The sequence below is a fragment of the Uloborus diversus genome, chromosome 9 (genome assembly GCF_026930045.1).
Source record: "Uloborus diversus isolate 005 chromosome 9, Udiv.v.3.1, whole genome shotgun sequence".
In the NCBI taxonomy this organism is placed as follows: domain Eukaryota; kingdom Metazoa; phylum Arthropoda; class Arachnida; order Araneae; family Uloboridae; genus Uloborus; species Uloborus diversus.
In genome coordinates, this window is record NC_072739.1 from 37,984,817 (window position 1) to 38,113,327 (window position 128,511).

General features: G+C 35.2%; 2 protein-coding genes across 2 annotated transcripts; one reads left to right on the top strand and one right to left on the bottom strand.

Moving 5' to 3' along the window:
* The first annotated feature begins 48,078 nt into the window (after nt 1-48,078).
* Nucleotides 48,079-77,940, top strand: LOC129229220 (protein obstructor-E-like). Its single transcript, XM_054863483.1, has 5 exons — nt 48,079-48,202; nt 69,770-69,991; nt 72,815-73,003; nt 74,687-74,849; nt 76,442-77,940. Exons 1-5 carry the CDS (start codon nt 48,154-48,156, stop codon nt 76,551-76,553), a joined length of 735 nt encoding a protein of 244 aa, XP_054719458.1. The 5' UTR covers nt 48,079-48,153; the 3' UTR covers nt 76,554-77,940.
* A 658-nt stretch (nt 77,941-78,598) lies between these two features.
* On the bottom strand, nt 78,599-121,538 carry LOC129230162 (medium-chain specific acyl-CoA dehydrogenase, mitochondrial-like). The gene is made up of 10 exons (XM_054864564.1): nt 121,524-121,538; nt 119,134-119,203; nt 115,352-115,452; nt 114,043-114,123; nt 110,969-111,099; nt 108,837-109,086; nt 107,841-107,936; nt 106,856-107,032; nt 85,679-85,750; nt 78,599-78,823 (listed from the first exon to the last, which is right to left on the bottom strand). Exons 1-10 carry the CDS (start codon nt 121,536-121,538, stop codon nt 78,743-78,745), a joined length of 1,074 nt encoding a protein of 357 aa, XP_054720539.1. The 3' UTR covers nt 78,599-78,742.
* Nucleotides 121,539-128,511: the final 6,973 nt, after the last annotated feature.

Consider the following 128,511-nt stretch of genomic DNA (forward strand, 5'->3'; position numbering starts at 1 on the left):
AGGGGACCAGAAATTTTGTCCCTTAAATAGAGGTGTCCCTTATTCGGAGGTACAAAAATCAAGATTTCCAAACATTAAATAGAGCATTAACGTTATACAATAATAATTAATAAGAATTCAATAATAATTTTTAAAATGCCCTTTTAATTTTCTAGTACAGGCTAAGTCGTCCGGGTAACGCTAGTATTAAATAAAGTTTGAAAATATTTTGAATTTTAAGTTATTTATTTAGAAAAAATTAATTTTAGCAAAAATTTAGTGATGAAAAGTACTTACAGATATTTATTTAAAGTAATCTGTTACAAGGGTTTGTTTTGCAGCACGTAATTTAGACGCATTTTTCTGTACATGTATACTAAAGTCGCTAATGAGTCCGAGTCCTTCACTGTCACCATTTATCAACATAAACTTTTGCAACTGTGTGATATGTCTTAAAGCATCACTATAATTTTTGATTTTGCAATCTTCTTCTGGCTCTTCTTCTTCCTCACTACTTTCAAGATCCTCTGGAAGACTTCCTCCTGCATCTTCAATTTTCTCAGAGATGAAAGCAGTGATATCCTCATTGGTGTCATCAGTGCATAAATTTTCATCTATCGCTATATAATCGTTAATCGGAATATCACAGCCAGTGACTCGAGCAAGTACGGAGAGTTCATTTTCTTCGTTGTTACTTTCATTGACTATTACACCTTGGATTTTAAAGCCTGCTTTTTTAAAACAGTTCTGAACGCAACTTTTGGATATTGAGGAAACCGCTTTAGTGATCCACTGGATTGCATTCAATACATTCACGGACTTTGCGAGCTGAGCACTGTTTTCACTGGAAGCTTGCGAAATAACATGCCTTAAAAACAATTTCCTATATCCAACTTTAAAGTTTTGAATAATGCCTTGGTCTAAAGGCTGCAACACAGATGTAGCATTTGGTGGAAAAAATACCAATTTCACAGCCTTCAATTTTAAATTTTGTGGATGTGCTCTACAATTGTCAAGAAATAACAAAATCTTCCTATTTGTTTTGCACATTTTGTCATCAAGAGCAGTGTCCATTTTGTCATCCATGCCTTTCTGTTGAAATACCACTGAACTGATAAGGTTTTTGGGTTAATGTTTTTGAAACATCTAGTTTTTTTTGCCTTACCAATTACAAGTGGTACTTCAAATTCTCCTTCCGAGTTACAGCAGAGTAACACAGTTAACCGTTCCTTAGAACTTTTTCCGCCAGAACACTTTTCTCCTTTAAAACATAAGGTTTTATTTGGCAAAACTCTGAAAAACAGTCCAGTTTCATCAGCATTGTATATGTCCTTAGCTTCATAACCTTCACAAATTTCTGTCAATATTTCCAGCCATTCTGTAACACACTGCAAATCTACAGATTTTTCTTCCCCACAAACAGTTTTAAAAGTAACATTATGACGTAGTTTAAACTTCTCCAGCCATCCATTAGAGGCCTTAAAGTTCTGCAATCCTAAACTTTCGGCAACTTCTTTCGCCTTTTCTTGCAACAGTACTCCACTAACTGGAATGTTCTTTCCTCTAATAGCCGAAAACCATTTAAAAACTATTTGATCAATATCTTCTCCTTCAGTTTTCCTAAACTTAACAGTTTTAGAATTTTCATTTGAATTTGTAATCCACAATCTTTTTATTTCTTCTTTTTCCTTTAGCACATTACTTACTTGGTTTTTACTTATTTTAAATTTCTCACCTAAATCCCTTAAGCATAGTTTTTCATTTTCTGCCACATTTATTACTTCAATCTTTTCTTTCAAAGTTAATCCTTTTCTTTTAGAAGCCATGGCTAGAATTAAAGCTTGAAAACTAAACAAATTCCTCTCAGCAACAGAGCTCTATATGACCTACCTGACTGGTGACAGGACATTAAAAGCAAAAATCTTCTTTTTCCTACCGAATCTAAATTTAGCCTTTTAGAATAGTGACTGGGCCAATCAGTCAAGATAATCCCTGCCTTCTCCATTCTTGATTGTTAGTAAGCAACATTCTATGCATACAGCCTTTTCCTTCTCATAAGAAACCTTATCAAACTCTTCTGAACAAGATCCCTCCCCCCTGACTTGCTAGTGAAATCTGCTCAGAGTTGAATACACCAGTGTACATTCTGAGACACCTGTGGAGCTTTTTCAAAGGCATTCTCAAAACTTGAGATAAGAATTTAAAAGATGAGTATGAGTGAGGGTGAGAACAAAAGCAAAATCAACCAGAAGTAATCCAGATCCACACTTTGTAAGAAACACCTTGCAGATAATTTCACCCCTTGCCCCTTCTAGAGCAATAGTATGCACTTTCCTGTTATGAATAGAAAATGTCAAGGGCGGTGCTCAAGTTGTCAGTGCTGAACCCATATGAATGGGGAAAGCATTTGGGAGTAGTTTTCAGCTAACATTTTAGTGTGATAATAGTACTTTTTCTTTGTTCATGTTTTGAAACCTATACCATTATTCCCCAGTTAGTTTGTTCAGAAAAAGTGGAACTTGAATTCTAGAAAATTCAATATTTTTTATCCATTTATGCATTAATTTTTGTTTTTTCGTTTCTTTGAGTGTCCCTTAAATAGAGTGTCCCTTAATGAGAGGTAAATACATTGGAGTCTCTATTCAAAGGGACTGGGACCAGCAAAAGTGTCCCTTAAATAAAGGTGTCCCTTACAGGAGGTACTACTGTAAATAAAAAATGCTGCGACTTCTTAATAGATTTAAATTGTAATATACTTAAGAACGTAAAATTAAAATCTTTCCTTAATGGAAGGACAGCTTAAAAAAGGTAAGTAGGTGCCTAAGATTTCAAATGAGTAGAAAATGAGAAAAAAAAAACATTGAAATTCTTTATGTATTTTAAAGTAGAAGATCATCAAGTATATGAGTATATTTTTTATGGCATTAATGAATTTATTAGGGAGCAATGGATATCCAGTCAACATAGCATGTGGCAAATCCATCCAATGTATTAGGTAATGTCCAGCAGCAAGATATTATAATTATCCGCTAAAATGTAAAATTTACATGAAAGTTATAAAAAATAATGTGAATGTGGTATTTAAAAAATAAAGTACACATAGCTAATTTACTTTTGAACATTTAAAAAAGGCAAAGACAAGTAGTAAAACATACTGTTATCTGGACGGATAGGTGGCTAAGGTTTTGAGCAGGGCTGTGGAGTCGGAGTCGGACTGATTTTCGGGTAAAGGAGTCGGAGTTGTTAGAAAACATGCCGACTCCGACTCCGGGTTTCTTTTTTTCTTTCCTTTTCACTGACTCTCCTTGCTTTTTTTAAAAACTGACTACCAATTGGTTCGATTACATGTATAAGAAGATACTAATGAGAAAATAACTGCCATTAACTTTCTGTAGCCGTCCCCTAGTTTGCTTGCTTTTTAACTTAACTAATAGCAACTGTCAGCAAACGGTTTTGTTGCCTAACATTTTCAAGTAATCACTTTCAAATAAAAATAGAAATATAGTGTTTTGTTTAATCTCAGTTATAAAATGGTAAGAAACGTAACAAAATAGTAAGTCAAAGCCCATATTAGCTAAGGTTGAAATTTTTAAGAGTGATCGGCAAATTCAAAGAAGTTCTGGAGCGAAAGCACGAATCCAAAAGATCCGATGAAATAATTTAATGTTTTTTTCTTTATTAAGACTATTTCTATAAGCTTGGTTCTCATTAAAAAGCATGGCACAAAATAAGTGTAAATGATTTCTTGATTACAACACACAATAATTGCAGTTAATCTTAAAATCTTCATATTAAGGTTAATTCTAAAGCAGCCAATAAAATTTAAATTAAAAATTTAGAGAAGAAGAAATATCGGTATAGTAAAGCTATTCGTACAAATTTGTATACCGTCGCATTTTGTGTAAAATTAGCTCCTGATGTATATGAGCAATATTTTCGTTGAAATTTTATTGATGAAATATAATTTAAAATATATTCGCGAAAATTTTCAGGATTAAAATATTTATATTTTTTATAAACTCTGAAATTAACTTTGGGTGTCATCTACCAGATGGGCATCACCCAGGCAAACCACCTCTCTCAAGAACTTGGATTTAGAAAAAAAACTTTTTTTCTCTTAAGTTACAGCTTTCAAAAATTGAAAGCACACGATTTGATTAATATCTATTTGTTAGACATTAAAGGGGGGGGGGGGTGCAAATTACTGGTAATCCTTTTCAATTTTTTTAAAAGGGATTTTTAAGTTATCTCACTTTTTAACTTGTAACTATTGGAAAATTTGATTTTTAAATTGAATTTCTAACGTTGTAACTTACACATGATTATGTAAGATTTTTTCAGATGATATCACTGTTTAAATAGGTTTTAAGCCTAGAATCAACGTATCAAAAGAGTAGAGTTTATTTACTCCCAAATTTCCCAAAGTTCCGGGTTTATTTCCCAAAATTCCCGAATTTATTCCTGTAGCTCAAAAATAGGGTTTTTTGCATCTCTAACAAATAAATTATGGTAAGAAATTCTATGCAGAATAAATTTATTTTTTGGAATGTTCTTTTAAAATATTTATAAACTCCGTTCTTTGTTCCTCTCTTCTTTTCAGCAATTCCAGAGCTTCTCTTTTGAGAGCCATTTTCTCCTCGTGTTACTTTCTCTTCTCCAAAACTAAACTGTCGAGCCATTTGGTGCATTTTCGTTTAGTAGATTTAGACTTACTGCTAGAGTTCGGTCCTGCAGCGGAATCTGTTAAAGAAGATGGAAATTTCTATATGATCACAATTAAGTAACATAGTACAAATATTAGACTAACGATTTGTAGAAATACAAAACAAAAGAAAAAAAACTGAACTTTGAATACGATTTAATTCGGTCGCCAAAATAATATATAAACTGGGTCTGCAGGAAACCAGCTAGTGGTTTTGGAGGGGTTCATGGGTGTAATTTTGAGGCAAAAATAGTCTATGGTGAAAATGTCTATGGTGAATTTGCTCAGAATATGACCAGAAAATACAGTTTTAGGCTATCTTTGGTAGCTTAAAGGGTAGGGCGGGCCATAACCTCCCTTCTGCGCCCGTACTTTTTGTCATTTCTAACAATGCTTTTATAAAGAATCTGAAAAAAATACTTTTTGCAACATAGCAAAGTTAGAGAACATGGAGCTTTAACATTGAGAAAATTACTACCAACAAAAACCATTTGTGACTGCAAATTTTTAATTTCAGAAAGCGCTATAATCCTTTTAATATTATAAATGTGAAAGTGACTTTGTATATTGGTTTGTTTGTAATTCTTCCACGCCTTAACTACTCAACAGTCAACCAATCATTATAAAATTTTGTGTACACATTGTCAGGGATCAGGGGTACAGAATAAAACATAGGCTACTTTTCATCCAAAAATAAAGTATTCCAAGAGTGGTATTCCAATTATATTAAGAGCCTGATATCCCAAAAGGCTCGGGAAGCTTGAGCTTCCCCTCAGAATTTTTAGGGGGCCCAAGCATCACTGTAAAACTGTGCACAACAATTCTAGTTTCTGCTTTTAACTGCGTTTTCTAAAGATGCTACAAACATTTTAACTTGCTTAACAAAAATGTTTGAAAGAATAAAATTATTGAAAGAGAGGACGCATATTTGATAAAATTTAGCTACAAGCTAGATTTTTAAATATGGGATTTGATTCTACTCTGTTACAATGTACTTTTATAACATTTAATTTCCTTTTTGAAGTGTCAAATTTGATTCAAAATGTTACTACCCAAACTGACTGAGAATTCAAAGGCAACATTTGTAATAAACAAAATTTCTGTCAGTCGGTAAGGTGTAATCAACTTAAGTCTGAACTCTGCTGGGCCTTTTTAGCATTAGTCAATGTTGTATCAATGTGCATATAATGTTAAGAAAATTTTCTCTAAGCAAAAAGTGGGAGGTCCCAAAATGAGGTCCAGCTCTCCCTTATTTCAGAGGTGCATCGGGCTCTGATTGTATTAACAAAATTTTGTTAAGTTGATGCACGTTAGTTATAGAATTACTTTTAGTTTAAGTATTTAAATATTTTTCTGAAATTTTCAGAAAAATATTCATTAATACATGCGACCTAACAATCATAATTCTAACGGCCATGTCAACGTGGAAAGATCACGCCTGGTTAATACATAAAGATGACTGAAGTTTTGGGGTTTAAAAAAAAATCCAAGGAGATCTAAATCTAACCTTTAAGTTAGAAAATTGCTCTTTTCTGCACATTGAAGATAAGTTTTGCTTTTTTTTTTTTGCCTGATTGCTGTACATGCGTCACTTGACACAATTTTCATATTTGAGGTAGAGCGTGCAACGCCGGGCAATGCAGCAAGTAGATTTATAACTTGTTGAAAATTTCATCTCTATTTATATTATTACGTTTTCCCTAAATATTAGTTTCAGTATTGTAAATTCTGGTTCTGAAAACCTTTAAATGATCTAATTTCAAATGGAATTTAAGTTTAAAAAATTATTATATGCTCCAGATTCATTATTGATTCAAGGGATGCACTAATACCATATTTTGTCAAATACCAAATATGAAAAAGGGACCGAATATAAAAAATATGTCGGTAAGTTACTTACCATTCAAACTTTCATTCATATTCCCAACTGCGGAACTTTCAACGACAACGGGAGGGACGACATCCGGCTGTTCCCCTAGTGCATCATCCATTAAATCGAAATATTCCCAAGTTATTATTGCAGTGCCAGATGTTGAGGACTTATTCTTGTTGAACTTGTAAGTCTTCTTCAAGTTCCGCCATTTCTCGGCGCACATGGGCCCCGTAAAGTCATGCCCAAATTGCTGCATTTCTTCTGCTATTATTTGGAACACCTAAAATGAAATAATCATTACATTAAATTCTAATTTCTGCCAGTCAGTTCATTCGTGCTACTACTTCCAGAAAATTAATAATATATTAAAAAGAAATCAAATGCTCTGAACCATTTTTACAACGGACACTAAATCCACTCTATCTCTGAGATCGTTTTGATTGGAAAAAAGAAAGTACATGGCTACTAAATTTCGGAAGAAGTACGTCAATATTTGTAGTTGAATAAGTTTTTTCTTCACAAAAATGTCGTTCAAAAAATTAAAGCCTCTGAACCCCCCCCCCCTTAATTTTTTTTTCTTTGAAGGCTCAACTTGGCGCCATAATCCTCCCTCCCGTGGGCACCTCTGGATAAGGTAAGAACTAATAAATACATATGCTGATGACACGAGTAGCAACACGCCCGCATAAGTATATTTCCTTTCTGCTGAAAGTAATTAAAAAAAATAATCTGATAATGTATGAAATTGTAAAAGGATCACAGACACGCGGGTTTTCGGGGGTAGTTTTTCTGTCTTGCAAAAGGAGTTCCAAGAACTGTAGAAACACTTGTCTGGAATAAATTTAACAAGTTGTATGTTATTCATTGGAGTTTCATTAAGACCAATTAATTCGTTTCACGAGGACACTTTTATTTTCATAAGTTCACACTCAAGTAACTTAAGTCGAAATTATGTTATTTAACGCAAGTAAACAGTGTATGCCACATGGAATGCGTCATAAGAAAATTGGCCGATTACCGAGTGATCGGTAGTTCATAATCGGCAAGGCCGATTAATGAACAGGATAATTATTATTTTTCCATCACATCTATTTTCTTCCAAAATTTCAATCAATTCTTATGAGTTAATTTTTACATCATGTTTAATAGAGTTACATTATGTTAACTAATCAAAGACTTAGGCAATTATTAAGTATTTGATTTTCCATTTCTGTGTTCAGCAAACGCTTTTAACTTACTAGTTACTTTTTTTTGTTGTCAGTAACCACTTAATTCAAGACTTATTTTTTTATGAAAATTCAGGTAATCTTAAAGCTAAAAGTAGGGAGCAGAGAAAAGTATTGATATATGAAAGCACGTTCCAACGTTGAAGATCTGATATTGATACAAAACAGAAATAAGGTAGCAAAATTAAAATTATTTCAACGATCATTTTTTGTAAAAAGAGAAAAACCCCTTAAAGCATGGACATGAAATTTCAAAAAATCGAATGATAAATGAAAGACTAAAATAAAGCGAAGGATTAATTAGTGTAGGGGAAACACATTCAAGCGAATAAATTCATTCCACATCTTGGTTTCTTGGTCGAAAAATACTTCAAGATTTAAAAAGTAACTAAAAAGCATTTGCAAAGTCCCCCCCCCCCCCGACTGCGAATAATCGGCGTATTCCTAGTATATGCAATATTTTTTTAAGCTGTGTAACTCGTGTTAGCATTCTACGTTTTGAATAGAAAGTAAAGATATAAGTATTAAATGAAAATGAGGATTTTACAAGTACTCAAGTCTTGAACACTTCAACACTCAAATTTATGATTGAAAACTAGATAATGATAAGAAATTCTCTACATGACTTGAGCCGCGTTTTTCTTCGTTTGTGGTGTCTTTTTCTTGGAATGATTGAAAACTGCAGGAAAACTTAAATTGTCCTTTCTGAGTCAGAAAACGTATTTTGTCCTTTTGAGTGCATTATGAAAAGTGCTTAGTATTTATTTTTAAAAAATCTGTTATTAACTTAATAAAATGCTTAAATGCACCATAAAAATATTACTTTACTGCTTTTCCACTCGATGCTGTCAAATTTTTCCATATGTTTCCCGCGAAAGGAAACAAGAAGCTTCACCATCTCTGCAGACCATTTCTTCTCGGAAATACCCGATGAAGTAGATGGTTTAGGAGGGTCTACAGTTTCATCCGCCGAGACGACCTTGGCTAAATGAACCTTTACGTGATTATCGGCAGAATTTAAGTATGAAAATAATGTTTCACAGTACGGACATTGAAATTGTAAGCACATAGACATTTCGCTCAATATGCACGTGCTCTGCTCGCAATCAAAACATCAAATGCAGTTAAACTCTTTGCAGAATGGGCAATAAGTATCACGTGACCTCTCAAACCGCGTCGAGACAGCGGTTCAAGAGGTTGCAACCGATCGACCGCCAAAGAACAACCGCAGCGTTTCCGAACGCGGTAGATGAAGTCACCGGTTCCACCGCAAGCGTTTCCAAACGCTTGCAGTGGCACCGAGGCGACCGATCCGTGTTTCCGAATGCACCCCTAGGCTACATTCGGAAACAGGCACCAGTCGCACCGGTTCCACCGCAAGCGTTCGGAAACGATCGAGTTACAATACGTTTTCAATTAGGGACTCAACCCTTTCGACCGCTTGCGGTGGCACCGGTACGACCGGTGCCTGTTTCCGAATGTAGCCCTAATGTCACTTAATCGTTAAATATAAGGAAGATATGAAATAAATATTAATTTCACATAATATGTATTGTTTTTACAGTAAACGAGGTTAAATATACGAGTATATGCGTATGCATACGCACGTACTAGTGTACGCACGTATGTGGACGTATTCACATAAATGCACCAATAAATACGTATGTGGGTATCTGCAAGTATTTGAAATCTATACAGATATACATTCGACTATACACGTATATGCTCGCTTATACTCTTATATTTATATATAAACACTTATATACTCAGGTAGACACGTATATACGCGTACGTACTAGAGTAGACATATACAAGTATACAGGGTGAGTTTAAACTTTTGAGCAAATTATTAAAAGGTGTTAGAGGGGAGGATGAGAAGTAAGAATCATAAGAAACATATAGTCACAACACTGACGCTCTACACGCATACAAAGCCAGAATCTAATGGATGCAAAACAGGTCACAAATTTATTACACAAAGACAGTTTTACACAACATTTTAGGTCTTAAGAAAGTTTTAAAGCGAGTGATGAAATTTGCGGCCTGCAGCTGTAATACATGCGTCGCAATTACAAAGCACTCTCCGTTGCAATAACGAGACTTTTAGAAAACGTTCATCAGTCTCGGCGCCTTTGTTGCGATGCGTGTATTAGAGCTCCTATATGCCGTAGCTTTTAACAACTGCTCTAAATATTTCTTAAAAACTAAAACGTTGAGTAAAATCATCTTTGTGTAACAAATTGGTGACCTGTTTGTATCCATTAGTTTCTGGCTTTGTGTGCATATACGCGTTAGCGACCATAGGTTCCTTATGATTCTTTGCTTCTTATCCTCCCTTCTCACACCCCGTAGATTTTTGCCCAAGAACTTGGATTCACCCTGTAGGCATACATGTATGTAAGCTTATATACTGTCCAACCACGGATTGTATGGAATTCTCAAACGTCCAGATAAGACGAATCTATCTGAATGAGGGGGAAAAGTAAAAATTTAATGCGCGTATTCCCCTCATTTGAGTGAGACTCTGCTTCTGCAAAAGTTGACATCGCTAAAAATAATAGATTTGTCCATTTCCGGCTGTAAAACGGATGTTTGTCTTTCCGTACAATCCGTGGTCAGACAGTACTCGTGTATACATAAATGTACTGGTGTATACGCGTAAGTGTTCGTATATACGTCTATGCAGGTATAGACACTGGTAATCGTGTTTGCAGGTATACATACGTATGTACTTGTGCTTCACAATATAAAAATATATATATGAGTTGACACGTACAAACACGCACTGGATGCATCCACGAATTAAATCGTGTTTACCCGTATATTTGTCCCCCCCGTGTCCGTTTACCTTGTCGTGGTGGGGGGCTTGCGGTGTGGTGAGTTCGGGGCGAGCTCTTGGGAGGAGTAGTGACCCCCCAGTTGCTCAAACAGAATATCGGCGGGAGGGGATCTTCTTCCCTTCCTTCCCTCAACACACTTACCAAATTCGGACGAAAACCCCTAAGCTAAGGTGTGTCAACCGTGCCGATGGCTGCGTGGTACCGAGGGTAGTCGGTGCCTCAAACGGGAGGCTTCAGGGATAGCAGGCGAACCCTGTCGTACGCAGCCTTACCTCTGTGTAGGGGGGGCTACACAGGGGCTAGACCCCACTTTTCCCCCTAGTTCCCAGGTTTATTTATGGAAGATAACGTAAATAACCATTCTCCCCCTTGTGGGGAGCGTCAGAATGTTTTGTCTAGCACTGCTAAGTTTTTCATAATAAAGCGCAATGATCCAAATTTAAATTTAACTAAAGTTTCTCCATTTTTAATAAACAAAGCCCTAACACATTTAATTGGTGAATATCAATCTGTCAAAAAATTACGCAACGGCGAACTTTTAGTAGAAATAAAAGACAGCAAACAAATAAAACAAATAATGGCTATAAAACAAATAGGCTCATATCTTGTCAATGTAACAGAACACAAAACTCTAAATTTTTCGAAGGGGATAATTTCGGAACCTGACCTTCTCTTTACACCCGAGGAGGAAATCTTGTAGGGAATGAAGGAACGTGTGCGCAGTAAAAAGGATCACCATAAAACGCAATGGCGAAATGACTAACACCAAACATGTCATTCTGACATTTAACAAACCTGTCCTCCCGCCACGTGTTAAAGCTGGCTATCTCTCTTGCCCAGTTCGCCCCTATATTCCAAATCCGCTCCGGTGTTTCAAATGCCAGCGGTTTGGACATTCGAAATTTGCGTGCCGTGGTACTGACACCTGTGCCAGGTGTGCAGAACCCGGTCACGACAGTAATACATGTAACAAGACCTACAAATGCGTAAACTGCAAAGGGGACCGTCCTTCATACTCCAGATCATGCTCAAAATAGCTCACAGAAAAAGAAATTCAGATAATTAAAACAACACAAAAAATATCTTATCCAGATGCAAGAAAACTAGTTGAATCCCGCACGCCAACAACAGGTCTTTCATATGCTTCAGCCGTTAAAAAGGTACTAAAGTCTGTAAGCACACAAACAGATACCCAAACCGATGCTTTTACTAATGCCAAAACTGTAAACACAACCAAATCAAATAAACAGAATAATAGCCCCAAATCTTTTCAGAAAAGTAATCAACAACAAATACAAAAAACAAATTCTGCTACTGTTAATGAAAACAAACCAATCACTCAAAATTCGAAAAAACTTATTGAAAAAAAGAAAATTATCCAAACGCGCGCAAAAATTGGGGTAGCCTCTAAACAGAGGCCCCCAAAACTTTATAACTTTAAAAAAGAGGACTTTTTACTTTCTAGCAAGAAAGTAAAATTGAACAAATCACAAATAGAAAAATTCCAACAACCTCCTCCCCAGGAGGAGGACGAGGATGTTGATTTTGAAGATCTACCGCCATCCGACGATGAAGGGTGGACGGACCATCCTCCTTCATCAGCTGCTTCCTCTTCTTCCGGCCGTTTCTCCTTTCTTTTTTCTCCATGGCCCTGAGCATTCTCTCTTGGAATTGTCAGAGTTACTCGCATAATGTCACAGACATCAAAGATCTTGTCGAATATCACCAACCGGCCATATTCTGTTTGCAAGAAACATTTCTGTCCCCTGTTGATAGACCGAGGTTGAAAGGTTTTGACATATACCGCAAGGACTGCTTGTCAGGTGACCGTCGTTGTGGCATTGCTAATCGCTAATGATTATGCATCCAGCCAGCTCAATATCAACACATCCCTGCAGGCAGTAGCTGCGCGCGTTCACCTTCACTCGCTGTTTACAATCTGTTCTATATATATTCCACCTTCTTACGACTTGAGAGGCGTGGAATTGCAAACACTTGTAGATCAATTTCCTCCCCCATTTGTCCTCTTGGGGGATTTTAATGGCCATAATCCTCTCTGGGGGAGTTCAGACTCCAACAGCAGAGGTTTAATAATAGAAAACTTTATTGAAGACAACGATCTATGTGTTCTTAACAACGGTGAAAATACCTATTTCCACCTTCCTACGCAAACCTACCGTGCAATCGATCTTGCAATATCCTCACCTTCCTTTCTGCCACTTTGGGATTTCCAGGTGCAGGGTGGTCTCTACACCAGTGGCCACTTTCCTATCAAAATAACTTGTTCTGGACGCTGCAGCTATCAGCAGCATCAGCAAGGCCGTCTTCGCATTGATCGAGCTGATTGGGCAGTATTTACCCAGTTGGCAGAAATAACACCGGAAGACGTGACTGATATTGATATTGATGTTGCGGTAAAGCGAGTAACCGACATTATCTTAAACGCAGCGAACGCTGCTATACCAAGAACCTCTAAAGGCAGTATCAAATATCCTAAGCCATGGTGGAACTCTGCTTGCCAAGAATTTCAGAAGAAACAAAAAAAAGCATGGAACACATTTCGTCGTTATCCAACCGCGCAAAATCTTGTTGCACTTAAACGTGCTCGTGCTGAAGCTCGAAGGATTCGACGGAAAAGCCAGCGGGACTCGTGGAAGACCTATGTCAGCACCATCACGACGTCCACTCCATCAAAGACCGTATGGGGTAAAATTAAAAAAATTTCTGGCAACTACAATACATCTTGTGCTCCCATTCTAGTTGAAAACGGCAATATTTTATCTGATCACAAAGAGGTGGCTAACTGCCTGGCGACTCATTTGGCTGACGTCTCCAGCTCAAACAACTACTGTTCTAAGTTTTTAGCTATCAAATCACATAAAGAACAAAAAGTTCTAGATTTTAATTCGAACATTTTTAATCAATACAACACAAAATTTACCTTTCAAGAACTACATAATGCTTTACAAAAATCAAAAAACACATCACCTGGCCCTGACGAAATTCACAATAGCATGTTAAAAAATCTCAGCAGGTCCTCTTTAGAAAATATTCTGCAACTTTTCAATAGAATTTATTCTGAACACAGATTTCCAAAATTTTGGAGCCAAGCAATAGTAATTCCTATCCTTAAACCAAATAAACAAACTGATAAACCCGAGAGCTATAGACCTGTAGCTCTAACAAGCTGCCTATGTAAACTAATGGAGCGGATGGTCAACGCGAGACTCATGTACATTCTTGAGTCAGACCATCTGCTATCTTCCCATCAAAGTGGATTCAGGCGCGGCAGATGCACAGTCGACAACCTGCTGCTTCTTGAGACATCAATAAGGGAAGCATTTCTTAAACGAAAACATCTTGTGAGCGTATTTTTCGACATTGAAAAGGCATATGACCGTACCTGGAGGTATGGGATCCTCAAAACCCTGCACGAGTATGGGTTGCGAGGTAACCTACCAATCTTTCTTTCTAATTTTCTAAGAGATCGAACTTTTCGCGTACGTGTCAAGTCTGTTTTATCGGATACCTTCATCCAAGAAGAAGGAGTTCCCCAGGGAAGTGTGCTAAGCGTAACTCTTTTAATAATCGCAATCAATAGCTTAATTGATCAACTGCCTCCTTCTGTAAAAGGTACCATGTTCGTTGATGATTTTCAAATTTCTTTTTCTTCATCGAGCATGAGTATCATTGAAAGACAACTTCAAATAGCCATCAATAAAGTATCACAATGGGCGGAAGAAAATGGCTTCTCTTTCTCTGCTCAAAAAGCTTTTGCATTCATTTCTGCCGTAAAAGAGGTCTCCATCCTGATCCAAACCTTAATCTTAATAATCAACCAATAGTTGTAAAGGATCAGGGAAAATTCCTGGGTCTCATATTTGATAAAAAACTTAAATTTGTACCGCACATACAAGAACTGAGGAAAAAATGTTTATTGAAACTAAATATCCTGAAAGTCTTAGCAAACACATCTTGGGGTGCTGATAAAGAGTCTCTGTTGAGAATTTACAGGGCTCTTATACGCTCAAAACTTGATTATGGATGTCAAATTTATGGCTCTGCAGCGAAGAGCTATCTGAAGGCCTTGGATCCAATTCATAATCAGGCACTGCGCATTTGCACAGGAGCCTTCCGAACCTCACCTATAAACAGTCTTCATATTCTAGCACATGAACAGTCTCTTAACAATAGACGTCTCAAACTTTCTTTAAATTTTTACTTCAAAACAAAACCTTACACCCCCCCGTGTCCGTTTACCTTGTCGTGGTGGGGGGGGCTTGCGGTGTGGTGAGTTCGGGGCGAGCTCTTGGGAGGAGTAGTGAACCCCCAGTTGCTCAAACAGAATATCGGCGGGAGGGGATTCTTTTCCCTTCCTTCCCTCATCACACTTACCAAATGCGGACGAAAACCCCTAAGCCAAGGTGTGTCAACCGGTCCTATGGCTGCGTGGTACCGAGGGTAGTCGGTGCCTCAAACGGGAGGCTTCAGGGATAGCAGGCGAACCCTGTCGTACGCAGCCTTACCTCTGTGTAGGGGGGCTACACAGGGGCTAGACCCCACTTTTCCCCCTAGTTCTCTGGTTTTTTATGGATATAAACACAAAGAACACTTCTCCCCCTTGTGGGGAGCGTCAGACTGAATCGAATAGCACCGCAAAATTTTTTATTATCAAACGTTCTGATCCTAATTTAAATTTATCAAAAGTATCTCCTTTTCTCATCAACAAAGCTCTGGTTAATCAAATAGGGGAATTTCAATCAGTTAAAAAATTGCGTAATGGTGAGCTTCTCGTCGAAATAAAACATCAAAAACAAACCACATCCATTATGTCTGTCAAACAAATAGGATCCTATCTTGTAACTGTTACCGAACATAAAACCCTTAATTTTTCCCGAGGAATAATATCAGAACCTGACCTTCTCTTTACACCCGAGGAGGAAATCTTGGAGGAAATGAAGGACCAAAACGTAAGTGCAGTAAAAAGGATTACAATAAAACGCAATGGCGAAATGATCAATACTAAACATATCATTCTAACATTTAAAACACCCGTCCTCCCCCCACGTGTTAAAGCTGGCTATCTCTCTTGCCCAGTTCGCCCCTATATTCCAAATCCGCTCCGGTGTTTCAAATGCCAGCGGTTTGGACATTCGAAAATTGCGTGCCGTGGTACTGACACCTGTGCCAGGTGTGCAGAGCCCGGTCACGATAGTAATACATGTTCTAAGACCTATAAATGCGTAAACTGCAAGGGGGAACATCCTTCATACTCCAGATCATGCCTAAAATGGATCTCAGAAAAAGAAATTCAGGTGATTAAAACAACACAAAAAATATCCTATCCAGACGCAAGAAAACTGGTTGAATCTCGCACACCTACAACAGGCCTTTCATATGCAGCAGCCATCAAAAAGGTATTTAAATCTGCAAGCACGCAAACAGATGCAGAAACTGACACCTCAACTAATCCCAATACCGTAAACACAACCAAATCAAATAAACAAACTAATAGTCCAAAATCTTCTTTTAAGAAAACTAACCAAAATCAACAACAAAAACAAAAAACAAATACTGTATCTGTTACTGTTAATGAAAACATTCCAATCGCACAAAATTCGAAAAAACTAATTGAAAAAAAGAAAATTATGCAAACACGTGCTAAAATTGGGGTGGCCACTAAACAGAGGCCCCCAAAATATTATAATTTTAAAAAGGAGGACTTTTTGCTTTCCAGCAAAAAAGTCAAATTGACTAAATCCCAACTACTTCCTCCCCAAGAGGAAGACGAGGATGTTGAATTTGAAGATCTTCCGCCATCCGACGATGAAGGGTGGACGGACCATCCTCCTTCATGAGCCGCTCCCTCTTCTTCCGGCCGTTCCTCCTTCCTTTTTTCTCCATGGCCCTGAGCATTCTTTCTTGGAATTGTCAGAGTTACCCGCATAATGTCACGGATATAAAAGATCTTGTCGAATTTCACCAACCGGCCATATTCTGTCTGCAAGAAACATTCCTATCGCCCACTGATAAACCGAGGTTGAAAGGTTTCGACATATTCCGCAAGGACTGCTTGTCAGGTGACCGTCGTTGTGGAGGAGTGGCACTGCTAATCTCGAATGATTATGCATCTAACCAGCTCAATACCAACACATCCCTGCAAGCAGTAGCTGCGCGCGTTCACCTTCACTCGCTGTTCACAATTTGTACTGTATATATTCCACCTTCTTACGACTTGAGAGGCGTGGAATTGCAAGCACTTGTAGATCAACTTCCTCCCCCATACATCATCTTGGGGGATTTCAATGGCCATAATCCTCTCTGGGGGAGTCCCGACTCCAACAGTAGAGGTTTAACAATAGAGAATTTTATCGAAGACAAAGATCTTTGCATTCTTAACAACGGCGAAAAAACTTATTTTCATCTTCCTACCCAGACTTACCATGCCATCGATCTCGTAATATGCTCACCTTCTTTTCTGCCACGTTGGGATTTTCAGGTTAAGGGTGGTCTCTACTCCAGTGGCCACTTTCCGATCAGGATAACCTCTACTGGACGCTGCGGCCATCAGCAGCATCAGCAAGCTCGACTTCGCATTGATCGAGCTGATTGGGCAGCATTTACCCAGTTGGCAGAAATTAAATCAGAAGACGTAACTGATATTGATATCGATGTAGCGGTAAAGCGAGTAACCGACATTATCCTAAACGCAGCTAACGCTGCCATACCAAAAACCACTGAAGGCAGGATCAAGTTTCCTAAGCCTTGGTGGAACCTCTATTGTCAGGAGGCTCATAAGAAGCAAAAAAAGGCATGGAATACGTTTCGTCGTTATCCAACCACACAAAATCTCGTGGCACTTAAACGAGCTCGTGCTGAAGCTCGAAGGATTCGACGGAAGAGCCAGCGGGACTCGTGGCAGACCTATGTCAGCACAATCACGACGTCCACCCCATCAAAGACCGTATGGGGTAAAATAAAAAAAATCGTTGGCTACTACAATATATCTTGTGCACCCATTCTGGAGAATAACGGTCGTATTTTATCCGATCACAAAGAGGTGGCTGACTTCATGGGGACTTATTTGGCAGAAGTCTCCAGTGCAAATAACTATTGCTCAAAATTTTTAACCATCAAATCACGCAAAGAACAAAAAGTTCTAGATTTTAATTCAAACATTTTTAATCAATACAATACAAAATTCACCCTTCAAGAACTGAATGCAGCCTTACAAAAATCAAAAAACACATCACCAGGTCCAGATGAAATTCACAATAGTATGTTAAAACATCTAAGCAGGTCCTCTTTAGAACATATTCTGCATCTTTTCAATAGAATTTATTCGGAACACAGATTCCCAAAATCCTGGTGTCAAGCAACAGTAATTCCTATCCTTAAGCCCAATAAACCATCTGAAAAACCTGAGAGCTATAGACCTATAGCTCTCACTAGCTGCCTATGTAAAATAATGGAACGGATGGTCAACTCCAGGCTGATATACATTTTGGAGTCGCATCATCTGCTATCTCCATATCAAAGTGGATTCAGACGTGGTAGATGCACAATAGACAACCTATTGCTTCTCGAAACATCAATAAGAGAAGCATTTCTCAAACGAAAACATCTCGTGAGCGTATTTTTTGACATTGAAAAAGCATATGACCGTACCTGGAGATATGGGATCCTAAAAACCCTGCACGAGTATGGGTTACGAGGTAATCTCCCCATCTTTCTCTCTAATTTTCTAAGAGACCGAATTTTTCGCGTACGTGTCAAGTCTGTTCTTTCAGATGCATTTATTCAAGAAGAAGGAGTTCCCCAGGGAAGCGTACTAAGCGTAACTCTTTTTGTAATTGCAATCAACAGCTTAATCGAACAACTGCCTCCCGCTGTCAAAGGTACCATGTTCGTTGATGACTTTCAAATATCTTTCTCTTCATCGAGCATGAGTATCATTGAAAGACAACTTCAAATGGCTATTAATAAAGTAACACAATGGGCGGAGGAAAATGGCTTTACTTTCTCTGTTCAAAAAACTTTCTGTATCCACTTCTGCCGTAAAAGAGGTCTTCATCCTGATCCAACACTTCTCCTTAACAATCGACCAATAGCTGTCAAAGATCAAGGAAAATTCCTCGGTCTTACACTTGATAGCAAACTCAAATTTATACCGCATATACAAGAGTTAAAAAAGAAATGTTTACTAAAATTAAATATCCTTAAAGTCTTATCGAACACTTCCTGGGGTGCTGATACAGAGTCTCTCTTAAGAATCTACAGGGCTCTAATACGCTCAAAACTTGATTATGGATGCCAAATTTATGGCTCCACGGCAAAAAGCTATCTGAAAGTTCTAGATCCAATCCACAATCAGGCACTGCGCATCTGCACAGGAGCTTTCCGAACCTCACCTATTAACAGTCTTCATATTCTTGCTCATGAACAATCTTTAAACAATAGACGCCTCAAACTTTCATTGAACTTCTACTTCAAAATAAAACCTTATACTGATCACCCTTTACACCTTCATATTTTTAATCCATCTAATGTTATCTTATTTCTTCATCGTCCTTCTGCAACCCCAACATTCGGGATCCGAATGCGCCGGGTGCTTTCAGATTTGCAACTGTCAGATTTTAATACTCTCAATACAATAAAACTGATTGAACCATGGTGTAAAGCCCCCCCGTGTCCGTTTACCTTGTCGTGGTGGGGGGGCTTGCGGTGTGGTGAGTTCGGGGCGAGCTCTTGGGAGGAGTCGTGAACCCCCAGTTGCTCAAACAGAATATCGGCGGGAAGGGACTTTTGCTCCCTTCCTTCCCTCATCACACTTACCAAATGCGGACGAAAACCCCTAAGCCAAGGTGTGTCAACCGTGCCTATGGCTGCGTGGTACCGGGGGTAGTCGGTGCCTCAAACGGGAGGCTTCAGGGATAGCAGGCGAACCCTGTCGTACGCAGCCTTACCTCTGTGTAGGGGGGCTACACAGGGGCTAGACCCCACTTTTCCCCCTAGTTCTCTGGTTTTTTTATGGATATAAACACTAAGAACACCTCTCCCCCTTGTGGGGAGCGTCAGACTGTATATTCGAGCTTAGCAAAATTCTTTATAATTAAACGAAGCGACCCAAATTTAAATTTTACTAAAATATCTCCCTTTGTTATCAATAAAGCCTTAAGTCATCAGCTAGGTGAATTTCAAACTGTTAAAAAATTACGAAATGGTGAACTTTTAGTCGAAATTAAAGATACCCAACAAGTTTCAAAAATAATGTCAATAAAACAAATTGGATCATACCTAGTCACTGTCTCAGAACATTCAACACTAAATTTTTCACGCGGAATAATTTCTGAACCTGATCTTCTCTATACCTCAGAAAGTGAAATATTACAGGAAATGAAAGACCAACACGTGAGTGGAGTTAAAAGGATCTCCATCAAACGTAATGGCGAGATGATAAACACAAAACACATTATTTTAACATTCAGTACACCCGTCCTCCCGCAACGAGTTAAAGCCGGCTATCTCTCTTGTCCAGTTCGCCCTTATATTCCAAATCCGCTCCGGTGTTTCAAATGCCAGCGATTTGGACATTCAAAACTTTCGTGCCGTGGTACTGAAACCTGTGCCAGATGTGCAGAGCCCGGTCACGATAGCAATAACTGCTCTAAAACATACAAATGCGTTAACTGTAAAGGGGATCACCCTTCATATTCCAGATCTTGCTCAAAATGGCTATCAGAAAAAGAAATCCAGGTTATTAAAACAACCCAAAAAATTTCTTATCCAGAAGCAAGAAAACTAGTTGACTCTCGCACACCCACAGTAGGAATTTCCTACTCTGCAGCAGTAAAAAAGATCTTAAAATCAGCAAGTACTCAGACAGAAACACAAACTGTTAATAATAACACTTCGCTAAACTCCACAACACAGACAAATAAACAAACGTCTTCCTCTAGCAGTAAAACCAATGTAAGTAAAACACAAACCAAAAAATCCACCAATGCAAATATGAATAACACTGCTGTTGAACCATCTAAGAAAACTGTCGAAAAAAAGAAAATTCTCGCACGCGCAAAACTTGGGGTATCCTCCAAACAGAGACCCCCAAAACATTACAATTTTAAAAAGGAGGACTTCTTGCTTACCAGCAAGAAGGTTAAGCTAACAAAATCTCCTCCTCTTCCCTCTGACGAAGAAGTCGAGGACATTGAGTTTGAGGAAACTCCCCCAACCGATGATGAAGGTTGGGTGGAGGATCTTCCTGCCTCTTGATGTGCTTCTCTATCTTTGGCCGTTTTTTCTCTTCTTTCTTCTTCATGGCCCTGAATATCCTTTCTTGGAATTGTCAGAGTTACTCGCATAATGTCATGGACATCAAGGATCTTGTCGAACATTACCAACCGGCCATATTTTGTCTGCAAGAAACATTTCTGTCCCCTGCTGATAGACCGAGGTTGAAAGGTTTTGACATGTACCGCAAGGACTGCTTGTCAGGAGACCGTCGTTGTGGAGGAGTGGCATTGCTAATCAACAATGATTATGCATCTAGCCAGCTCAATATCAACACATCCCTGCAAGCAGTAGCTGCGCGCGTTCACCTTCACTCGCTGTTCACAGTTTGTTCTGTATATATCCCACCTTCCTATGACTTAAGAAGCGTGGAGTTGCAGACACTGGTTGATCAACTTCCTCCCCCATTTGTCATCTTGGGGGATTTCAATGGCCATAATCCTCTCTGGGGGAGTCCAGACTTCAACAGTAGAGGTATAACAATAGAAAATTTTATTGAAGACAATGATCTTTGCATCCTTAATAACGGTGAAAACACTTATTTTCATCTTTCTACCCAATCTTACCATGCCATCGATCTCGTAATATGCTCACCTTCTTTTCTGCCACGTTGGGATTTTCAGGTGGAGGGTGGACTCTACTCCAGTGGCCACTTTCCAATCAGGATAACCTCTACTGGACGCTGCGGCCATCAGCAGCATCAGCAAGCTCGACTTCGCATTGATCGAGCTGATTGGGCAGCATTTACCCAGTTGGCAGAAATTAAATCAGAAGACGTGACTGATATTGATATCGATGTAGCGGTAAAGCGAGTAACCGACATCATCTTAAACGCAGCTAACGCTGCTATACCAAAAACCACTAAAAGCAGGATCAAGTATCCTAAGCCTTGGTGGAACTTCGATTGTCAGGAGGCTCATAAGGCACAAAGAAAAGCATGGAGCACTTTTCGTCGGTATCCGACCACACAAAATCTTGTGGCACTTAAACGAGCTCGTGCTGAAGCTCGGAGGATTCGACGAAAAAGCCAGCGGGACTCGTGGCAGGTCTATGTCAGCACAATCTCGACGTCCACCCCATCTAAGACAGTGTGGGGTAAAATCAAAAAAATTTCTGGCAACTACAATACGTCTTGTGCTCCCATTCTGGAGAAGAATGGTCAACTTTTGTCGGATCACAAAGAGGTGGCTAACTGCCTGGCGACTCATTTAGCAGAAGTCTCCAGTGCAAATAACTATTGCAAAAAATTTTTAACTATCAAATCACGCAAAGAACAAAGAGTTCTAGATTTTAATTCAAACATTTTTCATCCATACAACACAAAATTTACATTTCAAGAATTAGATATTGCTTTACAAAAATCAAAAAACACATCACCTGGCCCTGACGAAATACACAATAGTATGTTAAAAAACCTAAGCAGGTCTTCATTAGAAAATATTCTGAGACTATTTAATAGAATTTATTCTGAGCACAAATTCCCCAAATTCTGGAGCCAAGCAATAGTAATTCCTATTCTTAAACCAAACAAACAATCTGATAAACCCGAGAGTTACAGACCTATAGCTCTCACAAGCTGCCTTTGCAAAGTAATGGAGCGGATGGTAAACGCCAGGCTCATGTACATTTTGGAGTCTTGCCATCTGCTATCTTCATATCAAAGTGGATTCAGGCGCGGCAGATGTACCATAGACAACCTACTGCTTCTCGAAACATCAATAAGAGAAGCATTTCTCAAACGAAAACATCTTGTGAGCGTATTTTTTGACATTGAAAAAGCATATGACCGTACCTGGAGATATGGCATCCTCAAAACCCTGCACGAGTATGGGTTACGAGGTAATCTACCCATCTTTCTCTCTAATTTTCTTAGAGATCGAACTTTTCGCGTACGTGTCAAGTCTGTTCTGTCAGACACCTTCATTCAAGAAGAAGGAGTTCCCCAGGGAAGTGTACTAAGCGTAACTCTTTTTGTAATAGCAATCAACAACTTAATCGAACAACTGCCTCCCGCTGTCAAGGGTACCATGTTCGTTGATGACTTTCAAATTTCTTTCTCTTCATCGAGCATGAGTATCATTGAAAGACAACTTCAAATCGCTATAAATAAAGTATCACAATGGGCAGAGGAAAATGGCTTCACTTTCTCTGCTCAAAAAACCTTCTGCATCCACTTCTGCCGTAAAAGAGGGCTTCACCCTGATCCAAGTCTTCTCCTTAACAATCAACCAATAACTGTAAAAGAACAAGGAAAATTCCTTGGTCTCACACTTGATAATAAACTTAAATTTATACCGCATATTCAAGAGTTAAAAAAGAAATGTTCATTAAAATTAAATATCCTTAAAGTCTTAACGAACACTTCTTGGGGTGCTGATACAGAGTCTCTGTTAAGAATATACAGAGCTCTGATACGCTCAAAACTTGATTATGGTTGTCAAATTTTTGGCTCCGCTGCAAAAACCTATCTGAAAAGTCTGGATCCAATACATAATCAGGCACTGCGCATCTGCACAGGAGCATTTCGAACCTCGCCTATCAGCAGTCTTCATATCGTTGCACACGAACAATCTCTAAACAATAGACGCCTCAAACTTTCTTTAAATTTTTACTTCAAAACAAAACCCTGCACCAATCACCCACTACATCTCCACATTTTTAATCCATCTAATGTTGCTTTATTTCTACACCGGCCTTCGATGACACCAACATTTGGGATCCGAATGCGTCGGGTACTCTCAGACCTGCATCTATCGGATTTCAAAACCGTTAACACAATAAAACTAATTGAACCATGGTGCGAAGTCATACCTTCTATAATCGATGATTTCTCTAAATTCCCAAAACAAACTACCCCTAATACAGTTTATCAACAAGTCTTTTATGAGATCAAAAGCAAGTATTCTGGTTATAAACACATTTTCACTGACGGATCAAAAGCAAACGAACACGTCGGCTTTTCCACAATAATTAATGATCAAGTTACGGCAGAAAAATTAAACACATCTTGCTCGGTATTTACTGCAGAAATAAAAGCTATATTTTCATCTCTAGAATCAATAGCCCAATCTGTTCATAGAAAGTGGGTGATATTCACTGACTCAAAGAGTTCAGTGGAAGCCATCACTCATTGCAATAATAACAGTCATCCTATAGTCATCCAGTCATATCTTTTATACAAAAACCTTATGCAAAATAATTTTTGTGTTCTCTTTTGTTGGATTCCTGGTCATGTGGGCATTGCAGGCAATGAGGCAGCCGACTCAGCTGCCAGAGCTGCAAGTATCCTGGTCGATAATAGTGTCCCTTTCGATGATATCAAAAACGCCATCGGTGTAAGCCTCAACACGTATTGGCAGGGGACGTGGAATTCACAAATCCAAAATAAATTGCATTCGATCCAGCCCTCCACTAGAGGTTTCAAATCATTAAATATCGCCAGGAAAGAACAAGTCTTAATAACTCGACTTCGCATTGGACATACCAGATTTACTCATAAATATCTCCTATGTCATGAACCAGCTCCAACATGCATTACATGTGATGTAAATCAGACAGTGTTGCACATTTTATGCAACTGCCCAAATTTTAATCTAATTCGTTATAAATATTTTAATAATTTTAACCCATCTTTGAAGGAGTTGCTGGGGGAGCCGCCCCATCGCAATTTGTACTCCTTCCTCCAGGAGATTGGATTCTCCTTTTTAATTTAGTGTTTGTCTCGACATTATGTGATTTCGTCCTTCCTTTGTTTTTCAAGATATGTTTTGTCATTTTTGTATTTATCTTCAAATCGTTTAAATGTTTTTATCGGTTACACTTTTTAACACTAGCACTTGAAGTTTTATGCTTTCTTCTTCAAAATATGCTTTTATTTACCTTATTCTTTTATGAAAAATAAATAGCTTATAATAAAATATCGTTTGGCGCAGTATAGCCCTCAAGGGCTCTTGCGCCAAAAAAATCAAACCAACCAACCAACCAACCATGGTGTAAAGTAGTTCCACTTACCATCAATGACCTCGCTAAATTCTCTAAAGAGACTACCTCCAATACAGCCTACCAACAAATATTTTATGATACAAAATGCAAATATTCTGATTATCATGACATTTTCACTGACGGATCAAAAGCAAATGATCACGTCGGCTTTGCTGCAATAATAAATGGTCAAGTTACCGCTGAACAATCACACCCATCTTGCTCTGTTTTTACAGCAGAAATAAAAGCCATATTGATATCTCTACAATCAATAACCCAATCCGCTCACAAAAAGTGGGTGATATACACTGACTCAAAGAGTTCAGTGGAAGCAATCACCCACTGCAACAATAACAGCCATCCCATAGTCATTCAGTCTTACCATTTATACAAAAGTCTTACACAAAATAATTTTCATGTACTCTTTTGCTGGATCCCTGGTCACGTAGGCATTGCCGGCAATGAAGCCGCTGATTCAGCTGCCAAAGACGCAAATATCCTAGTTGATGACAGTGTCCCTTTAGTTGACATTAAAAACGCAATATCTGAATGTCTTAACACGCATTGGCAACGGACCTGGAATCTCGAAACTCAAAACAAATTACATTCGATCCAGCCATCGACTAAAGGTTTCAAATCATTACAACTTACCAGGAGAGAACAAGTTTCGTTAACTCGTCTTCGCATCGGCCATACCAGGTTCACCCATAAATACCTCTTATGCCGTGAACCAGCTCCGATTTGTATTAGATGAAAAGTCAACCAGACAGTGTTGCATATCTTATGCAACTGCCCAAATTTTAACCAAATACGTTTTAAATATTTTAATAATTTTAATCCCTCTCTGAAAGACTTGCTGGGGGACCCACCCCATCCCAATATATACTCCTTCCTCCGGGAGATTGGCTTCTCCTTTTTAATTTAGTGGTTGTGTCGTCAAAATGTAATTTTATCCGTTTTTCTTGTTACTGAATGTTCTTTGACAACCTATTGTTTCAAACCCTTTCATAAATTTTTTAATGTTTACAGGTTTTTTACTACTTGTTTTAAACTACTTTTGTTTATACCTTCCTCTCCAAAACATTTTTACTTTTATCATACCCTGGTTTTTTATTTATGTATAAATTCTAAACTAAAAAATCGTTTGGCGCAGTATAGCCCTCAAGGGCTCTTGCGCCATTAAAAATAAGTAAACCAACCAACCAACCAAACATTTTTCATCAATACAACACAAAATTTACATTTCAAGAATTAGATATTGCTTTACAAAAATCAAAAAACACATCACCTGGCCCTGACGAAATACACAATAGTATGTTAAAAAACCTAAACAGGTCTTCATTAGAAAATATTCTGAGACTATTTAATAGAATTTATTCTGAGCACAAATTCCCCAAATTCTGGAGCCAAGCAATAGTAATTCCTATTCTTAAACCAATCAAACAATCTGATAAACCCGAGAGTTACAGACCTATAGCTCTCACAAGCTGCCTTTGCAAAGTAATGGAGCGGATGGTAAACGCCAGGCTCATGTACATTTTGGAGTCTTGCCATCTGCTATCTTCATATCAAAGTGGATTCAGGCGCGGCAGATGTACCATAGACAACCTACTGCCTCTCGAAACAGCAATAAGAGAAGCATTTCTCAAACGAAAACATCTTGTGAGCGTATTTTTTGACATTGAAAAAGCATATGACCGTACCTGGAGATATGGCATCCTCAAAACCCTGCACGAGTATGGGTTACGAGGTAATCTACCCATCTTTCTCTCTAATTTTCTTAGAGATCGAACTTTTCGCGTACGTGTCAAGTCTGTTTTGTCAGATACCTTCATTCAAGAAGAAGGAGTTCCCCAGGGAAGTGTACTAAGCGTAACTCTTTTTGTAATAGCAATCAACAACTTAATCGAACAACTGCCTCCCGCTGTCAAGGGTACCATGTTCGTTGATGACTTTCAAATTTCTTTCTCTTCATCGAGCATGAGTATCATTGAAAGACAACTTCAAATCGCTATAAATAAAGTATCACAATGGGCAGAGGAAAATGGCTTCACTTTCTCTGCTCAAAAAACCTTCTGCATCCACTTCTGCCGTAAAAGAGGGCTTCACCCTGATCCAAGTCTTCTCCTTAACAATCAACCAATAGCTGTAAAAGACCAAGGAAAATTCCTTGGTCTCACACTTGATAATAAACTCAAATTTATACCGCATATACAAGAGCTAAAAAAGAAATGTTTACTGAAATTAAATATCCTTAAAGTCTTAGCGAATACTTCTTGGGGTGCTGATACAGAGTCTCTGTTAAGAATATACAGGGCTCTTATACGCTCAAAACTTGATTATGGATGCCAGATTTATGGCTCCGCGGCAAAAACCTACCTGAAAAGTCTGGATCCAATACATAATCAGGCACTGCGCATCTGCACAGGAGCATTCCGAACCTCACCTATCAACAGTCTCCATATTCTTGCTCATGAACATTCTTTAAACAATAGACGCCTCAAACTTTCCTTGAACTTCTACTTCAAAACAAAACCTTACACTGATCACCCTTTACATCTTCATATTTTTAATCCATCTAATGTTGTCTTATTTCTTCATCGTCCTTCTGCAACCCCAACGTTTGGGATCCGAATGCGCCAGGTGCTCTTAGATTTGCAGCTGTCAGATTTAAATACTCTTAATAACATAGAACTAATTGAACCATGGTGCGAAGTAAATATATCAACCATCAATGACCTGGCTAAGTTCCCTAAAGAGACTACCTCTAATGCTGCTTACCAGCAAATATTTTCTGATACAAAATGTAAATATTCTGATTACCATGTCATTTTCACTGACGGATCAAAAGGAAACGAACACGTCGGCTTTTCTACAATAGTGGATGGTCACGTTACGGCAGAAAAATTAAACCCAGCTTGCTCTGTATTTACTTCAGAAATAAAAGCCATATCTACATCTCTCCAATCCATAACCCAATCCAATTACAAAAAATGCGTGATATACACTGACTCAAAGAGTTCAGTGGAAGCCATCACTCACTGCAACAATAACAGCCACCCAATTGTCCTTCAGTCATATCATTTATACAAATACCTTACACAAAATCATTTTCATGTTCTCTTCTGTTGGATCCCTGGTCATGTGGGAATTGCAGGCAAAGAAGCAGCCGATTCAGCTGCCAGAGCCGCAAGTATCCTGGTTGATGACACTGTCCCTTTTGACGACATTAAAAACGTAATTTCTGAATGTCTTAACACGCATTGGCAGCGGTCCTGGAATCTTGAAACACAAAAAAAATTACATTCCATCCAGCCCTCGGCTAAAGGTTTCACATCTTTACAACTTACCAGGAGGCAACAAGTACTACTAGCTCGGCTTCGCATTGGTCACACAAGGTTCACTCACAAATACCTCTTATGTCGCGAACCAGCTCCAACGTGCATTACATGTAATGTGAATCAGACAGTGTTACATATTTTAAGTAACTGCCCTAATTTTAACCAAACACGTTTTAAATATTTTAATAATTTTAACCCCTCTTTGAAGGAGTTGCTGGGGGACCCACCCCATTGCAATTTGTACTCCTTCCTCCAGGAGATTGGATTCTCCCTTTTAATTTAGTGTTTGTGCCGTTAAAATGTGATTTGTCTTTTTCTTGTTATTCAAGGTTTTTTATCCAACATATTATTTCATACGTTATTTAAATGTTTTTAATGTCTACTTGTTTTTTATTACTTATTTTAAACTACCTATGTTTATAGCTCTCACCTGAAAACACGCTTACTCCTATACTTATCTATATTTTATCCCAAAAAAACGTTTGGCGCAGTATAGCCCTGAAGGGCTCTTGCGCCATAAAAAATAAACAAACCAACCAACCAAAACCTTACACTAATCACCCACTACACCTTCATATTTTTAATCCATCAAATGTTCTGTTATTTCTACACCGTCCTTCGATGATCCCAACATTTGGGATCCGAATGCGTCGGATGCTGTCAGACCTTCAGCTATTAGATTTCAAAACCTTCAACACATTAAAACCAATTGAACCATGGTGTGAAGTAAATACATCTACTATCAATGACCTCGCTAAATTCTCTAAAGAGACTACACCAAATACAGCTTACCAGCAAATATTTTATGATACAAAATGCAAATATTCGGAATATAAAGATATTTTTACCGATGGATCAAAAGCAAACGATCACGTCGGCTTTTCTACAATAGTTGATGATCACGTTATGGCAGAAAAATTAAACCCATCTTGCTCTGTATTTACTTCAGAAATAAAAGCCATATTTATATCTCTTCAGTCAATAGCCCAATCCAACTACAAAAAGTGGGTGATATACACTGACTCAAAGAGTTCAGTGGAAGCAATCACTCACTGCAATAATAATAGCCACCCTATAGCCATTCAGTCCTATCATTTGTTAAAAAATCTTATGCAAAACAATTTTAAAGTCCTCTTTTGTTGGATCCCTGGTCATGTAGGCATTGTAGGCAATGAGGCAGCCGATTCGGCTGCCAGAACTGCAAGTATTCTGGTTGACGACCGTGTTCCTTACGCTGACATCAAAAACGCCATTTCTGAATCTCTTAATACGCATTGGCAGCGGTCTTGGCATTCAGAAACCCAAAACAAACTGCGTTCAATTCAGCCCTCAACTAAAGGCTTTACATCATTGCCTCTCACCAGGAGAGAACAAGTTTTATTAGATCGACTTCGCATTGGTCATACTAGGTTCACACATAAATACCTTTTATGCCGTGAACCAGCTCCAATGTGCATAACTTGTAATGTCATTCAGACAGTGTTACATATTTTAAGTAACTGCCCAAATTTTAATCAAATACGTTTCAAATATTTTAATGATTTTAACCCTACTTTGAAGGAGTTGCTTGGGGACCAACCCCATCGCAATTTACACCCCTTCCTCCGGGAGATTGGTTTCTCCCTTTATATTCAGTGTTTGTGTCGTCATTATGTGATTTCGTCCTTTTTATATTTTTCAAGATATTGTTTTATCCATTTTTTCTTAATATGTTTTTAGCATTTATATGTTTTTAAGGTGTTCCTTTTTTAATACTACATCTTGAAGGTTTATGCTTTTACTTCAAAAAATACTTTGTTTTACTTTTTTGATTCATTCTTAAATGAAAACTAAATAAAATATAACAAAAAATCGTTTGGCGCAGTATAGCCCTTAAGGGCTCTTGCGCCATAAAAAATCAACTAACCAACCAACCAACCGTATATGTGTGTATGTACACTTATGTATGCGAGTATACGTCTACTGTACACGTATATATTCGAGATACAAGTGCATACACCCATATGATGTTCGTTTACACGCGTATATACCCGTACATACACGTGACACGTATACACTCCTGTACGTTATCACGTATACATGGTTATATACTCGTGTATACACGTATATACTTGAGTAGGCATGTGCATGCATGTATCTACTGATATATGAATGTGTTTACTAATGTTTACACGACACGTATATACTCGGGTATAAACACATATGCTTGCGCATATACTTGTAACTATAAAAATAACCGAAATATAAAAACATTAGGTTTGTTTTTAATGGTTTTGCATCTATTTTTAGCTATGACCACTTTACCCCACCCCATGGCGTAAAGTAGTCATAAATACAAAGGGAAAATAAATTATGAAACTACTTAACTCAATATTTATTTTACTAAAACTCAATGTACCGTGTTCTTTAATAATGCAATGTAAAATAAAAATAAAAAAAATTTAAGTGTTTAAAGAATTTATTGTATTTATTATTCACCTAAGTTGAAAACCTTTGATTTTATGACCACTTTACCCCACCAGACGCTATTTTTTAATGTAATTGATGGTTTTACTAAGTCCGTACACGCGAGTGTTTTTAAGGAATTGCTGAATGCAGCATAATTTTCCATCAATAACCCAAGTAAGGCCTCCATTTGCGGACACGGTAAGTGCGACAGGTTAAAATCAGCAGGTGATAACTCTGACTTGCGCAAGTCCAGAGTCTCCTGAGACGCACTAATTTGATAACAACATTGCTACTCAATTTCATTTTCACAGTTATCAATGTTGTTATCTTCAGCAATTTCAGACTCAAGTGATACTTCCCCAAAACTAGTACCTTTATTTAAGTAAATAGGAGTAGTTCCCAAATTTTTTACAATTGTTTGAAACCTAGAATTGGACACGGAATGAAGTGCAGTGTGAACTTCATAAGACAAACTTTTGATCTTAGGAGTAAACAAAATTTTACATGATTCAAATGAAAAATTTTAAACTTTCAATTTAGCAATCTGTTTTTTCAGGTTGAATAATAATTTTCTTTTCCAATTTTGCCTGATAGGAGGTTGTAATACAATTGATGGCATCGGACTCACTGTCAGTCCGCTAACACGGTTGGCATAACCAGAGCGGCCTTGAAATTGTCAAAAATAATTTCCCCATTTTTTTTGTATTAAACACTACATTATGTTGTTTTAAGAAATCATACCGAATTATCCCTTGAAACATGGTTGAACAAAACTCAATTATGTAAAACGGCTGTTTAAAGAAGTGTTTCCCAATTTTAAATGAAATTTCGACACATGAAGCAAAGTTTAAATCATTGTGAATTGTTCTAATTCTCACAGCACGAGACAGGAATCTACATTTAGGTCTCAGTTTTAATTTCATTAAAGATATGACGGGGCAAGAGACAGACAGTCGACCCCGAGTCCACCAAGAGAGCAATTTGCCTATTCCCAAACTTACCCGTGATGACCGGAAGCCTAGCATCAGTGAACGTGTTATAAAGGGTGTCTCAAAATTAACGCAAGATTTGAATTAAATAGAAAACACAGTTTTTAGTACTTTAATTGTAATTTTTTTATTGAATCGTGAAGTACATAGGATAGGGTTATTTATGAAATAAAACATCGGGCAAATGGCCTCCACGGCTTTGCATACACATACGCACTCTTTTATAAAAATTTTCCATTACCATTTTGCATAAATCTGGCTGAATTTCGTTGATGCAGCGTTGAATCTCTTCCTTTAATGCACGGGTGGTTTCAGGCTTGTTGACATAGACCCGTGATTTTAAATAACCCCATAAAAAGAAATCTAATGGTGTTAAATCGCATGATCTAGGGGGCCAATTTTGATCACCAAAACGAGAGAGTACACGACCTGGAAATGTCTTATGAAGTAATTGAATTGTTTCTCGGGCTGTATGGCATGTGGCGCCATTGGCCACATCAATATTATCCAATGCTGGCAGAAAGAACTGTGTTATCATGTCGCGGTATCGAGCACCAGTAACAATCGCTGCTTGACCAGCCTCATTTTCAAAAAAGTATGGCCCAATGATGCCTCCAGCCCAAAATCCACACCAAACTGTGACACGTTGTGGATGCATTTGTTTTTCAATAATCACATGGTGGGTTCTCCAAACCCCAAAATCGGCAATTTTGGCGATTAACAAAATCATCAAGATGAAAATGTGCTTCATCGCTTAAGATAATTTTTCTCGAAAAATCAGCATCCATTTGATGATGTCCAATAACCCATTCAACAAACTTTCTTCGGTGTGCATGGTCATTAGGTTTCAGTTGTTGGGTTAGTTGCATTTTGTAAGCATGGAGACACAGATCTTTAGTGAGTATACGGTGCATAGAGCTTTTTGAAATTTGCAGTTCTTGTCCACGACGCCGAATTGATTTTCCTGGACTGTCACCAACACTTTCACGCACTGCATCGATATTTACATTTGAACGGCTTGTTTTTGGACGACCAGTGCGTTTGACATCTCCAGTCTCCTTGAATTTTCCAATTAATCTTTTTACCGTAGACGAAGTTAAAACACTATTCCGACCATATTTTGAATTAAAATTTTGAACTGCGGCTGCTAAACTTTCATTATTTTTGTAATACTGTTCAATAATAAAGACACGTTGTTCTATCGTATAACGCTCCATTTTTTTAAACCCTAACCTCTTAGCTATCAATTGTTTTTAACACTATTTTGCACAAATGGCAACAAAATCAAATCTTGCGTTAATTTTGGGACACCCTTTAGTTATATTCGTAATCTTCACTTATCTGGTAAGAGTTCTCCTTTCATGAAAAATTGCTAAGAAACTCCCTTATGTTTTGCTGATGTTTACTCCTACCCTGTTGCAAAAATGTATTAATATCAGGATATTTGTCCACCATGGGGGGGGGGGGAATGATCAAATCTTTTCGGGACGTCAGATTGTTTCGTGTCAGGGATCACGTCGTCCCTCATGAATGACTCCTGTGAGCGTTTTAAATTTTCATGCGGTTGAAATGCCTCAGGAGGTGGTTGGAAATTCGGTTTAAATTCATTTTGACTCGCCGGATGTGGAAAACGATTCTGTGATGGCAGCTGCGGAGTGTAAAATTGTGGATTTTGTCCCCTGGGTGTGTAATTTTGGTTTGAATTGCCTAAAAAGGTTCGGTACGCTGCCATCACATGATTCGACTTCCCTCAAAAGGCACATCTTACAGAAGTAGGACGCTCTTGATACGAGTTAGGAAGCATCCGATTCTCAGTTTCATGTTTTTGCCCAATTTTCGCATTCCAGATGCGACATTCAGCCACCAAATGATTCCCTTTCCCACAAATCCGACACGAGTTAAGTACACTATTCAAAGTCAGAGTAAGCGACTACACCTGTTGTGCCAATGCTTCAAGTTTTGCATCAGCTGCAGATGGTTCATGTGCACGAATAGCATTCACCGTGGCAAATGTACCCTCCGTCATGCAGTCTAGCTTGTGCGCCTTTTGTACCAGAGCTTCGAAGTCACTAGTGTCCATATCATTCACTTTGCTTTTCAAATGTTTGGGTACCGCCTGGATAAATATCATGCTCTTAATGTGAGCTAATGCTGCTTCATCTTTTAAGAAGTTACAAGCGCTATGCGCTGCACGCTCAATTCTGTGAGCCAAATTGTGCATCGTCTCACCTTGAGCATATGTAATGCTTTGGAACTGTGTTAGGGATACGGAAGACATGATAGGGATCTTACAAAAATTTCTAAGTTTTGTGCACGCCTCATCAAGTTTTGTTATTGCTAGACAACTGGGATTCGACTGAAATGAAATTGTGCGCTACTTGTCAATTTCGTCTTCAAATACAGTAAAGCTGTTGCATCATCCTATTTATTAATGTCCCGCATTTTTGACACCTGATCCAAAAACCAATCTTAAGTTTCAGGGTCCCCACTAAATGCATCAATCGTGTAATTTATTTGTTGTGCCATGCTTTTTCTGGCTTAGATTTCTCAATGACAACGGTTTCGTAACCCCCAGGAGTCTGGTGCCTAAAATTGATAGAAACGGACATAAGATATTTCACAACAACAACATGGTTTTGGCAACCTTGAGTCTGTCAATGTGCACAAAAATGTATCAACTCATTAAGATAACTCATATTTTCCCTCAAAAAGAAAACATGAAAATTTAACAGTCAGGAGTAAAGTCCATAATTTCTTAATCAGATAACATTATAATATGAAATGCAATAATACAAAAAAAAAAAAACTAGTACATGTGAACTATCAAAATACATAAATGCACAGTGAACCTACATTATTTTAGTTTTTGCACACATTGACATCACCACACAACCAAAAAAAAACTTCACAGCTGCATCAAAACGCCAGGTCTAAGGCACCAATTGTCATGATTTTGGGGTAAAATGTTACACCTCATAAAGTTTATACTGGCTACGTTGGTGAGGGGAGCATTCCTGTGTTCTGGTTAAACATTTCAGAAATCTGGCAAGCCTAATTTTAATAAAGGTCTCGCGTTTCCTCTTTTCTTTAAAAATTTAACGAAATACTGATTTTAAACAAGGCAAGTTCTTCTTAGGGGTTTTAGTAGAGTCAGTTAAGACAGAAGGGGGGGGGGGGAACGTTGCAGAAAGAGTGAAGTATCGCTATCTGCTTTGAAACATAAAGCACTTGGGGATTGTCGATCACTGTATTATTGAAAGCGGATAAATGTTTTCGTAAATAGCTACCAACTTCTTGCTTTTCAAACATTAAATATTTCCTTTAATAGGGAAACAATGCAGGGCCCAGGTTGGAAAAATATTGTCATCAATGAGCAGAACAGATTTAAGGGAGCTGTGTTTTGATGTATTACCTGCCTGAAATTCCATGCCGGATCTACAATTTTTCTGAGCCGGAGCAAATCTTGAAACTGCTGACCCATCTTTTCTCAAGTTTTTGCATCAAAACAGTTTAAAAAAAAGAAAAATCTCAGAAATAGGGCAGATTTGCCGCCTGGGGCAAGGGCCTCTGCTTGCTCCCCCGTAGATTCGGCACTGCTTAATTTCACTACTGTATTTTTTCTGTATAGGTAATTATATATTTTTTTCTTTAATTTTAATATTTCCAATATTGAAACGAAACATTCATTTTTCTATGCTCTTTTTTGTCAACATCTTTTCAAAACATTTATTTTATGAAAAGGAAATATGTCCATGCTTCGCATTTTACACCTATTGCTTATCCAACTTGTGTTCTCAAACTTATAGATAAGGAAAGTTATTATATCAATAAAGCAAAAATATCCAGTGTTCTATAGAGTCATCGTTTTATACAATAAAAAATATTTAAATCATTTTTTAAAGAAATGCTATTCTGTTTCATTACACATTAAATCATATTGACTTGACATTTCAAATACCATGGTCATTTTATTTTTTCTTTTTTTTTTGCTCGGTTGATTCTAATCACGATGTTACCAGGCCTTTCATTTCAAAAATTTTTCGAGAAGGGGGGGGGGGGGCTATGGTTTTGTGTTCAATACATTTTGTAGGAAAAAAACTACAAAATATAGTACGCATAGAAATGCTAAATTTCATTTTGTTTCCATAATCCGCCGATGGTACAAAAGACAGGCCTGGATTTAGTCAATCAACTGATTTTTGAATTTCTGGCGGATGTGCTGTTGTGGTGATTTAACCGCTTAAAGAAACCCACAACCTTGATATACAGGCATGAAAATCTTTCTATTTATGACGTTTAAGGACAGAATGACTATCTGAAATGTTATTTACAGAAGTGCAATTATACTTATGTACCCCCCCGTGTCCGTTTACCTTGTCGTGGTGGGGGGGCTTGCGGTGTGGTGAGTTCGGGGCGAGCTCTTGGGAGGAGTCGTGAACCCCCAGTTGCTCAAACAGAATATCGGCGGGAAGGGACTTTTGTTCCCTTCCTTCCCTCATCACACTTACCAAATGCGGACGAAAACCCCTAAGCCAAGGTGTGTCAACCGTGCCTATGGCTGCGTGGTACCGGGGGTAGTCGGTGCCTCAAACGGGAGGCTTCAGGGATAGCAGGCGAACCCTGTCGTACGCAGCCTTACCTCTGTGTAGGGGGGCTACACAGGGGCTAGACCCCACTTTTCCCCCTAGTTCTCTGGTTTTTTTATGGATATAAACACTAAGAACACCTCTCCCCCTTGTGGGGAGCGTCAGACTGTATATTCGAGCTTAGCAAAATTCTTTATAATTAAACGAAGCGACCCAAATTTAAATTTTACAAAAATATCTCCCTTTGTTATCAATAAAGCCTTAAGTCATCAGATAGGTGAATTTCAAACTGTTAAAAAATTACGAAATGGTGAACTTTTAGTCGAAATTAAAGATACCCAACAAGTTTCAAAAATAATGTCAATAAAACAAATTGGATCATACCTAGTCACTGTCTCAGAACATTCAACACTCAATTTTTCACGCGGAATAATTTCTGAACCTGATCTTCTCTATACCTCAGAAAGTGAAATATTACAGGAAATGAAAGACCAACACGTGAGTGGAGTTAAAAGGATCTCCATCAAACGTAACGGCGAGATGATAAACACAAAACACATTATTTTAACATTCAGTACACCCGTCCTCCCGCAACGAGTTAAAGCCGGCTATCTCTCTTGTCCAGTTCGCCCTTATATTCCAAATCCGCTCCGGTGTTTCAAATGCCAGCGATTTGGACATTCAAAACTTTCGTGCCGTGGTACTGAAACCTGTGCCAGATGTGCAGAGCCCGGTCACGATAGCAATAACTGCTCTAAAACATACAAATGCGTTAACTGTAAAGGGGATCACCCTTCATATTCCAGATCTTGCTCAAAATGGCTATCAGAAAAAGAAATCCAGGTTATTAAAACAACCCAAAAAATTTCTTATCCAGAAGCAAGAAAATTAGTCGACTCTCGCACACCCACAGTAGGAATTTCCTACTCTGCAGCAGTAAAAAAGATCTTAAAATCAGCAAGTACTCAGACAGAAGCACAAACTGTTAATAATAACACTTCGCTAAACTCCACAACACAGACAAATAAACAAACGTCTTCCTCTAGCAGTAAAACCAATGTAAGTAAAACACAAACCAAAAAATCCACCAATGCAAATATGAATAACACTGCTGTTGAACCATCTAAGAAAACTGTCGAAAAAAAGAAAATTCTCGCACGCGCAAAACTTGGGGTATCCTCCAAACAGAGACCCCCAAAACATTACAATTTTAAAAAGGAGGACTTCTTGCTTACCAGCAAGAAGGTTAAGCTAACAAAATCTCCTCCTCTTCCCTCTGACGAAGAAGTCGAGGACATTGAGTTTGAGGAAACTCCCCCAACCGATGATGAAGGTTGGGTGGAGGATCTTCCTGCCTCTTGATGTGCTTCTCTCTCTTTGGCCGTTTTTTCTCTTCTTTCTTCTTCATGGCCCTGAATATTCTTTCTTGGAATTGTCAGAGTTACTCGAATAATGTAATGGACATCAAGGATCTTGTCGAATATTACCAACCGGCCATATTTTGTCTGCAAGAAACATTTCTGTCCCCTGCTGATAGACCGAGGTTGAAAGGTTTTGACATGTACCGCAAGGACTGCTTGTCAGGAGACCGTCGTTGTGGAGGAGTGGCATTGCTAATCAACAATGATTATGCATCTAGCCAGCTCAATATCAACACATCCCTGCAAGCAGTAGCTGCGCGCGTTCACCTTCACTTGTGTTCACAGTTTGTTCTGTATATATCCCACCTTCCTATGACTTAAGAAGCGTGGAGTTGCAGACACTGGTTGATCAACTTCCTCCCCCATTTGTCATCTTGGGGGATTTCAATGGCCATAATCCTCTCTGGGGGAGTCCAGACTCCAACAGTAGAGGTTTAACAATAGAAAATTTTATTGAAGACAATGATCTTTGCATCCTTAATAACGGTGAAAACACTTATTTTCATTTTTCTACCCAATCTTACCATGGCATCGATCTCGTAATATGCTCACCTTCTTTTCTGCCACGTTGGGATTTTCAGGTGGAGGGTGGACTCTACTCCAGTGGCCACTTTCCAATCAGGATAACCTCTACTGGACGCTGCGGCCATCAGCAGCATCAGCAAGCTCGACTTCGCATTGATCGAGCTGATTGGGCAGCATTTACCCAGTTGGCAGAAATTAAATCAGAAGACGTGACTGATATCGATATCGATGTAGCGGTAAAGCGAGTAACCGACATCATCTTAAACGCAGCTAACGCTGCTATACCAAAAACCACTAAAAGCAGGATCAAGTATCCTAAGCCTTGGTGGAACTTCGATTGTCAGGAGGCTCATAAGGCACAAAGAAAAGCATGGAGCACTTTTCGTCGGTATCCGACCACACAAAATCTTGTGGCACTTAAACGAGCTCGTGCTGAAGCTCGGAGGATTCGACGAAAAAGCCAGCGGGACTCGTGGCAGGTCTATGTCAGCACAATCTCGACGTCCACCCCATCTAAGACAGTGTGGGGTAAAATCAAAAAAATTTCTGGCAACTACAATACGTCTTGTGCTCCCATTCTGGAGAAGAATGGTCAACTTTTGTCGGATCACAAAGAGGTGGCTAACTGCCTGGCGACTCATTTAGCAGAAGTCTCCAGTGCAAATAACTATTGCAAAAAATTTTTAACTATCAAATCACGCAAAGAACAGAGAGTTCTAGATTTTAATTCAAACATTTTTCATCCATACAACACAAAATTTACATTTCAAGAATTAGATATTGCTTTACAAAAATCAAAAAACACATCACCTGGCCCTGACGAAATACACAATAGTATGTTAAAAAACCTAAGCAGGTCTTCATTAGAAAATATTCTGAGACTATTTAATAGAATTTATTCTGAGCACAAATTCCCCAAATTCTGGAGCCAAGCAATAGTAATTCCTATTCTTAAACCAAACAAACAATCTGATAAACCCGAGAGTTACAGACCTATAGCTCTCACAAGCTGCCTTTGCAAAGTAATGGAGCGGATGGTAAACGCCAGGCTCATGTACATTTTGGAGTCTTGCCATCTGCTATCTTCATATCAAAGTGGATTCAGGCGCGGCAGATGTACCATAGACAACCTACTGCTTCTCGAAACATCAATAAGAGAAGCATTTCTCAAACGAAAACATCTTGTGAGCGTATTTTTTGACATTGAAAAAGCATATGACCGTACCTGGAGATATGGCATCCTCAAAACCCTGCACGAGTATGGGTTACGAGGTAATCTACCCATCTTTCTCTCTAATTTTCTTAGAGATCGAACTTTTCGCGTACGTGTCAAGTCTGTTCTGTCAGACACCTTCATTCAAGAAGAAGGAGTTCCCCAGGGAAGTGTACTAAGCGTAACTCTTTTTGTAATAGCAATCAACAACTTAATCGAACAACTGCCTCCCGCTGTCAAGGGTACCATGTTCGTTGATGACTTTCAAATTTCTTTCTCTTCATCGAGCATGAGTATCATTGAAAGACAACTTCAAATCGCTATAAATAAAGTATCACAATGGGCAGAGGAAAATGGCTTCACTTTCTCTGCTCAAAAAACCTTCTGCATCCACTTCTGCCGTAAAAGAGGGCTTCACCCTGATCCAAGTCTTCTCCTTAACAATCAACCAATAACTGTAAAAGACCAAGGAAAATTCCTTGGTCTCACACTTGATAATAAACTTAAATTTATACCGCATATTCAAGAGTTAAAAAAGAAATGTTCATTAAAATTAAATATCCTTAAAGTCTTAACGAACACTTCTTGGGGTGCTGATACAGAGTCTCTGTTAAGAATATACAGAGCTCTGATACGCTCAAAACTTGATTATGGTTGTCAAATTTTTGGCTCCGCTGCAAAAACCTATCTGAAAAGTCTGGATCCAATACTTAATCAGGCACTGCGCATCTGCACAGGAGCATTTCGAACCTCGCCTATCAGCAGTCTTCATATCGTTGCACACGAACAATCTCTAAACAATAGACGCCTCAAACTTTCTTTAAATTTTTACTTCAAAACAAAACCCTGCACCAATCACCCACTACATCTCCACATTTTTAATCCATCTAATGTTGCTTTATTTCTACACCGGCCTTCGATGACACCAACATTTGGGATCCGAATGCGTCGGGTACTCTCAGACCTGCAGCTATCGGATTTCAAAACCGTTAACACAATAAAACTAATTCAACCATGGTGCGAAGTTATACCTTCTATAATCAATGATTTCTCAAAATTCCCAAAACAAACTACCCCTAATACAGTTTATCAACAAGTCTTTTATGAGATCAAAAGCAAGTATTCTGGTTATAAACACATTTTCACTGACGGATCAAAAGCAAACGAACACGTCGGCTTTTCCACAATAATTAATGATCAAGTTACGGCAGAAAAATTAAACACATCTTGCTCGGTATTTACTGCAGAAATAAAAGCTATATTTTCATCTCTAGAATCAATAGCCCAATCTGTTCATAGAAAGTGGGTGATATTCACTGACTCAAAGAGTTCAGTGGAAGCCATCACTCATTGCAATAATAACAGTCATCCTATAGTCATCCAGTCATATCTTTTATACAAAAACCTTATGCAAAATAATTTTTGTGTTCTCTTTTGTTGGATTCCTGGTCATGTGGGCATTGCAGGCAATGAGGCAGCCGACTCAGCTGCCAGAGCTGCAAGTATCCTGGTCGATAATAGTGTCCCTTTCGATGATATCAAAAACGCCATCGGTGTAAGCCTCAACACGTATTGGCAGGGGACGTGGAATTCACAAATCCAAAATAAATTGCATTCGATCCAGCCCTCCACTAGAGGTTTCAAATCATTAAATATCACCAGGAAAGAACAAGTCTTAATAACTCGACTTCGCATTGGACATACCAGATTTACTCATAAATATCTCTTATGTCATGAACCAGCTCCAACATGCATTACATGTGATGTAAATCAGACAGTGTTGCACATTTTATGCAACTGCCCAAATTTTAATCTAATTCGTTATAAATATTTTAATAATTTTAACCCATCTTTGAAGGAGTTGCTGGGGGAGCCGCCCCATCGCAATTTGTACTCCTTCCTCCAGGAGATTGGATTCTCCTTTTTAATTTAGTGTTTGTCTCGACATTATGTGATTTCGTCCTTCCTTTGTTTTTCAAGATATGTTTTGCCCTTTTTGTATATATCTTCAAATCGTTTAAATGTTTTTATCGGTTACACTTCTTAACACTAGCACTTGAAGTTTTATGCTTTCTTCTTCAAAATATGCTTTTATTTACCTTATTCTTTTATGAAAAATAAATAGCTTACAATAAAATATCGTTTGGCGCAGTATAGCCCTCAAGGGCTCTTGCGCCATAAAAATCAAACCAACCAACCAACAACCAACCAGATCATGCCTAAAATGGATCTCAGAAAAAGAAATTCAGGTGATTAAAACAACACAAAAAATATCCTATCCAGACGCAAGAAAACTGGTTGAATCTCGCACACCTACAACAGGCCTTTCATATGCAGCAGCCATCAAAAAGGTATTTAAATCTGCAAGCACACAAACAGATGCAGAAACTGAAACCTCAACTAATCCTAAAACCGTAAACACAACCAAATCAAATAAACAAACTAATAGTCCAAAATCTTCTTTTAAGAAAACTAACCAAAATCAACAACAAAAAACAAATACTGTATCTGTTACTGTTAATGAAAACATTCCAATCGCACAAAATTCGAAAAAACTAATTGAAAAAAAGAAAATTATGCAAACACGTGCTAAAATTGGGGTGGCCACTAAACAGAGGCCCCCAAAATATTATAATTTTAAAAAGGAGGACTTTTTGCTTTCCAGCAAAAAAGTCAAATTGACTAAATCCCAACTACTTCCTCCCCAAGAGGAAGACGAGGATGTTGAATTTGAAGATCTTCCGCCATCCGACGATGAAGGGTGGACGGACCATCCTCCTTCATGAGCAGCTCCCTCTTCTTCCGGCCGTTCCTCCTTCCTTTTTTCTCCATGGCCCTGAGCATTCTTTCTTGGAATTGTCAAAGTTACTCGCATAATGTCACGGACATCAAAGATCTTGTCGAATTTCACCAACCGGCCATATTCTGTCTGCAAGAAACTTTCCTATCGCCCACTGATAAACCGAGGTTGAAAGGTTTCGACATATACCGCAAGGACTGCTTGTCAGGTGACCGTCGTTGTGGAGGAGTGGCTTTGCTAATCGCTAATGATTATGCATCTAGCCAGCTCAATATCAACACATCCCTGGAAGCAGTAGCTGCGCGCGCTCACCTTCACTCGCTGTTTACAATTTGTACTGTCTATATTCCACCTTCTTACGACTTGAGAGGCGTGGAATTGCAAACACTTGTAGATCAACTTCCTCCCCCATACATCATCTTGGGGGATTTCAATGGCCATAATCCTCTCTGGGGGAGTCCCGACTCCAACAGCAGAGGTATAACAATAGAGAATTTTATCGAAGACAATGATCTTTGCATTCTTAACAACGGCGAAAACACTTATTTTCATTTTCCTACCCAGACTTACCACGCCATCGATCTCGTTATATGTTCACCTTCTTTTCTGCCACTTTGGGATTTCCAGGTGGAGGGTGGTCTCTACACCAGTGGCCATTTTCCGATCAAGATAACCTCTACTGCACGCTGCGGCCATCAGCAGCATCAGCAAGCCCGACTTCGCATTGATCGAGCTGATTGGGCAGCATTTACCCAGTTGGCAGAAATTAAATCTGAAGACGTGATTGATATTGATATCGATGTAGCCGTAAGCCGAGTAACCGACATAATATTGACGGCAGCGAACGTTGCAATTCCAAGAACCACTAAAGGTAGGATCAAATTTCCTAAACCTTGGTGGAACTTTGATTGTCAGAAGGCTCATAAGGCACAAAGAAAAGCATGGAGCACTTTTCGTCGGTATCCGACCACGCAAAATCTTGTGGCACTTAAACGAGCTCGTGCTGAAGCTCGGAGGATTCGACGAAAAAGCCAGCGGGACTCGTGGCAGGCTTATGTCAGCACAATCACGACGTCCACCCCATCTAAGACAGTGTGGGGTAAAATCAAAAAAATTTCTGGCAACTACGATACGTCTTGTGCTCCCATTCTGGAGAAAAATGGTCAACTTTTGTCGGATCACAAAGAGGTGGCTAACTGCCTGGCGACTCATTTAGCAGAGGTCTCCAGTGCAAATAACTACTGCAAAAAATTTTTAACTATCAAATCACGCAAAGAACAAAGAGTTCTAGATTTTAATTCAAACATTTTTCATCAATACAAAACAAAATTTACATTTCAAGAATTAGATATTGCTTTACAAAAATCAAAAAACACATCACCTGGCCCTGACGAAATACACAATAGTATGTTAAAAAACCTAAGCAGGTCTTCATTCGAAAATATCCTGAGACTATTTAATAGAATTTATTCTGAGCACAAATTCCCCAAACTCTGGAGCCAAGCAATAGTAATTCCTATTCTTAAACCAAACAAACAATCTGATAAACCCGAGAGTTACAGACCTATAGCTCTCACAAGCTGCCTTTGCAAAGTAATGGAGCGGATGGTAAACGCCAGGCTCATGTACATTTTGGAGTCTTGCCATCTGCTATCTTCATATCAAAGTGGATTCAGGCGCGGCAGATGTACCATAGACAACCTACTGCTTCTCGAAACATCAATAAGAGAAGCATTTCTCAAACGAAAACATCTTGTGAGCGTATTTTTTGACATTGAAAAAGCATATGACCGTACCTGGAGATATGGCATCCTCAAGACCCTGCATGAGTATGGGTTACGAGGTAATCTACCCATCTTTCTCTCTAATTTTCTTAGAGATCGAACTTTTCGCGTACGTGTCAAGTCTGTTTTGTCAGATACCTTCATTCAAGAAGAAGGAGTTCCCCAGGGAAGTGTACTAAGCGTAACTCTTTTTGTAATAGCAATCAACAACTTAATCGAACAACTGCCTCCCGCTGTCAAGGGTACCATGTTCGTTGATGACTTTCAAATTTCTTTCTCTTCATCGAGCATGAGTATCATTGAAAGACAACTTCAAATCGCTATAAATAAAGTATCACAATGGGCAGAGGAAAATGGCTTCACTTTCTCTGCTCAAAAAACCTTCTGCATCCACTTCTGCCGTAAAAGAGGGCTTCACCCTGATCCAAGTCTTCTCCTTAACAATCAACCAATAGCTGTAAAAGACCAAGGAAAATTCCTTGGTCTCACACTTGATAATAAACTTAAATTTATACCGCATATACAAGAGCTAAAAAAGAAATGTTTACTGAAATTAAATATCCTTAAAGTCTTAGCGAACACTTCTTGGGGTGCTGATACAGAGTCTCTGTTAAGAATATACAGGGCTCTTATACGCTCGAAACTTGATTATGGATGCCAAATTTATGGGTCCGCGGCAAAAACCTACCTGAAAAGTCTGGATCCAATACATAATCAGGCACTGCGCATCTGCACAGGAGCATTCCGAACCTCACCTATCAACAGTCTCCATATTCTTGCTCATGAACATTCTTTAAACAATAGACGCCTCAAACTTTCCTTGAACTTCTACTTCAAAACAAAACCTTACACTGATCACCCTTTACACCTTCATATTTTTAATCCATCTAATGTTGTCTTATTTCTTCATCGTCCTTCTGCAACCCCAACGTTTGGGATCCGAATGCGCCAGGTGCTCTTAGATTTGCAGCTGTCAGATTTAAATACTCTTAATAAAATAGAACTAATTGAACCATGGTGCGAAGTAAATATATCAACCATCAATGACCTGGCTAAATTCCCTAAAGAGACTACCTCTAATTCTGCTTACCAGCAAATATTTTTTGATACAAAATGTAAATATTCTGATTACCATGTCATTTTCACTGACGGATCAAAAGGAAACGAACACGTCGGCTTTTCTACAATAGTGGATGGTCACGTTACGGCAGAAAAATTAAACCCATCTTGCTCTGTATTTACTTCAGAAATAAAAGCCATATCTACATCTCTCCAATCCATAACCCAATCCAATTACAAAAAATGGGTGATATACACTGACTCAAAGAGTTCAGTGGAAGCCATCACTCACTGCAACAATAACAGCCACCCTATTGTCCTTCAGTCATATCATTTATACAAAAATCTTATAAAAAACCAATTTCATGTTCTCTTCTGTTGGGTGCCTGGTCATGTGGGAATTGCAGGCAATGAAGCAGCCGATTCAGCTGCCAGAGCCGCAAGTATCCTGGTTGATGACACTCTCCCTTTTGACGACATTAAAAACGTAATTTCTGAATGTCTTAACACGCATTGGCAGCGGTCCTGGAATCTTGAAACACAAAATAAATTACATTCCATCCAGCCCTCGGCTGAAGGTTTCACATCTTTACAACTTACCAGGAGACAACAAGTATTACTAGCTCGACTTCGCATTGGTCACACAAGGTTCACTCACAAATACCTCTTATGTCGCGAACCAGCTCCAACGTGCATTACATGTAATGTGAATCAGACAGTGTTACATATTTTAAGTAACTGCCCTAATTTTAACCAAACACGTTTTAAATTTTTTAATAATTTTAACCCCTCTTTGAAGGAGTTGCTGGGGGACCCACCCCATTGCAATTTGTACTCCTTCCTCCAGGAGATTGGATTCTCCCTTTTAATTTAGTGTTTGTGCCGTTAAAATGTGATTTGTCTTTTTCTTGTTATTCAAGGTGTTTTATCCAACATATTATCTCATACGTTATTTAAATGTTTTTAATGTCTACTTGTTTTTTATTACTTATTTTAAACTACCTATGTTTATAGCTCTCACCTGAAAACACGCTTACTCCTATACTTATCTATATTTTATCCCAAAAAAAACGTTTGGCGCAGTATAGCCCTGAAGGGCTCTTGCGCCATAAAAAATAAACAAACCAACCAACCAACCAATATACTTATGTATATCAAGAAACGTTTTTAACATTCGCTTGTTCATTAAATTTTTGAGGAAATAATACTCAGAAGTGAGAATATTTTTTAAAGTAAGATCAATTAATTAAAACACAAAAATACTATTCATTACAAAATGATTCAATTAAAATAGTTTGTAGTTTGTACTTACCCAAATTGATAAGCTGTTCTTTTGCGTTTACTTGTAGCTTTTTGGAAGGAAAATATACTGGGGATGGTTTCATTCTTTAGATTCCTTTTTGAGATGCTATTTTCAGAATCGTCAGATTTAAAATGCTCGGAACAAATAACAGAGTGAGCATTAGAAACTAAGTTATGTCTTTTCATCTCTGCTACCCATTGCTTTAGAATTGCAAGTTGCTTCATCGGAAATCTGTAAAAACTCATTTTGTTTTGCTTGAATTCTATTTTGTCCGATCGATTGCTGCAACCGTAAGCTGCACAAAATCTGATCATGTTTAAAATTATTGGAGTAAGCAATAGGGAAAGTTTATTTTTTTCAAGCAAACTCTGTACTTGAACACAGGGCCACAATGGCGATTCTATACCCGCAGAGACGAATTTAAAGGGACCGTTGCCAAACCGTGAAGAGAGTCCATTGTTGTGCTGATGGAGGTTGTTTCTGGGATTTGCCTTACGGTTGATCTGAGGTGACGATATTTAGGTTTAGATGTACATATGCATGTCACTTAGGCTACATTCGGAAACAGGGACCAGTGCCATCGTAAGCGTTCAGAAACGATCGAGTCGCAATAGGTTTTCAATTAGGGATTCAACCGTTTCGACCGCTTGCGGTGACACCGGTGCTTCCGGTGCCTGTTTCTGAATGTAGCCTTACAGTGTACTGTTTCATTAGTATTTATATAAATAATAGAAATATATTAAAAGTTTCGTACTTTCATTTACTAAATTTTGTGGCGTGCCTAATGCATACACTCGAGAACCCCAGCAGTTAAATGCTAAATAAAGGAAGTATTTACTAAAAGCTTAAAGTAAATAATGAAATAGAGCCGTGGGCATGCTCTGCAAAAAGTTTCGGTTGTTTTATGTAACGAATAACTTGATTTCTACTGTACTGCCGTGGGCAGGTAAAGGGCAAAAACTGCATATTTTTCTTTTTCTCCCATTTTTGTCATCTATTTTACGTTAGCTTTATTCTACAAACTTGCTTATTTGCTTTCCGCTGAAAAAAGATGCGAAAAATACGTCTAATTCCAACATTTCCCTATTGTTAGCATTGAATCCGAAACACATTTCTTTTAATATCTCGAAAACTGATTTCTATAGATACTGCCGTTTAGTTGCCCATTACAGTGTACATAGTTTAAGTATTTCCTGTATGCGTAAAATTTAAATTTTTATCTAATGAAAAATTATAGTTTTGAATTTTACTATCGCTTCTAGGCCTTTTGGCTAAGATAAAAGTGTAGTATCTTTGAATTTTACTAATAAAATAACCACAATTATTAAATTTCAAGGTCAAGCGTTGCTCTTGGGCAATGAAAGCTAATTGAAGCGACAAATGCTTACAAAAAAAAAAGGCCAATCTAAAACAAAACCGACTTTTTTTTATAACCAATGGTACACGAAATATTCACGTCCCGAACAGTACGCAATTAAACTTCATTTACCCACAACATCTATTTACTTATAAACTTAACTTCAACGCCGATTGTCTCCTTTCTTCATCCCAAGTACTTAACATCATCGTTTCTTTTTGAAAGTCCCATCTGCGCTCATCCATGCCACTTTCACCCAATCCAAAGAGTGTGTCCCTAACCCAACGACCTTCCACGACGACTGGACAGACAAGGTGCTCGAACATTCTTCAAGACACAAAAAGGAGGACATCCGCAGACGATTCTTCAGTCGGAGAGGAGGACCGGGAGAAAGAGAAAGTCACTTGCCCCAAGAAACTCTCACCTTTTCAGTATGAAGGCGATTTTGGCACTCATCTTCGCTTGTGGCCTGGTTACTTGCGGTAAGCTGTGATTCTTGCTTTTAGCAATAATGTTCTTATTTTTAAAAGATTATTACAATAACACAAGTTTTTTAAAAGTATTATTATATGAAAATTTCCTTAAAAAAGTTCTCAATCCTTTATAGTGAAAATATTTTCTTTAATATTTTCCTCTTGTATTTATCCTCCCTTCGGTAAAAATACTTTTTACTAAAGTTCAAAACGGGAGAAATCCTTTAGTCGCCTGAAGCCGGTACTAACAACTGCATTAGAAGCCACTTTGTTTAAATATTTTTGCTACTTCTTTTAAAATTCAAAGTGCTGAACTTTTAAAAATGTATTTCAGTTATTGTTGCTAAATACATTAATTAGTGTAAGTTACATGTTTTAATAAATTAGTTCAAAAAAGCTGCATCTTGGTTTAAGTGGAAAAGATTTTACTAATTATTTAATTTCCTTTGTAAATTTTAAAGCGGTAAATTAATTTTTTGATTTGACGATCGCGTTGCGATTGACAAATTGTTTTTTAATCGCCGTTATTTTCATTTAATCGCCTTGATGTTGTTGGCGACCACTAAGTTTGCCCTTGCTTTACACATCTTTGCTCTACTTTTTTTTTCCGTAGATGTGATGCAATGTCTTTACTAATTGATCTTAGATGAGTTTTTTTTTTCCCTCAGTGAACACCCCTCTGCCTTACAATGCTGTACAAATATTTCTTAATATATTAATGAATTATCCAACTTTTTGTCCTCGAAATGTTTATTTATTTATATTGTCAGAATCTAATATTAATCTTTTGCCGCCCACGATATCTTTAAATATCTGATATTGATGTTGATCACCACTGCGGCGGCATTCAATTATTGTAAGAATCAGTTTTATGCTGTACAGTTGTGATGCAGAGGTAAAGGGGAATATGCCGCTTAATGCTTTGCCTGTTTTCTACAGACCCGGATCTGTGTACCCGGGGGGGGGGGGGGGGGGCAAGTCTTTAAGGGGTTCAACAGCCCAACAAATTGAAGAAAAAAGTGGGAAAAAGTAGCAATTACGAAAGAAAAACTCATTCAATAGTTGGAAATTGTTTCGATTCGTTCGGTACACCCCCGATTTTTTATGCCTTCTCCCGAACTAGTCCCGAACTTCTCTCAAGACAAAGGAGATTTTGTCTTGATGAATCTCCCGAATTTTCATCAAGACAAAATCTCCCTCCCCCCCCCCCCCCCACTTCTGGGATTTTTCAGTGATTAAAATTTCGGGAAACATGCTTAACAGTACGATCGCGTTTGCAAAAACCAAACCATTTCATTCTCGAGTATGAAATTTCTATACGTTTCATCATTTTTGAAACATCTTAATCTCATTTTCCTTCTTTTAAAAACTTTTATTTTCAAAAAAAAAAAAAAAAAAATGCGGTTAATAAGGTTTCGATTTTTTTTTTTTTTTAACTGCTCTAAACTTTTCCGTGCAGCAAAGAACGTTTATTATTACCAAGAGAAAGAAAGACTTTCTCTTTTAAAACATTTTCCCTCACCTAAAAGTTTTTTTTTTTTTTTTTTTTTTTGAACTTTAAAAAAGTAAAAATAATAACTTCAGTTTCCGGATTTCGGGTCCTATACAGTCCTAGTTTAAGAAACTTTTACTTGTATTTGAAAATTTTTTTTTAATCACAGTTTAGTATCATGAGATTGTAGTTTTAACTCAATTTAATCCTTCTTTTGTCACCATGCCATGTTGTACAATAAACAGCACTGTTGAAACGTTTCGAAAATCGTTAACTGACGTTTGCAGCTCAGCGGACGAATGTTTTCTCTGCTGGCGTACTGATATAATGAAGAAACAAACTTTACAGTAACGCATACACCTAAAACTTAAATCAGAGTAAGCATCAATGCCGTTAAATAAAGTTTTGAAAAATCATTCAAAAAAGAAAAGAAAAATTATTTTTTTTTGTAAATTTGTGTTTTTTTTTTTTTTTTTTTTGTCGCTGTTTGTATTTTTACTTTTTAACGCTACGGTATTTATTTCTTGGAGTAAAACGTAGAAACAATTTTCTACGAGTAGAATAAAAAGAAGTTACGTCCAGAATAAAACATAGGAACAAAAAATTTCTTTTTCTCAACAGTTTGTACTTTATCTATTTGTTTTAATCTTATTTTAGCACGAAGTATCTGATAATTTTTCAAGCAGTGACATTAGAAAGAGCAAGTACTGACATTAAATTTTACCGTATTACCCCGCAATATTCGGCATGCCACGAAATTCGGGGGTTATCGGATTTTCAATAACACTTGCCTGGTCCTTTCCGGCATGCCGGAAAAATCGAGGTTAGGGAAAAAAAAAATTAATACTATAAAAAATATATGTTCAGCTTAAAAATTAATATAAGTTCTATACATACCTTATTAGTATTGATAAACGTTTTAATTTTTGTAAAACTATTTACTAACAATGCCATTTTTTATTTTAACAAGAAAAATGTTGTTTAATAACGAATAATTTTATATAAATTAAATTAAAACTAAGTAAGCAAACATTTAAGCAGTTTACCGCCCCTAAAACTGCTTTTGAATTTCCCATAGCTATTTAATAAATAAAAATTAAACTTCTCTAAAAGGATCCTAAAATAACTGATTTAAAAAAATTATGAATAAATCGCAGTAGCGATGATTGCTTCTGAATTGATTACTTTATTGGCATATAATTAAATCCATTAATAATGACCTGCCATAAATAAGAAGCACATATTCTATGCAATGCGTATTTTTTTAAAAGATGGTTACTTTCGGGATTTATTAATTTTTTTCCCTACAGTGGTTTGCTTTCTGATTGGATGGAATGGGGAAATTTACTTTTGTTTTGTTGCAAAATAAACCACGAATTATCCGGCATGCCGGAAAATTCGAATTCCCGGCATGCTGGTCAATCTGGCTTTCTTCCGGCATGCTGGATGATGCGAGGTAATACGGTATTAGAAACAGTGAAAAAAAAAAAAAAATGTGGAATTTGGCTCTAAGTACGAAAATTCTAATATGAAATTACATTTTCAGTCAGTTCACTTCAAAAAGCTCAACGCAGAATCTAATATAATAGTTCAAGATCCCACTTGGGTCCTCATCGAGTTCCCTAGAAAGTTTGTATATAAAAATGTAGATAAAAGGATTACAAACGCGATGGTACAGCGATATTATCTAAGCGAAGTCCACTCATAGGGTTTTCGCGATTTAAAATTTCAATAATTGATTAATTCTGCAGATTTTCTGCCTAAGTATCTTCAAACTAAAAGAAATGTTTCATAAATCTGCAAAATTTCCGCAGATTTCTCTCAAAATTTTGTTAAGTCATCTGGTAATCATTTTTCTGCGAAAATGTCGAGTTTTGAGCAGAGTAAGCGTCATTTGCGGGAAATTTAGAACTTGTACTAATTTAAAAAAATCTGCAGAAAATTTGCGGATTCCTGCAAAATTTGAAGATACCTGCAGAATAATTCAATTATTGCAATTTTGAACTGCGACATCCCTATGATTTGACTACTTTTGCTTGGACAACCCTATATCATCGTTTTAGTAATAGTTTTATCTACATTTTTATACATAACTCATGAGGAAACTTGATAAGGGTAGGGCAACCTAAGTCGGATCTTAAGACTATTATGGTTTTCACAATATACAAAATATCTTATACAAATTTATATTAAACTGCGCACTTTAGCACAAACCGTGTAATGTAGATTCCAGTTTTGCGATATTTCCTGTCTTTGTACTTAAATGAAAAATAAATAATGTAAAATAAAGAATCGTTGCGCCATTAAAACATAATAAACCTCCAACCATAACCAACCAGTTTTGTGAAAAAACCGCAAGAAACGAGACATTTTACTAAAATTTCCTTACATTCCGATTTCAAAAATTAAAAAATATATTGTCCGTGGGGGGGGGGGGGGGAATTGGATTTAGATAATTTAAAGTTCCGCAGAACATCAAACACGAAAGAATGTTTTTCTGAATTTGAAAAGATCTTTTAACTAAAAAAGTTTTATTTACGTTTAAAGTTATTTATTTACGTTTAAAATTATTTAATTTATTTAATTATGAATTGTTTATGAACTTAATTGGCTTTGTTTCCTGTTTGAATTCAGCTTTAAATAAAATGAAAAGATTTATTTTAAATTAAAGAAAATAACTTAACTTTTGAAATTACGTAACTAGTTTTAAAAATAACCTATGAGTTGTATCTGGTGTTAAAATACAATAGTAATTTTGATTTGATCCATTTTATAATAACTTTTTTAATTTTTAAATTACCTGCTAGTATAACTGATGTAATCCATGATTGTTTTTTTTGTTTTTTTTCTCTCTCTTTCCTTTTTTAAGGTATTTTTGCTTGAAGGAAACGACAAGCTCATAAACTTTCAATGACGTTAATGTGAAACAAAGTTAAAGCAATAAAACTTTAATTTACGTATAGTAAATTTACCTAGATCTTGCAGCGTACATTTTAAGTCCGCACAATGTCACGTGACTTCTTCGATCACGCTGCAAGCAGGCGGAGTCCAGACGCAAAAAGCAATTTGTTACATTATTCAAGCACGGTTACCTCGCACGCATGAAACGTAAAAGTGACTAATAAATTTTCCGTAGGTACGGTCACAGCTAACCTCTATTCACCTTTCTACTACAGGAAATGGAAATTTGTCCCCAAAAGTATTTTTTTATCGCTGAGAATAATTAGACGGTCTCTGACCCAAAAGACTCGAAGGAACGTTGAACTAACTTGTCTCTTTTAGAACACTAAGTGCATTTTTGATCCCATATTTTGAGGCGTATTTCTGAGGTAAAATTAGGCGGGAACTCAAATACGAATGTGGAACGTGGAACAAATAGTTACCTGTTTTAGAAGGATCGTGTTCAAGTGTTGTCACCACTATGCTGCTTGAGATAACTTATTGTAACATTTGAGCTTTGAGGGAAGATATCATATTACGGTAATAGAAGGCACGTGGAGAAAGTAGATCGAAAGGGAACTAAAAATAAATAAAAGTGCCTTCAGATTCGCTTTGCTGCAGGCTTGCAAGTTTATGACTTGAATACCAAGTTTGCTGTTTGCTTGCGTGCGTAAGCAATAAAGTTTTTTTCTTTTTCATATAAAGTTTATTTTTCAGTTATGTTTTCAGTTTTATTTGTGTTGATAAACAAAACAGAAAGTAAAAATAAAACTGAAAGCCATTTCTCCTTTACTGAATAAAAAGGAAAATGTAGTACGGTGGAGACGCTATATTTATATTTTAAAATCACACAAATGATCTATAGATAGAGCTGAAAATGTTAACGAAAAAACGTCTTCGAAAATGGATAAAAATAGCTCGAATTTTTATTCGACCTATATTGAAATATTGAGTAAATTATAAATCAACTACGACCTATTATAAAGTTTATAATGGCAGATTACTTAGTTATTTAACTAAATAACTAATTATATATAACTGAAGTCATTAGTATCAAAACTTGCAATGGAAATGGGAAAGCAAGAGATAGAAATGAGAAATATAGTTATAAAATTCATACAGAAAAGACAAGTATGATCAAATACACCTTTTTACAAGGTCAGATCCAGAACTTCTTAAAGGGAGGGGCGAAATTGCGTGTTTGGAACTTCCAATTTTGAAATAGTTAGACAGTAAGGGACCCTATCCGCCTATCATAATTAAATATCGTCAAGAATCACATTTCAGGAACTACAGTTTTCAAAATTAGCAGAATAAAGAGTTTGAACCTCATTCTTTCCTCTAATGTTACCAAGCATGGTATAAAATCGCAGTTTAAGGCTCAAGTTTAAAATATTCCGAAACATTTCCGGCTTTGAGCTCCCTTAAATTCTTCGCAGACTGTCTTAAAAATAATTTTAAAACTTCAATGTCGCAAAAATACCAGTAGAGCCTTTCAAGGGAGGGGCGATAGCCCCCTTGCCACTTCCTAGTATCCGTCCATGGCTTTTTTCTGGCAAAAATTTAATTTAATGACTCTTAAACTTGTGAAAAATAACTTGATAAATTAAATTTTTTTCACCAGATTTTTTCATGTACCCCATCTGAAGAAAATCAATTAATTAAAAATGTAAGTGTAATTTTTCAGTTTTGTCAAACTTGCTTGGAGCATGTAGTACGCTTTACATTTGTTTAGTATAATACTGTTTAAGGCTATTCAACGGAAAATGCTCATTTTGTCGTGCACGTGACAACTCATATTTAATCAAAAATAATAATTTAAAAGGGTGAAAAACGAAGTTTTGTTGCAAAAGAAAAAAAGAAGGTCCCGTGCATAACGCTAAGTTTTTTATTTTATTCAAGTAACTATTAATTATGTATGAGATTAACTGTTATGCTTTGATAGTATATTAAAGCATGTAATATTCCCCAAAAGCATTATTTTTGAAGGCTTTGGTTAGCTGGAAAAATTTAAAAAAAAAAATAGTGTTACGTACGGGACATATTTTTCGAGAATCGCCCTATTGGTGATTTCTTAAGCAAAAAATTTGTTGAATACCTTTTCAAATTATTATTTTTTAATGAAATATGTGATCTGCCACGTGCGGGACAAATTAGCTGGTTTTTCATGGAATTGCGCAACGCATTTTTTTTTCTTTTTTCAACTGTTTAAATTATTTTTCAACACATGAGATATATTTTCGTAACATTGGAACCTTTGCTTTCAAAACCTTCAGTTTGTTTTGTCATTACTATATTATGAGAACAGTGATATTATCTAATTCAAACAACAAATTACAAAAGGTTGACTTTAGATGTCCCGCACATGACGCATGCTAATAAATTAAACTTTTAAGTAACACAATTATTTAATGAAAATATAATCGTGTCAAAAGTATCTGTATCAAATGTAAAGTTTAAAAAATGTGCTTATTCCTGTTTAGTTGAAATATTAAGATCTATGACAAGATGTTGAAGAAATTAGTGTTATTGTCCCGCACTAAACTGCAGTGGCCTGTTACACTCTTCAACAAATTTGTAAAATTGTATCAATCATTCCTTGGTGCATATATATCTTAATTTTCAATGGATAAAATCTTAATTTACAAATATCAAGCCAAGCAAGTTCCATTGCATTTGACATTTTGATGCACTCCAATGTGATAATGGATAAATTTTCCTGTACAGTTATTTATCCACTTTTGTCGCAATAAATATATCGCATGGAATATCCTTTTTTCTTAAATTTCAAACTTTGTGGAGCAAGACACTGATATATAGCTATATTTTATAAAGAAAGAAAACAAACAATTGAACAAATTGAGTTGAAGGGTGCGACCTTTCAAAAACACCACGAGCAATTGTTGAGTTCATCTTCAAACCTTAAACAACCGCAATGCGTTTTTTCAAACATGACGGTGCCTCTGAAATAGCGGAAACGAGTGAACATACCTGGAGAAAGTAGGTCAAGAGAAAATTGTGGGTTTCTGGGAACAGCAACATTTTTCTTTGATGAGAAGAAAAAGAAAAAAAAGAAGACTTTGACAACGCCTTGAAAAGTCGAAACAAAAGGCCTTTCAACTTTCACACTCCCTGGTTTGTCATCGTCTTCAAGCTTTAGTCAGCAATCATCGCTAAAATCATTGGTTGGATCATGAGCTAGGATGGTGGGCATGGTAGTAGTTTATGGTTGGAATGGTGGGCGTTGCTGTTTTAATTTCACTGTTAGGCTTGTTGAGCGAAAATACGATTCCGTAAGGTTCCTAAGGGTATCTATTCTTTTTTCGATAAGTTATAACAGGCGTGTAATTTCATTGCGTAATTTAGTAACTTATGTTTATTGACTTTTTCTTTCTTTCCTTTTTTTTTTTGAAGGTAGGAAGTTTTTTTTTACAGGCGTTTATTTTCAACAATGTACCATAAATAATTACGTCAAAGTTATAATGATTACAGGGATGATACCATTTATGGCGTAGTATCGTTTTTCGGAAACTAACATTCATTCACTTTCACTAAATCTATTTACTTTTGGAACAATTAAAAAATAAATAAATAAAATAAAATAAAAACGAAAAAAATTGAACATTTAATTGCCAAAGTAAAACACAACATAGACATTTTTGACATCATCAGATTTGCTGAAAAGTCACTTCCTTAATAACAGGAGTTTGCTTTTTCAAAGTAATTGGCAATATTTTCCCAACTTCCTCTTTCGACCTTAAAAAAGAAATGAATTTTAAAAAGAATGAGTTACAGCTGAACTTTAAATATATTGTAGATTGTTTCATCCAAAACTGTACAGCACATTTTTAAAATTATCTCTTAAAGGCTCTCGAGAAAAATTCGCTCAAGAAAGACCACTTTTTAAACATGGTCAAAATTCCAGCTCTACAGTGACTCAACAACTTCCATTACATCTGGTAACCATCTGGATGATTCAAAAATTATTTTCGAATGTTTAATTATGTACTGAGCTTGATCAAAGTAAAGTTAGGACTACATTTTAGGTTTAATTAATCTGTCGCTTTTACTCGAGGTTCATTCAAACATTTTTGCTTCATTAAAAAAAAAAAAAAAAACTTTTTGTTGTTGAAAAATTTATTTCAAAGCCCTATTTAAAATGTTTAGTCATTATTTATTTGCATGAAAGTGGAAGATAAACACATGTTGTTTCTAAATTGGCACTGATTTTATTCATTTCTTTTCATAAACACTTCCTTTGTGGCAATAACCTCGGAAATTAGCCTGAGGAAGTGAAAGTTCGTGACGACTCGGCTGATCTTTGAACTTATTGACTTTACTTTGAATGTTCTAAAACAGTATGTTTGTATCCTCCAAACAGAAATAACCTTAATAAATAAACTTATTTATTTAAGGTTTAAAGACCTACATGTTTGAACAACGCAACAATTAGGGTAAGGTCACCATTAACAGACAAGGGTCCAGTAACATACAGTCATAAGTTTGGATTTAAATAATAAGCCTTTTAGGCGGGTATAACTGGTGTTGCTGTGGCCCATGAATACGGTGAAGCCATCTAAAGGTTATTAGAGTGAATTTCATGAGCCAGTTGGTATTTACAAGGCAGTGGTGGAAGGTCAGGAACAGGTACCACGAGGTCAGCTGGTGCTTCATGTTCATTTCAGTTTAATAAGACTTTAGTTCTAAAAAAAAAAAAAAAGAACTTTTGCAAATTTTGAAGAGAAAAGGGGAAGTTTGTCTATCAATTATCCTGCCTGTTACTCATCCCTTTAACCTGTCTGTTCCTGGGTATCATCACATTTTCAGTGTCTGTTACTGTGGGTCAGAGCTTTTTTCGAAATTGAGCAAATAAAAATAGAATTAACTAGTTCAGAGGACCCAGAAACAGCCAAACGTTAGATGAGATGTTGTTGCATGTGAGAAGAATAGTTTTAAAAGTTTAAATACATAAAAAGGCTCAGAAAATTGAGTTAACCTGATATGTCTTAAGTATGTCTGTGACGGGTGCCGTTAGCCTAGTATTAAAAGTAGCTGAAAACTCATATAGAAATGCTGGAATAAGTAGTTTGCTCGAATGAAAAGAACCACTAAAATAATCAAGAACGAAAAAAGAGAAAACAATTGATGAATACATATATCAAGTGAAAGACAAAATAAATAAATAAATAAAGACGTTGTGTTAGAGAGAGAAAGAGAATTTGGTAACTATATATAATGTAATGATATTTCGCTTTGTTTGTGAACAATTTTTAACGCTGTACAATTTAATTTAATGATTTTACTTTTAATGAGCAATATTAATTTCAAGGTGTGCGTATGTGAATTAATGGCAAGCATTTGAAATGTTTTGAACATTTGAACACAATGAATCAAATTGATAAGAGACACCATCGATAAGCACACTTTTCTCATTTAACTAATTTACTTTATTGTATTAAATTTTAAAGCGAATTTCACTTATTTTCATGCTTCTATTGTTCGTTAAAATTATGCCGTCATCCGTTTTGAAGAAAAAATTCTGTGTTAAAACCAAAAATTAGAAGCTTTTGCCAAATTTTGCTTCTCTCCCTACCCCCCATCCCCGCGGAAAAAAAAAAAAAAGATTTTTTTTTACGTACTGCCTTCGAATTTGACCAGACGTACGTGTGTAACAATTTAGAGGTAGCGACTATTTATTTCGACGTTATTTTCCCTTTGTTAATCTCACTCTGTAGTATAGTGTTGCAATTAATGATTCAATAGGCTACAAAAAAATATATTCTGCAATTAGAGATATTTTTAGACGCCCCTCACGCTTTGATTATTGAATAAAAATCCGGGAAAATGCCCCCCTCCCCGCCCTTTATTTTCCCCAAAAATAGAAATTTCAAAATACATTGCATTTGAATGTTGGTTACTTTTATATGAATTCGAAATGTCAAACATTCTAATGGTTGAAAAATAAAAATGGTACACTTTTTTTCTTTCTCTCCCATCGCCCTCCTTTCTAAGATATGACTTAGGTTCACCTACCCTCGTCTAATTCCCTCATAATAATTTAGTCGAGTTTCCTCAATGTATAAAAATATAAATAAAAATATCAAAAACACTAGGGTTGTCGAAACAAAAGTTTCCAATCAAAGGGTTGTCGCGATTCTAAGCATGAGTAATTCTGCAGATTTTCTGCAGGTATCTTCAAATTTTGCCGATATTTGAAAATTTTCTGCAGACGTTTAAAAGATAAATGTAGGGGAAACTTGATAGAAGTTTTGGTTTTTTATTCCCCCCTCCCTTTTTTTTGTAGAATAGTTAAAACAAAATAAAAAATATAAATAAATAGGTTGCTATTTTTCGCATTGTTATGGCTAAAAACAATAGCATAATTCTAAGAAGAAATGGTACAAAAAAAAAAAAAAAAAATCATCACGTCTGCAAATGGATCAAGTGTCCCTACAGCTAGGGAGGCTTGACCCAACACCTAGGGAGACATGACCCCTTATGAATGTAAGAAGACGCATAGATGTTGAAATCAAAAACGCAGGTTTGATGTTGTTTTTTTGCTTTGATAAATTATACTTGAAGTGAATGAACAAATCTTCACTCTCAATCAATAATGTGACCAAAATTTTCCTAAATCTCTTTTTCATGGAAAAAATCCTCATGGGTCAAGTCTCCCTATGGGTCAAGCCTCCCTATGGGTCAAGCCTCCCTAGTTTCGCATAGATCTGAATCATTTGCAAATGGCGCTTTATCTGATGAAAACGCGACAATTTCGCAGAAAGAATATTATGTTCAATAAGAAATCTGTAGAAAGTTTGTAGATTTCTGCAAAATTTCTTTTTTAATTCGATTCTTCTTTAATTCTAGAAAATCTGCAGAATTACTCAATTATTGAAATTTTAAATCGCGACACCTTATGGATGGGAACACTTTTGCTTGGACAACTTTATACCATCAAGTTTGTAATGTTTTAGCTACATTTTTATGTATAATTTATTAGGAAACTTGAAGGTAGGGCAGACTAAGTAGAAATTCAGACTGTATCGAATTGATCGTTACGTTTATTTTTTTATGTTTCAAATCCTCTAAAATATGTCTAGTGGCATTTTCATGCATTGAGAGAAAGAGATAGAGAAAAGCTGTAGCAATATATCTGCCTACAAGCAGTAAATGAAAAATGAAATGATTAAAAACAATGGGAGAGAAAAAAAAATATATTGGTACTTTTCTTTACTTTTATTTTTCACTTCCTCCCTCTTCTTTTTCCTTATAGAAAAAATATCCTAAGGCTTCTTGCATTATTATGTTTCACGTTATATCATAATAACCCCCTTTTTTTGGTAGAATAAGAGTTGTCGCTCAGTACAAAGGATGCTGTCGTGACTACTTTCCGCAAACGTGTTTGAATTACGCGAATAAGAAAGAATTTCAACAAAGCAATCGCAAAGCGAATGTATTATATATTCATCATTATGCCAGAGAAAATCTAATTCAAATCCAACAATGGATCGATACCGGTTGATAATAACGGTAGTGCCTTGAAGAAAACCTAAGAAAGTGAAGCAGAAATTAGCAATGAAATGTGTTTTGGAATTACGACAGTAAAATGACGGGGGGTGGGGGAAATTGGTGTAACTTAGTCCTATACAATATTTTTATCTTTCATTTTAGTCATATGGAAGCACTATGCATGTAGTTCGCACCTTGTGTGTGTGTGTGGTACTTTTAAGATCTTTTCGATCTTCAATAAATCTGTGTGGAAATATAATTCAATTAAATTTCTCCCCCAAAAAAAGAAGTGCAGTATAAAAAAGGCTAACGTGTTGAGGGAAAATTATTTCGTTATTTTGTTGCCAGTAAACATAAAGGGTAAAATGTAAAAATAGGTTCAAGGTATCTTACCTTGCTTTAATTTGCTTCTTTCATTTTGGCGAGAGAAAGAAAAGGAAAAATAATTTTACTCAATGTACCCAATGTGTACGTGTAAGTTTTTTGTTTGTAAAAAAGATAGAGATTTTTAATTTGGATGACAAAATGATCATTTTGTTATTCAAGTGAACGGTCTCCTTTAGCCATTCCCATAATTTTCAACATGTTCATTGAAAAAGATTCAGAGGCACATGAAAGACGGAAACATGTTTTGTACCAAAAGAATAAAGCCTCAAATTATTCCGAATTACCATTAAAAAAAAGGGGGGGGGGGGAATCGTCAACGAGGTCTTCTATTATTGGCTAAACTGTTGAAGAAACTTTCAAACTTAAATTCATCGTGGCATTGTTCATTCTTCAAAGTTAGAACAATTCATTAGCTATTTTTTCACGCTTTTGGACATAAAATCTAACTGATATTGTCCTCATAAAATTCCAAGTCACATCATTAAATCAGGTTTGAGATAAAGAGTGTTCAAGGTCAAGTTTTGTCGCCCAGTGACGGTACAACGCTTTTACAGCCTCACGTATGTGAAAGGATTTCTGTTCCGGATTTTAAAAAACAAAAAGAACTTTACGCTCACTCGACCATTGCGGAGATGCCTTTAAAATTTGGATGGAATGACATATTCATTTTTATTTTTGTTATAGTTGCAAGTAAAGTTGACCATCAAAAGATGGTATTAGCATATTCATTTTATGGAAGTCGTTTTCAAATTTCTCCATTGCCATTTTCAGAGATTTGCATTAAATAACTTATTGCGTTTTTTAGAAGGTATTCCAAAATGTGTGGGAAGTGAATATTTGATATTTTAATGCTGTTCATATTGTGTATTTTAATAGCAAGTAGGAATTGTAGGAGGTAATTCTTTGTATGTTAACTATTTTAATTAATATTTTCTACGAGAGTTTATGAAAGTAGTTTGTTGTAGGGTTCATTGTTTTTCAAAACACAAGGCTGAAGTGAATAAATAGATACATTTTGACTGCAACTTATATGAATGGCCATTATGGAAATGGCAGTTGGGTATTGATGTATCCATTCGTTCTCTCAAATTAATTCAACTTTAATGGTATTTCAAACTTCTAAAAATAAGAGACTTCATTTTCATTCACTATGGAACCTCATTTGTCCACCCATTCGGGTAACCTTGGATTAAATTTATGACCTTTTTTTTTCTTCTAAATTTCAATTCTTAGTTCAAATGCGAAAATTATTTTGTTGATGGCAAGAACATGACTACTAAAGTAAGCTAAACATTAGCTTTTCATTTTTGTGTTAATATTAAAGCGTTTGTGTGACCGTGCTTCAATCAAACGCATCACGCGTTTGAAACAGAAGACAGTCGACCAGTTCCTTGTTTTTAAAAATGACGTGGTTTCTTAATATATATAAATAAATATATATATATATATATATATATACAGTGCTGGTAAAAAAAATTGCATCACCCTCGCATTTTCACAACAGTGGGATAATGTGAGAAGTCGTGGTCGACCGATTAACGATGAATGTATGTGAAATTCTGCAAAACTTATAAAATAAACATTTAACAGCAGAAATCCGATGGTTTACGTAGATCGGGGCTGTTTCCAGGCCAACTCAAACTGCTGACCCCATGCTCATTTTTCCATTTCTGAACCTGCGTGTGAGTTTAGAGAGAAAAAAAAATTAACCCCATGTCAAAAAAAAGTCTAATAGCAGGATAAAGGTTTTTAAATTGTTACTTACCAGTTTTGCCCTATGGCACGGACCAGAATCATCCTAGAAAATGACGTTTGGAACTGAAGTAAAGTGATTCCGGATAATAGAAAGCAATTTCTCCTCCAAAATGCCAATATACACCTGAGCGTTTACTGTTCCTTGCACAGAGTGAAGCCCACCAACTCCTGGATCAGAAATACATCCCCAAATCATCTGGGATACGGGATGCTTGACTGTGTGTTGAATGCAGTCGGGATGATATTCCTCTCCTTTGCGGCGCGGGTGATGCAGTTTTTTTACCTCTACTGTGTATATATATATCGATATATTTATATATTAAGAAACCACGGCAAAGAAAGCGACACAACTCAGGAAAAAAAAAACAGCATTGGTGAAAATCAAGGTTCTACTCAATTGTACTTTTAAGCGATTTTGTCTCCACTATTACAATACGAGCAAAGAAATTATATTGCGATGCTTCCTGGTTAGTTTCTGTAGTCTAAATTAGTGATGCATACTTAAAGTTCGCATCAATATTCTCTTCTAAATTATAAAATTTTAATGGTATGTCACTGTTGATTATATCGTTTTACGCCACCACGCGCTAGTTATACAAACTAAATTTGTGCAAGTTTTGTGGCAAAAAGAGCATTAAATTTGTATTTTGAAACAATAGCTAGTATGTTTTTCCCGAATTTTGAGTTGTGTCACTTTCTTTGCCGGGTGCGATATATATTTTTAATGTTTTCTAATGACTTAGAAACAAATCCATGCAATTTTGGCACAAAACATTTTTTATTATTATTATTGTCATAAAGAGTAAGTCTGCTTATTCAAGAATTTCTTTTTCTTATCACCTGAGATCAACGGAATATATCCATCGAAGATGTTCTCTAACCTTTCTCGTAATGGGTTAGACCTAGACCTGCTTTATTGAATTGTTGCGATGGAGAACTGGGCAATTGGGAGAGTATGCAACTGTTTGTTCACGTTGCTAGAATTTGCTGAATGTTCAAAATTAGAACAGTTGAATTTTTGTGATAAGATTCAAGTGTGCTAGACGCCATGCTCTGTTTTATACTGTAGTTAGAAATTGATTTAACTTTCCTCATGCAGCCTACTACTTGTTCGACTTCGTAGATTAGATATACCCATCCATCAAACTTACAACGCTATTGATTCCCATAATCTTGCAAATTAATCAGCAATAAATTTCATTAAAAAATTGCTTCGTTCTGAATCATTTGGCACACCACTCATGAACTCAAAGCATCCTGAATGATCATCTTTAACAACCCTTTGTTTTTTCCTACTCGACGAAACATAGATGCAATTCTAAATTTGCCCATCGAACACGAAACAAGAAGTTTGCTCAGAAACGAGAACTCATTGTGTTCTATAACTATTACTGAAGAATTAAAAAGCAAAATCAACAATACAACTGGATTAACATCTCTCTCCTTGAGGTAATTTTGGTAACAACTGTATGCACCGAATAGATGATTACATAGATGCTAAACCATTGTATTGAATCTGAAGATATTATCTTCAGCAGAGGTTTTAAAATAGTCAACCTAATTTTTTATCTAACTTTTAAAACGCACTAGCATGCAGATTAATCTTAGTCGCATTGAGGAATTTCTTTAGAGTTACTTGATTTTTCCGACTTGTAATTGTAAAATTTGCGAAAGGGGCGGTTGTAAAATGTATTGGAAACTTTTATATCATGACATTCGTCAAACAGGAGGCTTTTTCTCATCTAAGATTTGAGAACTTCTTAAAAAATGAGAATTTCCTTTTTTTTCTTTCTCTGTTCAAATTTGCATTCAAACAGAGCTGTCCTTTAAGGAAATAGGATGCAACATCCCTACCAAAAGATGACCGTGATACTTTCCGTTTCTATTATGTTTCATACTTTTTTTATTTCTTTAAACTCACTGACAAATCTTTGCTAACAGATTAAAATTTTTAACTCAGCCATGTCTGCTTCGCCTCTTAACTTTCAGCATTTATTAAATTTTGTAGAATTTTCCGACAGCATATTCAAAAATTTTTCCTCATCCAACATTATATATTTTAACGCCTGGAGGCAGTATCTTCATCGTTTATCTTGAAAGCTCATGACTCCAACATAACAGACTTGTAACTGTCATTGAGAAGAGTCACTTATGACTCGACGATCCCGTTACCTTGGTTGGTCTAAACCTAGACACGATATTGTTAGCGGTTGTGCAATAACAAAGATGATATTGAACGAGAACATCATATTCCCGGCATGTGCCAAGGTCAAAAGAGATGCCCCGATTCAGAAATCTTCTAACTCTAACTAGCCGAACAGCAAACCAGTCTAGTTTACTTTCCGTCTTAAAATGAAGATAGCGTGCGAAGATGCTTGGCCTTGGCATTATTGTTCCGTTTCTGTCTTCATAAATGCCAATTAGATGCATGACTTTTGAACTCCGAGATGCTTATGCTATTATTTATTCAGATGTTTCTGATTTGATACAGTAAGTAACTGCAGTGGTATTTGAAGGTCACAAGGTGGATAAGGATGGGGGTTTTTACGACGATCTAATGATGTGTCCAACCAACAATTCGTTTTAGGATCTGAGAGTTTTGTCGTGATACTTTTTTTACTTAAAGATTCGGAAGGAAAAAAAGAACTTTGCTTCTGAAAAATGTTTCAACAGGGGACAAATTGAGAGATAAAAATGGTTGTTTTATTCATGCTTGAAGAAGTTTATGAGAATCGATTTTGGCAGTTTTTCGGATTTAATGTATATGTTACCGTGAAAATCGGAAATCTGGTAAATGTCGACATAGCCGGTGAATATCAACATTCACATAGCTAAGACATCGGCGAAAGACCGAGTATTTTCGGTGAAGGGAGCCATGGCACACCAAAGAGGTACGGGGAGATATCCCGTATCTCATGTGGCGAGCAAGGTTCACACATTAAGGGTTAAACTCCCAGCTGGGCTAACGCCCAGCACGGGGACCTTCCCCGGCGCAATAAGCACCAAGACCGTCCGTAGCCCAGACAACTATCGATCGTCGCACCCAGCCGTGCGGGGGGCCTGCTACGCGGACCCCCCGGACGGTAGAACCTAAGGCTTACAGCTAAGTGGTGGGATGTGTGCGGAGAAAAGTATTTTCGGTGAATCACAGGAAAAGTCAACGTTCTAAAAATTTCGGTCATAAATGTTTACAAATGCATGCCATAAAAAAATAACTCATCACTTTCTTCTAGGAATAAATTAACTTTTTTTTTTTCAAAAACCAACATCATTCATGTACTTGCGGTTTCACCTATCCTTAAATAATTTTTAAAAAATCATAAGGGGCCGTTCATTAATCATGTGATTTTTTTTTTTTTTTGGCATTTTTTAACCCCCCTCCCCCTTGGTGATACATGGTGAGGTTGAAGACTACCTCTACCCCACTATATCACTTGTATTTTTATTACCTACGATAAATCTTATTCTTTTTAAATATTTATAAAATAGAGGTATAAGTATCATCTAATAATGAAAGACTACAATAATAACAACAAAGACTATAATAATGAAAGGTATGCGAAAAAAATATTCAAGTAGAGTATCCTCGGACCACAGATAACCAAGACTTTCTTCCATGCCAACAACTGGATAAGCATCTTCAGTTGTAGTTGTAGGCACAATACTTAATTCAGAGTGACAGCAAAAATGTTGCATACCCCATTTTTGAACTTCAAAATTTTAATGAAATCAGAAGACAGATCACATTAGCAAAATATACTAGTAATACAACAAAATAGTGACAATAAACAGTTTTGTAGAACCGTAGATTAAAAATTTCTTTTTTTTAATCTATAATAATTGAACTCATTCTTAGGACAGGAGAGTAACATGAAAACCCGGGGACAAACTTTAAAACGATGTATCTTGATTATTTAAATAATTAAATTTATTTAAAGAATGCTATTTTACACCTATAACTATGCATAATTTTGTACTACAAATTAAGTTTGAAATGCTGATATAAAATTTTAAAATAATTTAAGTATATTTCAGAAACGAATGGGGACACGCCAAAAGAGCAACTTTATGGTTGTTCAAAAATTTTGTTGGGAAAAATAAATGAGTTATTGTATTTTAATAATAATGGTATAGCACCAGAAAAGTTATTTCTAACTGTTAAAAAAAAGAAAAAATTCTACGTCAAACAATCCTTGTATTAGGCTCCTGGGACATAATATTGTTAGTAGTTTGGAGAATCAACCACTTAAAACTATCACAATGTCAATTTAATAAACCCATGCTTCGACTGTCAGGTCAAAATACCTACTTTTTAAAGTACTGCGAGCAGTGAAAAATAGTCTGTGGGTACCTTCACTTAATCACGATATTTTTTTTAGCACTTTTTAAAACGGAATTTAAAATATTAGGGTAGGTGGGGGTAAAGCCCCGCGTGGGGTAAAAACCCGCACCGACATTTTAAACTTGATCACCTTGAATTAAGAAATTTACCTATAGGTGGCGGGTTTATCTTATGGAAACCTATTGATCAATGAAATGTTGTCCTGACTAGGCACTCCAGAGACGAGAAAGGGGGATAAGTCTGTTTTTTACTACTTTGATCTAACTTTTCTAATATATTATTTGAACATTGTAAAATGTAGAATTTTAAAAGAAGAATCAATGAATTACATGTTAATACTGGTACATTAAAGCTTCACCTTCGCGTGAAAACAGTTATTCTAATGGCTGCTTAAACGCAACATGGGGCGTTTTTCAGAAAGTGACAAAATGAGGAAAATCCCCGCTGTTATTTTGGGGTAAAACACCGCATCTCCAACAGGTCAAGGATTCTCTCCACTCGGCTTAAAATTGTCTCTTTTTTGAAATATTAGTATCTTTGTTTAGCATGTGTTTTGTACAGCTTATTCATCTTAAAAAAATAATTGTTATGGACATTTATTCATGAAGTTTTAATTTGGATAAGATTTGTTAGGTAAAATCTTACATTCATTTCAAATGTGCTTTCATAAATGTAATAATTTCTTCTCTTTTTTTTTTTTTTTTTTTTGAACGTTTACGTACGTTTAATTTTTTGTTCTAGTACCTTCAGAAGAAAATCAATTCAGAACCATGATAAATGTCGAGCTTATTGAAACACGTAACTTAATTGAAGGCTTCGTTCTGTATGGTAGACATTAAAGTTAGGTTCAAAAATATCGATTGAAGACATCTCTGAAAAATGGAACAAAAGCTTGGGACTTCGAAGAAGAAACAAATTTTCCTATAATTTCGAGTGAAACTGTAGAAAATAACTCGAAGCTTATCCCTGCACAATGTGGCCAAGATAACCTCCTCCTTCTTGTCATATTGAAGTTATGTAGAGGGTTTTTTTTTACATAAAACACCTAGGAGCCTGCAAATGTACTGAGACACAGGAAGAGTCATTGGAAATGAAGACGTTATAAATAAATTGTCGTAACCTCAGCAGGACACGATTCCATCCACAACGCAATAACATTTTTAGAAAACTCAACCTAGTGTACTGTTAACTTAAAGCACTGGGTACTAGATATTCAATTAAATTATAGCTTCAGGCATTTAAATCATTTTTTATAATGCAGCTGTCATTTTTCCCCTGGTAATTAATCCTCCTTTGGTGGAGAAGAAAATATTTTTGTGACAAAGTTAAAAAAAGTGTTTTCAAGTGTTTTTATCAAGCAGTCGCCCTTTTTATTCACATTCATCTTAAGTGGGGTAAAGATCCTCAATGAGGGGGTTTTACCCCATTTTGTGGGGCAAAACTCCGCAATTTTCTTTTCCCGCTAAATTGTAATTTTCTCAATTATTACTAATCAGACGTAGCTAAAATTTGGAAGGATTATAGGTAACAACCCACGCAATGACTCTAATTTGAAAAAATGGGAAAATATGCCCTTTATTGACCGTGGTGGTATAAAAACTGAAAATCGCCGGGCTTTACCCTCACCTACCCTATTCCTAAAGACCCAAAATTCTAAGAGATTAATTTAATAACCTTTTTATCCGTAAAAATAAATAAAATATATGTTTGGATTTAAATACATTTAACATTTTTAATGGTAGGTAGGTTCGCTATGTATATTTTATTTATGAAATAAGTATATTCATTTTCTCAATGTTATGAAAAACTGTAAGATTTAACAATAACTTCTACTGCAAATAAAACTATAAGTGAATTCTTATTATTAGAACAATGTTAATAAAAAGATATAGTTAATACATACACATTTTAACTTACCTTTTTAGTATTAGAACAATAAAAGAGAATATTGGAAGACTTCTTTGCTTGGTGCTTTCGGCGGTAATCTAGTAAAAGATCATTCGCCCACTTCATAAATTCTTCTTTTGTAGAGGAAGTGGTGCAAATGTGGAACCCTGTTTTAATTTTTGGTGCACATATCTAGTTTTTTTATCAATGAAATTTGTCTAAATTCTAGAAAACACTTCAAAAAAGGATTATAACAATAACCGCTTTTGGTTTTATGCAAATGTGTGTTTATTATGCATAGCAAAACTAATACAAAGGCTTAAGAATTAAACTAAAGCTTGAACTTAAAATGAAATTCCCTTTTGTTGAGAATGTATTACAGTCATAATTTGTGTTCTTTTAATCTGGGAAAGGTCTCCAGCATTCCAATAACGCACTCTCTATAAGACCTCAGCCATATACTAGGGTCAAAATGCAAGAAAGAGCAAAAAAAGGAAGCCAAGAGCCTTCCTTTTTTTGCTAGTATACTCCAGATTTGATACGTAATATTATACCGATGTAATTTCTCCAGTTTGCTGTTTCGATTCAATGTGTGGGGTTGATCTAGAAATTCTTTCCCAGACCACACTCATCGAGAGAAAAAACACGTTAATACGCTTGTGTTTTATATCCTATCATCAGAATGGAAGCTTAAAAAGTTAAAAGTTACGTGAATACGTGCCACAGACATTCCTTTTCTGCGAAAAAACCCGCAAATGTTGTTTTCGAAATAGCTGAATTCTATCCGGAGTTGGACATTTGTTGTGCCCATAAACTTTCTCCGTTTGGTGTGAGATGATGTCTGTGACACTATGGCGAACATTCTTCAGGCCACTGTCATCGAGACTTCAGATCCCAGATAGCAGGGAAAACTCCACCGCGAGCCTGGCGTAAACAATAATAAGCTCCCCCATCGATGATCCGGTATATAAGGAAAATTAAATAGTTCAAAAGAGGAGAGACATTACTGAGCAAAGAGCTGAGAGCCACAGACGATGCCCTCTCGAAGTTCACAAATATCTTGTGAAATAAAATAGCGGTAAATATTAGATGTATTAAACGTCTCTTAGATTCTATACATTCTCTTGTTGTTTTTACGCGAGAGATGAAAACGTGACAATATCAATAAAAAGTTACGAGCTTCAGGAGCACTTTTTAACCCTTTGGAAATCTTTCATTTAGTAAATTACGAATTCTCTAGTCTAATCAACTCTTTTCCTTTCAGTTTTATCTCAGAAACGAGACGCTGTGTGCAAAAAAGACAATGGCTTTTTTCCACACGAAGACTATTGTGATTACTTCTATGAGTGTGTAGAAGGGGTAGCTTATCTGCAGCTCTGCCCCAATGGGCTAGCATTTGCTGGAGGTGGACGTGGGCTCATTAACCATTGTGATTACGCCCACAGAGCAGGATGCCCGGATGAAACCACTGGACGACTATTAGGACGTAAGTATCTAATACTAGTTCATTATTCTAGTTACTATTTCCAACTAATTGATTTTTATTTATTTACCACAACCAAACCTCCTCAAGTTCACTTTTCGTTGGGAATTTGCAATCTTGGGATTCTTTGCCCACTAGCATGTGTTGAATGCAGTTTGTCTTTGAAGTAAGGTCGAGTGAAACCATGCAAAATGTTCACTCGCTGCGATGTTTCTCTGAACGTGATTCGATGATTTTCTCAGCAGCGGCGCTGATGTTTTCTTCCGTTATAAAAGTTTCTACAGGCACTAAAGAGTATGTGGTCTACCTCTCTTAGATTACGTTTGACGGCCTCAACCGGTCGACCGGTGACTAACCGGTTCCTAACCGCTGCGTTCTATGAGATCTACCGGTTAACTGGTTGCTACAGATCGATGTCGTTCTATGAGCCTCACCGGTTGATCTACTAGTAGACCGCAAGTTAAGCTGGTTGATTGAACCAGGCGACATTTTTGAATACTCATAAGTATTTTTCACCTGCGTGTTATTCGTCTGCGCAAGTAACCGGTGATCCGCAGAAAGCGTTCGATGAAGCATTGGTTGGTGAGCTACCGGTTAGTAACCGCTGACGTCGCCACCGGTCGAGGTCACCAAACGTAAGCATAGAAAATTGATTCTCTCTTATCTTTAAATATTTTGAACTATCTTCTAGCTGTGCATAGGGAAGAAAAATTAAGCTTCCTACATCATGATATATGCTTCAGTTGCCGATTTTTTAAGGTTAAAACAAAATTTCAGTGCTACGTGCTGTTTGTTCGTCACATATAACATTCCTTTCTTCCTTAGTGAAAATGAAACTAGTGTACTTGGATGGCACTCAATATCACATTGCTAATGTAATGACCCTTCAACTTGCACGATTTGTTCTTCCACATGCAATAATTAGTTTTCTGTGTTGATTTTTCATTTACCAATAAAAAATTTATGATTAGGTTTTATTGGTCAACCTACGTATAACACCTTTTGTGGCAAAGTGGAAAGTAAAATGTTGTTCTTATGATATTTTGCCTCTATAAAACAAATGTATAAATACACAAATTAGTGAATTAAAAAGTGAATAAATAAAGTAAGTGAATGACGGAAGGAATGTAAATGAATTCATTAATGAGTGGATAAATAAGTGATCGAATAAGTAAATAAAATGAACAATTTCACTTTGCTCCGCTTGAAACTGACAAATTGTATTAAACGTTTAAAAGATGCCTAATGTATTATCTAAAATAAATAAGTACTGCCTTGAACATCAATATATCTCAATTAATACTTGAAATGATAATTTTAAAAATTGTACCATTTTATTACAACAAAAACTGCTTTCAAAAAACCACAAAATTTTACAATATGAGAATCAAATTTTGAAAATGACTTGTATCATTTTATCCCTTGACAGTTAGAGATAGTTATATTTTGACTGGAAGCTTCTATATGTTGTAGAATATAGATAAAATATTGCTAGATAGGTTACACTCAGACTGAAAATATTTTGCCATTTCACTCGCTTCGCAGTTTTATTTCTCCTAGATTCCCCCCACTGCAAATTTTGAAGTATGTTAAAATTTTACATACAGTTATTTGCATTTTTGAGATTTTCTTACAGATGAAATTGTACCCAATCAATTTCTACAACTACTTAAACGCCCCTACTCGACCCTCGGTCAGATACTTAAAATGCCGGTTGAAGAAACCTTCAGTTCAGTGAGAAGGCTTCAATCTGCGGTTCAGGTGTCCGACTGAGAGTCAAATAATCTGATGACAACGGATGCATATGTTTAGAACAGTTAGAAAAATGTGTCGTTAAGTTTAATTTCAGAAAAGCTGGAATTACACTGTGTTCTGGGAGCTAATTTTATCGTTTATGAATTTGATTTTCAAATAGAACTAACTTTAAGCAATCTACAAATAAAATGTTTTCCTTTGTATGACAAATAACAACGTCATAACTGCACTTTGTCAGAGAATGTCTTTTCATCCGTAAGCTCCTATCTTTCGCATTGTTTTCAATGCGTGTTTTTTATATCCTCGGACCACGTGTCTTCAATCCTTCTTAAAGGTTTCAAAAAGTAAAGTAACAAGAGCTCTGATGAGTGTGCAGATTCTTTGTATGAATAAAAATCATGCTGAAGATAACGAAGATGATCAAAGCTTTCAACGGTATCGGTGGATGAAGCTGGGTGTCCACTAACAAAACAAAATGTCAGTTATAAGATGGCGAAAACATGTTACGCCATTGAAACAAGAAGTGTGATAAGGTTTTAGCGTTGGGAGGTATTGAAAAACCCTCCTTACAGTCCCGACCTCGCACGACATGCTTTCCTTCTCTGTGAACTTTAAAAGGATAACACTTCAGAGATCAGAACCGATACAGCATGTGGTTCAGCAAGCCATCTTGATGTTGTTTCACATTATTGACGATGATTTTTTCCATGCTGGACCTCCAAGTGTTTCTTTAAAACTCCAAAGAGGTGAAGCTACTTGGTGCGAGGTCAGAACTGTAAGAAATGTGATCCAATACCTCTGAACGATAAACCTAATCACACTTCTTGCTTCATTGGCAGACATGTTTCCATTTACGCAGCAATCTTCTGACATTTTCTTCTGTTAGTGGACACTGGACACCCAGCTTCATCCATCGGCACCGTTTGAAAACGTTGATCAACTTGGTTATATTCATCATAAGTGCACTAAAGTAAACTGGTATCTTAATTAGCAGTTGTGCAAAATTCAGCTACACTTGTTTTGAATACAAAAGTGTGTATTGTTTCAATGTCTATTTACCCCTCTTAATAGAGCCACCCCAAGGAAGTGGTAACTGTCCTTACTTGTTCGGCATTTTCCCGCATGAGAAAAGCTGCACAAGATACTGGCATTGCTGGAATGGAACTGGTACCGTACAGATGTGTCCTTTCTCCCTGCTCTACAACGAACAGGAACATGCTTGCGATTGGCCAGACAAAGTTCCAGGTTGTCAACAGCACCGTAAGTACTTACACATTTTGTTATTATCATTGCAACTGGGCACCAATTATAGAGCGGTCCGTAAGTGCGCGTACACATCCGCTTGTTTTTTCAACATTATGTATGTTAGTTTCAGTAGCATGTTTGTTATTCACAGTTACTTTCATGTCTTAAAAGTCATAAACGTCGGCCAGAATACTAACCATTTCGTAACACAGCCGAATTTTGCGCTATGTTCTCGCTGATGTTTTGCGGAGTTTTGAGGGTTCAGAGGTGTTTTGCTGCAAAACACGTGCGAATATATGGCGCAGAATTCAGTTGTGTTACGACATGAATGGTGTTCTGCCAATGTTTACGACTCTTAAGACTACAAGGTAACCGTGTATAACAAACAAGTCAACCGTTACTATACTAGACAGCAAGCTTACTTGACAATGGAGAAATAAGCTGAGGCCAAGCGAAGGAAATAGTTCCTAGAGCCTTGTCCAATATTCGGGTGAAATTACATTCTTAACTTTAGAAAACATATTAGTTAGTTTAAACCTATGCTTACGTAACTTTTTTTTTGTCATAATTTCTGTCAATTGTTGAATATTTTCAATTTTACCTGCGAAGCGGTAAATTCATCCGCGAAGCCGCGCCAGCCAATAGTAGTTCATAGACTGATGGCTATCTCGTCTTATTTGCGAAGTAGGTAGGGTAGGTAGCTAATAAGTGTGACGTTTTATTACGGGCCTTAAGTTTTTCTTCCGTGCGTCGTGACGTCATTGTCAATTTAAGTTGCAAGCAAGTATAACAATGTTGAAAATAAAAGGTGGGGGGGGGGGGGATTTTACTTTTATCTTTGGACCACTCCCTGTATCGCGCTTTAAAATCATCTCCTACCTGCCATCTGCTTGCTTAGACGGGGGTGGGAAATTTCTGCAACTTATTCAAACTGCTGAATGCTTCAAAAATTTTTACTATGTGTTTTTGTGGACATTTGATTATATTATATAAAAATCAAGGGTGGATTTTAATATTCTCAATCATGGTTTTTAAAATGAGGGCTGAGTGAGCTTTGAGATTTTTCTTAGACCAGTTTTCCCAGCTATCGATCGCCGATTTTCGACTTCCAGATGCTTCTAAAGTCTGAATCTAGACAATTCTGCTATTTCGGGGGGAAGGGAGGTGGAGTTTGAGTGTTGACAATCATGAGTGTAATTTCAGGAACCATTAACATGGTAACATTAAAAAGTTGAAGTAAGAAGCAAAATAAGAAGTTCCAATGATTTTAACAAAATATTTATAAGAAATATTTAAAAACATTTGACTTACATGACAAAATGCAAACATCACCTTGTATATCTTCCCAATGCTGTCAAAGTTGAAAATCTATAGATCTGATCTATCTAAGAAATCTATGGACTACAATGAAGCCCATTTACTTTGATCAATAAGCCGGCTCATTGCAGGCATTTACAAATCACAATAAGAAAACAAATTTCCATCAGGGATAAAAAACTGGATCATCGTTGCAGAATGTTTGACTCTCTTTTTATGGAAAGAGGCATAGTTCAGGGGTAATACTGCCAGCTGCAAAGTAGACGGGTAATATCGAAAATCTTTTCTTTTGGCTTTAAGCCGGTTCATTCCTTTTTTAATTCGTAAATAGCTTAAACCTCCTATAAACTGATTATGTTATTTGCTTAATTTCCCCTCTAGCTCTTTGCAAAGGAATTCCAAATGGCGTGAAGCCCATTCAGGACTCTTGTGTTCGGTATTGGCTTTGTGTAGGAGGATATCCTCGACTTCAGAGATGCCCAGCTGGACTTGCTTTCAGTACAGACTCACTGAGATGCGATTGGTCGACGAATGTTCCAGGGTGGTAAGTTTACAATTTTGAGATCCATTTGGTTGTGACTTTTTTTGTTGCCTTTTACTTTTGCTAGCTTAACTACGAAAGTTTACACGCACAGCTTTTGTAGTTTTTTTCTGGTGAGAGTAAAACTGCTGATTTCTGATACAGGATCTCAAAAGTTTTAATGTTTGCTTGTTGGGTAAGTTTGTTTCTGAGATAGATTTAGATTAAGAAAAAAAAAATCCCCAGAAATTGCGATGCACAGTGAATGAAACTTAAGAATGAAACCAGCAGAGAAATGCTTAGATGGCTATTTGAGCTGCAAACATGAAACCAGTTTTTGTGTAATTGTCATACGACACTTCCGAATTCCATTGGTGTTAGAATGCTACCTATTGTATAACTTGCTAGCATAACGTGTGACTCAAGTTGAGCCAGAAATCATAACAACCAATAGTAATAGTTGAAGAATTGTCGCGTCATCAGGAATGCTATGACTAGCCACGTGGCGCTAAAGAAACTTGACAGACTGTCGCGGAACTTCCAGCTTCTAGGGTGATTCCTAAAGAGAAGATTCTCTCTACACGGAATATTTCTTTAAAAGGAATGAACAGGAGATCTGGGAAACATTTGATAAAAAAAAGTATTTCAACAAATTTTCATGACTGTGAACGGCCATATTTTCGCCAGCAATTTTTTGTACTTATCAGCCTACTGATATGTATAATACACATGAAGAAGGAAAGTGGAAGAAATATTTTAAAATCATCTGATGATAACTATTGTATTAGATTTTTTTCTCAATTATCCAGTCTGCAAGTTTTTAAATATTGGAACAAAAAAAAAAAAAATCTGAGGCTGGTATTTTGGATAACAGGCAATTTTTCACGTTTTTTGTTCATAGAATAATGCGAAATCAGATTGTGCAACGTCGGGCTAGTATAGTGGTGGAGGGGACCCATCACGATTTGTTAATTTTCCTCAGGGTTCGTTGTCTTACTGTTGTTAGGGTTAGTCGTCTTGCATAATGCTTCAAAATCACGATTTCTGTTGAAAATTGATTGCTAGAAAGTCGCCCGACATTGCGCCATCTGATTTTCCTTTACTTCACTTGCTACGTAGCAAAAAATATCCAAGCATCATCTTCAGATATTTTGCTCTAAAACTAATTGATTTTTAATGATACAGCATTGAAATTTCACACTAAATGTAAAGGCATTGTTGATAATAAGGGTCATCATCAATTAAAATAAGAACTAGTTTAAAATTTAGAGTTTGAATATAACATTCAGCCCCCCCCCCAAAAAAAAACACTACTTGAAAATCATGATCGTTTATCCATGCCTTCTCCTGACACAATCATATACTGAAAAACCATCACCGTGTTATAGCCACCGAAAAATCCAGGAGTCGAACCTCGCTATTAGTACAATGATACTTAACCCCCCTGCCCCTGAAGTTCCCCCTACAATGCTTAAAATATAAAAATGAAGAGCTTACTAGTACTTTTTCTTAACGTTTGATATATAATTTTTATTTCTTACAAAATCAAAACAATTTATTTCACCATGAAAAACTCAATTTTTTGTAGATATTGAATATATTTTTATCTTTTCCAGTGAGCCGCCACCACCAGCGCCGGAGGAAGCAGAACAAGGTTTGCAAATTCCATCCAGAAGGCAGCAAAATCGAAGAGTAACTGCAGCCGACGAAGAAGCTGTAATAAATTAACGCAAGACATCCATTGCTGTAGCATTTTCCTCCTTTCTTTTCAGTGTACCATTTAAAATATTTTATTTCAATCAAAAACTTCATTTATATCAGCATTGCTGAAGGAGAAGTTTGAATAATGTTATCTGTTCTCTGCATATATTTGTGAAACATTTTTAAGTATGTTTATTAAGCTTACTTATTTTTTAGTAGAGCAAATATGCAGTACTCATAAGCAAATATGCAACTGTAGGCGAAATCCCAACTCAAATGATAAGGAGTATTATTCTGCCTTCCGAAGTAAGAAAGAGTATTTCAAGTAATTAAATTGACGCGTCCAAATACCCATTTTTTCCTGGGTTTTAGCAGAAGAGAACTGGTTTTCAAACTTATTAATTCAATTTAATACTCATCCTTAGCTCTGCATACCAGGTATACCTAAATCTTGTATACCAGAAAATGACTTTAAATGATGTCAGGCGTGTTTATGGCTGCTATAATTCTAGCTAGCTCAATAGTCATTTTGTTTCCTACTTTGAGTGTTGCCTAACTTCTCTTGCTAAAGTTATTGAAACTATGCCACCAATAGACGTGAAAACCTTTTTGTACTCCCTATAAATGAATGCAGTAAATTTTCTATTTTGTATACAAAAAGTAAGGCATTGTAACTAATTTGTTGAAATGCATTAAAATTTCAGCTATGAAAGTTAACATAGTATTGCCAGCTGATATGAGAAAGACACCAATCTTGTAAACTTATTAAGACATTGTACAATGCTCTCTAATGTTTGGAACAAAATGTAAATTAGGTCAGTCTGGTTTTATATCAGCTCTAGTCATGTTTCTTAAACACTGGCGCTATTTGAAGGTTTAAACCAACAATAATTTATCTGAAAATTACAACAGTACAGTCAAACCCTGTTAACCCAAACCAACCTTAATGCAAAATAAATGCCACCCCTTGTCAAATAAAGCTAAATCAATCTTTCAAGACAAAGTTGATTTGAACGAAATACAGAGAAACAAATTTAAGCCAGTTGAAAAAAAAAGTGGTCAATAAAAATAAATATTATTAACATAATACAATAATAAAAAAGAAAAGGAAATTTCATTTACTGAATGCATGGTTACACAAGAGAATTATCAATTTTTTAAACTGCTGACAAAATCTATTAAGTCTCAATATTTTACGTTCCTATGGCAATTTCATTCAAAGTTGATGAAAATTGTATTTTTGAAAAACTCTTTGTGCCAAAAAGTATATTTTTCTTAAAAATTTTAAATTGTAAGATTTTGTCGGAAATTTTTGATCTATTAGAATGTATAAAATGTTGTAATGTTCACACCTCGTTTTTTTCTTTAGCATTGCACATCTTGACTATCATCATTAAACTTTTTTTTAATCTTGTTTTGTGTGTTATGTTTTATTTTAATTTTTTGGATGAAGTTTCAACACATACTTAGAAAAGGAAACAGTTGTTAAAAACTAGCTCTCCTCATTCCATTGAGCACAATGTAAAGAAAAAAAAATAATGTGAAAGTTAAATTAAAATATTTAATGCAATTTGGAAACTGAAACAAAACTACTGCTGTTATCCCAGATAGACACAAAAGTGAATGAATTAGAATGAAATATCAGAGGCATAAGAATGGAATTTCTCAAAACAAGTTTATGAAAATATTGGATTATTAAAAATATGTGGTTAAATCTTATCAGCCATAAGCTCTGCTGACAACACAAACATATACAAGCAAATAACGTAAACGATCACAAACATATAAAAAAAAGTATTACCAAAATGGTTAACATTCTAAGGAACTTTTTAAAACATTTTGTTTTCAAATCAAGAATAACAAAATTGAAAGCATTACAAATATAACTGAACCATATTATATCGTCGTCTCAGAGCAACAGTAGATCTTACTGTTACTCCTGCAATTAGATATGTTACTGTAACTCTAAAGCAACGATATATACAATGTAAAAATACATTAAATTTTGTTGTTCAACATTACAATATACATCACTTTAAACTTGAAGAAAGAGAAGCAAAAACTAAGTCATGTTAGATTAAAAAAGATTTATTAAGGCACAATTACAGCATTGTAGAATTATATATAGCAGATTAAACAACCATCTCAACATGTGTTTGTAGATTAAAAACATCAGCAACAATAGTTAGTACACAATAATACAACATTTAACACTTTCAAGCATTGAACTGCTTAAACATATTAAAATGTTCTCTAGCAATAATGACTCTTTGTATTTGAGCAGTACCTTCATAAATCTGAAACAATAAAAATTGCATTAAAAATCAGAAAAATGCTACAGTATTAATTTTTGACAAAGTTGAAGCATGTAAGAACCTAGAATCTTATAATCATACAACAACTGACAGTGAAACCCAGACTTCATGTTCCTCGAAGAACCGGGTTTAAAAAACGTAAAATACGGGAAAGACATAGCAGCAAACCATAGACTAATAATAAGAGTAGACCGAGCTATGGCAACCCTTTTGCTGCTCATAAACCAAACCATGTGACTGGTGGATATCCTAGCAACAGCGGGCGTTAATCGTAGCAGACGATCAACGCCAACGCGAAATAAAATAAATAGAATTGATGGAAGACGGAAGAATGATCTTTTATGGAGTCCGATTTGTAAATTTGTTATTCTAAGTCGTAAATATTTTGTTAATATAGTGAGTTTTTCGTTTAGATTGTATTGTGCATTTTCTTTAGTCAATTTCAATAACTCTCTAAGCAATAAAATATGCAAGCGACCAAGAAGAATCTGCAAACGGTAAGATTTTTACCAACAGTTTCAATTTAAGATACCGATTAGTACATTTTTGCGTTAACGCAAAACGTTTACGCTATTTCTTTCACGCCAACGCTGACAGCTCCAAATGAAAGGTTACCGAAAACTGATCAAAAACTATTACTAATGTCAAAATAATGCATAACTAAAAGAAAAACAGTTCAATCTCTGCACCGGGAAGTTTTTTTTAATGAAAACACATTGTCTTAAAATACATGTCGAGTGCCAAACTATAGATAATGCTGCCATCTAGCAACCATGCTGCCAAAGTCTTCGCCAAGCCCTTCCACTAGTCACATGATACATCTATGAACCAATTTTCTTTATCAGCAAGAATGAGAAAGCTCGGTCTACTCTTATTATTAGTCTATGCAGCAAACTGATGATGGGACCCAATGAAAAAAGTTAAATGCCGAAAAAACTTAGATTCGGGGAACATGAAATCGAGGTTTTCACCGTATATCAACAGTATTTAAAATTTATTTCTTCTCTTAATTTTGGCAAATGTTCCCCACATAATCATAGATAATTCAGTTTACCATAATGAGTAGCATCGCTACGGGGGGCCGTCCGCCCCGGGTATCACCCAATTGAAGGGTGACACCAGAAGTAAAAATGTAAATTTTTGAAAAATATTAAGCTAAAATTCATTTTTAAGAATGCATTATAGGGTCATTCCATGTCAAGTGATCCAAAATTTGGGAAATTTTTTCCCTCACCCTTTTGTATTTCTTTGAAATTTGGCTCATCGATTGTACCCTTCGAGATAATCAAAAGTCCAAATTTTTAGATTTTTATATCTATTATTTTTTTATTTATGACACTTTGATTTTTCGAAAAACCCTCTTTTTTTCATGGATGCTTGAACATAAAATGGACGATAACTCGGCGCCAAATATAGATAAAAAGATTTGGTAAAAAGAATTTTAAAGTACATTAGTTGCTGTTTAATGGGATATGAAACATGACTAATTTCAAAAAAATTTTAATTCTTAAAAAATGAAATTTAAATTTTAAATTGAAATTTCTTAGAAAAGGTATAATGAAATTTTTGATAAAAATTCACAAAAATTGTTGTTTATTTTATCTTTATTTGTGCAAAGTTTCAAGTTGGGATCTCAACGGGATCATATTTTTATGAATTTTTAAATAAAATTTGACTTAAGAAATAATGACATTTTTCAGGTTCTAACTAGTTAAATATGAGGTTTTCTTACTAGAGTGGTCTAGTAAGTAGTAATTTATTGATCATGACTATGCTTGAAATGAGCTGTCATGAATTTGTAAATTGGTAAGCTCCCCCCCCCCCCCCCCACCACTTTTAATCTTTTTTTTTTTTCAAGACTTTCCAAAATGTGAAAAAATAAATAAATAAAAAACCAAAATGAGTAGTAAACTTATTAAAAATTGGTAAATGTTCTTCTTTAAAGCAAGAAAAAGCTCCCCCCCCCCCCCCGCACCACCATCTCTTTTATTTTTTTCAAAACTATCTTCAAAATGTAAAAAATAAATAAATGAATGAAATAAAACAAAATGAATAGAAAACATATTAAAAGCTGGTAAATTTTCATCTTTAAAGCAAGACAAAGTACATTCCCCCCGCCCCTCACCCACACCTAAGATTAACACTATACTAGTATCACGCCTCACCTGATGCTTTTTTTTTTTCAGACCAAGTGTTTCTTTTTCAATCCGAACTTCACAAAGTGTACTTGATTAATTCACTATCTGATAAGGAGTTATGATTCATTTCATCCCCTACCCCTGCACCAACTTTCAATTTTGAAGGGAGGAAAGAAATAGTTTGCCCCAAGATCATAGCAAAATAGGAGTGTTTCCCCCCGTGTTGTTCCATTCTTTTCACACTGAACTAAAAATAAATCTGAGTATCAGATCATATGTCTGCCCGCATAAAACTAGCTGTCTTTCAACAACATTTGGAGTGCAGCTGTTTTTTTTCTTTTCTTTAATGCTAGTTTTCTTTTTAATTTCAGTTGTAAAGGAGAGCAATGCAGAGAGATCTATTAATACACATATTAAAAACAGTTATAGATGAAACAAATTTTGCTAGTTTGAGCATAACCTTCCATGTTGTTAAATTTCATTCCAGATTGCCCCCCTCCCCTCTACCGTGCTGCCACTTTCCGAAAGAAAAAAAAGCTGCAAATGAGTTTTTCTATTTGTCTGTTCAAGTTTTTCAGCCTTTTAGTTTTTATGACCCCCCCCCCCCCCTCCATTTATAAGCCTTAGTCACTACTGATGTTTAGCAGCGTGCGTCCCAGTTTATTATGATTATAACTCTTACACATGCCAGCTTTTTTTTTTTTTTTTTTTGAATACAGTTTTTGAAAAAAAAAAAAAAAAAAAAAAAGATAAAAAGTGGTTGTGTGGCGGAGAGGGGGGTGGGGGGGGTACTAATCTACAAATTCATGTCAGCTCATTTCAAGCATAGTCATGATTAATTGCTACTTACTAGATCATCCCCAGTAAGAGTACCCCATATTTAACTAGTTAGAATCTGAAAAATGTCATTATATCATAAGTCAAATTTTATTTAAAAATTCATAAGAATATGATCCCATTGACATCCCAACTTGAAACTTTGCACAAATAAAGATAAAATACACAAATTTTGAGAATTTTTTAAAAAAATTCGTTATACCTTTTCTGAGAAATTTCAATTTAAAATTTAAATTTCATTTTTTTAAAAATAATTTTTTTTTTGAAATTAGTCATGTTGCATATTGCATTAAACAGCAACTAATGTACTTTAAAATGCTTTTTACCAAATCTTTTTATCTATATTTGGTGCTGAGTTATTGTCCATTTTATGTTCAAGCATCCATGAAAAAAAGAGGGTTTTTTCGAAAAATCAAAGTGTCATAAATAAAAAAATAATAGATATAAAAATCTAAAATTTGGACTTTTGATTACTTCAAAGGGTACAATTGATGAGCCAAATTTCGAAGAAATACAAAAAGGTGAGGGGAAAAACTTTGGATCACTTGACATGGAATGACCCATTATTGAAACTTTTCTGGGGGGAGAACTTCCGGACCCCTACCTTATGTCTTTTGAACATTAGCAAATTTCGTTATAACACAAATATAGTTGTTTTTGAAAATTGTGTAAATTTCATGTTTACATAAAATTTAATTATTTTTCTTTTGCGTTTGTAAGGGGGGGGGGTGACACCCCAAATTACCGCCCTCGGTGTCACCCATGCTAAATACGCTACTGCCATAATACATAATAACAGTCGGGCATCCATATATTTTTGTGGCAAATACAAGAAAAATTTGTTATATACAAATTTCAATGTATAGAAGGGATTTTAAGTTCATTGCCCATAAAACATTAAAATTAAAGCGAATATTTTTTTAAAGAACTCCCTTTCTAATTTTTATGCAAATCAGGTTATATGAAAATAATTGAAATATGAATGAATAACAAAAATGCATGGAACAATAGAATTTTTTTTTTAAAACAATATATAAAAAAAGAAAAATGATTGCACTTCTTTTAAAAGCGAAACCTTGGAAAGTCTTGTTGAACAGTCAGTTTAACAAAAAGTTCAACAAAGAAATGTTCCTTCTTATTTAACAGACTAAAAACTCCATCAGTAACATTTTCTGAAAACTAAAGCTTTAAGACACAGTTCCGAATGCCTTTTGCATTTCATTTTTCAATGTCAGGGAAACATTTATAGATTTTCACTGAAACTAAGCAGATTTAGGAGAGAGGAACGTGCAATTCGACAAAAGTAGGCTTGCCAGATTTCTAAAATGTTTAACTGGAACACAATAATACTGCCTCCCCCCCCCCATGAGTGTAGCAAGTATTCAAAAGGGTACACACCCCTGGTTTGTTTTCAGAGGGTAGTTCATTATCAATGCTATGAATAAATGGTTACTATAATGAGCCGAAACCAAGGGTAGTACATAATAGACACAAGTAGATGCATTTAAACATTTTTATTACTTACATGTTAATATTTTAAAGGTACTTTAGTAATAAACAAAACTTTAAATGAGGAATAAAAATTTCAACAATATTTACATGTTACCATTGGCTAGGACTTTTTTTTAGTCTTTATTGTTTTTTATCTTGTCGTAAAAACTCACAGGCTAATCCGATTAATTTTACAGGTCAATGTTACAAATCTGCACCTCAGAGCTAGACTAATGTAAGTCACATAATCACTACTTTACAAGAGATACGAGTATTAAAAACATTTGTCTGGTGATACAAAGGATAGAACATGCACTCTTTTACCACTGGTAAATAATTACAGAGGATTTTGTCTCTAGAATTACATTTGCATGACTTGATGAGGACTAGGATTTTACATACGATGGACTATCAAACAGAAATACGTCAGTCTGGCTCTAAGGTACAGAAGTCAAAGTTATTATCTTAAATAATCCTTCACAGTTAATTATTTCTACACGTTTTTGGTCATCTGCAATCAAATTTCTTTTTACCAGGACGTGAAGTAAACCAGCCGGGACACCAGAATTTGTCTGAAACTGGGACGTCCAGCTAAAGAAATAGCTAAAAGTTTTTTTTTTTTACAGCATGGGTCACAACCAAAATCTGAAAACAACTAACCAAACTTTAGGAATTTTTAGAACAAAATAACCCCTTGTTTCTTCATCCTTCAATCCCAGTTCACTTGAGGGGTTTGCAATGACCTGAAATGAGCCACCTTTTTCTTTTGTCTTTAATTTTCATAAAGTAACTAGACTAAAGGAGAATGGAATCCCCCATTATGAATGGAATTTTTTTTTTCAATAGAGATTTTTTGATATGGAGAAAGTTTTTTTATGTGACAAACATGGAGATTGCTAAAAGTGTGAAAAATAAAATTTCTAGATAAAGGAAGTTCGATATATGAAGATATATTCAGTAAGTTAACGCCCTATAGCCAGGGCTAAGGCAGAAATACATGAAATACACTGCCAGCTCAGTCAATTCCAGCCAAGGACTGCAGTTTTGTGCTTATTAGCACTCATAATTCATTAGTGTATTTCATGTATTTCTGCCTTAGCCCTGGCTATAGGGCGTTAACTTACTGAATATGCCTGCCTTTGCCTTCAAAATTCGAGTTGAACCGAACCATTGTTTCGGTCACTTGTCTGGTCAGTGCTAATTCTGTATTAGCTACCAGTTTGTTTGGCACTCTTGGCTTCCTTAAGAGGTTTTCCACCTCCAGCTCAGTCACTCCTATGCCGGGCTGATGAGTGCTAATAAGCACGAAACTGTAGTCCTCGGCTGGAATTGACTGAGCTGGCGGTGTATTTCATGTATATGGAGATTTGATTTTTTAAATTTTGGCAAAAATATCTTCAAAAATCAAAACTCCAACATTGAAGTGTTTAGGGGGAGCATGGGGATTCTATTTCCCAAAATAATAGGTTTACTGAAAAAATAATAGCAACTGTTAGTCCTAGATGCATACTTCCATTTGCAAAAATGGTCAAAATAAGGTGCAGAGTTAAAAATATTGAAAGTTTGAAGCAAAAAACAAAATAAAGTGAAAAATAAAAAATTAAACTTCTCACACACAACCTAAGTCCCCTAACTTATTATTAGGGAAATAATCTCCTTTGAGAAATAATCCCAACACCCACACAAAAAAAAAGAGACTTAATTCAAGGAGATACTGGAGTTCAAAATTTTAAGGGACCATGCAAAAGATGACATTAGAACGTATCGCCCTTTCAGAAAAGTGACAGGTTGTCAAAGTAAAAACACAAATTATGATTCTCATTCAAATTGAAAATTAAATGCAAATATGTTATGCTACATTACATAAAAACACACTACAATAGCTTGTACAGTTTGAAAAAAACTCTCCAAACCCACATATAATTTTAAACCCTTGTTACCTGCTATATCCCCCCCCCCCCCCAAAAAAAAGGTGATTATGACTGCTAGTGTGAAATGGTGTAAGTCACAAAATGCAGAGTTTCATATCATCAGAGTGTTTTCTGTTAATATTGGTCGTACTAATGTAAAACCTTTATTGTTCTAATAGCTTTTTCATGCTTTAGATTTTCCTAAATGCAATGTAGGGGATTTGAAAACCATAAAAAAGTTATATTTCTTTTTTTTTTTTTTTTTTTTTGCATCTAATTTTTCATATCTAAACTCTGCATCTCATTTTGACCACTTTTGTAATTGGAAGTATGCATCAATAACTAATGGTTGCCAAAAAAAAAAAAAAATACTTGCAGGTTATTCAGGGACATGCCATACATATATTATTGTAGCATAGTTCATTGACCTGCAAACGCATCATTAGTTAATGAATATTTACCTGAAATATCTTAGCATCTCTCATTAACTTTTCTACAGGGTATTCACTATTAAAGCCATTTCCACCAAAGATCTGAAATTAAAAATTACATTTGGATAAATAAACACAGTTAAAAATATGAAAATACAATTAATAAAGTAAATTATAGAACCATAACAGGAAGGAAACTATGCTCAGTGGCCCTAATCCCATTACGAAAGCATCTCACTAGTTACACTTATTAAACACTGTCAGAGAAGTTTTTGCCACTAGGTGGACATTTTCGAGCACATGACTAGGAATACATGGCAAAGATGTAGCACTTATGGCCATAGTAACAAAAATATAAAGTATCTGCGCACACAACTCAAAACTATCTGTTGTAGTATTTAAAAATATATATAGTGGTAGATAAAATTTTCAATAATGCAATGCTTATTGTGCTTTCAATCATACATCCATGAAAGAAAGAGATTAATTTCAAAATTTTGAGCAAAGGACATATTGGCAGCAAATGTATCTGCACAGTGGCAAATGTATCCGCATACGGTGTAAGCGTGTGTGTCTACATTATCTAGCTATGCTCAGAGGCGTAGGAACTTTGTAGAAGTAGGGGGAGCTGGGACAGTATAAGAAGTGTCTGGAATCTAAGGGGTAGAAGCAGAGGCGCAACCAGAAAATAATTTTTTTAGGGGGGGGTGAGGCTTTTAAACGTTTTTCCCCATAAAAAATTGGCTTCGAAGCTTCCATCTCTTGAATATTGTATATATACAATTGTTTATGGAGAGAATGAGGTGATTAAACTTCTGGTTTTGAAAAGGAGTCTATTAGTACTCGAAGATGAGTACGTAGAAATAGAGGTGTTTCGGGGTCTCTTCCGGAAAATTTTCAAAATTCTTGTTTTAAAATCGAACTTATAGGTGATCTTTGATAATGTTAAGGGGAGAAAAGGTTTGAAAACCCTCCCTGAAAAATTTTCGAAATTAATGTCTTAAAACGCGATTATATACCATATTTGTTGCCTTTAGTGAAAATATGACTCGAAGGATTGTCCTCGATCGATTTTTCGAACGATTTACATCTCCGTCCCAATATTTCGAATTGGAAGTCCTAAAAACGTAATTGTAGACAACCTTCAATGATGGCAGGGGAAAAGGCTGTACTAGGGCTCTACTCTGGAAATTTTTCAAAATTGAAGTCCTAATAAAGGGCGTTTTTCAATGATGTAATCAGAAAAAGTTCAGAGGTTTCTTAACTTTTTCGAAATTGTAGTTGCTGAAAAACGCGACTGTGGATCATATTTGTTGGCGTTAGGGGTCCAGTAATTTTTTTGAAATTGAAGTCCCAAAAACGGAATATTACATAATCTCCCATGTTGTTGGAGGGCAAGGCATTCAAAGAACTCTCTTCCGGAAATTTTCAGGGAATTGAGCCTTGAAAACAAAATTTGAGGCGCTTTGTAATAATTTTGGAGGAAAGGGGAGGCTTCGACAGCGTAGCATTTAGAAGACTTTCTTATTTTCTGAGAACTAGAAAAAAGGGAATGGATGAAACAGGAGGGAGGAAGAATTGTTCACTATATATTATATTGTTCAGATAAATTTTTAGTTTAAAGTCTTTGAGTCTTTGATAGAAACTATAAAATATTGTTGGATTTTTTTCTGCAATAATAGATGAAAGGTAACAATTTTGGCTTAAAAACATATCTGTAAGTGATGAAAAAATCGTAATTTTGAGAAAGCAAAAAAAAAAAAAAAAAATTAATTTGAATTTTGTCATCTGGAATTCAAATTATGTTTTTCGCAATCACGAGTGTGTGTGTGTGTATGTAGGCGTGTGTGTTTGTGTCTGTGTGCAGGTATGAGTGTGTGGGTAGTTATGTGTATGAGTGTTTGTGGTAGGGGGGGGGGGAATGTGTATGTGTGTGTAGGAATATGTGTCTGTGTGTAGGCATGAGTGTGTGGGTAGTTGTGTGTATGAGTGTTTGTGGTAGGGGGGGAATGTGTATGTGTGTAGGCATATATGTATGAGTGTTTGTGGTAGGGGGGGGGAATGTGTATGTGTGTGCGTAGGAATATGTGTTTGCGTCTGTGTGTAGGCATGAGTGTGTGGGTAGTTGTGTGTATGAGTGTTTGTGGTAGGGGGGAATGTGTATGTGTGTGTAGGCATGAGTGTGTGGGTAGTTGTGTGTATATATGTCCGTATGTATGCGTGTGTGTGTAGGTGTATCTGTTTGTTTGTACGTGCGTGTATGTATGCGTGTAAGTGTAGGACATTGACGCTACCTGGAGATGGTTTTCGCTAGAGGAGCAGCATCGTTAGGCCGGTCGACGGTGGTGCTGCAGAGGGTGCTGGCGGGAAAACAAAATGATAGCAGATCCAAACAGTAAAATGAAAGCAATAAGCAATCGTGATTGCTCAAAGAACAAGAATAACTGTAACTTCTTAAAGTATAATCTGAGGGGTCAGATAACTTAAAATGAGATACAGTGGCTCCCAAAAGTGTTCGTACACCTTGAAATTTTGTAGTAAAATCAAAATAACGCGAAACTGAATTCGAACATGAAGTCCATTTTTTTTCACAATATTCCTATGCCATTCTGAATAAAACCCAGTAGTTTTTTTCAAAATATTGCCAGATTTTATTTTTGAAATTTGTCAAAAGATGAAGGGTCAGAGAAAAAAATACGCCACAAAAGTCATCTCACACTGAAATATTTTCGAATAAACCCATGATTAAAATTATCATAAGTTGTTTTTTTATTATTTTTGCATTGTGATGACACACTGTAAAGTCATTTGGCTTTAATTTTTTGTTTATCTATGACCTAATATTCTGCTTATTATTTTAAAATGGCAGCTATGCGCATAAACCAAAAACACAATTCGAAATTTGATGTTTTTTCTCTTTCAGTAGCCGTAAATTGGTTTGAAAATGTCTCTAAATTAGTTAATTTATACCATTCTATTGTGAAGTGCTTGATAAAATGCTTTAAAGACAAGAATAGGATCGAAAACAAGGTAAGAAAATGTCAAATGCAAAGTTAACAAAGCGTGATCGGAGATTTACAGTTAAAAAAAATGATGAAAAATACACCTTTTGGTGATGAAAAAATTTCTGCAGAATTGAATGAAACATTTTCGTTTAATTTTCCTCTAAAACTATTCGCCAAGTTCTCTGATTACCTGGATTAAATGGGACCTCTTCCTGCAGAAATTTTCTTGTTCGCGCGAAAAACAGAAAGCTTACGTTTTCCGCCGTAAAATCAATGATAAATAAGCTCAAAACATTTTGGAACAACGTCTTACTTAAAAATAAAAATAAATTCAACATTTTGGGTTAAATTGTTGCATAATTGTAAATAGAAAAAAAAATGAGAAATTAAATCTAAAGAACTTAGTTGGGATCAGCTATCAGGACAGTGAAGGTGTTCTTGTGTGAGGGTGCAGGACTTGGAAGTTTGAAACTTTTCGATGAATCATGCTGTTCAGTGAAATATTTTTAAAAACAATTTTAAATTGTTAGCCCAAAATTTGGCAATCGGAAACAACTTCGTTTTTTTAAATCAAGATAACGATAAGAAGCACACGTTTGCGTTTGGTGCCTCAAATATTGTCATTAAGCTTAGAAATATCTCCTCAATCGCCGGATTTAAACTTAATAGAACATATTTGGAGATATCTGGTGGATATATTACGAAAATACACTATTGAAACGGAAAACGAATTAGAAACAGTAAGACTCGAAGTGCGGCTGAACACTTACTCAGAAATTGTTCAAAAAAAAAACAAGAAAGAAAGAAAAAAAAAAACAGTGAAATCTATTCCCAGACGTTTAAAAGCTGTTGCTGATACTGCATGATATTCTACTAAATAATAGCTTAGTAAAAAGTTAGATTATTTACTAGTTTTTTGACATTTTTTCAAAGTGTACGAAGACTTTGATGAGATCAAGTTTCTGGCACTTTTTGATTATTGATTTCTTAAAAATCAAGTTTTATTATGTTATTAACAATTTTCATGTAGTTTTGTTAAAAAATAAATCATAGATCTTATAACTAAATACGCGTTCCAAAATATTAATTTTAACGAATCGATAATGGCGTATTTCATTGAAAATCGTAAGTGTACGAATACTTTTGGGAGCCACTGTAAGTTTTTGGAAAGTTGAAATTATTTGAACAAGTTCAACATTATTTGAACAAGTACAAACAATCTTAGTAACCTTTTTTCAGTCATGTCTGGAACACCTTCCATGTTATTCATATTTAAATGCCAAACTGGCTCATTATTTTTGTGATCATTGGACTAATGGCGACTCCAGGGGGGCTATGAGGCTGCAGTCACCCCCATACCAGAAATAAATTATTTCACCCTCTGTCTATGCATCTTAATGTTAAAAAATATATATATAATATCCTACATCCATTCTATCTTTATCAATTAATTTGTTTTCGCTCTTCTAAAGGTTGATACACAAATTTGCGATAGTAACAGATACAGGAGTGTTAGTTTTCCGAAATTTCCCTTCAAATTTCTGAACTTTTTCCCTACCTGTTCTAAATATTTATACATTTACTCACTGAAAGAAGGAAAGGAGAAAAAAGTGTAGGTATAATAGCTACTTGTTTTTTTCTTTCTCTCTCTTTAATTTTCGTGTTTAATATCAATTCTTAAAATTTTGTCTTCTTTCTCGCTGTTTTTCACTATTTGTTTAACATCTTTCAGCTTTTCTTTCTTCTATTTCATTTACATCACCTTGTCAGCGTAATTGTTTTGCATCCTTAACAAGAATTGAAAATTTTGTCTTCAAATTGCATAACAAATATGTCTAAACAAATGAAAAAACTTTGAATATACATTTAAAATTTAGAATTTTAATACTGAATACTAAATTTCAGATAATTTCAAATGCAACTCAGAAAGATTCATTAGCCATTAACACCCCTAGATAGCAGATAATGATACAGAACACTTTCGTTTACATCGATAAACTTTGGTAATGACAAGGAGACCTCAGCAAGAATTTTAACTACCTCAGCCGCCCCCAGAATAAAATTCTGGATTCGCCACCGCATTGGACAAATGAACCGCGTGCAAAACGAATAAAAATATGAACTGAACTGCAATGCCGCTCTCGAAAGCCGAAACACGAGCTCAAGGTGGGGAGCAAATCCATATTGGTACTGGTACTGATTTTCGCTGGCCGCGGGGTAGAGCCCACTTTTCCGCATTTCTGGAATCAAGAGATGTTTTAACAGTAAAAAAAAAGGTGAAGGTGAATTCAAGTACACTGACCACTCCGTCTGCCCCCTGCTTTTGTTGCTTATTGGGTGGAAATTCCGAAATTCCCAGAAAAGGCAGATCACATTTTTGAAATCAGGTTTGAGGAAATCAATGTACGGCAATAAGCTGCAATGCTAGAATTTTCCGGGGGAGCTGAGCCGGTTTGAAATATTCCAGTGGGAGCTCAAGCTCCCCTAGCTCCCCCGGTTCCGACGCCTATGGCTATGCTTATGGCATGTGACATTTAGTTGCGAAACTTAGTATTTAAGTCAGTGGCTCTTCTCTAGTAAGAGCCTGTCTAGTAATGTAAGTCTTAACCTGAAGTATCTAGTGATTTGTTTTTCAGTACTCCTCATAAAAACACAAAATTTGCTAATGCAAGCTGCAAGATAATTTAATTTCCCTGTACATCAAAGAATTATTTGCTGCTTTTCTCACTAAAACTGTTAAGTAAACACAAGACAGAACTAGTATATCAATATCATTAATTAGTGGAAAACTTTTCTTGGTAAAACTTTTAATATATTATCATTTAATAGGTATGTATATATGCGCATATATATATTTTGTGTATGTAGGTGCATATAGGGGAGCTAACGGCTTGATGTAACAGGGGTAAGTAAGTAGTAACTTTGCTTTTTCACTAAGAATTTATTAACCTATTTTTTTTGACTCAAACTTACTGTTATAATGTACAGTGTCACGTCATCACCGCCAGGCGACGCTGTGAGTGGATGTGTGCAAACCCTCCGTTATTGGCAGATAACATATCTTTTGACCTTCGTAAATTTTTGGTTAGCTTTATTATTTTTGACTAAATAGAGCTTTCAATGATTTTATTTCGTATTAAAATTTATCTATGTATGATGTATTATCATAGTTTTCAAGATTACAAAGTTGTTTGAATAGTTAACACGCTAAATATGAAAAATTATAATTTGGGGTTAATTGTAACAAAATCTCGAGGTACGTTGTAACATGTTACAACTTGCCCCATATTACTGTATGTTATTTGTATGTAATGAGATACCTTATTCTTTTTTTAGGATGAGAGAGTACAAGAGAAAGTCAGAGCGGGCTACACAAAACCGGAAGATATATGAATTGGCTGCAGCTGAAGTTTAAGAAAACAAGTGCAGTATTCGGAACGCGAGTAATCATTTTGGTCTATGGTCACGTATCTCTTTACAGATACATTAAGAAGAAGAATGAAAGTCCAAAAGTTGGTTATGTCAAGCCTAGACAAGTATTCACAGAAGAAGGTAAATTGTCTTCATATATCCTCAGGTGCGCTGAAATATACTGCCGTGTGCAGGTAAACAGCAGTATCTGCAGAAATGAGTTTTCGAGATATTTGAAGAAATGTGTGTCGTATTCAATACTAACAATAGGAAAATGTTGGAATTAGACGGGGTTTTTTTTGCACTTTTTTTTTCAGCGGAAACCAAATAAACAAGCTGGCACAATAAAGATAACGTACAATCAATGACAAAAATGCAAAAATATGAAAAATGAAAAATTTGCAGTTACTGCCCTTTACCTGTACACGGCAGTATACTTTGGATTACTTCCTATGGAAATAATTAAACTAGCTTGCGAATGAGCAGTTCAACTTTGTGGTAAAAATATTCCCCTTCTTCACATCAAAATAACAGTGCTGGTCTTGACTGGTTCTAAAATTTCATGTGCAGAAATCCTCACTTGTCTTTAAGGACCCTAGAAGCGACCGAGCAACGTCATTTAATAAAACGAATACTAGTGAATCATATCAACGTCTTCTCCAAAAATACGAATGTAGCGCTTCTAAAATATGGAACATAGATGAAACCGGAGTCACAATCGTTCAAAAACCAAAGAAAATTATTGCTGCTCGTGGTCAAAAGCAAGTTGGTGCAATCACATCAGCTGAGAGAGGAACGCTTGTAATGCTTGCCTGTGCCGCTAACACTGCAGGTAATCATATTCCAACGATGTTCATTTTTCCCAGATTTAAATACTCTGAAATATTTATTCGCGGTGGACCCCAGATAGCATCGGAGCTGGCAATTCTTCATGGTGGTTGACCGAGAAAGAATTCTTAGTTTTTATGGATCATTTTATTGAACATGCGAAGCCCACCAAAGAAGAGACAGTTTTGTTACTGCTCGATAATCATTCTCACATGTGAATATTGCAGTTGTCGCAAAAGCCAAAGAAAAAGTCATGTTATCGTTTCCCCCTCACTGCTCCTACAATTTCCAACCTATGGACGTAGGGGTGTACGGGCTTTTCAAAAACTACGTGAATAGGGTACAGACAGCATGGATGCATAATCATCTGGGGAAAATGATGACAGTATATGACATACCATGTGTAGTGAAGAGTCCTTACAACTTGCCTTGAACCCTGCAAATATTATGAGTGGATTTAAAGCTTCCAGTGTTTGGCCTTTAAATGTAGATATTTTCCAAGACAGTGACTTTGCGCCCTCTTTTGTCACTGATCGTCCAGATCCCATTGAACAATCAGAAAATTCTCTAAATGTGATTGAAAATTTATCGTTGAATCTCGAAACTGCAAACGAACCAACTCCGAGTTGCTCTGGTCCAAACAAATTTTCCCCATCAAAAATTAGACCATTCCCAAAGTCACCACCACGGAAAACAAATATAAATAACAGGAGTAAAAGGAAGTCCACTGTTTTGACAGACACATCTGAAAAAGAAGCTTTGAAAATGGAATATGAAGAAAAGATGAAAAGAAAGCAGAAAAAAAATAATAAAGAAAAAGTAAAGGGAAAAGGCAAAGGCAAAAAGTCTGCAAACAATAAAGATGGGATAGAAAGAGTAAAGCAAAGGGTTTTAAATTCAGATTCGGAATCTGAAGAGTGGTATTGTCTAGTTTGCAGCGAAGGGTATCATCATTCAAAAGGTGATTGGGTTGAATGTATTTTGAGATGTGGGCACATGTGGGATGTGTCGGAGGAGATACTATTTCTTTTGTTTGTATTAACTGTAACTCAGATGAAGACTAAATTCATTGATAAAGAGACTTATGAACAGACTGATTATTATAAGATGTAAGAACTAAGAGATAATTAAAATACTTAATTTGGAGGTTTATAATTTAACTTACTGTGATTTCGAAGTGCCTAGTTTGTATATAAGTACCTATGGTAGAATTTGAATACAAAACAGGGTTAATAGTTTAAAACTGAAATGTTTAAATTTTTGATTACCTAAAAAAATTGTATTTCAGTTAATTATTTGATAATAGATGCATTTAATCGTAGTATCTTATTATTTTCGTTAAATACCTAATTATTTGTTGAAAACAAAGCAAAATTTAAAGAAAAAAAATGATTAATGGTGTAAAATTCATGTTTTTTATTGTTGTTACTATATGCCCCAATAGATGTTACAACAAACCTCAAGTACGGGGTAAGTTGTAACACTTCCCTTTTTTTAGAATTTATTTTTTTTGAAAGAGATACCTATAGATGTGATGTTTTTTCAATTAGAATTCATAGAAGAATAATCAGAGTACCAATCAAAATTTAGTTAGTGATAATTTAACCAATACACCTCAAGATATGACACCATTTAAAAAAATTGTTACAACAAGCCCCTCGCTCCCCTACATGTACGAATGCATGCAACTCTGACATAAAAGAAAAGCAACTTTTCTATTTAATAGCTCACAATTACGGGAAAGGGGGGTGGGGATTGAAACTAGTTAATTTGTCAAAAAAAAACCTTGAACTATTCTCAAAAATCACATTTCACTCAAAGTTATTGATTGAATGATAATTAGAATAACTTTGTTTAAAACACCAAAAATTATCAAAGAAAGCTATGTGCTAATTTAAGTAGGCTTAAAAATTACACATATAGCTGTTTAAAATAAAGAATAATATGCATTACCCACTGCTCTACAGAAAGTTACTTAAAACACTGAAGTTTCTCTATGCTATCTCAAACTCCGATACAAGTTACAAATAAAACCAGGAAGCTAGTAGCGAAATCGGCTAACATTGTCCTACATTTGCTGTTAATAATCCACATGAAACTGATTTCCTAAAAACGTATGAGAATTCTTATGACCACAGTTTAATGTGCTGGGATTGCTCAGGAATTTTTCAATTTTTGAAGACTATTGAGACAAAAAATAAACACTCAACTTAAAGAACATCAGCCTGAAATGCGTTATAATCTGCATTGTAATTTTAACACTTTATTGATGTGGATGAAACATATCATACAAGTTGTTCAACAGAATAAAGCAAACACTATTAATGATGTTACTAATAGCATTCTTGTCAACCGTCAAAGAAAAAGAAAACAGGAGATTCCACTAGAGGTATACAGGTCATGATTCACCAGCAACATATCTTCACAACATTATTAAATTATGCTTTTAAATAACATGAATACTAAATTTAAAGTGAAATGCAGATTTTTTCGCAGATGTAAGCTAATCAGTAGTAGCAAGAAAAATATACTACAAAGGAAAAACTAAATAATAAGTAGTGAATTTGCTTAAAGTTTTGTACATTCCCCAGTCTCTACCAAAAAGTAGCTACAAAAATTTGATTATTAAAATCTGAAAAAAAAAAATCAATATGTAATGAAAACAAAATATAAAATAAGTAGGTATAGGGTAGCAAATGTTAAACTAACTTCAAACTTTCAAAATAATTGAAACATTTTCAAGATGCAAAAGGATTGAAATCTGCTGCAATTTTTGGCAAAGCGTGAAGTCAATCATCCGATTGACTAAAAAAACTGCAAAAACGGGAGAAAATCGTAAAAAACGGGAAATCTGTACATGGAAGAAAAAAATGGGAGTCTCTCGTTAAAAACAGTAGAGTTGACAAGTACGTAATAATAAAGCATAATGGATAAAAGACGGGGCCCAGAAAATAATACTTTTGAAATTTAGAGAAACGCAGCAGGATTATTTTCGCAAAAAGGGCGTGTGTTTCCATATTGATGTTCCGTTTTTTGAAACAGACCGAGATACAAATAAAAAACAGGTGTACTTCACTGTCATTCACCAAAGTAACCAAGGATTTGAGCATACACTAAAGAGCATGTGGCATAGCAAATGCGATGTTCCTAACATAAATGATATTTTCACGAAATCAGACAATGCCACATTCAGATAGAAGCAGTAACATTACGCCAGTTTGGACTTCAATTGTTATGCCATGATTACAATGAGCCACAACGTGGTAAAGACCAATGTGATAGGGAAGCAGCTAATGCTCAGGGTTATCTTAGTGCTCTCGGGAGCAGACATATCTAATGCTTCAGATTTGAAAAAGGGTTAACTTTAGATGAGAGTTGCGAGAAAGTCTAAAAATGTTTTCATATCTGTATTATCAACTGAAAAACATAAAGCTAGCAGTATAAATTTAGAATGGCAAATTATTTTATATCTGATTTGAGTTACATATACATTGCTTTCCTCTTTTTTTACAGCAAATAGAACAACAAGAAGTGCATAATTTGCTTACCATACTTGAACAAATTCATAATTCTTAAAAGCAGTTTGCTGAATCTGAACAAGTTATTAACGGGAAAAGTCAGCCAAACCAAAACAGACAAATAGTTTTTAACCCATACTGACCCAGTATTTTCAATTTCGTTCCATATATTATCTTTTGTAAGCAAAGCTTGGAAGACCTTAAAGGCAAATTTAAAGCCCCCACCTTTGGCCAGAGTAGGGGCAGTATGGGAGTCCTACTTCTCCTGTAAAATGCACGAAGGTGAATCTGTAGGGTTGTTTGCAGCAAGGTTGGAGGGAATTTTTAATCAGTTAATCGAAAACTGTTATGTAATGAAAGAAAAAATCAGAACCTTCAAGTTAATTCGGTTCTTAGCTTCTAGGTTTGACAGCATTGTCCAGGCCATCTACAAATGGGAAGAAGGGAGATTAACTTTCTCCAAAGTAAAAGATGAGTTACTGGTCAAGGAGGGCAGAATTAGGCATTTGGTCAAAGAGTCTGACCCTCAAAACTCAGCAATGTTTTTAAAATCAGGAAAACCCGGAATGGCAGATGATAGGAGCAAATCCCTTTTTAAGAATAAAATTTGTAACATTTGCAAAAAGAAGGGACACATTGTGTCGAGGTGCTAGAGCCGAAATAAGATAAAGCAAGACAAAAATTTGAAATTTAAAACTAAAGAAGACCCTCAGGCAGCAATGTTTTGTTCAGTCAATGAAAATGAAATTTCTGCCTACACCACATATCCAAAAGTGCGAGAATACATGGTTGTTGAATAGCGGTGGTACTTCTCATTTTTGTAAAGACAAATCTCTGTTTTCAGAATTGAAGCCTGTCCAGAACACACAAATGGAGATGGCGGTTGGAAATGTAAAAAGAGTAAAGTAGAGGGCATCAGGAAAGTAATTTTTTTAATTAAATCCGATGGAAAATTAGTTACAATTATTTTAAACAATGTTTTTTATGCTCCAACACTGCGGCGCAATCTCCTTTCTGGTTCTTGCATAGACAGTCAGGGCTTTGAACTTAAATGGTTGCCCGAAAAAATTTGTGTTTACAATCAAAATAATGTAAACTTGTTTACAGCAAATTTAGTTAACAAATTTTAGCATGCCAGGCCTAAATTTTACATTAATTCCGAGAATGCTCACCATACTGGGGTTTTAAGTACCAAGGGCCAATATAGCCTTTATTCCTAGATCGTTATATGTAACAAACGGTGGAATCGGACGATCGTGCTGATTAGCCAAAGATGTGTATTATCCATTTTTCTCGACAGATGGCGGCACTAGTATCTTTCCAGGCTTTAGGAGACAAGAAAACCGTTGCTTGCATGTGCTCTCAAAATTGATCAGCATTTAATCTCTCTTAATTAGGTAATTATTAATTTATTTTTTACTTGCTTTGATATAAATTATTGATTAATGCACCAATTAGCCAAATGTACAAAAAAATATATACTATATACTATTTTTTTACTTCTAGGACGTATTTTATGATCACCCCTACGATCGCGCTACTTCGGCGTTACGCTCAACATCTTCAAAATCGTTAAAGGTAAGTTTTCCCTTAATACTTTTCTATTATGTTTTAATCATGTTGCATTTAGGCACAAAAACTTTCAAAAAATATGTTTTATGTGTGTTTAGTCCATTGTATAGGAGAATGCGTGACGGAGGAGGGAGGGGGGCTATGCCTCGGCAGGGGGAAAATTACCCTTGTAGAATGTTATTAAAAATATTATTTTTACCATAATATTTTCAGTTCACAAAATTTCAGTACAAAACTTATTAAATTTTATAGATAATTGGTAAATTTACTCTAAAATTTTTATATTCATGTAATTTTTTCAGATGTCCACTACGTGGAGTGGGAGAAAACGGAAAGCTCTCATTCAAGAGGAAATCCTGCAGTTGTTAGGTTCCTCTGGTTCGGAAATGAGTGATCTCTCTGAAGAGGATGATCCAGTTGCTGATAAAACATATGTCCCCGTAACTTTGGGAAGAGAATCGAGTTCTGATGAGGATGAAATAATCCGGGATTTAACTTCTCCAACAACCTCTTCTGCACCCATTCCGCAAGATGTCATGTCAAGCCCTTCTGCAGCATCAGTAAAAGCATCAAGGGAAGAAAAAAAAAAGGCGAAGGAAACCAGTGGCTTAATACCAAATTTGATACAGTTCCTCATCCTGAACCATGTGATGCTACTCAGCAACAGGTATTTTCCTTTTCATTATTTGTAAAAAAATTTTAAGATGAAATTCAGCTTGCATGTGAAGCATTTTCAGGAAAATTTACATTACTCTTTTCAATGACTCAATTCCAATAAAATATAGAGTTAGAATGAAAATACATATATTTCCTACATAGCACTTTCTTTTCTATCATTCATAATCCTTTTCAGGAAACAATAAAGTAAAATATTTATAAAAATCCTCTTAAAGTTGTTGTGAAGTTATAAACCTTTTTAGGATGAAAGTTTGAAGCATATATACTTATGTTTTAATGAAATGGCTTCTTGAAATTTTGAAGTGCGTGTATGTAATAAATATTTTTTGAAGCTTTTACTTTCCTGACTTTGTTTTTGTTATTTATTTTGCATTTTTCTGCACAGAATTAGGCGTTAATGCTTTCCAACAATTAGGTTCACATGCAATTTGGTAATTTTCCATTTTTTTTTTTTTTTTTTGCAAAATGATTGACTTTTTAAATGTCTAGGCAAAAATGATGCATAGCTGATGTCTGATTGATATCTTTATATATTAATAGGCAAGCCGTTTTCTTTCGGTACCGATTTCTCCTTTGTTTGTGAACCGATTTCCTTCATTCTTTTTTTGTTCGGTAGCTATTGCCGAGTTTTAGTGACATCAATAAAATTTTTTGAAATCGAACGCCAATTAACGGAGATATTAATAAAAATGCATTTTCGTCCTAAATGGCTCTGTCTACGCAAACGGATGGTCCAATTTTTTCGAATTTGATATGGTTGGAAAGGTATTTAAAAAACGCTGCTAACAAAAAAAATTTCAGGGCGCCCAAGGTCCAATAACCTAAATCCACTAGAAAAAAGTTATAAGCGTTTTTTAGTTAGCGAAACTCAAAAAATAATTTTATTTTAATTTAATTTTATCTCTTTTCCATCATTGAAATTCATTGTTGGAAGCATGAAACATTAAGTTTTAATTCATTTTTTAAACCGCTTTTTCTACATGAAAAATGCATTTTAATGCTTTGAGTTTGGTATGGTTGAAAAGCTCGTGAAAAATACTTAAAAAAACGTTTACCCCCCCCCCCCCCCCGTTTTATGGCAAAAAAAACAGAATCCTGCTACGATGACTAGAAAATAAGCTAGAAGCAATTATAAGTTAGCAAAAATTCATTTTTATTTAATTTTTCACGCGACTTAGTTAGCGTGAAGAAATTTCTCGATAATATTGTCTTGCCATTTTTAGCTTGAGCGTGAAGAAATGAAATTCATGCTTTCATTTTCATTATTGAGGCTTTGTAACATTTTCAAAATTGCTATTTTTGGACTGTTGATACTGTTAAGGATTTTGCAGGTAATGTGTTTCGGCCTTGCTCATAGTTTCCGAATTAAATGGCTGTTGTCGAAAAATTTGGCAATCAAACCAAAATACCAGTTTAAATTAAACGTTCTCTAAACTTGGCTTCAAAAATTTAACTGTACTGTTTTTCTTATTTTTACACAGCCAGGTTTTCTCACTTATTTCTATTATCCCTCAAAATAGAGTATTCACGTACCAAACTTTTATCAATACCTACTCTATGTTAGGTGTGTACTATGTAATTGCTCAAAAATCTTATATCTTTTATTTAAAAAAAAAATGCCTTAATTTATATTTCTGTACTATGAACATTGACTGTCATTACTTCGATTATGCCTCGATGTAGAACATTAACAGGTCGAAGTACGAGACAAAGAAGCAGGAATAATTACTCATGTAATAGTATAAATAATACAGAAAATAATGAAATTAGTTTGTGAGCTACATTTAGATGCACACTGAATGCCATTCCAAGAACTTTCAATAGTTATGACTGCGGAATGATGGATTTACAGTGCAGGTTTTACAATGCAAAACATTTCGAGTCTGAAGTGACTTAGCTAATAGGAACACATTTACTTTCTGTTGCCATAAGGGAAAAGCACTATAAACGCCTCTAAGTCAAAACGATTATTTCAAATCATTGTATGATGGACTAACTTCAAGTGAAACTTCAATAAAAACAAAGTCAAAAAATTATTTTAAAAATATTCGTAAATTTAATTCAGCTTTTGCCATGGTTAGTTCAGAAGCTAAAACTTTGGATATAGTTGCGAACGGAGTGTATCACTTTAAAATACATGATGTTTTTTATCACAGAGCAGGTCCAATGACTGCTGGCCACAGTCGTTCACCATGTTATGCGCAATTATATTTTTATGATGTCAATACTGCTGTCAATTATAGATTGCGCGAACACTTCAATCAAACAAGCGATATCAATATAATGCGCAAAATTTCTCTTGAATTGGAACGAATCAACCCTTTTGTACAGTCCTTCATTGCAATGAAAGATCATTGCCAGAGGGCGGAAAACGAAAATAAAGAAATTAGCATGCTCATCACAGTTAATCACGATTTGGATCTACGCCGTTTCAATGATGCAGTTCAAACTGATGTAGCAGTAATATTTAGTACAGTAAACAGTGAGCCGCCTTTTCGACGAAATATCATTTCGTTTTCGAAAGTTAATGGTGCCATTAAAAATATCTGTTTTGGATTCCTCCGTAGAATTACGGTAACCGGGTCGCGTTGGCGGATTTTTTCAAAAACAGCCAAAGTTGGCACCTACGATTTGTTGGGGAGAATTTCTAATTTAATAATATCTCCCCAATGTTTCTTTGATACTAGCAGAGTGAGTTCGGAAATAAGAACTTGACAAACTATTTCTAACTTTCATGATGTTTATTTAAACGATAATGTAAATAGATAAAAACACGCTGTAAATGATAAAAATAAATACTAACAACATAATCTCTTTACATGCTACTTCTGCATGAGATAACTAACAGTGCAACGCAAACTGCATGACTATTGACTAAAAAACTTTGATGAAGTAGACCCATTGGGAAATAAGCTAAGTCCAGCTAATCATTTTAATAAAGGGCAAACGGCACGAACAAGCAAGTTCGCATACCGATCGAGCGACCGCCTACAACAAGAGATGATCGAAGAGAGAGCGAACTAAAGCCGCGAACAGTTTAAATATCCCCCCGGGTCATTAGCATATCCGAGTCACGTGAACGGACACATCACTGCTATCGTTGAGCACACGTGCCTTCAGATTTCTTCTAGAAGCATCTATGACGTCATCCACAACAGAGTTCCCGCCAAGGGTGAACGAAAGTGAAACAAACATTCGGTCGATTCGACCAATGTGAATGAGTGCTGATAAGAATCTTTTACCCCAGTCATGCAGAATGATTGGTAATACATTACAAGTAAGGAAAAACATTATTTTACTCTTGGTGTTGTGAGGTGATGAGACAGGATTATTTACTGTTGTTATTAACAGGCATTTATGCCTAACACGATTCAATGTAAACAAAGTACTTTAATGTAAACAAAGAAAATCCACTAATAAGAATGGATCCAAAAAAATAAAAATGGGCGGAGCTCTCGATGACTCAAACTATCACCTTGGTAACGAAAAGTCTGTTGACTTTTTTCATTCTCTAATCGTAACCGCAAAGAAAAAAATATTAAAATTCTTTTTCCTCTTTTAAATAATGATAATGTTACAATATATACAAAGATACATATTATTAAACCTAATTTAGGAAATCATAGAGTATAGCTAGAATTTTTTTAAGAGAGAAAACAATTAAATACTTAAAAGAAGAAAAAAAAGGGAGGGGGAGTGGATATTTGGAACAGATAATTGATAGTTTTCAAAAACATTTGATGCAAAAGAAAAAAATTACTTAAGCTGTTTTTGGCTAGCATGCACATTTTATTCGAACAAAATACATAACTAGCAATGAGCGAAATGAGCAAAAAGGAAACGAAACATTATGTAACATTAACATTGTATTAAAATTTTAAAAAACTGCTAAATAAAGTAAAACTACTACAAAATGATGTTAAAGCTCTATTAAAATGTAAAATAACATTCTAATTAAATAATTCAACAACTCCATTAAAATTTAAATTAATCTACCAAAACACATTGAAACAAATTCTAAAAAACAAAAAAATGTAAAATAAATTCTAACAAAATTTAACAACATTAAAAGTTGGATAGAAAACGACATTAATGTATGAAATAAATCGTCGCCAGATAAAGCAGTGGCTATACATGCTTATTCGTGTAATGTGCTTTTCAACCTTGTGAACAGATATCTTTAAAAAATGGTTCAAGAACTTTATCCTGGTTAAACAACTCCTTCAAGGAAAGAACTTAGTGCAACACTGTTGGATAACAGATGTAATGAATGTCATAAAGCGACTAAGGGAGAACTCCCAGAAAAGTCGGTAATACTCGTACAAGATGGAAGGTCAACCCATAGGCATCTTGTACGGGGGGGGGGGGGGTGCTCCATCTTTTTAAGTAAAGAGGTTTTGCCTCTCCACTTTTTTAAGTTCAAAATTTATGATGGATCAAAAGATGAAAAAATAGGTAGATTCAAGTATTTAAAGAAAGATATCACTTATTAGGAGTGGGTTTTATACTTTTCACAAGTTTTTACTTCATAAAAAGTAAAATGGAGCTTTGAATTGGAAGAAAGAAGTCTACTGTGGTCACCCATCCTGATTTTTGAGGTTGCTTCCGGTGCTTTTTAGAGATCATTTAATCAATGATACGTTCAAGTTGAATTCATAAAAAAGTCAGCTGTAGGGGCGCCGCCCACCTAACCTGTCAACTGCCTTGAACCTCCTTTGAACCTCCCTTTTTTTGGTGCACCAGCTGCCTATGGGTCAACCATTCACAATGATTCCGGTATTGATGACTATGTCATTGATGGGAAGAATTTTTCCTTTCTATCAGCTGTAGGTACAGAAGCAAATTATAAAATCTCAAAATATTGCTTAAAATTAGCTAAAGAAACTAGTCGTAAATGTGAATTAGAATATGGTTGTGTTGTAAAAAGCTTCGTAAATAATAACAAAAGCAAATTGGTAAAATTACGAGAAGAACTAGAAAAAAATTATTTTGAGAATGGCAATTTTTTTTATTGCATATGGATATCCAGCACACTATCTTAATTTAATAGGGGGACATATTTGTAAAATGAGAAATATCAGCCTCAGTAGGAGAGAGTTTGTTGATGGTTCTAAGTATTTTAGAAGTCAGTATGTAGCAAAAGGGTTTCTAAATTCTTATGGTGGTGCAATTCCACAACTTCCCTGAGAAACGTGACAGAACAGCCTTAACAAATGTTAGGAGACATACATACAAAACCGCTATTTTCTTGAAAATTATCAATGAACATGAAGACAAAATAAACAATTCATTTCATGTTTCACATGATTGCAGACTCTGCAATGAAATTTTACCTGGAAAATGGGTCCAAATTATCCAAATTGAAAGCGAAGAAATATGCACCAAATATGTAACAAAATCAAGAATATAGGCCACAGTTAAAATATAAACAGAAAAAATGCCAATCTGCAAGAAATCAATCAGATCCAGTTAAGAATGCATGTTGGAAAGGTAACATTTTTGGTTATGTGCCTCTTGTCCTCCATGTAAATATTTTCTAAACTAAATTTGGTTTGGCATTTAAGTTAATATACTAAAACTGTTTGTTTCACCTCTAAATGGAAGAAGAAAGACATTTTGATTTGCATACAACTGAGCAATCGCAGTAGCGATTCTAGCTATAAAACTTCGATGATGTGATTCTTTCTTTGCTTTCTTTGATCTTTTTCAATGCTTCTCCTGGGTAGGTGCACGTAGGTATGATTTGTAATGAAATGCTGGGATGGCATGTTTTTAACTTTCTTTAAATTGAAATAGTGTTTTATGATTTTACTTTAAATAATTTTTTTATCAAAGTTATACTGACAATTTTTTGTGATTATTCAAGTAGAATTTCAGTTCATGTTTCACATGATTGCAGACTCTGCAATGAAATTTTACCTGGAAAATGGGTAATTATAGAGTATAAAGGAAAAAAGAGTGAAAAGATTTGTTGGTCAAATTATCCAAATTGAAAGCGAAGAAATATGCACCAAATATGTAACAAAATCAAGAATTGGAAATTTTTATGTTTTCCCAGAAAGAGAGGACATTGATATTGTAGGAAAGACTGATGTTGTAAAAGTATTAGAGGAGCCATTTTTCAACAACCATGAACAATATTACTTTAAAATTTGAATGTTCAATTGTGTAACAGAAAATGTAAAACATCACTTCTTTTTTTTATTGTAATGTATGCAATGATAAATATAGTCTTTAGACTTCATTTTGCATTATGACTCATTTTACCTCCGGTTGGGATAAAATGGGTCAACACTTTTCAAGATAAGTTAAACCAGTTGATGTTTGAAAATTTTTTATTAAAGTTACTTAAAATTCTCCTAAAAGAATGTTATGTCATATTTCATTTTTAAAAAATGAAAAAAAAAAAAACTTTTTTTGGCTATGTAACTTTGGATGTGAAAATAGGTAAAAAACTACCCATTTTACTGAACCTGACCGTAGTTTACAATAAAGAAAAATTCAAAGAGTGTTTCAACATTACAACAATTTCATCCGATCAATTTTTACCCAAGGCTAAGGCTGTACCCCAGTAATACAAAAATTATTTTGATATTGGATACTTGCTCTGTGCATCTAAATGGGTTAAAAAAAGAAAATATCAAAAGGAGTTTTTTTTTTTTTTTTTGGCCACCAAACTAGGCTCCTCTCATTTAGCCAATTGACAGGGGATTGTTAAATAAGTTTTCAAATTTCATTGCTTTTTTTTTTCCTTGACAAAACATTTGGCATACATTGATGGCTACAAAACTTAGAAAGTTATATTTTTGATTAAATATATTTTGATACTATTTTAACTTAATTTTTTGAATATTTTATCAATTGCATAGGAAAAAATAGCTATAAAGTATTAAATACTAGTGTTCACCTTTTGTAATGTTAAACTAAAAATAAGACTTTACACATAATTAGAATTTCAAACATGGGACATTTAAAAATTTAGTGAAAAAATGTTTCATTTCTCTCTCAAAAAATTGTGCCCTAACACATTTCGGAGGGGAATCTCCCTTTCATCTACAAATTTAAACTTTGTATATGAAGTTATAATGAAAAAATATATATTTGGAATGAGCAACTGCACATAACTTATGCATCTCCTTTTCACTGGAAATACAAAATGTAAAGAATTATAACAAGTAAAATGTGTTTTAGGTTTTTTTTATAAAACCTTTTTCTTTTCCCATCACAGTCTGAATCTGATTAGAGTGTTTCCAATGGCGTAGGCATAAACTATTCCTTTTTTTAAAATAAGAGCAAGTACAGTAAAACCTGTGTAAGTTGACCACTTGCGGTGCAGCACTTTGGTGGTCAACTTAGACAGGGTAGTAATAAAAACTTTTTTTTTTGTCATTTCTTGTCCCATGCATTCATTTTTAACTAATTGGAATACTTTAAACTCACTTTCATTGTTTAACATTGCTTTAAAACAATAAGAAAAAATGTTGTTTAAATATTTTTAGAGATTATTTACCAGAATGACGTGTAAAGTATCATACAAATTTAAAATTTCTGTGAATCGATCAAAAAAAAGCCTCATTACTAATGGAAAACAACTTACTTGATATTAACAATTCCTAAAAATTCATAAGTCAAAAGTTACTCAAATTCTTCATTTGATTTTTTCTTGAACATTTGTAACCATGGTAATCTACTTTTCAACAAAATAACTCCTTATTGAAGTTTGGCGCATTTTCTGGGACATAACATCAGCCCAATGTTTTTCGATGGAAACATAAATATTCATAGGATTTTCTAAAATGTCTGGTTTTTTATTTGAGGCATAACTGATGAAACCTGTAGTACAATCTAATGCTTTTGCCTAGTGGTCAACTTACAAAGGGTTTTTTACAATACTCCAAACCAAAGCAGCTGTATATTAGTGGTCAAGATAGAGAGGTGGTCAAGTTACAGAGGTTTTCCTTCATTGTATAAGATAGGACTAATTCCGTTCCTGACATGAGCGGTCAACTTAGACAAGTGGTCAGCTTACAAAGGTGGTCAACTTTACAGGTTTTACTGTATATGAATTTGTGGCACAATTAGTTATGAGCGCATTTTCAGATACTTTGTAGCAACATTTTGGGGTGTATTGTAAAAAACCATTTAATAATTCAAGAAAAGAAATATTCTAAGATTCAGCTAACAAGTTTGCATACCTGAACAGCATCTGCAGCACATTTGTTGGCAACGTCACCTGCAAGAGCTTTGGCAATGGAAGCAAAGTATGTATTGCGCTCGCCATTATCAGTCTGCCATGCAGCTTTCATCCAAGCCATTCTGGAAACTTCTATTCCTATTGCCATTTCTGCAAGCAAAAACTGTACAGCTTGGTGCTGAAAAAGACAAGTCACATAGAAATCTTTTCAATGGACTATGCAATTTGAAAGGGTTAAAATTTTAAAGTCTTCAAAAGTAGATTAAAATGGTTAAGGGAAAACAAAATCTAATTTTATAATGCAAGTTTCCCACCATACTTCGTTCACTGAAAAGAAAAACTGAAAGAGGTGAAATGGGTTACCAGAAGGTTTGTCCCTAATGGAAAAATTCTCTGCAAATAAAAATAAATTAACTGATATTCACTGTTAGCTTGGCACCAATTTTATATTGTCCAAGCCAAGCATATAAGTAATTTATTTACATCTTTTCCATTAATGCAGTATATATATCAGCATTTATAAATAAATGTATATTAGAAAATTTTTATTACATATTTTTTACCGACTTATATACATATGCAGTTATTTATTCAATTATCAATGTTGGCAGTTTTATATGTCATTTGTAACACATAAAGATATGTTGTTGTTGTTTTTTAAGCCTCAGACATGACATATTTAAATGAACTACGTTTTTTTATACTGCAACATCGTCTGTTAGTTTAAGTGTCTAAAACTCTTTTTGCTAAGTTGAAAATACAAATTAAGTGATATGCAAAAGATACATAGGCTACTTATATGAAAAATATTTATATGATGTACACAATGAAAGACAACTAAGCACAGCGGTAATTGAATTAAAAAATTCAGTTGAAATTGCAAACATTAATTCAAAGGAAATATAGGTAGTTTCTGCTTTGATTTTCATGCTTATTTTATCTGTAATGCATTTTCAGTGGTATAGTAAGATTGAGAAAAGCAATACCTCAGCTATAGGGCGACCAAATGTTTTTCTTTCAAAGGCATATTTTGTAGCTTCATCTAATGCCCTTTGTGATAGACCACAAGCAGATGATGCAACCTATTCAAATGAAAAATCTTAGTTTCTAATCTTAATGTATAACATTATCAGTAGCATAAACTAGTATAAGAATTTTAAGGTAAAATAAACAGCATTGCTTTCAAATAAACATTACATTTATACACAATTTTTTTTTTTATTTTGCTACTTACATTTTTAGCTTTGGTGAAAAAACTTTTCATATTACTGCCTGAATCCCATTCGGTTATTTTCCATTACAGAGGCTTAAATGATTCCATTTTTTAAAAAAGGGGGCAAGGAATGCTGGTTCATGTTGCCAACAACAGTTGGCATCATGCTAATATGGGAATTTCTGCTTTTTCAACAAAAACAAATACGTTGTTCCAAGGTCAAGCCTCTTGATCTAAGCCACACTATGCTTTAAATTTTTCTGACAAATCAATATAAATATTGTAACACTTATGAATAAAACAAAGTAGGGGCTATAGTTGTTTGGAAAAATTTAAACAGCTTTTCTTGCAAGCTCTAGTGCAATCAGTATGTGCTCTATTCTGTTTCTCCAGCAAATATCAAGTACCTTCTTTGTACTTCCATGCAATTGGGAGTTTAGGACTCATTAGCTCATTACGTAATCATATTTAGATTTCTAGATATTTTTCAGAATAATATATACCTTAAACTTGCATTTGAAATTTGTAGAGTTAATACATTTAAGTAAGAGAAAATATATAGACAGTTTAAAGTTTTCCCATATAAAATATAATTTAGTTAATTACTAATTGCCAATTCTATTTTTGTTTATCTCTCCCCCTCCCCCCCTCAAACAATCCAGGTCTACACTTCTAAGATAAAGTTCTAATGCATTTTTTAATCTTGAATTTTTTAAAGAAAAAAATATATTTAAGCACCAATTACAATTTTACCAACATATTTACTTACGGGTGGCCTAGTTTTGTCGAAAGCTCCCATGGCAATTTTGAAACCAGCACCTTCGGCACCCAAGACATTTTGAATAGGAACTTCAACATCTTCGAATGTGACTCCTGTTGTGTTTGATGCACGTTGACCCATATTCCACTCCTTTCTGCCTTTGGTTACACCTTTAGTGTCGGCATCTACAATGAAGCCCGTCAAAGCTTTGCTTGCAGGACATTTAGGGTCAGGATTTGTTCGAGCAAGAACAAAATACCTATATTGGAACGTCAGCAATTAATTTCAATTAATATTTTGAAAGATTTTGAATTTGACTTTAGAATGTAAAATTCTAAAATGAAACTCAGGCTGCCGTGTGCTATAAATTTTGAACAGCTTTGTAATAAGAACTATAATATAAGTGACTTTCCTCTTACTAACTATCTGTTTGTATGAGGGCATAAGTGGTGAAGTTGAACTGTCCTCTCAACCACCTTAGTTTTAATCAAACATTTAATAAGATTGAAGCTCTTCATGATTAAAGTAAAACCCCCCAAGAAAAAATAAATTGAAAATGGATAACACAAGTGCCAAAAGATCACCTAAACATAAGCTAAAAGGTAAGCATTGCAAATTTAAACACCATTTTATAACTTTTGCACAGTTTTAAGATTTTTCTTGTTATTTTTATTTTTTCTTTATAAGTGTCAACTACAGGTGGCTTTACCTTAGTTTCCAATAAAAATGCATCACTTGACACAATGGTTATATTTAATGTTCTAATCAAACAATTTGTAAAAATGAAGACAAAGTCATGACTTCAATTATTCCTTCATCTCTACTTAGTATAAAATGAAATCTACAAAAATCGTCTGTGTGTTTGAACGTGCAAAACTCAAGAATTACCCGATCTATTTTGCTGAAATTTTCAATTTGTTTCTTTAGGTCCAGAAAAGGTTTGCAGAGCAGTTTGAAAAAAAATCCGATAAAAAGTTTTTTTATTCTAATTTAGGCCCAATTTTCAAATAAATTTTTTGAATATGAGGGTGAAAAATTATTTGCACATATTAATATTATGTATCATTAGAAATAGAATTTTCTATGTTCTACAAAATTTGTTTCAATGCTCTAATTACAGCGGGAGTTAGTTGCTTTTTTAGCTTGAATTTTGGTAAGCTTAGCAGAAATTTAGGCACTACTTTCTTCATTAAATAAATCAATAAAAAATGAAGGAACTGTCCTACAGTTTTCTTTTTGACACCATTGGGAAAAGTACCATTTTTTCCCACCAGATCTATCTCGACTTATGGTCGAAAAACTAAGCTTCATCTCTAAAGGGAAAAAAAAGTTACAAGCATTTTTAAATCAAGTTCAAAAAATCTCGTCTCCATTCAAGTTGTTAACCATTTATTTTCGCATTTCCACAAATACGCTTTTTGAATCTGTTGTTTCTACCCACCTTCCTCATTTCAAAATCTCAAACTTATTTTATTTGGGTTTCCATGGTTACACTTTTTAAATCTTTCTGATTTTAATTACTTTAAAGTATTTTAATACCTGTCGTCATTGTTCGGAAGGGAAATTTTGCATGATGTTTTTTTTATTTAAGCCTGATTGTTGAATATACGTCACTTGACACAATTTTTATTTTCAAAGTAGACCAAGCAAAGCTGGGCAATGCAGCAAGTATTTATATATTATACTGCAGTGCTATGCACAAGAATCATATCTGCAACTGCACTTTTTATCAAAATCGAATTTTAGTTACTAGGTGGTTCTTTGTCACATATTCCATCTAAATACAATGATTTGCGGAAATTTGTCAATAGGAAATATTATTGAAAAATTCTGAAAAAGTTGCCATTGAACCAAATACGTGGAAGTGCAAAACTTTAAACAGAAATTTCTCATTTTGAAATTTCTGCAGTTTCAAAATGAGAACTGCACTGATCGTATTCTGCAGTGGCAGATACGACTTTTGCACTTAGCACGGCAGTATACACTTGCGTAAAATTTAAACCATTATACCATTTTAAGTATTTTTTTCCCTCTTGAATACATACAGGATTTACTTTAAAAATCTCACAGCCAGTACAAAAAATAACGATTATTTTTTTAACTTATATTTTTTAAATTAAAGCAGAAAATAAAAATCTTACCAGTTTGCAACACCACCATTTGTAATCCACATTTTCTGACCATTGATTACATATTTGTCGCCTTTCTTTTCAGCCCTAGTTGTAATATTGGCAACATCAGATCCAGTGCCAGGTTCAGTAACACAGTATGCCTAGTGAGGAAAAGGTAACTATAAACTTTGGCAAGAAAAAATATATATATATATATAATTTAAAATGTAAGAATACACTTAAAAAAAACAGATTGCTGAAACTGCAATGCTAGAACATCACTTTTCACTGCATTTTTATCAGCTAAAAGTGAGTTTTCATCATTTAGAAGTTTTCCATAAATGATGTGTAACACTTTCTTTAAACATTTTGACCCCCCCCCCCCTCCTTTCCCAAAGTGTCCCACTTTGTCACATGTCAAGCAGATTTTTCAAAACATATTATAAAAAACGTGTGATGTCACATATCTTGTCATTCCCTCCCTATTTTAGGTACAAATTCACAATACCACCAACCTCCCTAAAAGTGCGACATCATTTGTGGACAACCCCTTAAACAAAGCACATCATTATCTAGAAAATTATTGTAATAAAGTATTACACGTTTCAGATATGCCATTTTGAAAATATGTATTTCAATTCAGTTTTTAAGAAATAAATTAAAATGCTATTCAATACATCTTAGTAAAATTATAACACTGTCAAGTCCCAATCTTCAACACAGAGAGAGCCCCCTTGCCTCACAAAATAGGTAAAAACACTCTTTTCTTTCCATAGAAAAAGATTTGAAAGAGCCTGGGATGGTTCACCCGGAACTTCGGATTTATGTTTTGTAGATTCAATACCTGTTCTTATTAACGATTGTTCTAATTAAATCAAAGATTTATTTAAAATATTTTTTAATTACATTGATTCAATTTTACATTTTAGATCTAAATGGAAACCTCCAAAGATTGGCCCCTCTTCCATTTATCATATTGAGGCAGTGCTAGCTGCCTGTGGCTTACGGTTATTAATTAATTGTTACAGCAACATTTAAGACACTTCTTACAGTCATGTTGTCATGATCACTTAGAGGGTTTCTCCACAACCTGCAGAACATGTAACAAGGAGAAAGTAAAGATTAACGGAAATTGTCAATTGAGGCTTTCTTTCTTTCTTTCAAAGCTAAACATGGTTTTGACTAGGCTGATACATGAAATACAAAGCACTGCAGACGTAAGACCCAGTCAGAGTGAAAAATTAAGTCCTGAAACAGCATGTCGCTGTGAGCAATCAGATTACTATCAGCATAAAATAATACATTCATGAAATCACGCATGGGTTTTTATTTCTGTAATATAATAAAAGAAGAGTCGTCATTCTAATGAAGTGTAGCAGCATGATGTACTTAAATCAGCTTAAGCATTTCAACTCCTAAAGGTAAGTAAAAGAAAAGTCTCTAAGATGAATGAAGCTCTTAATTTGAACTTCAACAGAGCACGGTAGATGTACAGTGTCATCCTTTGCTACTTCGACTTTCGCAGCTTTACTACATGGTGGTTTTTTTCCCAATAGTGTAATTAGCCTTATGGACTCGTGTAAATTTTTTCCAACAAAAGAAGAACAAAGTACCGTATTTTCCTGCGGATAATCCGCGGATTATCTGCTAAAAAAAGACAAAGGTGCGGATTATATGCAGCCTCGGATTATCTGTGATTTTTTTCCCTCTTAACACCAACGCATTGAACCTCAATATTTTTACAGATCGAGTTCGAGACCGTACGCCGACTGAATGTTGTTTATTTTACGATACATGTATGTTCTTCTTCGCTGCCTGCCTGTATGTTGGTTACTTTACGTTGCTTGAATGTTCCTCTTGGCGATTCAGGTCATGTAAAATAAGCAACATTACAGTGAAATAGGTAGCCATTTGCACAAGATTAGACCGTTTGCTCCTTTGCCTTGACTCTTTGTTTTTCAAGTAATTAGCGTACTATAATCAAGATTTCAAGAAGAAATCATTATATTTTAGATTATATTTCAGATTAATTTTGATTATGCCTTCAAAGTAATTACCTTTTCACGTTTTTAGTTTAGTTGCTCAAATGGTATGTTAGATTCAAACTTCATCTTTTTACATCGTATTATCCGCGGATAATACACCGCCACGGATTAGATTATACGAAGCTTTTTTTCTCTTCATGCCGATTTTAGGACCTGCGGATTACAGGCCGCCCGCGGATAATACGCAGGAAAATACAGTATGTCTTTAAAGTAAGGTAAGCTCTTCTGAGGGGCTGTATTTGTACTAGTTAAAGGAGTGGAGGTATAAAATTGCCGAAGAAAGAGTAGGGAATCACTATCTCATTTTAACTGTTAAACACTAACTGAAAAATATAAATCACTGTATTATTACTAGGGGATGAATACATCTGTAAATGGTGTTCAACAATGCACTAGTTTTTTAAGTTTTATATGTAATACCTTCAATGAGGAAAAATGTAGAGGAAGAACGGGGGTACATACGGTCAGTAACTGGCAATTAATAAATCATCCAACAAGTTGAGCTATTTTCATAGATTTCTAGTAGTGTGTAAGAACTGCATGTGTGAGTGTACTTTATTTCCCAATATAATTAATGTGATATCGATTCCGTCTAATATATCTCGTTTTCTCATATTTTGTGCAATATATTAAGTAATACAAATGTAATGGTGGCTAAGGGTGCTGTTTTATGTCTAATGGGCTCTAACTCTGTTAAAAACCTATTTAAATTGTCACAAGCAAAATTAATTGAATCTAATTAGGAAAATATTCGGTTTATAAATATAGAATCTTACTTTGCTGAAATTCAGTTATCGGAGTAAAGTCTGGAATGAATTAACCATGATAAACGAGGATTGTGGGTTGACTGTAGGTACAACTTGGATGATGAAAATATAACATAAAAATTTATTCATGATAACAAAAAATTCAGTGAAAAAACTTAAAGCAGCAGTATTGGAAGGTGACAGAAAAGCAGAAGTTTCCTACAAAACTATGAGAGTTGCAACTCAATTCCAAAACCAAAATACATGTGTTTTAGGTATTAATGTAATTATTAATGTAAATGCATATACTTACACACATTAACGGCTCCTTCGTAACTCGACCTAAATATTCAGTCTTTTGTTCCTCATTACCAGCTAATATTACCGGTGCTTGCTATTAAAAAAAAAGCATAAAAATACAAAAAAATTTTGTTTAAAAAATAAATGTAAAAAATATTTTGTGTAACATAATTTACGAATAAAACTTAACATTTTTATGAACACTAAACAATTATATCTTGCAGTTGCATTTTTTTTTTTTTTAAATAGAGTAGAGTCTCGAAAATCAGAAGTTCCAGGTTCCGCTTAATCCGAGGTGCTTCATTTATATTTTAAGTTTCATTTCTTGGTAGCTAAAAATTTGATTTTCATTAAAATCTGAAAATAGAAATATTTTACAGCAGTAAAAAAAATCGATTACGTTCAGTAAATATTAAAAGTACAATTAGAGGTTGAATATGATGTTTTCGTTTCTTTGCACATACAAATACGTACCAATATAAAGAAACTATTTGGTTAAAATTCGTTTAAAAGCAATTAAAAGAAAAATATGAAGTTTGAGTGACATCTTTTTTCGTGAAGACAATAGTTGTTTTTCTTGATATAAGGAATTAAAAGATGCTCCTACTTATGTCTTCCAAGTTATGTACATGTGGAAACATTTTCTAGATAATCCAAGTTTACAGTAATCTGAGGTGAGGTGGGCCACAATTAGCTCGGATTTTTGAAACTCCACTGTATTAAATTTTGGCACTGGTAGGGTTAAAAAAAGGGCAATACAAACGAATTTCTTTAGAGTAGGTTAAATAAATAAAAGAATGAAACATATTTTCAACAGGAATGTACTTTTGATAACAGATAAGAAAAATTAAACATATCTAACTCCAAAATCAGCGTAAGAAAAAATATCAGTCTTATTCCCAAGACAAAATTGCAAATATAGCATACAAACATTTTGGTGGATAAGAAACATCTATTTCAAGTTTCTCCTTTGACTTGGGCCACTCCATGGGACGGAATGGGACATTTGGATTAGTTTTGTCACTAGAATTTGTTTTATAAATGCAAATAATGCAAGATAGAAATTTTATTTTGGATAGCAACAGTAAAGATTTTTTTATAAGAACTATGTAGAACATCAAAAGTTAGTCAGTTCTAAGAAAATAATTGAACAACATGCAATAAAATGCCTGTGGATTTTATGTGGTGGACAGGGATTTTATTGCATATTCTTCAATTATTTTTATTTAAAAACAATGACTTTTAATGCTGTATGTAACTCTTATGACTGTAATTCTCCTTATTGTTGCTATCAAAAATAAGATAAAATAAACTTAACTCACTGCAAGTTCATTTGCTACAATGGCAGTTGTAATACCAGTGCATGCATAAGCTAACTCCTCTGCAACTAAGCAACCTTCAAATAGTGTCACACCAGTGCCACCTAGTTAAAAAAAATTACAAAATATATCATCATTTATTTAAAAAGAAAAACACAGCATAGTGAGAAATTATGCAACCACAATGTATTTTTTACTCAAAATAGTGAAGTATTTCAGGTTGAATAGCTCTTATGGGTTCGTGTTTATTCTGTAGGGAAATTCATTTTATATTTAGGTTATAATTCTTATGTCCATAGCTAGTGAATTTGTCATTGGTGTTTGTTCATTAGAGTCAACTGTTAATTATAGCTTTAAAACATTCATAATTCAAATTGATATCAGTTATTTTTTAAGCTTTATTGTCTTGCAACAAGAGAAAACTTGCTCAACCAAGGAAGCTGGGCGAACAATATCCCAAGTGTTTGCTTAGTGAAACTATCTTATGGATTGCAGTTGGCTACACATCATATACAAAGTGTTCACAAAGTAATGCATTGATTAAGAAATTTATTTTTAAAATTTATGCATAATTCAAACGACCAGCAACAGGCTCTGGGCCCAGCTAGGCTGGTCCTAGTCAATTAATTAGTCCCCAATGAAGATCAATGGCCCTCTTAAAGCTATCCACTCCCTTGCACATTACCGCCTCTTCCGGTAAGCTATTCCAAGTGCCCACGACCCTACTAAAGTAGTAGTTTTTCCTAATTCCCAAGTTAGCCTGAGATTTAAATAGCCTAAAACAATGACCCCTCGTCCTAGCTGCTTTCCCTGCAAAAATTTAATCCATTTACATCTTTAATTTTGACAAATTTAAAACACTGAATCATGTCCCCGCTGACTATTCTTTGCTCCAGGCTATACATGTTAAGCCTATTAAGTCTAGTATCAATCTAAATCTGAAAGTCCCCTTACTAATCTAGTTACCCTTCTTTGGACCCTTTCCAATACAAAAATATCTTTCTTCAGATAAGGCGACCAAAACTGAACAGCGTACTCCAAATGAGGTCTTACTAAACTCCTATATAAAGGCATTCGTTTTTTAATTTTGATTTTGATCTTATCAAGTTTTCCCCCTATTGGTACAGCATCAGCTAAAACCATGTAGGTGGTGCCAACATCGAAAATTGAAAATGATGTTTGTGAAAGAAAAAACTCCCAAGGGTGATACCAAGAGGGTTATGAGTCAACCCTGCAGAACTTTCGGTTTTAAAAAATACTGCTAGTTATAATATGACTTTATATCCATTTAAGAACTGTTATGACCAGGGTTGGCTTTTTGCCGGCAGAAACTAGTGTTTGCCATGCCAATGGCAGAAACTGGTTAAAACCGGTAAAAACCGGCAGAAATTGACAAAAACTTAAAAGAGTCTCTAATACTCAAGTAATCACTAAATGATATTCGTTTAAGTAAAATAAAAAATTAAACTTCATTTCATCATTTAAAAAAATAAAATCCTGTGGTAGTGCGCTTGATTTAGTTCGAAATTGGAACTTTCCAATTGCTGATGCTCGTAATATTTGGATTCATCTAACAAAGGATGAAAAATCATATCGGTGCTTAGGAAAGAGCAGTGACATAAAGGATTAAACAGGCATTACTGCTTGTGATTGAAATTAACTTGTGATTCAAGAAAAAAGTGCCAGAATTTTACTTGCCAATATTAACGTAGATTTTCTATCTAATGTCACAGCTTTGCAAAAAAATTTGCCACATTTCTCGAAACTTATTTTTTTCCTCAAATTTTTACCATTACCCCAGTTACTAGTTGGTGCAGTTGAAAAAAAAAATACAGTAGAGGAAAGTTTCACGAACATTGCTTGTTCCTTGATGCATTGCCTGCTAGCTCTTCTGTTTGAAGAATATTCTAAAACTTCTCATTTGTACCTATTAAATTGAAAAACTGCTTAGATTTTAGAAACCACCTTTTCCAAGGGGCAATTGCAGGATCCAAACAATGTAACATTTGGCTTTGAATTGTGATAATATTGTAATTAAATTGTGCTCTGGTTGGTTAACAACAAATTATTTTCTCCATGCTTTTTTTATTGTATGTCAATAATTTTTTGTCATTTTTTGAGTTTTTGCCAGTTTTTGCCATAATAATATAAATATATTTTATTGGAAATACAGCATAACTTAGATTTAACGGTACCAGATTTATTGATTTCATCAATTTAATGATGCATTTCACATTTCCGAGTTCGACTGAATTGAATGTCTATGCTCCTCAATTTAACGATGTTCTTGATTTAACTACAACTTTTTCCAGTACCTTGACAAACATTAAATCAGGGTAACTGTAGTTTTTTTTTTTTTTTTTTGAATTGAATTTCTTTTATCAATGGAAGACTTTATGAACAACCTGTAAAATGAAAATTTTAGTCTCTTACAAGCAATTACTAGTATGGAGGAAATTGTGATCTAACTGTCACTCCAATATTTTAGTGTTCCAAATCACAAACTATTAGTAGTTCATAGAGGACTGTTGTATTGGACATCAAAAAAATATGTGAATCTAGAAGTGGACACATTTGAACTTCCTACTTTGTGCAGGGAAAGATAGTTTTTAATGAGTTATACACAGATTACAAATTATCAATCATAACTTTCATGATACATGGATATGATTTGTTTGGTTGTGGCTAGATATTTCTTACAGATAATTCTTATAAGTCCTTTAAACTTGAAAGACTTCTGATCAAAGAAAAGATTTGATATTTTGGTGTCTATGATGCAAAATAGAAAAGATGTACCAATTGAAACAAAAGACAAAAAGACTCCACACTCTAGGGTATCCTGTACTTACAACTATTTGTGGTTTAGCCGGTTGGATGGGGCCCTGAAGACAGCTCTGATTTTTAAATCCAGACCAGAAGCCAAGCAATTTCTGGTCCAGCAACATAAGATGTGTTGATTTTTTTGGATGAATTTGTGCAACGAGCATATTTAAAATACCCCGGTCACCATTAACAAACACTGAGGAACTTTGACAGGCTAATATCGAGCCTGGGACCCTTCGGTTATGAGTGTGATGTGTTACTGATCAGGTCATCTCGGTGTAGGCAAAAAGGCTAGCTGATCACATGCCAAAAAGATAAGATATCTGCTTTTAGGCAGAATGGTAAAAATGCTGGTAGCAGGCTAATCTCCATCTACAATGCTGATGCTATAGACAATAGGTACAAGTAATAACAATAATAAAAACTACTCCTTAGGATGGTAATAAACATGTCAATTGGTAGTAAACAAATCAGGTTAGAGTTTGTCACAAACTACTAAATAAGAAGAGATAAGGTAGCTCAGAATTCACAAGAAAAATATACTATAAAAAAAAAGAAAAAGAAATCTTTTGACATTAAAAAACAATCAGTTTGAAATTTTGATTCTTAAAAAGAACAATGAAACTTGTGGTTTATAAAATTTTCATTGTTATCTAATAAAAAAACTTTATGAATTTTCGAAGATATGAAATACGTTCCAAATCGAGCTAACACTTAGATGTCCCAATGACTTAAACATAAAACTAAAATTAATGTGTCAGGGGTGCCCCCCCCCTAGGGGTGCCATGGCGCAAACTGCGCCATCAAAAGTTTTAGGTGGTGTTTTGAGTGGTTTTTTTTCTAATTGGGGGGAGCTCTTGCTTTTGGGGGGGACTCCCCCATATTGAGAGGATGCACCCTTGCCCTTAGGAGGGGGAGCACCCCTAAATATGTGAATTAATTAAGTTGTGAAATAAACTTACCATATTTTTGTGGGACTGTTGCATTGACAAGACCAAGATCCCATGCCTTTTTGATTATCTCTGTGGGATACTGCAAGAAATAAACCAAATTAATATAAAGATTCTTGGCATTGGTTTTCTTTTGAATCCTATTACATACACAGTATCTTTTACAAGATAATTTAAGATTTCACATCAAAGGAAAAATTGATATAATTTCACAGAAATCAGAGAACAAATTTGAATAAATGTCACTGAAAGTGGAATGCATAAAAACTAGAATGCATTTTTTTTTAATTTTAGGGTTGGTTGGGGTAAGTAGAACCTCTTTCGAAAACGGTTCGTTTTTGAAACCTTATAGAAAGGTTTTGAAAAAAAAAATTTAAACTTATTGATTTATTCTATTTTGACATTACAATTAAACAACACTTCATTGTTGTTCTCTAAAACAATTTCTTTAAATATTCTTAACGATTATATTTTATTATATTACAGATGGGTGCCCCGCTTACTCCATAATAAGGGGTAAGTGGGTCACCCCATTTCATTTAAATTTAAATCAAGCATATCTAAACAAGAAGTTCCGTCTAGAACTATACGAGCCTACTTTCCCATATACCCATACTACTTTGTAGTACCTGATCAATATTCTCAAAAATAGCTAAAATCGCAAATTGTTTCAAACATATTTTTTAAATATTTTAAGCTAATTTCAAGGAATAAAGTATTCCTCACTCATCCAAATAAAACAAAGCAGCTAATACACTTTTTTCCATTAAAAAAATTCTTTAACAGCTTTCAAAACGAAAAAATCATAATTAAAATTAAAAGGCTCATTAAAATAAATATATCATATCAAAAAAAAAAAAATCGTTACTTTTTCCCCTGTTGCCAAAAATGATTTTTTAAATGAATTAATGCACTTACCAAAATAAATAAATAAATAAAAAATCGTCTGTGCATATCTTTATGTAGAAACATAAATGACTTTATTCGCCGAAATTCGCCTAAATTAAAACTTTAGCGTGAAAATAAAAACAAGTCATATGAACAATAATTATTTCACAGTTAAAACCATAGCTGCGGAGTCGGAGTCAATCTCACTTTGGGATAAAAGAGTCAGAGACGAATATCCAAGAATCGGAGTCAGTCATTTGTACGTGCATAAATTTTTGCCAAAGCTATGAAGTCAGAGTCGAAGTCGAGGAGTCCGATTAATTGTCGGGCACAGGAGTCAGATTTGGAGTCAGGTGCCCCTAAATTTTTGGAGTCAGAGTCTGGCATCGAGAGCTATTTCTAACAAAATTTATTTGAAATAAATCCGCCTTCAAATACGGAATCTACATTGACTTTCAGTTTCCCCGTAGGCGCTAATGTTAAGGGATTTGAACTATTCAATATTGAACGGAAAATTGTTCAAATCAAAAAGATATTTTATATGCAAGTTTTTCATCGAAAGCTTTTTCCTACAAAGTTCGTTTGAAGCAAATTCGCCTCACAGTTCGGAATTGCCTTGAATTTCCGAACTATTAATTAGGCGCTAATGTTAAGTTTTTTTGAACTGTTCAAAATTGAACAAAAAATAGTTCAAATCAAAAAGTGAAATATGGGAATGAGGTCTCCTCACCAAGATTTTTAGAACAAAAAAAGTTTGTTCGAATCGGACTATTCATTCAAAAGTTATTAGGGGAGGCAGACAGACAGACCGACAGACATTTTTCCCCATCTCATTACCCTACCGTATTTTCCGGCATATAATCCGCGGATTATCTGTTAAAAAAGATGCAATTCTCGGGGTGCGGATTATCCGCCGCCGCGGATTATACGACATTTTTTTTTTTCATTTGTGCGCAAGGACAAAACTTTCCTTGGGGAATCACAGATGGCAGCACAAGTCCGAAAATTTAAGAGAGCTTTCTTTCAGTCGTCTCGTATGCGCATGCGCCAGTGCCGAGTTGCAAAGAGAACATTCGTTCCTACCCCATCCATCCATTCGACTAACCTACCTTCTACTTGCGAATTTGTAAAACGTTCTTCAACAAAATGGCTACGAAACGTGCAAGTTACACGGCCGAGTTTAAACTTCAGGCAGTTCAAAAAGCCGAAGAAATTGGAAATAGAAAGGCGGCAAGCCTTTTTAAAGTCGATGAATCAAATGTGCGGCTGTGGAGAAAAATAAGGAGAAGCTTCTTTCTACCAATAAAAGACAGAGGTCCGACCGGCATGGGAAAGCCGCATGGCCGCTGCTGGAGGAGCGGCTAAACCGCTACGTATTAGATGAGAGGGAGCAAGGCCATCCTGTTTCTACGGTGAAAATACGTGTGAAGGCTCGCAGCATCACTCAGGAGATGGACATAAAAAATTTCAGCGGAGGAGCGACATGGTGTTACCGTTTTATGAAAAGGTATAACCTGACGATGCAACATCGCACAACGGTTGGGCAGAAGCACCCTACTGATTGGGAGACAAAATCGGTGAACTTTATCAAGTTTTGTGAAAAGGCTATTGCCGAAAACAAATTTAAACTGTCGCAGGTCATCAATATGGATGAAGTGCCACTCTCCTTCGACTGCCCGCCAAATAGGACTGTGGATTCTCGTGGCGTGTCTAGTGTACACGTAGTTACAACTGGCCAGGAAAAATCCAATTTCACGGTTGTTTTGTCCTGCGCCGCTGACGGCACCAAGTTTCCGCCCATGCTCATTTTCAAAAGGAAGACTCTTCCAAAGGAGAACTTCCCTAAAGGAGTTGAAATCAGAGCTAATGAGAAGGGGTGGATGAACTCCGAGCTAATGATTTCGTGGCTCAACACGATATGGAGACGGCGGCCTGGCGCTTTTTTTCAGCCTGCAGCTCTCTTGATTATGGATTCTTTACGGGCGCACTTGAAGGACGACGTTAAGAGTGCGATGAAAGTTGTTTCGGCGAAACCGGCAATCATCCCCGGAGGTCTGACGAAGAAGAATTGCAACCTTTGGATCTCGGGGTGAATCGCTCTTTTAAAAGCTAAGTCCGGGGCCATTGGGAGCGATGGATTTCGTCAGATCGCCACACATTTACAGCGGCCGGCAACATTAAAAGAGCATCGTATGCTGAAATCGCCGAGTGGGTCAACTCATCGTGGAATGCCGTCACCCAATCCACAATAAGGAATTCGTTCCGCAAAGCTGGACTTTTATGTTCCAATGAAAGTGATTCCAGTGAAAGTGACTCAAATGTTACACTAAATTTGGACTTAATGTCTGTCGACATGTTAGGACTTTCTGATTCCGAGTCAGATGCATCTAGTTTTGATGGTTTCATGTAAATAAATGGTTAAATGTAATATTTCTGTCTTATTTACAAACCTTATTTTACAGATGGAAGAAGTTAAAGGTAGGTTCTATTTTATGTATTTCTGCTGCATTGTTTTATATGCGTTTTTTTGTTCACATATTTGTTAATAAGAAACAAGTGGAAACTTGGGTTTAATTTTAGTAAAGTAAATTGCTTTTAGACATTATATTCACGAATCCTGAACATGATTTAATCTAGTCTAATTATACAAGCTTAATATTTGCTAATTCTGAATTTTGTATTGTAAATAAGCTTTTGAACGGATGCGGATTATAGGCCGCCGCGGATTATGTGCCGAAAATTTTCATTTAGGGGAATAAATCGCGATGCGGATTATACGCCGAATGCAGATTATATGCCGAAAAATACGGTACTTTCCAATTTTTAATTTTTCGATATTTAATTATTTTATTTATATTTGACTTTTTGTTTTTGGCGATATTTTTAAGATGCATTAAGCCTTCTTTCATGCTTTTTTCTTCTTTTTCCGACTTTTAATGGGAAAGTAGGCTAAAAACAAAACAAAACAAAACGAAATTAATTGAAAGCCTATAGCTACATATTTTAGCACTCATCAGCCCGGCATAGGAAAGTGACTGAGCTGGAGATGGAAAACCTCTTAAGGAAGCCAAGAGTGCGAATGACTGAGCTGGCGGTGTATTTCACGTATTTTTGCTATCAGGGTTCATACCCTTTAGGCAGAAAAAAATTCAAGCACTTTTCAAGTACTTTTCAAGGTAAAAAATTTTGTTTTCAAGGCAATATCATAAATTTGTACTAAAAATATTGTATGCAGATTTCATTTACTACAAACACATAGAAATAAGGCAATAATACAAAAAAGTATAGGAAAACAAAATTGCTTTTTCTACAATGAGAGACACTTTGGTGAAAAATCTACTGCGTTGAAAGTTTTTCTGAAAATGTTTGAAAAGTTTGGTCATAAAGAGAAGCAGATACCAAGAGGTTTAATTTTGAGGTTTTTCAAAGGTTGCAGCAGTCAGAGGTTTGTATATTTTCTAGAATCAGCAAATTAATACTTTTAAAAAAAACCTTTCATAAGTGCTTTTAACTTTTATGGGAAGAAACTAAAATAGAGAGGAGTTTTTGAAGTCACTCCCCCCCCCCCCCGGTTTCAACATTTATTTCCAATATCTATACAGTGGTTTATTACAATATAAGGGCGGTTAGGACAAAACACTACCCAGAAAGTTATTTCAGTTTGCACTATTAAGTTCTAAAAATATTAGGTTTGCAAATCATTTATAAGTATGCAAATCAATTATTCGTATGTATTTATTAGCTGTTCAGCCAATAAGGCATTTCAACTGTCCTCGAGTAAATTTAAAAAATAGGAAGTAAGAAAAGTTTATGAAAGTCCACAGTACAGTCTCTACACCTCAAAATATACAAAAGCAGCTTAAGCAGTGATAAATAATCTGAATGCAAATTTGAGCCTATTCAGCTTTCATTGATTAACTTGCAATAGACAATAAATGTGCAAGTTCAGATTTATAGAGCCATATTTCGAAATTGAAAAGATTCACAAGAAGTTGACATATATTAGAGACGTACCGAGTACTCGGTAACTACTCGGTACTCGGGCTACTCGGTCAATTTGCCGAGTACTCGGTACTCGGCCAAATTCTGATCAGATACTCGGCCAATACCGAGTAGTTGCAAAAAATTGAATATTGTCCAAGACAGATACTAAAATTTATAAAAAAAGGAGCAAGCGTTATATTCTGAAATCATTTACAATTAAAATTTATAAGTCAAATTTAAATTTTGAGAATAATGAAGTTTGTAATGCTTCAATGGAATAAATCTTTATTTTAATGTCCCCAAAGTTAAAACTTATTTATTAAGAATTATGCAAAAAAGATAAGTATAGAAAATATGGAATTTTTATACTAAAAATGGATTTTTGCTACAAACAAAAATTAGTTATAAAAAATGAAAAAATACCTTTGCTTAAAAAATAAAACAACCTTAAAAGTACAGTGCAGGAACACTGCAGATATGTGTTTTGGCGTTACAAGGAATTCCTTTTTCAATGCACAAAATGGGAGCTCGTAGATTTAAAGGCATCCGACAAAAGTCGGATTTTTTCGTCGAATGTCTTTACATTTTTCACATGTTATGCACTGAAAAAGACGTTCCTTGTAACGGGGGGGGGGGGCAGAAACACGTGTCTGCAGTGTTCCTGCACATTTGTTTTATCTGCTTTTAAAAATTATTTATGTTTGGCGGACTAGAACTATTAATTGATTGGTGTTTTAATTCCAACTTCATTAATCATACCTTTTATTTATTTTTAATTTAAAAAATATTTTTTTTGTAAAATTTTTGACACTAACAAAATTGTTTATATAATGCGTAGTTAAATTTCAGCAGGAATTTAGTTTTAAAAACTATTATATAGACAAGGAGGTCTGTACTACTATTCCAGTAAGTTCAAAATTCGTCACATGTGTGTCGGTGTTTCTTCTTAAAACATAATTGGTATTTGGTAACTCGACCGAGTAGTGAAAGGCCGAGTACTCGGTACTCGGCCAAAGTGCTACTCGGTACGTCTCTAACATATATTATGACAAAAGTAGTTTTATTTTGAGAAAAAATGGGTTATTGTTGAAATTAGAATTTAAATTTAGAAAGGCAATAATATTCAGGTGTTCATAAAAATTGACCTGAAAGTTTCAAAGAGCAAAATGGGGCTAGGGGGGGGGGGGGAATAATTTTTAAAACTAAGACCCCTTTTACTTGAATATACATATGTACAACAATAGCTTTTGCTATGCATACAATTCATAAAATAGTTTATTAAGTCAAAATATTCTGCATAGAAATACCATGTCCAGTGCCTGTTGATAACCAGCCACAGGCACTGGGCCTAGCTAGGCTGGTACTGGTCAATTTATTAGATCCAAATGAAGATGAATGACCCTCCTTAAGCTATCTACCCCTTTGCTGATTAAAGCCTCTTTGAGTAAGCTCCAAGTACCCACAACCTTAATAAAGTAGTAATTTTGAACATTTGAGGAAAAGGAGAAAATTGGAGATAAAAGCATAAAAATGAACACTACTGGATTTCAAGTGAATAATCATAACACAACCACCCCTGTTATACACCTTATTTATTTTAGCAGATATAAAAAAATGATGTACTTATTAATAAAATTATATAAATCAACTTTATGTTTAAAATACAAACTTTAAGTTAATTTGTTAGGTGCTCAACTGCTGAAATTTAAATTTTTTTTAAAAAATCTGTTATGACCAAAAATTAGGTAAAGATAATCATTCAAAATTGCAAAAATAAATAAGCAAATAATTAAACAAGACCAAGGTAATAAATTCTTTAACTCTTTAGTTATTAAAATAAAAAATAAAATAAGCTAATCTGATGTAGCAGTGTCAAAATAACTACTAATTGCCAAAAATATAAAAATATTTACAAAATGCAAACGGATTGAAATCTCAAACAAGGGAAGCAAATTTTCGCGAATTAAGTTTAATGTTGTCATGTTTCCCATAAAATAAACTTATATTTTACTGAAATTAAGCATAAAATATGCTAATCTACGGTAGCAAATATGAAAATAACATCTGATTAGTGAATATATTTAAATATTTGCAAGATGCAAAAAGATTGAAATTTCAAACACGAGAAGCAATTTTTTCGCAAAGTCCGAGTTTGTTCGACGTGGCATGTTTCCCATGAAATAAATTTGTTTTTTTATTAAAATTAAACAAAAAATATACTAATCTAAGGTAGCATATGCAAAACTAACATTTGATTAACCAAAATATTTAAATATTTGCAGGATGCAAAAAGATTGAAATTTCAAACACAAGAGCAATTTTCCGCGAAACCCGAGTAAGTTCAATGTTGTCATGGTTTCCAAATTAATTTCTTTGTTAATTAATGAAATCAAACAAAAAATAAACTAATCTAAGGTTCATAGAACTAAATAAAAGGTTTACAGAACCCCAACATCAAAAAGCCGTGCAGTCTGCCAGTAAGAAATAAAACATACTCAAAGTAATTTTAAATAAATAACATTTATTAAAATATCACAGTATACAACAATAAACATTTGTTAAATACCAAAAATAATTTAGAGTGTACAAAACCCCCCAATAATCACAGAAATTTCAAAGTTAAATTACTAAATAAACACTTTTAGAAAAACGCGAAACATTTTAGAAAAAATTGTAAAAATGTCACCTTCCAGCGCTAAATGCGCAGGTTTACATTGCTGAAGACTTCTTGACCAAGTGTAATCAAAGAAAACTGTTCCATCATGCACCGGCCGATAGGCTTGCTTAGTTCTAGAAGAACCTCTTCAAATACCGGAAAGCAAACTTGGGCATCCACAGGAATCACACCGGAACTTTCTGGAACTCTGGTAGGAACGTCTAGGAAATCCAATCATGAAGGTCACTCTGAAGGACATCGATGATTTCAAACTGATGACAGTCCCACACCACCACAGGAGCACCGGTAAATCAATCCAGGTATTGGCCAAGTTTAAGTGTTAGGCCTAATTGCAATGAACTTCATCTCCAGCGAACCTCTTCAGCAATGTTGACATTTTTCCCTCCATATACTGGAGTAATTTAGAACATTCTTAAACAACAATTAACACTGAATAAAACTTATCTCAAGCCCAGCTTGAATTCAAAAACGTTGCATCATCAACGACTCGAGCGCGCCGCAACTTCAATCAACAACCTAGCACGGTTGCCAAACCTTCAAAGACCAATCCCTGATTGGTCAACAAAAAAATGGCAAGATGCCAATGGGGAGTAAACACAAACAAAAGTGAGCACCGAAAATATTTCAATCAACCTATTTATACGTTCTATGACCGCGATACGTCATCCCATGACACACCCTACTTTGCATTGGAGATATACATCTCAACTATTCCTGATTGAGTGATTTAACAATCTTTCTATTCGTTTTTTCGGCTCAAAGTAGCCAAAAACATCTCAACCATCGGGTGTTACGTCATAGGATGATTCCTATGTTGCACGATCATGCCCGAATCAATTTCAGTTATCCGCCGCTGGGACACAAGACGCGGAGTGGCAAAAACATATCGGAGGTAAGTTTCAAAAAATACTTTAACATTTGTAATTAAATTAAAAGCGCTCCAAGATACTGAATAAAGGCTTTTAAGCCCAACATGTTCCCCCCTCTTGGAGACTTTTTATTAATTACATACATGAAACAATTTAAATACTATATACAATATAAACATACACATGAGCTTACAATTCGAAAAAGTTATTTTTTACATTTCACCCCCCAATTAAAAATAATTCTGCATAAGGAGTTTAGACTATATTTAGATAATGGCTTCGTGAAAATGTCAGCTATGTTTACATTCGTCCTAACATATTCAATAGAAAACAATTTTTGTTCAATTAAATTTCTCAGAAAATGATATCTGACATCTATGTGTTTAGTTCTCGAGTTTTCAATTGGGGATTTCGAAAAATCAATAGTTGCAATGTTATCACAAAAAATTACAGTTTCTTTTAGTTGAAAACCTTCAATTCCTAAGTTGTTGATCTCATCAATTATTCTTTTCAACCAAACTATTTCTTTAGCCGTTTCTCCCAATGAGATGTATTCGGCTTCCATGGTTGATAATGAGACACATTTGTGTTTAAAGGTTCTCCAACTTATCGGAACTTTATCAATACAAACTATTGAACCCCCCATTGATACTCTATCCTCACGATTTGCAGCATAATCAGAATCTGAAAAACCTCTAATTCCGATACTGTTAATAGCACTTAAACTAAATTTATAGTTACAGGTGTATTTCAAATAGCCTAATAATCTTAAAAGAAAATCCCAGTGTTTCTTACCAGGATTAGCCTGGAATTGTGAAAATATATTAACTGCATATGAAATATCAGGACGAGTTTTTCCGGCAATGTATGCCAAGCACCCTAGCAAATTCCGGTACGGGAGTTTCTCCATCTCTTTGATTTCGTACTCAGTCTTAGGACAATCATCCTTGGACAAAACCGTACCTCTTGAAA

What these genes read in the sequence shown, in the direction of transcription:
- LOC129229220 (XM_054863483.1), top strand. Translation starts at nt 48,154, where the DNA reads ATGAAGGCGATTTTGGCACTCATCTTCGCTTGTGGCCTGGTTACTTGC. An exon ending in TTGTGGCCTGGTTACTTGCG is followed by an intron (nt 48,203 to 69,769) that starts GTAAGCTGTGAT and finishes TTTTCCTTTCAG; the next exon opens with TTTTATCTCAGAAACGAGAC. An exon ending in TCCAGGTTGTCAACAGCACC is followed by an intron (nt 73,004 to 74,686) that starts GTAAGTACTTAC and finishes TTTCCCCTCTAG; the next exon opens with CTCTTTGCAAAGGAATTCCA.
- LOC129230162 (XM_054864564.1), bottom strand. An exon ending in TCGACAAAACTAGGCCACCC is followed by an intron (nt 107,937 to 108,836) that starts GTAAGTAAATAT and finishes TCATTTGAATAG; the next exon opens with GTTGCATCATCTGCTTGTGG. An exon ending in GTGCTGCAGATGCTGTTCAG is followed by an intron (nt 85,751 to 106,855) that starts GTATGCAAACTT and finishes TTTTAATTTCAG; the next exon opens with ATCTTTGGTGGAAATGGCTT.